The 144,179-nt window shown below is 37.7% G+C and overlaps 2 protein-coding genes across 6 annotated transcripts; both read left to right on the top strand.

Moving 5' to 3' along the window:
- Nucleotides 1-53,249: 53,249 nt before the first annotated feature.
- Nucleotides 53,250-116,470, top strand: LOC133313910 (elongation factor G-2, mitochondrial). 4 transcript variants are annotated; one of them, XM_061515322.1, is made up of 20 exons: nucleotides 53,250-53,747; nucleotides 54,352-54,573; nucleotides 59,012-59,133; nucleotides 59,224-59,374; nucleotides 88,462-88,533; nucleotides 89,534-89,629; nucleotides 90,380-90,468; nucleotides 90,614-90,680; nucleotides 91,023-91,061; nucleotides 101,793-101,853; nucleotides 102,994-103,103; nucleotides 103,199-103,273; nucleotides 103,354-103,422; nucleotides 103,525-103,646; nucleotides 113,702-113,827; nucleotides 114,046-114,166; nucleotides 114,301-114,401; nucleotides 114,490-114,550; nucleotides 115,980-116,033; nucleotides 116,124-116,470. In XM_061515322.1, the coding sequence occupies exons 1-20, from the start codon at nucleotides 53,340-53,342 to the stop codon at nucleotides 116,226-116,228; spliced, it is 2,271 nt and encodes a 756-aa protein (XP_061371306.1). In that variant the 5' UTR covers nucleotides 53,250-53,339; the 3' UTR covers nucleotides 116,229-116,470. The 4 variants fall into 4 exon arrangements, with proteins under 4 accessions (XP_061371306.1, XP_061371307.1, XP_061371308.1 ...); XM_061515325.1 differs by lacking the exons at nucleotides 53,250-53,747; nucleotides 54,352-54,573 and adding exons at nucleotides 54,628-55,580; nucleotides 55,665-55,791; XM_061515323.1 differs by lacking the exon at nucleotides 88,462-88,533.
- A 9,434-nt stretch (nucleotides 116,471-125,904) lies between these two features.
- Nucleotides 125,905-134,007, top strand: LOC133313911 (probable plastid-lipid-associated protein 11, chloroplastic). 2 transcript variants are annotated; one of them, XM_061515327.1, is made up of 4 exons: nucleotides 125,905-126,469; nucleotides 126,635-126,687; nucleotides 126,801-126,866; nucleotides 133,829-133,901. In XM_061515327.1, the coding sequence occupies exons 1-4, from the start codon at nucleotides 125,973-125,975 to the stop codon at nucleotides 133,867-133,869; spliced, it is 657 nt and encodes a 218-aa protein (XP_061371311.1). In that variant the 5' UTR covers nucleotides 125,905-125,972; the 3' UTR covers nucleotides 133,870-133,901. The 2 variants fall into 2 exon arrangements, with proteins under 2 accessions (XP_061371311.1, XP_061371310.1); XM_061515326.1 differs by lacking the exon at nucleotides 126,635-126,687 and having other exon boundaries at nucleotides 133,829-134,007.
- Nucleotides 134,008-144,179: the final 10,172 nt, after the last annotated feature.

Genomic DNA, 144,179 nt, shown 5'->3' on the forward strand with positions numbered 1-144,179 from the left:
AAGTAGTGTAAATCTGGAAAATTATGACGAAAATCAATTAAACCCAACTAAAATCTAGAATTGTGAATTGACCCAAAAGACCTTTATTTAATTCAAATAAATCATAAAAATACCTACCAAGAGTAATAAATAAGTGTAACAAAATATGAGTTATCAGGCACATGCAAGCAACAATTCACAATTCTATACGCTAGCTAATAGTCACATTAGGTAATACCACCAAACACTTACCTCGGTGCGTACAATCTTTTAATCCAAGATCACCAAACAGTTCCACATTTTAAGTTCTTGAACACCTAACAAATATATGTACCAAATTAGAATTTATGACATAATTTTTCGTATACATTGCATAATATTCCCCTTGTCCAAAATCCTAGTTCTACAAGCGGTTTCCAAGTTCTTATACCAAACACATTTTCTGCCATATTCTTAAGTTACCAATTGTCCTCAAGTGACAAGTCCAAAATGTCTTACATATGTTCGGTCTTAAACCACCTATTAGGTGCTCGGCATTTTTATTTTATATCTCCTAGATATTACATAGAATTTCCCTTCCTCTTGGTACTTAATTGTAACCGAATTTCAAGGCCTTTGACTAAGAAATTTTCTGACTTATAATCGGTTTTATTACTTATTCTCAAGTGACAAAACTCAAAGTTCCTCATTCATACAGATTCGATTTTTTTAGGGTTATTAATTAGGGACTTTCAATTTATTTTGTTTAACATAGTATTACCCATCTAAATAAAGCATGCACTAATTATATTCTGCCCATTACTAGGTTCCTAGCATGATTCATTTATATAACAATTTTCACATGACATAGAGGGCGCTAAAAACAAGCTTCTACATGCTGCCCACAACATACTTAGCACATACTAATTTTTTTACTCATTTTTCTTAGTCCAAAAGAATCAATTCCACAATAGAACAAAAGAGCTATTTTCATGCTCACAAAAATTCGGTTTTGGTCTAATTTGTATTAAATCCTAAACTTGATTTAAAGGGGCAGAATTTAAAGAAGGAACCATATCCCCCATAAACTATCTTCCTAGCATACAAGAGGAAATCGAATAGAGCTGTGCAGGAATAGAAATAATAGTAGAACAATTATTCTCCTAACTTCCTCTACCAACCGAAACAGTGAGTGAAAAGAGAAGCTTAAGGTTCAGCCTATACCTCTTTGCAGCACACACTCAATACACTACCATCGTCCAAGGATGTAGTCACCCTGATTAAGCTAAGATTTCCACCCTTCTATCCTCTAAGAATTTCGCTGGACCACTGCATGTAAGAGAATTTCTTTACTCCTCAAGAACCCAGATTCGAATCTGCATGCAGAGGAATTTTCCCATGAAAACCGCATAGAACAAGGGAGCAACCAAGAGATTAGAAAGGGCATGCTACCTCTTAAGGTAGGTTGTTCGGCGGTCTAAACAGTGAGAGGAGAGGAAGATGATGCTCTGTGTTCTTTGCTAATTACTTATGGTCTTGAGATGAAAAGGATGAAGGCTCACGGTGAAAAGGAAAGGAAAGATTGCAAGTCACACTCTTGTGGTGCCTCTATGATGATTAACGATTTAGGAGGGAGGTTGCGAGGCTGTATTTTCTGTTCTGAATCTAGAGAGTAATATTCATCTTTGTTATACCCTTCATCACGCAAGAAAGAAGAAGATTAGGGCTGGTTGTGTTTGGTAATTAGATGTCAATTTCAGATGTGTTCTATCCCCTAACCAGCGCATAGGTTGAACAAGTGAGAAAGGGTTAAGGCTTACTAATAATTAGCATTAGAGGCTAATCAAGAAAAGCAATCAGCTTTGTCTTGCCCCTTCTAGGCGCACAAGGGGGGAACAGGATTAGAGGATAGGGATGTCTCTTGCCCAATAGAAACACATGCATGTAGATGGCTAGCTCCTTATTGGTCGCATGTGGCGGCAATGGGGCTGGTTTGCTTTGTCCAAAATGCAAGCCAAATCAGAATTTTCTCTTTACACTAGGCCCATGTGTTGAGGAAAGATAGATAATGTTTGCCATGTGGTTGTGCTTGGCCAATGACCAAGTACCATGCAGATTTCTTATGATGGGTGAGGGTTAGCTAAGATTAGGAAAATTGAGATGACTACAAGCCCCCTTCAAAGACCCTTGGGCCGAGGCCCTTAGTGGAAAAAAAATGGGTTCAAAATAGATAAGTCCAATTGTTCTCTTATCTTAGGAATTAACCCAAGCCTTGTTAATTATTTATGGATCTTCTATTTATTTATTTAATTATATTCTAAGGGTTTACCCATGGAAATAATCCCCTAAATATTTACCGTAATTGCAGCAAATAATATTTCCTACTTTAAGTTAGTTCCATCCTAACCTTATATAAAACTCGCCCTCAAGACAAGATCCCTCATTCCAAGTAACAATTTATATACTTTCCTAATAGTTATCACTTCATGTATCCCCTAGGTTGTAACTACGATTTCTTCGTATAATGTAACCAATATTATTTAAAATTCATCCCATCATAGTCATATGTAGTAATTTAAATTAAATACATGCATTCACATTACTAGTGGTAATTTACATAAGTTCCTAATTTTCACGGGATGTTACACTCTCCCCAACTTGTTTTGAAGTTTGTCCCCAAACTTCGTCTTACCATCCCAAAATCTGCCTAAGTCTACGTTTAACACCATTACACCATGCCATACAGTTTACTGCATTCCTACAGCCAGCTATAAAAGTCATCAACATCTCAGAGCATTATCAATAAATTTTTACTTTACATGATCATTAAATAATATAGATATAACACAATTTTGTTCGTAAGGGAGGAAATAAAAGAAAAATCTTCCTAAGATTAATCATGATACGAGCAATTTCCTGAGTTCTTTTCAAACATCAACAATTACCATAACACACAAGTGGAATAAAACGGACACGAAAACCTTACTAAACCAAGAAACTCCAACAATATAAAACTGTAATAGGGCTCAGGGTTTTAGTGCATAGTTAATAGACAACTAAACAAATCCATTTGCAAACCACTTCTTTACTTTATAAATTTTAATAATTATTACTAGTATAGGCATAAGTGATTAACCTTCTATTCACCCGATTCAGAATTTCAACACATGAAGTAAAACATGGAAATAGACAGAGGCTTCTCAAAATCTCTTTATTATCACTCCCCCTTGATGACACACCCCACTTCTACTTATTGATCATAAATTTAAAGGTTTCCATATAAAATGCGACTAACAAGTCAATGGCCTATATCAAAAGAGTTCCTAAGAATGTAAAGTTCCATCTAATCATGAAGTAACATTACCTCCTATTACTTACGCAAAATTAGACTGATTAACTAGGGCCTCAATGTTTCGTCTTTGTACTGTACATGTTACTACTTAGAAGTGTCATTACTTCCTACCTAATCATTTTTGATGAGAAGATTAGTTCGCTAACAAACACATCACACCTTTGCATTATATTCAGACTTCCACATTAATTACCTTACTAAATAAAATCATACGTGGGATTCTATACTTATTAGCATTTAGGAATTTAAGCAATAACACAGGACACATCCCATTCCAACTTTCAAATAAGAGAAATCTTTATAAAATCAAAAAACTTATATCCTGTTCTTCATACCTATCATGTCATGTGGTACCTCTCATACAGTTCGTCAAAACACCCATGAGGAAACTTCCTCGAGCTTTCCGCTGTCCTAGGTACCTCAGGTGTAATTGACTCCACTGATCAGAGGATCCATTAACCGTGTTAGGAACTTTCCAGTCATTGACACACCTTACAGTCTTGAAACAACTATCAAACGTAACCCATCAAAACAGACCAAGCTTTCATGAATCAAGTTCACAATAATCACATTCAAAGTTCCTAGCTGCAATTAAATTTGCATTCAAGGAACAAGTAAGATTTTACGGTACGAGACCTCATCCAATAACAGTACCTAATTCAAAGTTCCTCAAACAAATAACCACTCACATCCATACAAGCAGCAATACACCTATTCGATGAGAACATTTCAAAAATAATAATAATAATATCTCATGATATATTTAAACATTTCAAAACAAATATCAGCTTTTAAACATGGGGTTTACGGCAGTGTGTATAAGTCACGAGTTGGGTATTGTTTCGATTAGACAGCAATTAACCAAAATCATAGTGCTCACGTCAAATTTAACTCTTATATCATATACTCAGTTTTCATATTAGATGTCCAACGAATTGTGCAAGTATAACAGAAAAGTTCTACTTAGTACTAGCTCTGGTGGCATATCAAAATAATTAATAATTACAGTTCCCAACAAACATGAACGGAAAGTAAGAAAGATTCATATTAATCCCTATCTAGCACTTGGACACACATGCAAATAAATCAAGATAATGGTTTATTCCAACATTTAACCTAGACAAGAAAATTATAGACCCATTGTTTTTCCGTTTATAGTTCAATCAAATCATATAGTGGATAGGTGCAATTTAAGGGTTGACATTCATGGCAAAATATAGTGTTCTTTGGGAATCTGATATGGTACAACATTGTGAGAACATAATAAACAATGCTACATCAATTTGAGTTATGGTACAACAAAAGGTATTAATCACGAAGGTTGAACAACTCATACATCAAGTGCAAAGTACTTAATTAAAACAAACTTTTCTTTCAACTCACATTAACCCACCAAAGAAAATCAAGTGTACTTCAGACGTTACTTTAACAGTATATACATAGAATAGATTAGGTCAAGGACCAAGCATAATGCACTGCTGAACAATTTCAATTGTAATTCACCCAACAAGAAAACTGAATCATGTGGCTAAAAATTTACATGTGATCGTGCTTGACGATTTAAGTGTAAATATTCATCAGGAGTAGCGAACTGATTTAACCAAATTAGTACTATTGTATTCATAAAATAAACCAAGCTTAACATCCTATGTACCAGCAGACATCAAATTTCATATTTCTGAACCCACAATTTAATGAAACTAACCGGTGTGAGCTCATAACAGTTAAAGCTTATACCAGTCAATTTCGATATCTCTATTTAATCCCATTGTATCTTCAGTGCAGCTTATCCATACCCATACACGATTCGACAAACATTATAGTAACCAGTTAGAACCTTCTGATGTATACTCGAGTATGAATTTTAGCAAGTGTCAATTAACTAACATAATACAACAGCCAAACAAGGTGTAGTTCCATGTAGTCTCAATTTACCTGTTCAGTCCACTATATTCTAAATTCAGTTCAGATAATCTTTCTTTCTTTATGCATTCAGTTCCAATATAAGGTTAAAAATCTAAAATGATAAATTCAAGCAATCACCACATGAAATCTGTCACTCTAATCAGAGACAATAAATTATATGCAAGTCCAAAGTGGTCATAATCATACGAAGCAATCCAATACGCATGAATTAAAGCAACAAGTATCGCTCACCTAAAGGACAGGGAGGTAGGAGTCAAGTATCCTCCTCCACGCATCACCACTTTGTTTTACAGCTTCTTTCTCAAAAATGATGTCTAGTGCCAATTCACCATTAGAAGATTTGTAAAGGACAGCAAACCCACATGTTAAATCCTTAATTAATACTAATTCTACGTTCTAAGAGCATTGGCCGGATTTACTTACATAAATGACTTATCCCTACATCAGTTTTCATAATTGATTCACTGCTACTCTTCTCAAACATATTAACTCCTTACGCAATTAAGCAACAAAACAGAATTAGTGAAGAATAACAGTTTCTACTATCCAGCTATATACACAACCACACAGCATGAACCTCAAGGGCTAGTACACACCAGCAGTCATTATTTACAGTTTACATTTTATCATTCACGGCTTAGGATATCACCAAAATATTCACATCTAGCACATACATATAGAACCTTGCTTATAATCCATAGGAACAGAGTTGATAATTAACCCTTAATGTAAGTAGTAATTTAACATTTCACATATAGCATTTCAAGCACCAGTGTACCCGGGGTCACCATGATTGTGCACACACATCCTACGTGGCAGTGAGTTGATCAGGCTCACCCATAGCATTGAAGTGTGCATAACCATGTTGAACACCGGACACCACAAGTACCCTTACGCACAGAGCATAATGCAAAACAGCCAGCAACATTTCAATAATCATATTCCAACATCAGCAGTTGAACAGTGTAATTCTAACATACAGCAAAATGACAATTTCATAGTTATATCCAAACAGCAATAATTCAGTGAAACTATACCAACAACCAATATATTCAAAAACTGACCATTCATCAACTAGGTACAAACAGAAAACATTTCATCAATACAAACACCTTGAATCAAAACTGCTCTGATACCATTTAATGTGACACCCTCCCCTGTATGCATCCAAGGGAGTTGTCTGCTAAGCGGATTAGAGTCGAAATGTTAACGAGTAAGATCTGAAAATTTGTTTTTAAGTCTTATAAAAATTTTCGCGTTCAAATCTGTTCTAAAAATAAACTGTGTGACAATTTAGACAAAAATACATTGTTTGCTGAAACGTGGATTTCCATGACAGACCTTGCGGCCTTGCAAGAATTCTCTAAAATCGAGTTCAACAGGTTAAAAAAATATTCTTTGACGCAAGCAAACTAGGCATCTGGGGCTTCGCGTACATATAAATTATAAGCAAATCGGGGGTGAATAGCCCGCGAAACAGAACTCGCAAGGTACTAAAAGATTCATTGTATTTTCCAAAAACCTACCAACTCGTAAAAATCATAATAAATCAGGATTTCAGAATTTTATTGTAAAGTTTATATAATTTAAAAGTACTCAACTGGGGATTTACATACATATAAATTTTACCTCATTCAGAGGTCTGTAGCCCCAGAACGACAACTCGCAAAGTGCTCGCCAAATCTGTTTATAAGTCAGCACTTAAAACGTTCAAAAATCATTTCTTGCCAAACAGAACTAGAATTTCCGAATTTACCAGTTGGCCATAAAATCTTAAAAGTAACAATTTAAAACATGTTTCAAACAGTAGTCCAATCTTCCCAAAGTATTACATCAAATTATCATAATCAGCCAACATCTACAAGACCAAGCAGGCAGCAACAAAAATCCCAAAACAGCAACAATAAACAGCAAATATCCAAATAACAATATCATTGTTAGAAATAATATTAATTTATTTATTATTATTAGAATAGTCTAGATTGTGGGCTTGGCCCATTAGGTCATTCCGTTAGGTCTTTTAGTCTCTATAAATAGAGAGCCTCCTTGTACACACTTACACACTTGAATATACAATATATTTCAGATTCAATTTGGTATCAGAGATCTCGATCTGAGGGCTCTGCCTCCGCATATATATCTTTTCCTTTCTTTTTACTGCCGTGCATCATACCGGCAACCATCCTAACCCTTATTTAGTCACAAATTTTTTGTCCTCAACCTCGTATCATCAGGAAAAAGATCGTCAGCCTCCGTTCATCGCCGGAAACCGCCAGAAAATCACCGTCTGCCACTGTTCACCGCCGTCAGACTACTTTTCCGGCGACTTTTCAGACCAACCACCACGCGATCAGGAGCGGCTCAGGGAGGCGACCCTGTCTGTCCAAGCCGCGTGTTGATCGGAGCATCCACGCGCCGCCACGCGCCGGTGGAAGTCTCCGGCGGCCGAACCACTGCTCCGGCGCGTGAGCCACCGTTCTAGGCCGAACCACCACCATCTTGCTCGCCTCCTCACCCTCTTTCCAGATCTGGTCTCCGTTTGTTGTGGGTCCCATCCGTTTAAAAGATATCAGTGAAAAATCCGCTGTTTGGACACTTTTGTGCAACGTTTTTGCGCGATTTCTTGCTTTCTTGTAGTTCTTTTTCTATTTTCTGGTCATCTCCTTTTATTTTGTGATGGAGGGCTCAAATAATGCGTCCAAAAACACGGCTGGCATCATCTCTGGTACTACCCCATCTCCATTCTTTTCTCGGGCCCGTGATTCCAATTGGAACAGTGGACGCGGTCGTAGACGTGGCCGCAGACAAAGGCCTCGTTGCAATTATTGCCAGAATCTTGGGCATTTTGAAGAACGCTGCTATAGGAAGTACCCTCATTTGAAGCCACCAACTGCCAACTTTGCTCAAACTGATGTTACGCCACCTTCAACTGGATTAGTAACTCTTTCAAGTGCCGACTATGAGGCACTTCTCAAGAAGGTTTCTTCTCAGCATCCTACTCAAGACACTGGTAATCATGTTGCTTGTTTTTATCAATCATCTCTTGGACCCTGAATAATAGACTCAGGTGCTACTCATCATATTTGTGGTAATAAAGATCTCTTCACTTCACTTTCTTATTCTAATAACCTACCCCCTGTCACTCTTGCTAATGGCACTAAGGCTCCTGCTCGTGGAATTGGGGAAGGCAAACCAACTCCTCTTTTAACTTTGAGTTCAGTTTATTATATACCTGGCATTCTTTTTAATTTAATCTCTGTTAGCCAGTTGATTCATTCTCTTTCATGTACTATTACCTTCTCTAAACAATCCTTTTCTATGCAGGATTCGGGTACGGGGAAGACGATTGGAGCAGGCGTTGAGTCACGAGGTCTCTACTATCTGATTGCACCACCTTCTCCAGTAGCTTGTTCTCTCACAGAGTCTCCTGAGCTAATTCACAGCCGTCTGGGTCATCCAAACCTCTCCAAGCTTCAGCATATGGTTCCCTTTTTATCCAATCTTAAGTCTTTAAACTGTCATTCTTGTCAGCAAGGAAAACACACTCGCTCCTCCTTTGCTAATAGAGTCAGTAAAAGAGCTGATGCTCCTTTTTCTATTGTTCATTCTGATATTTGGGGTCCGAGTCGAACAACGTCTGTTTTGGGTTTTCAGTATTTTGTCACCTTTATTGATGATTTCTCCCGTTGCACTTGGGTTTATTTAATGAAAAATCGTTCTGAGTTATTTTCAATTTATCAAAAGTTTTGTGCAGAAATAAAAACTCAATTTGGTGCTTCTATTCAAATCTTGCGCAGTGATAATGCAAAAGAGTATGTGTCTCTTGAATTTTCTAAATTTCTGGATACACAAGGGACGATACACCAGACTACCTGTCCTCACACTCCACAACAAAATGGAGTCGCTGAACGTAAAAATAGACATCTAGTTGAAATTGCACGTACCCTTCTCATTCATATGAACGTCCCACTCCGTTTTTGGGCAGATGCTATTATCACCTCATGTTTCCTTATCAACCGCATGCCCTCTTCTGTGCTAAACAATGATGTTCCCCACAGTATTTTGTTTTCCGGAGCACCTTCTTATCCTCTGCCTTTACGTATTTTTGGTTGTACTTGTTTTGTTCATGATCTTACTCCAGGTAAAGACAAGTGGACATCCAAGGCCTTCAAGTGTATTTTCCTTGGGTATACACGTTTTCAAAAAGGGTATCGTTGCTATTCTCCTGATCTCAAGCGTTATATTGTTTCTGCTGATGTCACTTTCCTTGATCAGCAGCCTTTTCACTCTACTCCGTCTCCAGTGTCCCAAGTTGATCAGGTCCTCCCTGTTCCTTTTCTTGACTTGTCTTTACCAGCTGCAGATGACCCTATTCCAGAGGAGCAACCAATTACCTCCATACCTGCAGATCGTCCTCTCCTCACATACCAGCGTCGTCAGCCTGCACCTCCTTCGACTTTGCCTCTTGATGACTCATCGCCCTTTCCCGTCGGCTCTTCTCCTCCGGATCCTCCATCAGAGACTCCTCCCATTGCCCTTCGGAAAGGTATTCGATCCACTCGAAATCCTCATCCCCTTTATTCTTTCTTGAGTTATGACAGACTTTCTTCACAATATTTTACTTTCGTTTCTAGTCTCTCTTCTGTTTCCATCCCTAAAACCACAGGTGAAGCACTATCTCATCCAGGGTGGCGCCAGGCGATGCTTGATGAAATGCAGGCACTTCACTCCAATGGCACTTGGGATCTTGTTCGTGCTCCTCCCGGAAAGTCTGTTGTTGGTTGTCGATGGGTGTTCACAGTTAAAGTTGGTCCTGATGGCACTGTTGATCGTCTTAAAGCTCGCTTAGTGGCCAAGGGATACACACAGATCTTTGGTCTTGATTATGGGGATACCTTTTCTCCTGTTGCTAAGATGGCTTTTGTTCTCCTGTTTCTTGCCCTTGCCGCCGTTCATCACTGGCCCCTTCTCCAACTTGATATTAAGAATGCTTTTCTACATGGTGACTTGCAGGAGGAAGTTTATATGGAGCAACCACCAGGTTTTGTTGCTCAGGGGGAGAGTTCTGGAATGATATGTAAACTTCGGAAATCTTTATATGGCCTGAAGCAATCTCCTCGGGCCTGGTTTAGCCGCTTTAGTTCAGTTGTTGAATCCTTTGGCTTAATCAGAAGCAAAGCCGATCATTCTGTCTTTTACCGGCATAGCTCTTCTGGCCAGTGTGTTTATCTCCTGGTCTATGTTGATGACATTATCATTACAGGCAGTGATCAAACCGGGATTGATCAGTTGAAAGAGCATTTATTCAATCAATTTCAGACCAAAGATCTTGGCAGACTTCGATATTTCTTGGGGATCGAAGTTGCACAGTCTAGGCGGGGCATTTCCATCTGTCAGAGGAAGTATGCACTGGATATCCTAGATGAGACTGGCATGTTAGGCTGTAAACCCATTGATACACCTATGGACCCCAATGTTAAGTTATTACCAGGACAGGGGGAGCCACTGCCAGATCCTAGTCGCTACCGCCGATTAGTTGGAAAATTGAATTATCTTACTGTGACAAGGCCAGATATCTCCTTCGCAGTGAGTGTTGCAAGTCAATTTCTTGATTCTCCCTGTGACTCCCATTGGGATGCAGTTATTAGAATTCTCCGATATATTAAAAAGGCGCCAGGAAGAGGTTTATTATATACAAATAAAGGGAGTTCAGAGATCTCTAGTTATTCAGATGCTGACTGGGCAGGTTCTCCTTCAGATAGACGATCCACCTCAGGGTATTGTGTTCTATTCGGAGGAAATTTGATCTCTTGGAAGAGTAAGAAGCAAACTGTGGTCGCCAGATCCAGTGCGGAGGCAGAATATCGGGCAATGGCAAATGCAACCTGTGAGCTCATCTGGCTGAGTCAATTGCTGAAGGAACTCCATCTCTGTGAACAAAGGCCTATGAAGCTCATTTGTGACAACCAAGTCGCTTTGCATATATCCTCTAACCCAGTCTTTCATGAGAGGACCAAGCATATAGAAATTGACTGTCATTTTGTTAGAGAAAAGATCCAGTCAAGGGAGATCGAGACAGCATTTGTCAATTCCAATGATCAACTTGCGGATGTATTCACTAAGGCTCTTAGAGGTCCTCGAATAGATCATATTTGTAACAAGCTGGGAGCTTTTGATATATACGCACCAGCTTGAGGGGGAGTGTTAGAAATAATATTAATTTATTTATTATTATTAGAATAGTCTAGATTGTGGGCTTGGCCCATTAGGTCATTTCGTTAGGTCTTTTAGTCTCTATAAATAGAGAGCCTCCTTGTACAGACTTACACACTTGAATATACAATATATTTCAGATTCAATTATCATCATATGCTTGTTCGTCCTCCTGCAATTTTATAAAAATTGAGCCCCAAGAGGGGTGAGAAAAATCTCAGTAGTGTGATAGAAAAACCAATAATGCAACAGTATTAAACTAGGCACAGAATTCCAAAACAGTCGCATCAACATTTAAAATTTTGTACCGCTGTTAATCATCATCTTATTGCGCATATAACGCCATAGTCATGTATATTCATAATAGTCATAATAGTGCGCATATAACGCCATTTCCTTGTTAGTGCTTATATAACGCCATTTCCTTGTACGTTCATAGCACCGTCGTGCACGTACTAACATACACAGTGGATATTCCATGATGGCTCCTCAAAGGTGAATTCCAACTGTGGCCTATGCGGACGGAAGCCAAGTGTCCCATACCCTGGTACCGAAGGGATGCCTATATGATGTGTGCTCAAACGTATGCATATTTATATAATTATCCTAGTCCATGAGCAACATGAAATTCGTGCATGTATGCCATGATATGTTTTTCACACAAACAAGAAACAAATGAATTATGAGGTGTATATGCATGACTAGATCATCATCATAATATCATATATTTCATGTACTTTCAGTACCAACTGCCACATAACAATTACTTCTCATAACAGAATTTTCCATCTTCTCACATTCATAGGCAGCATACATATAGCATATAACAGCACATTAATCCAAGGCACGTGCGAGCAACAATTCACAATTCTATACGCTAGCTAATAGTCACATTAGGTAATACCACCAAACACTTACCTCAGTGCGTACAATCTTTTAATCCAAGATCACCAAACAGTTCCACATTTTAAGTTCTTGAACACCTAACAAATATATGTACCAAATTAGAATTTATGACATAATTTTCCTATACATTACATAATATTCCCCTTGTCCTAAATCCTAGTTCTACAAGCGGTTTCCAAGTTCTTATACCAAACACATTTTCTGCCATATTCTTAAGTTACCAATTGTCCTCAAGTGACAAGTCCAAAATGTCTTACATATGTTCGGTCTTCAACCACCTATTAGGTGCTCGACATTTTTATTTTATATCTCCTAGATATTACATAGAATTTCCCTTCCTCTTGGTACTTAATTGTAACTGAATTTCAAGGTCTTTCACTAAGAAATTTTGTGACTTAAAATCGGTTTTATTACTTATTCTCAAGTGACAAAACTCAAAGTTCCTCATTCATACAGATTCGATTTTTTTTAGGGTCATTAATTAGGGACTTTCAATTTATTTTGTTTAACATAGTATTACCCATCTAAATAAAGCATGCACTAATTATATTCTGCCCATTACTAGGTTCCTAGCATGATTCATTTATATAACAATTTTCACATGACATAGAGGGCGCTAAAAACAAACTTCTACATGCTGCCCACAACATACTTAGCACATACTAATTTTTTTACTTATTTTTCTTAGTCCAAAAGAATCAATTCCACAATAGAACAAAAGAGCTATTTTCATGCTCACAAAAATTCGATTTTGGTCTAATTTGTATTAAATCCTAAACTTGTTTTAAAGGGGCAGAATTTAAAGAAGGAACCATATCCCCCATAAACTATCTTCCTAGCATACAAGAGGAAATCGAATAGAGCTGTGATGGAATAGAAATAACACCAGAACAATTATTCTCCTAACTTCCTCTACCAACCGAAACAGTGAGTGAAAAGAGAAGCTTAAGGTTCAGCCTATACCTCTTTGCAGCACACACTCAATACACTACCATCGTCCAAGGATGTAGTCACCCTGATTAAGCTAAGATTTCCAGCCTTTTATCCTCTAAGAATTTCGCTAGACCACTGCATGCAAGAGAATTTCTTCACTCCTCGAGAACCCAGATTCGAATCTGCATGCAGAGGAATTTTCCCATGAAAACCGCATAGAACAAGGGAGCAACCAAGAGATTAGAAAGGGCATGCTACCTCTTGAGGTAGGTTGTTCGGCGGTCTAAACAGTGAGAGGAGAGGAAGATGATGCTCTGTGTTCTTTGCTAATTACTTATGGTCTTGAGATGAAAAGGATGAAGGCTCACGGTCAAAAGGAAAGGAAAGATTGCAAGTCACACTCTTGTGGTGCCTCTATGATGATTAACGATTTAGGAGGGAGGTTGCGAGGCTGTATTTTCTGTTCTGAATCTAGAGAGTAATATTCATCTTTGTTATACCCTTCATCACGCAAGAAAGAAGAAGATTAGGGCTGGTTGTGTTTGGTAATTAGATGTCAATTTCAGAAGTGTTCTATCCCCTAACCAGCGCATAGGTTGATCAAGTGAGAAAGGGTTAAGGCTTACTAATAATTAGCATTAGAGGCTAATCAAGAAAAGCAATCAGCTTTGTCTTGCCCCTTCTAGGCGCACAAGGGGGGAACAGGATTAGAGGATACGACTGTCTCTTGCCCAATAGAAACACATGCATGTAGATGACTAGCTCCTTATTGGTTGCATGTGGCGGCAATGGGGCTGGTTTGCTTTGTCCAAAATGCAAGCCAAATCAGAATTTTCTCTTTACACTAGGCTTATGTGTTGAGGAAAGATAGATAATGTTTGCCATGTGGTTGTGCTTGGCCAATGACCAAGTACCATGCAGATTTCTTATGATGGGTGAGGGTTAACTAAGATTAGGAAAATTGAGATGACTACAAGCCCCCTTCAAAGACCCTTGGGCCGAGGCCCTTAGTGGAAAAAAATGGGTTCAAAATAGATAAGTCCAATTGTTCTCCTATCTTAGGAATTAACCCAAGCCTTGTTAATTATTTATGGATCTTCTATTTATTTATTTATATATTTTCTAAGGGTTTACCCATGGAAATATTCCCCTAAATATTTACCGTAATTGCAGCAAATAATATTTCCTACTTTAAGTTAGTTCCATCCTAACCTTATATAAAACTCGCCCTCAAGATAAGATCCCTCATTCCAAGTAACAATTTATATACTTTCCTAATAGTTATCACTTCATGTATCCCCTCGGTTGTAACTACGATTTCTTCGTATAATGTAACCAATATTATTTAAAATTCATCCCATCATAGTCATATGTAGTAATTCAAATTCAATACATGCATTCACATTACTAGTGGTAATTTACATAAGTTCCTAATTTTCACGGGATGTTACATAAGGGAACAACTCTATTTTCTGGTTCTAATTTAGAACAGAGGAACGTCCCCCATCAGAATATATATTTTTCCACCATCAGCAAACCACCCAACAAGTTTTTGGCGTTGTTGCCGGGGATAGAAACACTAAATTTTGTTCTTATTACTATTTTTAGTACATACTCTGTATAGTTCATATTTTCTTTTCACTTATTTCTTGTCACTAACTCTATTGTTCATATAACTTGTGTTTTATGGTTTATGAGTGAAGAGTCTGAACAAGATTCTGACCACTCCACTGAAATACCTGAGTTTTTCTTTGATCCTAAGCCAGAACGTACTTTTCACAGAAGAAGAAGAAACCTCAGGGAAGATATTTTTGAAAATATGGCTGATCACAATGAAGATATTCCTCCTGAACAAAACTTTAGAACTTTGGCTACTCCTTTCAGGAACAGACCAGATAAGGGAGTAATCCTCCCTCCTGTAGCACCCAATTTTGAACTCAAACCTATCATGTTTCACATGATTAGGGAAGTTGGAGTCTTCAATGGACTCCCTGCAGAAGATCCTTACACACACCTCACAACATTTTAAGATATTTGTGATAATTTTAAAGCTGAGGATGTGACAGAGGAGATTATGAGAATGAGGTTATTCCCTCACTCTTTGGGCTTGAAAGCAAAAACATGGATGAAAACTCTCACCCCTGGATCAATCCACACATGGGAGGAACTCTCTAATAAGTTCATAGAGAGGTTTCTCCCTATGTCTCGACAAGCTGATGTGAGAGCAGAGCACTCTAAATTCAGGATGTTTTATGGAGAAAATCTCTATGAAGCTTGGGAGAGATACAAGGACATCGTCAGAAAATGTCCAAACCATGGGGAAGAAAGTCGGGGAGTGTTACAATCTTTTTAATAAGGGAATTGACCATACTTCTCAGTCACATTTAGATTTTGCTGCAGGAGGATATTTTTTTACAGGAACACTCGAATGCAGGTATGAAATTATAGAAGGCACTGCAGAAAGATGTCTTCAATGGCCAATAGACAGGGTGAACCTAGTAAGGAAGCCTGGCATGCTAGAACTAGACAAACAAACTGCCATGGAAGCCCAGCTGGCATCACTCATAAATGAGGTGAAGAACCTGAAAGCTGATCAAGAAGCACCGAGGATGGAAGTCTTACAACTCACAGCAGTTGAAACTAAACCATGTTCAGCCTGTGGTGACCTTCATGACTCAAGAGACTGTCCATCCACTGCATTAGTGTGTTATGCAGAAAACTTTGGCAACAGAAACTTCACCAGAGACAATCAGCAAGTAGGACGCAATACCAATTCAAATCCTGGAGGAACTATCACCAAAGATCAGAACCGTAATCCCCAATGGGGGCCACCCATGAACCAAATACCATTCAACAATCAGCAGCCGCATTACCAGCAAGGAAGCAGCAGTGGAACGTTTGAACAAAGAAGAAACAATTTCATTCCGTTCCACAGAGATGACCAACACATCAACACCCTGGAAAACTATGTCAAGGAATATGTCACCAGGAATGATGCAGTGGTCAGGAACATTGAGTCCCATCTGGGACAGATTGCTGCCAATCTCCAAACAAGAACACCAGGATCATTACCAGGGGACACTGAAGTTCCCTCAACAACTTCCCCAGAAACCTGAAAGGTAAGTACCATGTCTAGCTAAAGACATTAAACTAAGCGCTGACTGGGAGGCAACCCAGTGGATACATTTGCTCTCTGACAAAGAGCAAAGTTTTGGGGTGGTTACTCTTAACCACAGAGCTCCCAAAAGGAGGGAACGACTGATGTTCCACTCCAAAGTCCAAACAAGGCACGTTCCGTTCTAGGAACGTAGTTTTGGGGTGGTTTACTAACCACACAATCCCAATTTTCCTTTCCAAAACAAAAAAAAATATTTTAAATATATACTTTTGAAAAATTATTATAAACTGTAGTAAATAGTAATTAGCTATGTGATATGCTTTATGTTCCCTTTTTCCCTTATTAGATTAGATTTATATCTAATTAGTCAGCACCTTTATTACATTTTTATTTATTTATTTATTTATTTAGGAAAAGATAAAAGGAACGTTCCCTGGGTTAGGAGATAAGAGTGACTGGGACACCTGTCCCTGCTGAGTCACTCAAAAAGTACGCAGCCGTATCAAATTTGCATTTATTGCAAACCTTGAAAATGTGCCCTAAAAAAGCAATCGTCTCCTCACCCATTAACACAACTGACCCCTCTTCATCTTTCCCTCTCCCCCACGTTTCTAACCGTTCCATATCCTTACAATCATCATCACCAGTTACAGACCACTAACCCTAACCCTTCGTTCTGTAACATCCTCATTCCACTACCTCTTCCACTCCCTCTCCTTAACCTCCACGTCCCAGAAACCTTTCCATTTCCCTCCTCCTGTTATCTATTTAAACTCAACCCCTTCTTCCTTCAAGTTTTACTACTTCCCACTAACTTAGAGACTTTTGCCCACCTTCTACATTGTTACCCTAACCTCTTCTTTGCCAAATAAAAAAAGAAAAAGAAAATTACCAAAATCTCAGTAAAAGTTATTCCTGTAGCTAACCGTGACCAAGAGCCTAAACTCACTGAACCCATTATCCATCTGTACCCAGAAAGAAATATATCCATGCTACTAACAAACTGGTTTTACCACCATTCGTAAAGAAAGCCTTTAACCAGCCTTAAATGGCTTCGTTTTGCCACTGACGAATGTGAGATGAATGTCTCCATAGTGGGTGAGTTTCTCTACCAGGCAAGGAGGCTACCTCACGAGGACGCCACTGATGTGGTCACAGTGAGGGGTAAACAGGTATCATTCTCCCCCACTGCTATCAAGGAAGTACTCTACCTTCCCACCATTTCCAAATGTCCATACCAGGAGTACATAGACAACAAGGATGTGTCCAAAATTTTTGGGGGACGGGAAGGAGACAATAGCCACTAGGAACCCCACATACTCCAAAGGGTCCATCTGCAAAGGCAGCATGAAGGATGAGGCCTGATTCTGGGCACTATTTTCCAACTCCAACCTCACCCCTCCACTCATGAAGCCACTGTCAAGTAGGCACTCCAAGTCCAAATCTACTGCATCATGAGGAAAATTCCTTTTGATGCAGTACCTCTTATTTATGACAGTTTGAAAAGAGAGATGAGGAAGACCACTCTCTGCCTCCCCTGCCTAATCACAAAGATCTGCCTAAGAGCTGGTGTGGAAGCTCACGAGGGTGGCATCTGTCATCGATGGCAAGACCTGGAACGGTCTAAAGAGTACCTACATTGATACAGATCAGCCAATTCCTGAAACACTCAGACGTACCGTCACCAGTGATGTATTAGTATATGGATGTCCTAGAGACAATCTTTTGATTAGATTAGGACATATGTGGACCTTTTTATATTGTCGCAAATAAATAATAAGCACTCTTTATCCTATTTCATATTTTGTCTCAATATTATTGTTAATATATTATATGAGTAACTGGATAAACCCCTTGGAATAAAATAGGTGTGTCTCTTGAGTATCTGTGATGAGATCACGATCATGAGAATTTAAGGATACCGGATGTTTATTCCTAATTTTATGTTCCTAGTCTAGAGACACTAAGAATGGGGATCAGTAATCTCGGGTAAGACTAGCACGACTTATCTACTTGTATTCGGATACAAGGTAAAGAGCTCATGAGCTACATATATGGAGATGTCTTTGCTAAAGTCGTGGATGGACCTATAAGGGTATAGCTCGCACTGAACAGACCAACAAAGAGACTCTATGAGAAAATCTTACAAAAGTATCATTAGAGAAGTCTCTTAATATTTGGGTATGTCTTTCCTTAGACCATAAGTTGTCACCTAGACTGTGTTCTAGAAGGCATGGTTTGATTGTATACCTCGTCTGCCTGAAACATGGAGACTCGTAGGTATACTTTTGGGCATGTCCTGAAAGAGCACAGGCCTAGGGTGATAAGCTGAAGGAATTCGTCAAATCTCTGTAAGGGATTAGGTTATCTGTAAATCGGAGAAATCGGGATGACATTTACAGGACTCGGGAATCTATGCATAGTAAAAGAGATCATGAGATGATCTGCCTTTAGAGTCAGTAAATTGAAGATTCCCTATTTCGAATTAAATCTTACCCTAAACCGCAAGGGTTGATACATTTCCTCATCCTAGGTTTAAAGGGAAGGTAACTGAGACGAAAGGAAATTGTGACACCCTCCCCTGTATGCATCCAAGGGAGTCGTCTGCTAAGCGGATTAGAGTCCTAATGTCATTGCTTTAAATACTGAAAACATATTTTTAAATAACCAATTAAATCCTTAATTTGAAATCTGGTTGCTTACGAAAATCGGAGTGTAACTTTACAAAATACATGGTTTGCTGAAATAATAATTTTCCTGAAAACATGTCTGCCTTGCAAAAATCATAATAAATCGAACCTTTAGAATTTCATTGTAAAGTTTATATAATCTGAAACAAGTCTTGTAGCTTCCGAAACCGAACCGCAATGTACTCGATAAATCAGTGCACATTTTCCTAAACCACCTGACTTAAAAAAAATCATTTAAATTCGTGCTTACATACTGTGGACATAAACTTTATATGATATGAAACTAGACATTTTGGGCTTTAAATACATATAATTTATACTCCAATCGGAGGTCTGTAGCCCCAGGACGACAACTCGTAAGGTGCTCGCTAAATCAGTTTACAAAGGCAGAATTCAAAACGTACATGAAATTTGTTTGTAAAATATAACCAACGTTTCAAAATTACAAACTGACCATAAAATCCAAATACAGCAAGTTAAAGCATGTTCCAACATTTTTCCGGCATCCATAAATATTACAACAAACCAAATCTTTATTACAGTTTTGAGAATAATTACGGATCTATTGCACAATGTGACGCCTCTATTGGGCGTCACATGTGACGCCCCATTGCGGCGTCCCACCCTAAGGGGAGACGCCACAATGCGGCGTCACTCATCAGTCATCAGGTGTTGACACGTGTCATTTTTTTTTCCTAAAAAGAAATTAATTTAATCATAAAACTTCTGAAGGCCATAACTTTTGACTCGGGTATCCAAATTAGGTCATTCTTTTTTTGATTCGACATAACTTTTCGAGATATACGCATTGGCATCTTATTTGATATATTTTATTTCTAAAAAACATAATTTAAATTTAAATCAGGTAATCCTTCTTCCTTAGAGATTTAGAATATTTATTTAATTATTTCCTTTATTAATACAGATTTTTCAAATTGATTTTTGTGTTTAAATCAAATATCAAATCTTTATTTTGTTTTCCTTATTAATAATAATTGTTACTTTTAATTTAAATCACAAACCAAATATTTATTACAGTTTTGAGAATAATCACGGATCTATTGCACAATGTGACGCCACTTTTGGGCGTCACATATGACGCCCCATTGCGGCGTCTCACCCTAAGGGGAGACGCCCCAATGAGGCGTCACTCATCAGTCATCAGGTGTTGACACGTGTCATATTTTTTTTCCAAAAAAGAAATTAATTTAATCATAAAACTTCGGAAGGCCATAACTTTTGGCTCGGGTATCCAAATCAAGTAATTCTTTTTTTGATTCCACATAATTTTTCGAGATCTACGCAATGGCATCTCATTTGATATATTTTATTTCTCAAAAACAAAATTTAAATTTAAATCAGGTAATCCTTCTTCCTTAAAGATTTAGAATATTTATTTAGTTATTTCCTTTATTAATACAGATTTTTCAAATTGATTTTTGAGTTTAAATCACAAATCAAATCTTTATTTTATTTTTGTTATTAATAATAATTGTTACTTTTAATTTAAATCACAAAACAAATCTTTATTACAGTTTTGAAAATAATTACGGATTTATTGCACAATGTGACGCCTCTTTTGGGCGTCACATGTGACGCCTCATTGCGACGTCTCACCCTAAAAGGAGACGCCCCAATGAGGCGTCACTCATCAGTCATCAGGTGTTGACATGTGTCATATTTTTTTTCCAAAAAAGAAATTAATTTAATTATAAACTTCTGAAGGCCATAACTTTTGACTCGGGTATCCAAATCAGGTAATTTTTTTTTGATTCCACATAACTTTTCGAGATCTACGCAATGTCATCTCATTTGATATATTTTATTTCTCAAAAACATAATTTAAATTTAAATCAGGTAATCCTTCTTCATAAGAGATTTAGAATATTTATTTAATTATTTCCATTTTTAATACAGATTTTTCAAATTGAATTTTGAGTTTAAATCAAACATCAAATCTTTATTTTGTTTTCCTTATTAATAATAATTGTTACTTTTAATTTAACTCACAAACCAAATATTTATTACAGTTTTGAGAATAATTACAGATCTATTGCACAATGTGACGCCCCATTGAGGCGTCCCACCCTAAGGGGAGATGCCCCAATGAGGCGTCACTCATCAGTCATCAGGTGTTGACATGTGTCATATTTTTTTTTCCAAAAAAGAAATTAATTTAATCATAAAACTTCGGAAGGCCATAACTTTTGGCTCGGGTATCCAAATCAAGTAATTCTTTTTTTGATTCCACATAATTTTTCGAAATCTACGCAATGGCATCTCATTTGATATATTTTATTTCTCAAAAACAAAATTTAAATTTAAATCAGGTAATCCTTCTTCCTTAAAGATTTAGAATATTTATTTAGTTATTTCCTTTATTAATACAGATTTTTCAAATTGATTTTTGAGTTTAAATCACAAATCAAATCTTTATTTTATTTTTGTTATTAATAATAATTGTTACTTTTAATTTAAATCACAAAACAAATCTTTATTACAGTTTTGAGAATAATTACGGATTTATTGCACAATGTGACGCCTCTTTTGGGCGTCACATGTGACGCCTCATTGCGACGTCTCACCCTAAAAGGAGACGCCCCAATGAGGCGTCACTCATCAGTCATCAGGTGTTGACACGTGTCATATTTTTTTTCCAAAAAAGAAATTAATTTAATTATAAACTTCTGAAGGCCATAACTTTTGACTCGGGTATCCAAATCAGGTAATTTTTTTTTGATTCCACATAACTTTTCGAGATCTACGCAATGGCATCTCATTTGATATATTTTATTTCTCAAAAACATAATTTAAATTTAAATCAGGTAATCCTTCTTCCATAGAGATTTAGAATATTTATTTAATTATTTCCTTTATTAATACAGATATTTCAAATTGATTTTTGAGTTTAAATCACAAATCAAATCTTTATTTTGTTTTCCTTATTAATAATAATTGTTACTTTTAATTTAAATCACAAACCACATTAGAATAATTACGGATCTATTGCTCAATGTGACGTCTCTTTTGGGCGTCACTTATCTGTCATCAGGTGTTGACACGTGTCATATTTTTTTTCAAAAAAGAAATTAATTTAATCATAAAACTTCTGAAGGCCATAACTTTTGACTCGGGTATCCAAATCAGGTAATTCTTTTTTTGATTCCACATAACTTTTCGAGATCTACGCAATGACATCTCATTTGAAATATTTTATTTCTCAAAAACATAATTTAAATTTAAATTAGGTAATCCTTCTTCCTTAGAGATTTAGAATATTTATTTAATTACTTCCATTTTTAATACAGATTTTTCAAATTGATTTTTGAGTTTAAATCACAAATCAAATCTTTATTTTGTTTTCCTTAATAATAATAATTGTTGCTTTTAATTTAACTCACAAACCAAATATTTAGTACAGTTTTGAGAATAATTACAGATCTATTGCACAATGTGACGCCCCATTGAGGCGTCCCACCCTAAGGGGAGACGCCCCAATGAGGCGTCACTCATCAGTCATCAGGTGTTGACACGTGTCATATTTTTTTCCAAAAAAGAAATTAATTTAATCATAAAACTTCTGAAGGCCAAAACTTTTGACTCGGGTATCCAAATCAGGTAATTCTTTTTTTGATTCCACATAACTTTTCGAGATATATGCGATGGCATCTGATTTGATATATTTTATTTCTCAAAAACATAATTTAAATTTAAATCAGGTAATCCTTCTTCCTTAGAGATTTTGAATATTTATTTAGTTATTTCCTTAATTAATACATATTTTTCCAATTGATTTTTGAGTTTAAATTACAAATCAAATCTTTATTTTGTTTTTCTTATTAATAATAATTGTTACTTTTAATTTAAATCACAAACCAAATCTTAATTACAGATTTGAGAATAATTACGGATTTATTGCTCAATGTGACGTCTCTTTTGGGCGTCACATCTGTCATCAGGTGTTGACACGTGTCATATTTTTTTTCAAAAAAGAAATTAATTTAATCATAAAACTTCTGAATGCCATAACTTTTGACTCGGGTATCCAAATCAGGTAATTCTTTTTTTGATTCCACATAACTTTTCGAGATCTACGCAATGCCATCTCATTTGATATATTTTATTTCTCAAAAACATAATTTAAATTTAAATCAGGTAATCCTTCTTCCTTAGAGATTTAGAATATTTATTTAATTATTTCCATTTTTAATACAGATTTTTCAAATTGAATTTTGAGTTTAAATCACAAATCAAATCTTTATTTTGTTTTCCTTATTAATAATAATTGTTACTTTTAATTTAACTCACAAACCAAATATTTATTACAGTTTTGAGAATAATTACAGATCTATTGCACAATGTGACGCCCCATTGAGGCGTCCCACCCTAAGGGGAGACGCCCCAATGAGGCGTCACTCATCAGTCATCAGGTGTTGACACGTGTCATATTTTTTTCCAAAAAAGAAATTAATTTAATCATAAAACTTCTGCAGGCCAAAACTTTTGACTCGGGTATCCAAATCAGGTAATTCTTTTTTTGATTCCACATAACTTTTCGAGATATATGCGATGGCATCTGATTTGATATATTTTATTTCTCAAAAACATAATTTAAATTTAAATCAGGCAATCCTTCTTCCTTAGAGATTTTGAATATTTATTTAATTATTTCATTAATTAATACATATTTTTCAAATTGATTTTTGAGTTTAAATCACAAATCAAATCTTTATTTTGTTTTTCTTATTAATAATAATTGTTACTTTTAATTTAAATCACAAACCAAATCTTAATTACAGATTTGGGAATAATTACGGATCTATTGATCAATGTGACGTCTCTTTTGGGCGTCACATGTGACGCCCCATTGAGGTGTCTCACCCTAAGGGGAGACGCCCCAATGCGGCGTCACTCATCTGTCATCAGGTGTTGACACGTGTCATATTTTTTTTCAAAAAAGAAATTAATTTAATCATAAAACTTCTGAAGGCCATAACTTTTGACTCGGGTATCCAAATCAGGTAATTCTTTTTTTGATTCCACATATCTTTTCGAGATATATGCGATGGCATCTGATTTGATATATTTTATTTCTCAAAAACATAATTTAAATTTAAATCAGGTAATCCTTCTTCCTTAGAGATTTTGAATATTTATTTAATTATTTCCTTAATTAATACATATTTTTCAAATTGATTTTTGAGTTTAAATCACAAATCAAATCTTTATTTTGTTTTCCTTATTAATAATAATTGTTACTTTTAATTTAACTCACAAACCAAATATTTATTACAGTTTTGAGAATAATTACAGATCTATTGCACAATGTGACGCCCCATTGAGGCGTCCCACCCTAAGGGGAGACGCCCCAATGAGGCGTCACTCATCAGTCATCAGGTGTTGACACGTGTCATATTTTTTTTCCAAAAAAGAAATTAATTTAATCATAAAACTTCTGAAGGCCAAAACTTTTGACTCGGGTATCCAAATCAGGTAATTCTTTTTTTGATTCCACATAACTTTTCGAGATATATGCGATGGCATCTGATTTGATATATTTTATTTCTCAAAAACATAATTTAAATTTAAATCAGGTAATCCTTCTTCCTTAGAGATTTAGAATATTTATTTAATTATTTCCTTAATTAATACATATTTTTCCAATTGATTTTTGAGTTTAAATTACAAATCAAATCTTTATTTTGTTTTTCTTATTAATAATAATTGTTACTTTTAATTTAAATCACAAACCAAATCTTAATTACAGATTTGAGAATAATTACGGATCTATTGCTCAATGTGACGTCTCTTTTGGGCGTCACATGTGACGCCCCATTGAGGCGTCTCACCCTAAGGGGAGACGCCCCAATAGGGCGTCACTCATCTGTCATCAGGTGTTGACACGTGTCATATTTTTTTTCTAAAAAAGAAATTAATTTAATTATAAAACTTCTGAAGGCAATAACTTTTGACTCCGGTATCCAAATCAGATAATTCTTTTTTTGATTCCACATAATTTTTCGTGATCTACGCAATGGCATCTCATTTGATATATTTTATTTCTCAAAAACATAATTTAAATTTAAATCAGGTAATCCTTCTTCCTTAGAGATTGAGAATATATATTTAATTTTTTCCTTTATTAATAAAGATTTTTCAAAATGATTTTTGAGTTTAAATCACAAATCAAATCTTTATTTTGTTTTCGTTATTAATAATAATTGTTACTTTTAATTTAAATCACAAAACAAATCTTTATTACAGTTTTGAGAATAATTACGGATCTATTGTATAATAACCCTAATTATATGACTTTTAAATTAGAGGGTTATAATGAGGACCTTATAGTCATAAATGGAATGAACATAAAATTATAAGAATTTTGATACCCATATTGAGGTATTATGCACAGATGAATTTTTATGTGTTAAATTTGACTGCTGACGTAATAACAGTTAGTAGAATAGCTCCAAGTTAGCAAATTATAGTTAGAGAGCTAATCTAATGATATAAACATCATGAATGAGGTTAGGATATGATTTGGTGAAGATTGATACCCATATTGGGGTATTTTTGAAAAGTCACTTTTGCCGGGTATTTTGTACTGCTGTAGCAGCATCCGGTAGAATCTCGGAACAGGAAAAAGATAAGAAAATAGAAATAAAGACCAATATATGCCTAACAAGTCATAATTAGACCAAAAATGTTAAAGTTAAGAAGATTATGAAATCCGGGTACAGTTAAGAACACCGGTAAAGACTACAGTGCAATTAAACAATTGTTAGTGGATCTGTGATATACTAATCAAATTTTTAAGTTATGAACATGATAATTAGATAAAATTAATTTTAAGTACTTAAAGTTAGTCTTGAGAGTTTTCGGGTAAAAATTTGACGACGGATCAGTTAAAAATTACACCGGGTCTCACTAAAGGACGAATATCACTTAAGTGACATGGCACCCCTCATTAGGGCACCCTCCTCTCCTTCCCTTCCATTTCTGATCAGCAGCCCCTTCACCTCCTTCTCTCTCTAAGTTTCAAATTTTGAAAACTCTCTCACTTCTCTCTAAGATTTCTTCACCTAAATCTCTCTAAACCACCAAACTTCCTTCACAAAGATTGTTCCCCTCACTCTCCTCTTCACGACCATACCATTTTCATGGTGTGAATCAAAAATTTCGTGTCCCTTATCATCCCAAACAGCCATGGTTTTGTGGAGAGCAAAGGCTATGGAGTTGTGTTCTTGAGCTCTCTTGAAGAATCACACTTGCTTGCTTGTTTCCTTTGATTTTTGGGTAAGTGTTCTTAAAAAAATTTCATGAAAAATATCATCTATTCTTCTTATGTTCTTGAGCCTAACTCATGAGCATGTTCATGAAGGTGTGTGCTTGCCTAAAGGTGTGTTCTTGGTGGAAAAAGGTGGAGACTTGAGCTAAAGGAGAAACCTTGAAGATGTAAGCTCCCACTTAGGAAATATGAACCAAAAAGCCTCCCTTTTTCTTGTTGAGTGCCTTGGTTTTGATATGTTCATGAGGAGAATGTTGTTTAAAATTTCGTAATGTCATGGTTTGATGATGATTCTTAAGTGTGTGTGTGTGTGTTTGGAACCATGGAATGATGGATTGGATGACTAAAGGTGCCACCTTTGGACCTTTGAGTGATGTTCATGTAAAAAGATGACTATGAACTCAAAAATGGACCATGAACATTTCAGCCATATCATGTAAGGATAGGGTTTGATGACAAAAAAATGTGATTAAGTTGTTAAGTGTGGAAAAATGATTAGAAAGATTAACTAGGTGGGTTAACTCTAAGTAAAACTCACTAATCATGATTAATAATGGCTAAAAATCCTAATTAATATAGCTAATCAAATCTGCCCCATAAAGTACATAAGGGTTTAGTTGTGTTAAAATTAAGGAGATGATGAATTAGGTGATTAATTAAGGGTAGAGATTAATTAACAAAAGTAATCAAGGATTTAACTCTAAAATTGGACTAAAGTAAGGTTTAGGTACACTAATTAAATAATTAGTAAAATTTAAGTATCAGGACATAATGAGACTAAGGATATTTCATAATGTGACTTAATAATAGAAAAATCCAAGAATTAATGTGAATTAGGATTTATAATCAAAAGTAATTAAGGTTTGTTAAGTAAACACATTTAAGGCTAAGTAACCAGTTTTTAGGAAAAATTGGAGAGAGCATATCTTCCTCCAAAGAGGTCATATAGGGATGTTCCTTATATCAAATTGAAGATTGAGATGTTATCTACATGGTGTCAAAATTTGGTATCAATTGAAAATATATTCCATTCTGTATGCTCGTTTGAGTGAGGACTGCACAGGGAGGCATGTGCAGGGGCGTTGTACATGGCTGACACTTCCATGAATTTTTTCTCCCTCAATTATTACTCAAATTAAGCTAATCATATGTCTAATTAAAGATAAAGGTGTCTATTTGTCTACGTAAAAATTTTAGAGCAATTGATTTAGTAGAATTTCCATAATCGCAGAAATGGTAAAGGATGTTTAGGGCCCTGTTCGGAGTTGGCAAACAGCTTTGTTTGTCCAACTTCAAATGGTGATAACCGAAGCTAGGAAACTTCAAATGAGGCATATGATACCTTTTTGGAAAGGTAATTGAGTCTAGATTAACATACTAAAAGATGAGAATTTTATAACAAGTGAGTCACGCCCAGTAACTAGAAAACAGAAGCATGTACAGTTATGGAAAAACCGTAAAAGTGATATTTAAGCTAAGTGGGCTTAGGGGAACCCTTAGTAACTTATAATAATCATAAATATGACTTTGATGATTTGAAAATAATCTAAGTGAGCCTTGCATGTGATTCTAAGCTATGTAAGTAATTGAAGATTAAAGTGGCTTGTAATAATGCACTAAAATATGTAATAAGTAATAATTGGTCTAGGCTTGTAATGGGCATATTATTGGCATATGAGTATGAAAAGTGGAATCATTAAATGATTAAGTCGTGGATATGACTTGATTAATTAATATGTAATTAATGATGTAAATGGTTCCTACTCTAGGTGTGCCTAGAGAACCGTGCACTTGAGGATTTTGTTGGAGCATACGTATTATATTGGAGTGTGGACTTGTGCTAAGCTCCCTAAGGTAAGCTCCTAGTTCTAGTTGACTCCTCTCTCTTGTGGCCCCACCATGATGGTGGGCATTATGGTTATATTGTATGGAAGTATATGGTATGATGTATATGTGCATTCATTCACATTCATATAGATGTTATATGATCTTGATGTTATGATGATGCGCTGATGATATATGTTATGAGGATCCTGGCCAGTGATCATGGTATGTAGGCTGCCTACGACTTGACTCTGGGAGCTATTTCATACTGAGGTTGTGTTGACTGTCTATGGCTTGACCCTGGAAGTCACACATGTGTAACCGTCTATGGCTTTGACCCTGGGGTTACACAAGGATGATATGATGATGCTATGTTTATGCTGTATGTCTGTATTATATGCTTTATATCTGACTTGTTATGCAGGAAGTGGGCTCAGGGGTTAGAGGATCCTCTATGAACCTTGAGCTTACTGAGATGTTGTTATCTTACCCCGTTTGGGGACATCATTTCAGGTACCCAGAGTAGTGGTGATGCTTCTAGGGGCAAGGCCCCCGCATTGGAGTAGTTGATGATGCAGCTGATAATTTTATATTATGTTTAGATTTGATGTGGGCATGTAGACTTGTTAACATGCTTAATTATTTTATGGAGATTATTGTATGTGTTTATTTAGGCTCATGATAGTATTCTTAGAGCCATGGATTATTTACTGATACTTTTATACTTCGAATTAATATAGACTTGATGCATGTATTCAGTTAATTTGGGCATGGAGCCTTATTAGTTGTATTGACCCATTAAGGGGATTGCAGTCCGTGTGGGACTTGCAAGCTATCTGTTTAAATTGTTGTATTAATTAGGTTCTCTGTATGTGTGGAATCATGTTTCTAGTTATCCGAAATACAGCCGTTATGCTGTCCATGAGACTCCGTCAGGAATGACACTTGATGTCATATCTTGATGGTCAATGGCCACTAATACTGGCTCATGGGATTAATTAGTAGATGTATATTCAGATTTACGCTTTCGCAGTATCTGACGTGAACGTTTTTATGAAATGTTTTGGAAAAAGTTTACTCGTATTACGGACCATAAAATCCAAATACAGCAAGTTAAAGCATGTTCCAACATTTTTCCGGCATCCATAAATATTACAACAGCCTAAAGTGGTCAGCCAACAATCAACAGAAACAGCATGCAACAACAGGATTTTCCAAAACAGCAATAGTTAACAGATTATGTCCAAATCAAATGCTTCATCAATGCATCTACGTCTCCCTGCAATTTATAAAAATTGAGCCCCAAAAGGGGTGAGAAAAATACTAGTAGTGTGATAGTAAAACCAATATTGCCACAATATTAGACTAGGTACAAAATTCCAAACCAGTCGCATCAACATATAATTCTGAACAGATGCTAACATATAATCAAAGTGCGTATATAACGCCAAAATACTAATCAAGATGCGTATATAACGCCAAAGTAATGTACATTCATAGCACTGCAGTGCACGTACTAACAAGCACAGTGGAGATTCCATAGTGGCTCCTCAAGAGGATTCCAACTGCGACCTATGCGGACTGAAGCCAAGTGTCCCATACCCTGGTACCGGAGGGATGCCTATATGATGCGTGCTCAAACGTATGGTTACTTTTATTATATACATCGGTTTCCAGAATGAATGCATATTGTTGTTTGCTATGACATGATTGGCTTTACACACACATGAGAAATGCAGTTTTATGATGTGCATATGCATGACTAGATCATAATCATAATAGCATATATTTCATGTATTTTCAATACCGAGCTGCCGAATAACAAATACTTCCAAAATAGAATTTCCATCATGTCAAGTCCAAGGCAGATTGCAAATCATATTTAACAAAATACGAATCCAGGGCACATGTGAGCAACAGTTCAAAATTCCATACGCTAGCTAATAGTCACAATAGGTAATACCACCTAACACTTACCTTGATGCCACCGTAATTTACCAATCGCTTTACCAACACAGCCCACGCTCTAAGGAATTATGCGTACCTACGCAAGAGTTCTATAATTCACAAACAAATTTTCCCTGTCTCCTGATTCTTGTACTTAGTCGGTTTTCCATGCTTCTTATGCTAACCAATTTCTGACTTCCCATTAATTAATAACATATTACAGTCATAAAATCCTAAGTCTCCCTGTAATGAAACTTTTTCCAGAAACCTGCCTGACTTACAAAAATTATATAAAATCAAGTTCAACAGTTTTCAAAAATTTTCTTTGACACAGAGAAGGTACACCTCTGGGGCTTCGCATACATATAAAATATAGCTCATTCGGAGTTCTGTAGCCCCGGAAACAGAACTCGCAAGATGGCGATAAGATAGCAGAAAAATTCCAAATTTAAGCAGTAATAATTGTTTTAACAATGAAGATGTGTTGCGAAATCGGCAAGTATACCGATCGTTCCAAGTAATAAAGTGATAAGAAAAGTATCATCTCCACAGGGATTGGGTCGAATATCAATTACTTGTTCCTTTTAAGAATGGAAGAACAAGAGTTGATTTGAAAGTAATGTTGTTTGTAACAATTGTGAATTATTCAATAATTTATGAACAATTCAAGAGAAGTTGAAAACTTAAAGCAAAAGGGGTTGAGATTTGAGAAAATATTGTAAGAAAACTATTGCAGTAAAAGACGCCAACACCTTTCTGATCCCCACCTTGTAATAATGATTAATATTTATGTTTAATTACCCAATTGATCAAACAATTCACCATCTATAATTAATTAGTTAAGCCATATCCCTTAGTGATCTTAACCTTATTAACCCTATTGGAATCTTAATCCCTTAGAAATCCCTTTTCAAGTTAACCTTTAAGCCCAGTGAATTTTCACATTTGCAGTTCATATAGCCTATCCCTAGTGCATACATGAACAATTATCTTACTCTTTGTCAGGAATTAGAATCCCAATATCCCTATTGCGAACCATAACCCTCGCAATCCTAATAGAGTCGCGAATTCTAAAAGAATTATGGGATAAAGAACAGAGTAAAATAAATTCAATTGAATAATTAACCATAAACTTAACCAAAATACAAGGGGTTCACATCAAGGGTTGTGACCCTTACCACAATATAAAAGACTAGCCAGATATATTCACGTCTGACAAAACAAAATATTCAAAAGAATTCATAAAAACTAGAAATAACCAGAAAGAATGGAAGAAGAAATCTTGATCTTCAGTCACACGGTGCTTGCTCCGATTCCTGTCGCTCGCAATTTCACCCGTGCAAAAGTGTGTTTTTCTCTTGAGGTCTAAGTCTCTATTTATAGAGTCTTTGACCTAATGGAGAATCTTGATCTGATCTTTTTCGCATCTCACTGTAATCTTGTCTCTGATTTAAACGAAGATTTAAGTTGATTTGTCTGCACCTCCCACGCCACTAGCGTGGTTCCCACGCTGTGAGCGTGGGAGTTTTTATTCTATATTCTGGAGCACCACGCAACTGGCATGGCTGCTACACTGTAAGCGTGGATTGTGAAAAGGGCTGGCGCTACTAGCGTCAATCGCACACTAGTAGCGTGATAGCTTCTGCCTGTTTTTGGACCTCTAGCGCTACTAGCGTGCGTCTCACGCTAGTAGCATGGTTGTCTCTGTGTGAAAGGGCTCTCTTCACGCTATGAGCGTCATACCCACGCTGTGAGCAAGGGCCTTCAGTTTAGCTTTTCCTCTTTAGCTCCAATTTGTCCATTTTCCTACGAAATCAACATAAAATAAGTATGCAATCTCTGATTAAGAATTTGACAGATCAACAATGATTATTGCCCTTTTTGCTTAAGATTTAATCACATTATTTCTCTTTTTGGCTTAGATTTCCTTATATGCTGAGCGCATATCAAGATGCCAGAATCATAGGAGCTTAAGGCAGCGCATAAAATCCGAGATATAACAAGGTAAAACACCTCCTAATAATTTTTCGGTTTCAACACTAAAAGTAAACTCATGATTTTTTATTCGCATTTTTAACATCACTACCTATGGTGCGCTAACAAGGGTCTAAAGCATGCTGTCAAGATTAATTCAATTCGAGTGAAGCTAGACATAGCAACCCATTCCAACACTAGACACCCCATTCTAGTTTAACAAACAGCAAGCTCACAATGGAGACTTATTCCAGGCTCCAAAACAAATCTTTGCGCTTGTAAGCTGTTGCGTAAAATCGGCAAGTGCACCGATCGTACCAAGTTATAAAAGGGTAAGTAGAGTATCGTCTCCACAAGGATTGAGGCACCAAAATTATTTTAACTATTCCTTTCTTGTTGGAATAATAAAATTGGTTTTGAGAATATTTGTGATTGTAAAAATTGAGAATTATTCAAGACTTGTGAACAATTCAAAGATGATTTTGAGAACTTGAGAATAAAAGATTAAAGTTGAGAAAAATATTTAAAAAAGCTATTGTAGTAAAGGACGCCAGCACCTTTCCGATCCCCACCATGTAATATTAATTAATATTTACATTTAATTATTCATTGATCAAACAATTCACCATCTATTAATTGGTTAGTTAAGCCCTAATCCCTTAGAGATCTTAACTTTATTAACCCTATTAGCATCTGATAAACCCTTGGTTCATCAAATTTTTAAGCATGAATTAATATCAATTTGTGTCATTAAATGGATGGAAAAGAGGTTAATGTCCTGGAAATCTCTCAAATACAAGTTCTGAAGCTTATGTTAAAAATTTACATTGTTTTTGTAGGAAAATAAAGCTCAAGGAGGAGCAGAGAGAAAGAAGAAGATTCTGGAGATAAGGAGAATGCCTAAGTGTTGAGCGTTAAAACGTCCACACTGAACGTTTTAGCGCCCTGCTGCAAAATGAAGCCAAAAAGTGCTGGTGTTGAGCGCTAAAACGGCCAAGTCAAGAGTTTTAGCGCTCTGACGTGCAAAAAGGTTCTAGTCGTGAGCGCTAAAATGCCCAAATCGAATGTTTTAGCGCCCAAGATAGTTGAAAGCAGTTGGGCATCCGTCAAAGTTGGACGCTAAAACACCCAGAAGTGAACGTTTTAGCGCCCATGTCAGTTTTCAGTTGTAATTTGTAAACTATAAAAGGACAAGGGGCCTTCATACTCTGATATACTATTCTCTTAGATCATACCTATTCTCTCTGACACTAGGAGAGGGGAGATCAGATCAGATCTTTCATAGATTTGATCTGACTCCTCATTCTCTCTGAATTTTCAAATTCCTTAGGATTAGTTTATGTAATAGTTAGTACTTCTTTATGTAATTGTACTTGAAGATTGAAGACTCAACTATCATGACAATGGAGTTTGATCTTTCTTCTTCTCTTGTTTATATGTTCATTATGTCTAAGTAGAGTCCTTTGTAGTCTGATTCAATGGAACTCAAGTTTGAATTTATGAATGGTTAATTAGATGTATTGTTTATTTATTATGTGATTTGTATGAAGTTGTCTTGATTAATTCTTCATGTTGATAAATAGTGTAGAACAGACATGTTTACATTATTTCTCTATTTTTGACATGTTGTCAGATTTAACAAGTGCACTAGTCAAACAAGTAATAAAATGATGAGTAAAGATCGTTCCCACAAGGATTTGTGTTCAAGCACTGACTAACCATATATACTTAAGTTGAATCAACCAAAGATCATTGATTGCATTAATTTCTTGTCACCAGAAACTACACTGAATTGAATTAAAACTTGATAAATAAATAAAATGTAAATTATAATGTAAACAAGTAGTCAGATGTCAATAATTTCCCTCAAGCATGAATTTATGGATGAACCAATTTCCATAATGAATATCTACTATGTGATGTTGATCAACCTTTTTCTTATCATCTCAAGATGTAATGTCTTACTACCCTGATAGATACATTAATCAGAAACCCCAATGTCTTGGTGATTCCTTTCTTAATACATGCATTAATCACTAAGGTCTTAAGACCACATCAGAATCCTAGCATCAATGTCTTGACTACTAGAACACTAATGATGAAGTTGTCAAAAATAGAGAAATAATGTAAACATGTCTGTTCTACACTATTTATCAACATGAAGAATTAATCAAGACAACTTCATACAAATCACATAATAAATAAAAACAATACATCTAATTAACCATTCATAAATTCAAACTTGAGTTCCATTGAATCAGACTACAAAGAACTCTACTTAGACATAATGAACATATAAACAAGAGAAGAAGAAAGATCAAACTCCATTGTCATGATAGTTGAGTCTTCAATCTTCAAGTACAATTACATAAAGAAGTACTAACTATTACATAAACTAATCCTAAGGAATTTGAAAATTCAGTGAATAGCATTTTTACCGGGTAAAAATATCGCGGTACAGTTGCACTGTAAAACGTGCTGATTGAGTTTTGAGCTCTAGGTTGGATATAAGTTATAAATGGTATATATGACTAGCAAATATGGTTTCTGATGAAAATTGATGGAAATTAGCAAGTTTGGGGAAGCGTGCCTACGGCGCGCGTAACAGCTTAAAACTGCATTTTCTCCGAACGACCGGAAAACTCCGGATTCATCTGATCAAGGGTAATTAAATGACAATGGTTAATGTTAAAAATTAGAGTTTCTAAATAGGTTATGAAATTATGGACGTTTAGTGGAATCGGAGGAAAATTTGAATTAGTTTGAAATCGCGTGAGGTGGCGGTTGGGCCCACCTCACTTAAGTCACTTAAACACACATGTTCATTACTATTCATCATCACTCTCATCACTCTTTCTCTCTCCTAGGGCCGAGTTTCTTCATCAAAAAGGGGGGGAATGGTTTGTTTTGATTCAAGGTGATTTAGCCACCAAATTGAGAAAAGTTTGTCACCAATCATCAAGTAAACGACGATCCGGACTCAACCGTACCATCCATTAACCTTGAAACCCTCTCATTTGTGAGATAATGGGCAAAGTCAGCCACAAAAATTGAGAGGATTTTTGTGATTTTGGAGTTCTTTGCTCAAGCCATTGCTTGGAGATCAAATGGAAGAGTCTTGTGACTTAATTATGGGTAAGTTTCAACACCTTTCATGGATTGATTTGATGATTTAATTTCATGAAAACCTAGAGCTCGTATGCTTGATTTATGGAATTAGAGAGCTCAAATGGAAAATGTGTATTAGATAAATATGTCTTAGAATGATGTGTTGGAGCTATAAATGCAATAAAAATTATTGAGAAAATGTGCTCATAACTCAGGAAAATTTGGACAAAATGTCATGACTTTGTGTTGGAGATTGTTGTTAGGATTGTGTAATTGGATTATTGTATGGTTGTATGAGTTAATAATAGGATTGTATGAGGTGTGGAGTAGTTGAATTGGATTGAAAATCCTTTAGTATATGCTTAGCTGCATTTCGGCCTTGTGAGGGAAAATGAGGATTGGATGTTGTAAAAATTAATTGGTTGATAGGTTGAGTTGTTAAATGGTAATTAGAAGGATTGTGTGATGGTTGGAAGGTTTGAAAATCAATGAAAAAATATTGGATAGTGTGGAATTGTGTAATTGAACCTAGAGCAAATTAATTGGTTGTTTGAATGATGTAAGATGCAAATTGGCACCTAAAATGACATTGGGTAACCTTGGGAGGCTTAAGAAAAATGAAATGAAAATAAAGAAAAATAATTTTAATTTTAACACTAGTTTGGTCGAACCTCACTAGGTGGGGGACGAGATTTTGACGTTTTGTGAATTTGATGATTTATCGTGTTCTGACGATTCATATATGGTCGTTGTAGGTTGCCATTCTTGGATTTGAACCCCGAACCGTGAGCTCGGAGGGTTGCCCTTGGTCCCGGACCAAAGGAGATTGTGGTGAGTATTTGAAACCATGCTTGAAGAGTTAATAACTTGCATGTGTTTGTATGAATGGTAATTAATTGGGAATATCCTCTGTGTAGGCATTTCTTGTTAGTATATGGATGTCCTAGAGACAATCTTTTAATTAGAGTAGGACATATGTGGACCTTTTATATTGTCGCAAATAAATAAAAGCACTCTTTATGTTGTTTCATATTTTGTCTCAATATTATTGTTAATATTTTATATGAGTAACTGAATAAGCCCATTGGAATAGAACAAATATCTCTTGAGTATCTGTGATGAGATCACGATCATGAGGATTCAAGGATACCGCACATTTGTTCCTAATTTTATGTTCCTAGTCTAGAGACACTGAGAATGGGGATCGGTGATCTCGGGTAAGACTAGTACGACTTATCTACTTGTATTTGGATACAAGGTAAAGACCTCATCTGCTACAGATATGAAGATGTCTTAGCTAAAGTCGTGGGTGGACCTATAAGGGTATAGCTCGCACTGAACAGACCCACAAAGAGACTCTATGAGGAAATCTCACAGAGAGTATCATTAGAGTAGTCTCTTTATATTTGGGTATGTCTTTCCTTAGACCAGAAGTTATTACCTAGACTATGTTCTAGAAGGCACGCTTTGACTGTATACCTCGTCTGCCTGAAACATGGAGACTCATAGGTATACTGTTGGGCTTGTCCTGAAAGAGCACAGGGCTAGGGTGATAAGCTGAAGAAATTCGTCAAATATCTGTGAGAGATTAAGTTATCTGTAAACCGGAGAAATCAGGATGATATTTACAGGGACTCGGGAATCTATGCATAGTAAAAGAGATCATGAGATGATCTGCCTTTAGAGTCAGTAAATTGAAGATTCCTTATTTCGAATAAAGCTTACCCTAAACCGCAAGGGTTGATACGCTTTCTTACCCTAGGTTTTATGGGAAGGTAACCGAGACGGAAAGAAATACATACGGCAACCAATATGTGTAATAGGATGATCAAGTCATTAATCTAACTAGCTCTGGGGCAACAAAGCATTGCTAGTGCTCTGTGTTGTCATTAAATGGGTTGTGGGCTTGTTGGCCCCGAGCCTATTTATGTCAGTGGCTATGTTGGACCTAATGGGTCACACATTAGCACCTTAATGATGTTATAGCATTAAAGGTATTGGGCCTAATAATGGTTGTTAGCCCAAGATGAAGTTTGGAAGCCCACCTAAGAGGGAGAGGGCGCATGGTATTGTTAATGGGATTGGATGGTCCAAGACATTACTAATTAATATAATTAGTTAAATTAATTATCAAATATTTAAATTTTCAATTTTGAATTTGAAATTTGAAATTTGAATTCTGAATTTGAATTTGAATTTTGAAATTCGAATTTTGAATTTGAAATTTGAATTTTAAAATTTGAATTTTGAAATTTGAATTTTGAATTTGAATTTTGAATTTTGAATTTTGAATTTTGAATTTTGAATTTGAAATTTGAAATTTGAATTTGAATTTAAATTTAGAATTTAAATGTTTGAACGTTAGAATTTAAATGTTTGAATTCGAATTTGATTTGGCTATGAAAAGGTATTTCATAACAAAAGGATAAGATGAGATCTTGTTGGAACAAATCCCTTGTATCAAGAGAAGATCTATGGACATCTCCAAGGGCTGATTTGGGGCGCCATTTTGGTGGGAGATGATTGTCATCTTGTCAAACCAACAAGCTCCAATCAGATTTGGTTGTTGAGAGAATCAATGAGCTAGTTGGTTCAAACTTGAATGCAACAACTCAAATGTATCTAGACCCTTTTTGGGCTGAATAGGGGCACATGAATTGGTGGTCATATGATGACCATTGGTTCAGAATTTTGACTAGATAAAGACTTAGTCTTATGAGGATTCAAAGGGGAGGTTGTTGGTATTTTTGAATTGCAACAACTCCACCTTTGTCTCACTCACTTGTGTGCCACTTTCATTATAAGTAAAGTAAAAATTCTGATTTGATACACTAATTCTCTCCCTCTCTTATGCGCCTAGTTGGTGAGTTCCTCCTTAAGGTTTTTCAAAAGAACCTAGCCAATTCTTCTATATACCATTCCCACTCTTGTGAAGTTTTCATGCTGGAGACTTCACTCTTCTAAACACATATACCTAGCCTCCTTCTTCACCTATTGAGCGCATAGCAAGCCTCTCTGTGGTGGTCAATTGGTGGCTTTCAAGAAAGCGTTCTTGCATCTTGACGTGGGTGGTGTGGATCAATGTTAGAGGGTTTGAACCCTTCAAACCTAACACTGATCGTCTTGGAGTTTTGAACTCACAAACAAAGGTAACATCACATGCCATAAAGCATGATTCTTGATTGCATGTGTAATTCTGCATATGAAAAATTTTGTTTTTCCCTCTCACATGCTACGGCCTTCAAGGCCATTTTACTTTCAAGTGGTATCAAAGCCCGATCGCTTTACCATCAGCGAGTGAAGGTACTTTGTTTGTGAAATTAATTTTCTCACGGTCAAAAGGTCTTTTTGTTAAAGATTAATTCTTTGCATGTGGACTTTTTTTTATGAACATGTTTAATATGATTATGGTGTTCATATATCTACATGACCTCATGGTTTTGTTTGTTTTGATTCTTTGTGAAAGTTTTCAAAAGAAACATTTTTTTTTAAAGGGGAATATGATTCTGCCATGATGTGAATATTCAAATGCATTATTTTCTCCATGATTTTATTTAATAAAATTTTTGTATATGATGATGTATGGTTCGGCAATATGAGTTATGGTTGAATAAATGGTTTAATTTTTGTGATCTTTGAGAAAGATTTGACAAAGATTTGAATTATGCATAAAGATGCAAAATTCGACCATTGGGAGAAAATTGGAAAAAATTTGAATTTTGATTCTTGTTTTGATATTTTAATTGTTAAATTATCAAAATATATGTGAGGAAATATTTGTATAATATTTGATATTATGTGCTTGCAAGCTGTTTAAATTTTCAGGTGCAATTTGGAAGGGATGGTCATGGTGCCCGAAATTCGAATTTTAAATTTTAAATTAATGTGTAATTTTGCTCTAGTTTAATTAGAGTTGTAATTTGAATTTTGAATTTTGAATTTTTATTATTTGTCCCTCCAAAGATGTTTTGGAGTTTCTTTAATTTTATGTAATTAGAGAATTAGGCTAGTGGCGTATAGACGACGAGGAGCCGATGCTTGAGAAGCAAATGCACGAGCACCATGACCATCTCAAATAAAACTGTTTTATATGCATGTATGCTTTTATGGTTTGAACGACTAGTATGCATGAATTGGACAAATCGCGTTTGTATGTATTATTATGCATGTCCAATTACGACTAGTGTAATCCGATAGATGTTTGACATAAGATAACGACTAGCATGATAATAATATAAATGCGTTTGATGAGACCTAATAAACCCCAAATAAAAGGAACCCTTAAAGGAATAAATTATTAAGCATATGATTACCTCCCACCACCAATATTACTCAAACCTCCTCTACATAGTGGTGCTCCACAACTCAGTTGGGACCCGCTGTTTCGTTGAGTAAGAGTAGTATTAGAAGTGTTAGACACTTAGGGTGCTGGTTAATACTTAACTGAGACATAAGTTGCAGGCTCAGCCGGGCTTATGTGCTTAGGGTAATAATGCTAGGTTGGTTGCATGAGATGCACCACTAAGTGACAAGGAGTTGTCAACCTAATGTTAAGAGAGGGTATGAGATACTGTTGATGAGGATCAACCCATTATTTAAATTAATCTTGCGGTCACAGACGGGGGTTAAAATAGATAATCGCACTCTTAATCTCACTAAGGTAAAATCTAAAAGTAGATTAACCCTAAGTCAAATGGGAAGGGTCATTGACTTAGATAAAATAGTGGGAGGGGCAAATTATTTAAAGTCTTTAATAATTTTTTTATACAACATGTCTAAATATATTAATTAAATCATCTTTACTTCTTTTTCATTTTTTAGTATGACTAATCCACTGTCACTGCGCTCAATACTCGATACGAACAAACTGACCGGTTCAAACTTTATGGACTGGTATCGGAACTTAAGAATTATTTTTAGGGCCGAAAAAATAGCTTATGTCCTAGATGCTGCATTACCCGTAGCTCCTAGGGAAGGGGAAGATGGGTTCACGGAATTTGATTTCTAGGCCCACAAACAGCACATGGATGACAATGTGTTGACTGTCTGCATCATATTGGCATCCATGTCGCCTGAACTGCAAAAGCAGCATAAGCATATGGATGCTCCCTCTATTGTCTTACATCTCAAGGAGTTGTATGACATTAAAGGCAGGCATGAGAGGTATGAGGCCTCTAGAGAATTGTTCTCATTCAGGATGTCTGAGAACATGTCTGTGAGCAGTCATGTTCTTAAGATGATCGGGCTCATTGAGAAGCTAGGAAATCTAGGCTTCGTGATGGATGCCGAGCTAAGTAATGACTTAGTCCCGACCTCGCTTCCACCTTCCTTCAGTCAATTCATTATGAATTACAACATGCATGGGATGCTTGTGAGCTTGCCTAAATTGTTAAGCATGTTAACAACTGCTGAAGTGTCTATCAAGAAGGATAGGACACATACTCGAAAAGATGATGTCAAAGAAGATGATTACAAAGAAGATGGTACGTCAAAAGTGGAATTGAAAGAGCTTCCTCAAACTCGAAAAGATGATGTCAAAGAGGTGAGGACGCCTCCAAGGAGGCGTAATCCTTCAAAGAAGAAGGCAATGAAAAAGGAAGTGGTGAAACTCTTTGATACGAGTTGGAAGAGACACCAGGAGCTGAAGTTTGACAAGAGACACCGAGACTCTATCTCTCGGAAAAATCAATGCTTCAAAGAGTTCCTCACATGGATTCATGGTCTGAATCAAACCTGGGAATGGTGGTCTCATACACCAAGGCATCCAGTACCACCGGATCCTCCATTTGCTGAGTCATCCCGCGCTGTTGAGGGGGATGACATGGATGATTGTTGGGTGATATACCCAAGAACAGGACGCGAACCTGTAAGGAGAATATGAAAGGTAACTAGAATTTTCTTATTCAATGAATACCACACTCTTCATGGTTCTGAGTTATATAGCTCTGCTACCAATTACACAGATGTGTCAAAAAACCCTTCCTAACTATTGTTATTACAGCTTTTCTACATATTCTAATTCCTATTGGATATTCTAATTCCTATTGGATATAATCCTTGGCCCAAGCTGGCCTCTTCTTCTCTCTTATGGGCCGTTTCTCACCTTGGCCCATAACATATGCCTCCCCTGCAAGAGTGACCTTGTCCTCAAGGGTCAAGTGAGGATAAGCTTTATGGAATGCTGTAGCCATTTCCCAGGAAGCATCTTCAGGTACCTGATTAGACCATTGAACGAGATACTGCAGTTGAGAAGAACCGCGAACCTTGCAATATCTGGTTGCCACAATAGCTACGGGTGTCTGAACCGGTTTGTTGCCACTGCTAATGCTTGGTAAAGGAGAAAAACTAAACTCCTCAGCAACCCCATGGAAGGGTTTCAAGCTGGAAATATGGAAAACAGGGTGGATTTGACTCCCTGCAGGCAACTGAAGCTGGTAAGCTACTGGATTAATCACCTTGGTGATGGAGAATGGCCCAAAATAACGCTTGGCCAATTTATGACAAGCTCTCTTAGCTACTGAAATCTGTCTATAAGGTTGGAGTCTTACTAACACCAAATCTCCCACCTTAAAAGAAAAATCTCTTCTATGCTTGTCCGCTTGTGATTTCATCCTTTGTTGAGCTCTTTCCAATTGCAACCTCAACTGAGATAAGACCTCTGTGCGTTGCTGTAATACTGAATCTAATGCATCAATTTTCAGAAACTCATGTGGAGCAGTAGGAATCATGGTAGGAACTTTACCATAAAGTGCTTGAAAAGGAGAAATACCAATGGCAGAGTGTATAGAAGTGTTGTAATGCAATTCAGCCCAACACAAGTAATGGAACCATCTAGTCTGCTGCTCTGAACAAAAGGCTCTTAGATATTGCTCCAAGTACTTATTTGTAATTTCGGATTGGCCATCCGTTTGCGGATGGTATGCCGAACTAGCCTTCAATTTGGTCCCACTTAAAGTAAACAACTGCTTCCAAAATTGGCTCATAAAGATAGGATCTCTATCAGACAATAAGGATTTCGGAAAGCCATGGAGTTTAACCACCATATTGCAAAATAAATGTGCCACTGTTGCGGCAGTATAAGATTGAGGCAATCCTCCAAAGTGGCTATATTTTGTTAAACGATCTACCACAACTAGTATGGTAGAAAACCCAACCGAACAAGGTAATGATGTGATAAAATCCAGTGTGAGGTCTTCAAACACTCCCTCTGGAATGGGTAGAGGATTCAATAATCCCATTGGAGCTTGAGTGGATGATTTTATACGTTGGCAGATTTGACAGTGAGTAATGAAATCCTTCACATCTCTTCTCATATTTTTCCAAGTAAAGGAAGATGATAACCTTAAAAAGGTTCTTTGGATACCAGCATGACCCCCTAGTGGAGAACTATGTGCTTCTTGTATCAACAGGGGCCGTAAATCAGAAGTAGAACTAAGCAATATTCGACCCTTGTGAAACAGAATGCCTTCTTTACAATGCAAATCTGGATCAGCATTTGTGTTATCCAACAAAGCTCTATGCTTGGTTTGCAACTCATCACTTGCAGCATTCTCTGCCCTCACCTGCTGGAGAATATCAAAAGAAGGTACTGATATATTGCTAAATAAAGTGCTAGAAGGCATGTCGTCCAATTGTCTAGACAAAGAGTCTGCTACTATGTTTGCTGCTCCAGCCTTGTACTCAATGCTAAAGTCATACCCCATCAATTTACAAACATACTTGTACTGATCAGGTGTTTGTATGGTATGCCTCATTAATTCACGAAGACTTTGGTGATCTGTGCGTATAATGAAATGGGACCCTAAGAGATAATGTCTCCATCTTTTTACAGCTTCGGTAACAGCAAATAATTCCCTCACATAGGCTGATGCTACTGCCATTCTAGGACCCAACTTTTTACTAAAATAAGCAATGGGCTTTCCTTTTTGCAACAAGACTGCACCTATTCCAAAACTAGATGCATCAGACTCCACCACATAAGAGGACCCAAAATAGATAATCTTGCGGTCACGAACGAGGGTTAAAATAGATAATCGCACTCTTAATCTCACTAAGGTAAAATCTAAAGGTAGATTAACCCTAAGTCAAATGGGAAGGGTCATTGACTTAGATAAAATAGTGGGAGGGGAAAATTATTTAAAGTCTTTAATAATTTGTTTATACAACATATCTAAATATATTAATTAAATCATCTTTACATCTTTTTCAATTTTTAGTATGACTAATCCACTGTCACTGCGCTCAATACTCGATACGAACAAACTGACCGGTTCAAACTTTATGGACTGGTATCGGAACTTAAGAATTGTTCTTAGGGCCGAAAAAATAGCTTATGTCCTAGATGCTGCATTACCCGTAGCTCCTAGGGAAGGGGAAGATGGGTTCGCGAAATTTGATTTCGAGGCTCACAAACAGAACATGGATAACAATGTGTTGACTGTCTGCATCATGTTGGCATCCATGTCGCCTGAACTGCAAAAGCAGCATGAGCATATGGATGCTCCCTATATTGTCTTACATCTCAAAGAGTTGTATGAGATTAAAGGCAGGCATGAGAGGTATGAGGCCTCTAGAGAATTGTTCTCATGCAGGATGTCTGTGAATATGTCTGTGAGCAGTCATGTTCTTAAGATGATCGGGCTCATTGAGAAGCTAGGAAATCTAGGCTTCGTGATGGATGCCGAGCTAAGTAATGACTTAGTCCCGACCTTGCTTCCACCTTCCTTCAGTCAATTCATTATGAATTACAACATGCATGGGATGCTTGTGAGCTTGCCTGAATTGTTAAGCATGTTAACAACTGTTGAAGTGTCTATCAAGAAGGATAGGACACATGCTCTTCTGATTGGTGGGCCTAGCAAGGCAAAGGGTAAGGGTAAGGAGCCTGCGAAAAGGAGACTCCCTTAAACCCAATGGAAAACCCAAGAAGAAGAAAGGCAAAAAGAAGGGTAAGAGTGCATCCAAGGACAAAAGCGATGCTGAGTGCTTCCATTGTGGCAAGAAAGGCCATTGGAAGAGGAATTGTCCAGGCTACCTGAAGAGTGTGAAGGACAAGAAGCATGGTGATTCTTCTACCTCAGGTACTTTCATGATTGAGATAAATTATTCTTGTGCTAATCCTACCTCATAGGTATTGGATACCGGTTATGGTTCTCATATCTGCAATATGTTGCAGGTGCTTAGGAGCCCAAGGAGATTGGAGAGAAACGAGGTGGACCTCCGCGTTGGCAATGGAGCAAGGGTTGCTCTCATTCTGTTGGAGATGCCAACCTTATTTTGCCTACGAGCCTTTTATTGCATTTGAATAATTGTGTTTATGTTCCAAACATTTCTAGAAACATTATTTCTATTTCTTGTTTAGAACAAGATGGTTTTACTTTTAGTATTAAGAATGATACATTTTCTATCATTTCGAATGATATTGTTTATGGTACTGCTTCTTTAATAAATGGATTGTATGTTCTGGAAATGGGAACTGAAGTGCTCAATATAGCCATGAAACGACCTAGGATAGATAATCAATCTTATCTTTGGCATTGTAGACTAGGGCACATAAACGAAACAAGATTGTCTAGGATGCATGCAAATGGATACCTAGATTCCATGGATTTGGAATCCTATGGACAATGTGAATCTTGTCTAGCTGGGAAAATGACTTGTCACAAGCCTAAAGGGCTTGAGAGTCATAGGGCTAGTGAGTTATTAGAACTCATTCACACTGATGTTTGTGGGCCAATATCTATAGAGGCTAGAGGAGGATACTCATATTTCATCACCTTTACTAATGACAAATCAAGATTTGGGTATGTGTACCTAATGAGATATAAATCTGAAGCCTCTGAAAAGTTCAAGGAGTTTAGGAATGAAGAGGAGAAACAACGTGGCAAGATATTAAGACATTACGATCAGATCATGGTGGTGAATATCTGAGCCATGAGTTCCAGGATTATTTGAGAGAAAATGGAATTCTCTCGCAGTTTACTGCACCTTACACACCACGCCAAAATGGTGTCTCCGAAAGGAGAAATAGGACCTTGTTAGACATGGTCAGGTCTATGATGAGTGAGACTCAACTTCCAAAATCGTTTTGGGGATATGCCTTAGACACAGCGGCATACCTTCTAAATAGGGTACCGTCTAAATCTGTTCAGACCACACCATATGAGATATGGGATGGTAAGAGACCCAACCTGAGTTACCTCAGGGTATGGGGATCGCCAGCTTATGTCAAAGCGTTGGCATCAGACAAGCTTAGTGCTAAGAATACTAAATGTCTATTTGTGGGGTATCCCAAAGGTACTAAGGGATACTACTTTTACTCCATGGATGAACACAAGGTGTTTGTGTCAAAGAATGTTGAGTTTCTTGAGAAGGATTTGATCTCTCAAGGAGCCAGTGGGAGTAAGATTGATCTTGAAGAAGTTCAAGAACCACATGAACAGATTGAGGAACCTGAGTCTGCTCCGCAGGCGACGTTCTCCAATGGAGAAGTAAACACATAACTCCGTAGGTCAACGAGGGTCATCCATCCACTTGAGAGGTATGGGTTTGTGATTGAGAATCAGCAAACCGTCGAGGATGATGAACCAAGTAACTACAAAAAGGCAGTCAAGGATGTTGACTCTTCTAGATGGCTTGAAGCCATGGAATCTGAAATGGATTTGATGTATCAAAACAAGGTATGGACCTTGGTTCCTAAACCGCAAGGAATAGTTCCTATCGGTAACAAATGGGTCTTTAAAAGAAAGACTGATGCAGATGGCAACGTTCAGACCTACAAAGCTAGGTTGGTTGCGAAAGGGTATCATCAAAGACAAGGAGTTGACTATGATGAGACTTTCTCGCCTGTTGCCATGATCAAATCTATTAGGATCATGCTTGCAATAGCGGCATATCACGACTATGAAATTTGGAAAATGGATGTCAAGACCGCCTTCTTGAATGGGTTCTTGAAGGAGGAAGTGTACATGACATAACCTGAGGGATTTGAAATCAAAGATCAAGAGCATATGGTATGCAAACTTCAAAGGTCGATATATGGGCTAAAGGAAGCATCAAGGAGTTGGAATATTCGTTTTGATGAAGTCATTAAGAGTAACAGTTTTATCAAGAACGAGGATGAAACTTGTGTTTACAAGAAGGTTAGTGGGAGTAATGTCGTCTTCCTGGTACTTTATGTAGATGACATATTGTTAATGGGAAATGACATCCCCACATTACAAATAACGAAAGAGTGTCTTTCAAAAAGCTTCACCATGAAGGATTTGGGAGAAACGACCTTTATACTTGGTATAAAGATCTATAGAGATAGATCCAAGAGGCTGCTGGGTTTATCTCAATCCACGTATGTTGACAAGATGCTAAAGAGGTTTAGCATGGAAAGGTCAAAAAGGGGTTTTCTTCCCGTCAGTCATGGGGTACATCTCTCAAAGGCTATGTGTCCTAACACTGAAGCGTTCTTGCATCCTGACGTGGGTGGTGTGGATCAACGTTAAATGGTTTGAACCCTTCAAACCTAACACTGATCGTCTTGGAGTTTTGAACTCACAAACAAAGGTAACATCACATGCCATAAAGCATGATTCTTGATTGCATGTGTAATTCCGCATATGAAAATTTTTGTTCTTCCCTCTCACATGCTACGGCCTTCAAGGCCATTTTACTATCATAATTCGTGTTTGTAATAGCCTGTTATGTACTGGTAATGTATCATTGCATATGGTATTAAGCGCAGTTACAATCACAGTAATTGAGTTAATTAAATTACGGGTAAAATTTTTCTTTTCTTTAAACATTAACCATTTTCGTAATCAATTAAACCACACCATAATTATAAATGCAAAACTCGCGGAAGCATAAAACTTATTAATCACAACCCCTCCAAGCAATACCATTAACTCTAGGTGATAAAATGACATATTTTCAATTTTTGCACTGTGGGAATCGATTCCCAACCTCAAGGAATCGATTCCCAGCAGCTACAGTAACACACAAAAGCTTAATTTTTACTCCCCTGTTTTATGGAATCGATTTCCAACAGCAAGGAATCAATTCCTAGCCTTCACAGTGGCTGAAATTCACGTGCTCTATTTCAGGGAATCGATTCCCAACAGCAGGGAATCGATTCCCTACTGTGAAAAACCAGTTTTGACAGCTTTTTCACTTCTAAAGGGATCCATGATTTCATTCCTATTACTTTAATACTTACTACAACCCATGTACCATTACTAATGTAGACTCTAGGCCCTTCCATCATGAATATTCATTATGTAATGCATCAATTACAATATTTCCCATTCGTTTTGCCATTTACACATCATATGGCTCATTTTACATCACAAGTCACTAAATGCCTTTAAACATAATGTGTGGCCATGGACAAGTCTCATGCTCACCAAAATACCAATATAAACCAAAGGCATAACTATACATCAATTTTAAAGGACTTAACATATAGTCATGAACATACAAAAGCATGGCAATATCAACATGCAACAAGTTCATAACCTAAGTCCAAAATATTAAACACTATGCTATGTGTATCAAATGGAATGCTCCAACATGCTATGCCCTCCATATGCACCTCATGCTCAACTCCTCCCTGCTCAACATAACCTGAAATGGTGTCCCCAAACGCGAGATGAGATATACAAATATATCTCAGTAAACCAAGGGTACTAGAGGATCACTTCACCCTATGGCTCACTCAATGTGCAACAAATAACATCATGTAAAATGCATAACATACAAAATCACAAAATAACTTGGCACAAATTCAAGAACATCCATACAAGGATTTCGTTCAAGGATCCCATCATATAACTCCCGGGAAGCTTCCTTGTGCCTCTCCCATGGATGAGACGACCTTATGGCAAAACCTAACTGGAACTCCTCATGAGTCCTATCCGGCGGAAGTCCCACGTTTGGATCATCCTGGTGCCGCTCCCAGAGTCGGCCCCACGGCAAAACTCGACTGGAATCCCCAAAGGATATCTCCAGCGGAAGTCCAAACCACACACATCTATTGGCCAGAGATCACAAAATTTAACACACAACATGCTCCAAGCATGTCACACAATCAAGCAATAATGCATGAACATACATATTCACACAATATCCAAAGGCACAAAATCCAACCACAACCTTCCACTAGGTGTGGTGGAGCACACAAGGGATTAAAACTCAAGTTCCAAAGATTTACCTCAACTCCACAAATTTGCTCTTCAACGTAAGCTCCAAGCTTAATCCACTTTTATAGATCCCGTGTGAGGTAACCTATATTCAACAATTAATCAATATCATCAATACTTGCATATAACCAATGCAAGTCAAAACAATAGTTTTCAACACAACAACTTAGGCCTAATGGCCCAACAACATTTAATTCAATCACTTCCACCCTTTTAGTTATCAAACTATATAACCATTTATGCACTAAGGCATCACTAATTGGTTGTACCATATTTTCACATCATTTTCCTTATTTCCTTCCATATGGTTGAAATCCCACACACACAACACATCCAACATTCCTCCTTACAATTTTACTACATCACACAGACCTACCATCCATTTAAACACCATCCACAATCATATAGCACCAATTATACCATTTTTACATCATCAAACCAACCATAACCTCAATAGGTCGAATTGCTCATGACCATAAATCTAGGGGTATTCAATCTAATTCAACACTTTCACATATCATACAATCCTATTATTAGTTCATACCAATGATCCACAACTCAATTATTCACTCCTATCATCATGCCATTTCACAAAGTATAGAAATTCAACTCAAATTTCACTAAGTTAAAATTTTCCAAATCACAATAATTTTTATTGCATCAATCATCATCATTTATCATTCTAAGCATTTAATTCCAAAGGAGATATACCATTTAATGCTTCTAACTATCACCACTCAAAACACATAATCAAAACCCTCACCAATTTTATGATCTCATGAAAAACTCAATGAGAATGGGAAAACTTACCACCAATAGCTTCTAATGGTCCAAGGGAATGATCTCCAACCAATGGTTCAACACAAAAAGTCCCAAAAATTCTCCAAAAACTCACAAATTCTGTGGCTGACTTTGGGCAATATCTCCTCACACAATGATCCCCACAAGGTGCACTCTATATGAAAGTCACTCACAATCTCAAGGGGAACAACTTTGTAGTTGGAAGTTTTTCCTAAAAATGGCTAGAAAGAGGAGTTGTGGTTCAAAGAGTTCTCTTGCCCTTAAAATGATGAAACCCACGGGCGAGGAAGGAGAAGAGGAGAGAGAAAATCTGATTTTTGTGATGCTTTTGACCCTTTAATCACTTAAATCACTTAAGTGGGTCCCACACGTCAATTAACTTTATTAAATCATCCATTTTTACTCACATATTCATAACCTACGTATTTTTCTCGTTCACGTCATATTTTTACTTCTCAAAAATACTGATCATATTTTCACGCTTATCAGTACTATTATACCGCAATATTTTATACCGGAAAAATCATTATTCACCAAAATTTTCGCAACTTGCCTATCCACTCGATTTTCGTTCTGAATCCATTTCCAACATTATTTTTATCATTTGAGACCTTCTACTCAAATTTTCTTATCTCGGGTTACGTGTTTGGTAAATTATCATTTTACCCTTCTTATGCAATTTAATCCTAATCTCATGATTTTCACTAATCCTACCCTTAAATCCATATTTTCATACATAAATATACGTTTACGAAATACGAGGTGTTATAGTGTTGACACGACACAACATACGACGCGAATTTTTTTCGAGTCAACCCAAACACAAATTACATGTTGTTTTGCGGGTCAACCCGCGTGTCATAACCTGTTTGGACACTCGTATTTACAAGCGGGGAAAAGCCATTCTTAAGGTGCAATTTTACTTCATAATTATGGATGGTTTGGTATTTCTTATTAAGGATAAAAAGTTCATCAAACAAATTTTATTAAAAAATTAATTCTTAAGGTTTTTCGCCTCCAATTTTTTTGTACATACTAAATTAACTCTTAGTATTATTTTTTTCAACACACTTCATAATTTTTTAATCAAATCATAAATTTGTGATAGATATGCCATATATAACTAGTGTTCATGGAGAAAATTTCAAGTACTTAATGAGTAAGAGATTTATCCTATTTTATACTTTTATGTACCATGTCAATTAAAGCAATAAAATATAGTTAAGCTGAAAGTATCAAAAATTCGCATAATAGATATAGGGTTGGCAAAACAGGTCAACCCGGCGTAACTCGCGTGCAACCTGAAAAAAATGAGCCAGGTTAGGGTTGGCTCGAAAAAAACGAGCCAGAAAACTCAACCCGAGTCGGTTAGGGTTGGCTCGAAAATATGGCTTGTGGGTTGGCTTGAAAAAATGACTCGTGGGTTGGCTCGTTTTCAGCCTATTTAAATGAACCTATAATATTAATGCAGCAATTATGTGGCTTCCATAAGCTTAAACAATGCAATTGTCTTACATAATAGTTTATAAAAAAAGAAAAATAGAAAAGGGCTACAGAATGAGAAGCAAAAAATTGAGAATACAAGAAGCTTTCTGTAATACCCCATATTTTCTTTTAATAAAATAATAATAATAATAATATAATAATAATAAATATTTTTGGATAATAATGATATTTAGTATTTTTGTAATTAATAATATTGGTATTTAATATTTTTAATTAATGAGTTAATAATAGTTAAAATAATAAGAGGTAAGATAATAATAGTAATATTGTTTTATTTATGTGATAATATATAATTATATATATATATATTAGATGATAAATTATGATTAATTGATTTATTAATTGATTGATGATTTATGTATTTATGTTTGATTAGTAATTTGTTTAGATATGATGAGTCAAAAAACATAAATTGTTTAGATATGATGAGTCAACAAACATAAATTGTTTAGATATGATGAGTCAGCATTGAGTCAGTAATGTGTACGCCCTAAACTTCAACTATGAATAGAGGTCTAGCCTAACCAAACCAATTCACTCTTCAACATTTCTCCTCTACTATTCTCTCTTCTTAGTTCAAAACTTAGTTTAATTTATTTTATACTCTTCTGGTTACCAACCGGTTCTCTGCCCCAAATTACTCTTTTCTTCTAGAAGTTAGCGAAAACGGAGACCAGGTAATCCTAATCTCTAGGTGGTTGTAGATTTGTTGTGTATGAAATTTTATTGGGTGTGTCATAATCTTTCAGATAGTTATATGTTTGATGTATATGTAATCTTAATCCTTAGGAAATTTTAGAATGTTTTCATTTATTATATGTACCCTTAGGGTATTTAAATTAAATTATTTTAACCTCTATAAATTAATTGGATTAATTATTGGATTTTGGCTTTATCCTAATAGATGTGAATATTTGAATTTTGATTTGAAAAATTATGATATGATGATTGGACTTGAATTTTACCCTGGTAGATGTTGAATATGAAAATTATGATATTCTTGGATAATGGATTTGGAAATTATGATATTATTGAAAGATTCATTTTGGAAATTACAATCTTCATTAAATTGATGTGGAAATCATGAAAACTATTTGACAATTATGAGAATCGTGACAAGATTGAATTGATTGTATGTGATTGAATAAATTAATAGTGGGAGGATAGCTTTGGGATGGTACCTCCCAAGGTGATGAACACAACTTTTGGGCTTTATGCCTCCGATGTGAAACTGATGTGAAAAAGATTATATCCGTTCTTCCCAAAGTGGTATCTGGTAACAGTGGTTTTTTCCCGGGGTACTAGTAGCAACTTTGGGAAGAGGTGTGCACACTAGGAAGATGTGAATTGATTATGGCCAATTTTGATTATACGTGGCTGGTAACAGTGGTTTTTTCCCGGGTCACGGGGTAGACTGGCAGGGTTTCCCGGGTCTACCATGGTTCTCTTCCCACTAAGTACAATGAACTTAAACATGATTAATAATGAAATGTTATTTGATTTGATTATGATGAATGTCATTGAGTTGTGAATATTACCATTTATGTAATATTATGATTAATGTTGTGCTGAATATGTTAGTTGATAAATTACCCTTACTAAATACAATAAATGGACTAAATAAAGATTAATATAATTAATAACGAGTTGATACTTGATTTGAATTTTTGAGTTATATTACTTGATTTAATTATTATGAGTTCTATTTATTTATTTATTTATTTTTGTATTTTGATTGGGATTACCAGCTTTGCTGACTGTTTGTGATTGTTTGACTGCAATGATCCTGCGGCTGCGGGGGAGCAGATTTTCAATAAATCAGGTGGCAAGGAATCGGGCTAGCAGTGGGCAGTGAGGATACGACTCAGGATTTCTAGCTGTCATAAATATTATGTATAAAAAAAAAATTGTAGTCTTAGATTTTGATTTGAATGTATAGAGTTAGCCTTGCACTTGTCCCTGTACAGGTGCGGCGGTAACACTTCCCAAATTCGATTATTTTGAACTTCCGCTGTTATTTACAATAATTATTGAATTTATTTATGCTATTATCAATTGTTAGAATTTGGGGTGTTACACTTTCAATGCAGGAACTAAGGCCAAGACTGAGCAGCTAAGGCGATGAAGCTAGGGGCTGATGGAGCGCGGGCGGTGGTGGCTGGCGGCTGCTTCTCAATTTTTGAGTGAGAGACCGAACAAAAATGGTAGCGATGTAAGAAGATTAGGGACTTAGGTTTAGAGAAGGAAAAAAACGATGACAACGTGCATAGGTTTTATCCTTTTTTATATTATATTTCCACAAGTTGATTTATTTTTTTTGAACTGGCTCGAATAGGGTTAACAACACATTTTTATCCAACGAATTCATTTTTGACAAATTACGAGCCAACTCGAAAAAACTTTTTACTCTTTATACCAATAAAAACTTGTAATTTGAAATTATTCGTACGCATAGGTATATATGACCGTGTGAATTGTAATTCAAAAGAATCTTTTATTGAAAATACGCACTGGAACCCGACCCATTCCATTTCCATTAGGGTTTTAGCACCATTCCTTCCGTCTATTCCGCAGAAACAGCCACAGGGAAAAACCCTCCACCACCATGGCACGCTTATCCAGGTCCTCCGCCCCGCGCCTCCTCTATGCGCTCTGCTCCTCTTCCCCGGCGTCGCCGTCGACGTCGACGGCGGCATCCCTTCTCGCCGGTGCTTTCCATCTCAGACACTTCTCAGCCGGGAACCTGGCGCGCGCGAATGCGGCAGCGGATAAGGAGCCGTGGTGGAAGGAGTCGATGGAGCGGCTGCGCAACATCGGGATCTCGGCACACATCGACTCCGGGAAGACGACACTGACGGAGCGGGTTCTGTATTACACGGGTCGGATCCACGAGATCCACGAGGTGAGGGGCAGGGATGGTGTTGGCGCCAAGATGGACTCTATGGATTTGGAGAGGGAGAAGGGGATTACCATTCAGTCAGCTGCCACTTATTGCACTTGGAAAGACTATAAGGTATACTGTAACTTCTACAATTTGTTGGCTTCAAGTTGAATTTATTTGAATTTAATTGAAGGGAAGTGAAGCGAGTGAGTTTTGAAAGTATGATGATAATAATCAAGAAAAATAAAATTTGGAAAGTTGAATGAGTGTCGGATTTTAATTGAGTTCAGATTTAATTGAATTATAAACAGGTAGTGAGTTCTTAAGGTAATAGGAATCAAGAAAAATAAAGGTGGATCCCTCCCTGTTTGAGGAGTTTGAGGTTTGAGTGCTGTTGTTGCTATTATCATTATCAATTTTAATTATTATTAATAATAATTATCAAAGGGAAAGGATTAAACGTTGAAGAGTTCTTCTGTTTCTAATCATGCATAACTGAAATGGATGGGGAAAAACAAAGAATTGTGCTAAACCAAAGCGGATTTTCTCTTTAAGTCAATCTGAAGTGTTGAAAAATTAGATAAAGACTACTTATTTTTGCTGCTTGCAGTATTGACTGGAAGGTAAACTGTTATGTTATTCAAGCCTTTTCAGATGATGCTTTTATTTTTTCCCTTTCTTTTTCTTATCTTTATTCATAATCATATTTAAACTCTTGGAAAATGTGTTGTTGCAGATTAACATAATTGACACACCTGGTCATGTTGATTTCACCATTGAGGTTGAGAGGGCTTTGCGTGTCCTTGATGGTGCCATTCTTGTACTTTGTAGTGTTGGTGGGGTGCAAAGTCAGTCCATTACTGTTGATCGGCAAATGAGAAGATATGAGGTTCCAAGGCTTGCATTTATCAACAAGCTTGATCGGATGGGAGCTGATCCGTGGAAAGTTTTAAATCAGGTGCATTTGAGATTTATGGAAGTCATCATAGATAATAGGTTTGATAGTTTTATTGTCATTTACACAGTTTTGGTTATTAGTTTAAAAAGAGAATTTTGGAAATATGATACCCCTATTCCTGGCCCGGTGGCATTTAAGAAATTAATAAAGTGATTATTTGTAAAAGATTTTAATTTGAAACTCTTTCAAAACTGCTTCTTTGAAATAAACTGGTTTTGATTAAAAATCTTCCATGTGTCTCAATTTTTATATGCTTAGAGCCTAAATGAAATTAATATATTGCATTTACAATGTATAAACGACAATTTTTTAGCCTGTTGTATTTATTTACAATTTTATTAATGGAACCAAAAATCTGTTATACAAATATGGCAGATGGCATTGTGGCCTATGGTGGAAGCATATGGAAGAAACTGGCCTAAAATTAACAATTAAATTGCTGAATAACACTGAATATCATTGAATAATTATTCTGGACAGTAAGAAATCCTTAATTACTGAAGAGTTGGACATATTACAGAAGATAATACAAGATAACTGTTGAAACTCCAGAGAAATATCTTCTTTGGCCTCTTTCTCTTACTAATAACTTCCAAATCTTAACTTCCCCTAACCTGTCCATCCTCCCCTATTTATTTATTTTTCCTAATTATACTACCATTCAGTTACCATGATTATAACTGTCACAAAGCAGTTACAACAGTCACATATGATTATAACTGTCATAAAGCAGTTACAACTGTCACATATTTTTTTTATTTCTTCTAACATACACTTGGGTGGTTGGGGTTCTCCTAACAATACTCCCCCCAAGCTTTTCACCTTGTCCTCTAGGTGAAAGTTAGGAAATTGCTGCTGTATAGTGGCGAAAGGTTCCCACAAATCTTCAAACGATGGCAGGTCTTGCCAACGGATGAGGACTTCCAACTCGCCTGAAGTAGTTAGCCGCTGATCCATGACATGAGCAAGATGAAGTTGTAGCTCCTAATCTTCAGATAACACCAAAGGTAGAGGTTGTGACTGGATTTGACGTGATAGGGCTTTCATGAGAAGAGAAACATGAAAAACCGGATATACTTTGCTATGGACAGGGAGCTCAAGGCGATAGGCTACAGCGCCAATCCTTTCTGCAATTTGATAAGGAACATAAAATCGTGGACTCAGCTTCTCGTTCATCTTTTTAGCTAGGGAACGAAGTATGTAAGGCTGGATTTTGAGGTAAACCCAATCTCCTACTTGAAATTCAACATGCCTTCTATGCTTGTATGTGTAAAGACGCATTCTTTCTTGAGCTTGTAACAAATTAGACCTCAAATCATCTAAGATGGTTTCCCGATCAACAACCATGATGTTTACAGCTTCCACGGTTGAAGGGATTGCAGAATGCTTGAGCAATACAGGGGGATCATACCCATATAAAGCCTTGAAAGGAGTGAATTTAGTGGAACAATGGTAATTAGTATTGTACCAAAATTCTGCCCAACTCAGCCACTTCATCCATTGCTTAGGCTTAGTACCTGTGAGGCAACGAAGGTAGATTTCGAAACATTTATTCACAACCTTTGTTTGACCATCCAAGCAGAACTATATTTTAATTTGGTCCCTGCATTACGGAATAGCTCTGACCAAGAATGGCTGAGGAATATCTTGTCTCTATCTAAAACAATAGAAGTGGGAAACCCATGTAGGTGTACAATCTCCCGGATAAAAACATCTGCAACTTCCTTCGGTGTAAAAGGATGAGTGAGAGGTAAGAAATGTGCATATTTTGTTAATCTATCAACCACCACAAAGATTGTATCCTTCCCTTGGGATTTTGGCAGTCCTTCAATAAAATCCATTGATATTTCAGCCCAAATTTGTGTGGGTATAGGTAGGGGTTGGTGTAAACATGCTGGAGATAAATTCTGGGCTTTATTATGCTGACAAGTGTCACAAGATGCTACAAAATGTTGGACATCCCGTTTCATGCCTTCCCAAAATAGTAAAACATCAATTCTTTTATAAGTTTTAAAAAATCCAGAATGCCCTCCAATTGCTAAACTATAGAATTCTGTAAGAATCATTGGGATTTTAGTGGATGTTTTAGGTAAAACCAATCTACCTTTATAAAGTAGCCTTTCACCTTATAATTGATATCCCGGGTGAGATCTAGGATCCAACAAGAGGTCTTGCATCAAGGTGCGAATTTTAGGATCAGCACGAGCTTCAGCCAGCCACTCCTCGACATCTTGAAATTGGATTTTAGAAATAGCTGAGAAAAACATCCTTCTAGATAATGCATCAGCAGCTTATTCAAAATCAAAACCTAGTAGTTTGGTAGCCCATTTGAATTTTTCTTCACTCATGAATCTATGGTCATTTAGGAATTTAAGGCTGCGTTGATTAGTATGAATTATAAAGTGTCTTCCCATCAAGTAGTGCCTCCATTTTTGGACAGCCATCACTATTGCCATAAGTTCTCTCTTAAACATATTTGTATTGAGCTTTTTCAGACAACCCTTGACTTAGGAACGCAACAGGTCTACCCTCTTGTAATTAAACAGCCCCTAATCCCTTGCTAGAAGCATCTGTTTCTAGTACAAAATTCTTAGAAAAGTCAGGAACTGTAAGTGTGGGCAGATTAGTCATAGCTGTTCTCAATTCATCAAAGGCTGCTTGAAAATTGTCCTTCTTTAATAGTTGTGTTAATGGTTTAGCAACTTTGCCATAACTTTTGACAAATCTCCTATAATAGTCAGTCAAACCAAGAAAGCCCCGTAATCCTTTTAAATCTTTTGGAATAGGCCAGGTCCACATAGCATCAACTTTCTTTGGGTCAGCCTCTACCCCTTCGGCTGAAATGATGTGAACCAAGTATTCTAGCTTTTGTTGCCCAAAACAACACCTTTTCTTGTTGGCACATAGGTGATTCCTCCTTAACAGCTGTAATACCAAACACAAATGCTTCAAATGAGCCTCCTCCGTGGGGCTGTAAATAAGAATGTCATCAACGAAAACTAGGACAAATTTTCTTAAGTACGGCCGCAACATTTCATTCATTAGGGATTGAAAGATAGAAGGAGCATTAGTCAATCCAAATGACATGACTATAAATTCATAATGCCCTTCATGAGTTCGGAATATCTGCTGTGCTCTATAAATAGAGACATTGTGTATCATTTCTAGTGTGATTAATATACAAGAGTTCAATGGCTCTCACACTCTCTCTCTTCTTTCTCTTGTACTCTCTCAACTCCAATACTTGGAGCCACAAGACCACCTCGGTAAATATTCCCTTGCAAGGAATCCTCCTCCTATCTCCTATCTCTACTTGATAAGGATGTGTCTCTTTAATAGGCATTTTAAGATTCTGTACTAATGTTGATGATATGAAATTATGTGAAGCTCCACAATTGATAAGATTCTCCACCTGTCCTCCTTTCCTGCAGTTCTGGTATTCCCACCCTCCGAATGGCTATCCTTTGAAGAGTTGCATGTTGTTCTTCATCTCTGGATCTGTGTGACTAATTTTCCAACATTTCCTCCAGCCTTTGGAACCTTGAATCTTGGCTTTCTGCTCTTTGCTCTGCGCGCTGGAAACCCTCCTCTATGATTTTTAGAGCCCGTTTGTATCTCCTTTCTAGTGCATCTAATCGTGTTTTCATTCTTGTTAAAACCATGAAAGAACTCCCTGGAAGGAGCTCTGATACCAGTTGGAAGAAACTGGCCTAAAATTAACAATTAAATTGCTGAATAACACTGAATATCAGTGAATAATTATTCTGGACAGTAAGAAATCCTTAATTACAGAAGAGTGGGACATATTACAGAAGATAATACAAGATAATTGTTGAAACTCCAGAGAAATATCTTCTCTGGCCTCTTTCTCTTACTAATAACTTCCAAATCTTAACTTCCCCTAACCTGTCCATCTCGCCTATTTATTTATATTTGCTAATTATACTACCATTCAGTTACCATGATTATAACTGTCATAAAGCAGTTACAACAATCACATATGATTATAACTCTCATAAAGCAGTTACGACTGTCACATATTTTTTTTATTATTTCTTCTAACATATACACTTGGGTGGTTGGGGTTCTCCTAACAGCATGGTGGCTATAACACACTCTCAAATGAAAAATAAATAAGAAATCTAGTAACATGTATTCTGAACAATAAGCTAGAAACATATTGTAGGAAATAAAATCCACCAAAAGTATCACAAACATAAGGGACAATGCCATAGGCCACAATGCCAAACCCGCAGTGCCATTGAAATATAATGGCATTTTGCTATAAATCTGCTATGCCATAGTGCCATGGAGCTATGGTGGCTTCTATTTGACAAACTGTCTATTTATCATTAACCTTTTGCATTTTTTAAATTATTTTGCAGCATAATTTTAGAATTAAAATAGTTTTCATTTTTCGAGCATGTTTTATTTTCAGGCAAGATCTAAGCTTCGGCATCACAGTGCTGCAATGCAAGTTCCTATAGGCTTGGAAGATGATTTTAAGGGACTTGTTGATCTTGTGCAATTAAAGGCCTACTACTTTCATGGTTCAAATGGGTATGGTTCAAAAACTTCTGCATTGTTTATTTCTGAGTTTATTCTTCTTTGGCATTATTCTTTAACTTAGTCAATTGTTTCTTATTGCAGTGAAAAAGTTGTCGCTGAAGAAGTGCCTGCAGATATGGAAGCCTTGGTGGCAGAAAAAAGACGTGAACTCATAGAAAGTGTGTCAGAGGTTGACGATAAACTTGCTGAAGCTTTCCTTGGTGATGAGACCATATCAGCTGCTGATCTTAAGGTGTGTAGGTAACAATTATTTTTTGTCCTGAGTTTCATGTTTTATTTATTTGATTCATGGAGATGCATTCTATTTCTTACCATTAGTTTCTTGGCCTGTGGTTTGAAAGTGTTAATGACCTTGCAATTTGAGCATCCGGTTGTGTATCAAGCAAAAAATGGGCATAGATGTGTCAGCTTGTAATGGTCTCGTTATTTTAACACCAAATCTGTTCTATCAGTTCCCATTTCTCTTGATTCATGTATCAATGAAGGAAACTTCTTATATGTGCGATTTCATGTAAAAATTGTAAGAATGATACTTCAGTTGATGTTGTACTCCTATGTTTATCATGTGCTTTGCCCTTTGGTAATAGTAGCAAATAGATTCTCATGCAGTCTTTGGTAATACTTTCTCGCTTACCATTAGCAAATATAACAACGTAAGGCAGGGTATGAGTGAGTTTGGTCTTGTAGATCAAATTAGGACAACCATGTGCAAAAATTACACAATTTAAAGAAAGTGTAGGAAGGGGATTAACTTGGCCAATTCCTTGGACTTTGGTTTTATGAATAATTGGCTAAAGTGACACTAGGTAGTGTACGTTTATAAATAAGGTGGTTGAAAAGGTATATGTGAACATACATATGATCAGAAATGCTTCAGTCAGAAATCCAAGGTCCAAGAGAAATCTGGGAAACACTTGTAGGAAGATTATTGGTTTGAGCTATAGAATCGACAAGTTTACTGGACTGCATTGCATGGCTCTGCTTTTAGTCGGAGATACTTATTATACTCAACAGCAGATGGGGAACCTTGTTAAACGAGTCAGGTGGGGCTACTTGAGCAACATTCAGTGTTTTATACTGATGGTTGGCCTATGCACTGGTCATCAATAGTGGCCAAATCTCTTGATATAAATGCATAAGTTTTTAAAACGCAAAACGTTTTCTCATGGTGGTAATTGCAATAAAAACTTTTTTCTTATGTCCCCCCATCCATAGATGAAGGGATTGGGAAAAAAATCTTGAGTATTGTAGTTACACAATAGTTGCTCCGAGACAATATTATATGACATAACTAAAGGGTTGGAGGAGGAAGAGGACAATATTTCTCTTTCCTTTAATGATTAGATAAGAGAGGAAGGTATATCACACACGTGAGATATGATTGCAGTAACTCGAGGGGCTCCAGCAACTGCGGAAGGGGACTTATTACAATGTAGTATAAGAAACCAAAAGGAGCTATGGAGGAGGATTCAAATATGGATGATGAAATGATTGAAAAGCTACAAAATCTTGAGGAGGCTCCTTGCTTGGAACCTCGTTGTTAAGGGTGCAATGAAGTTAACATGTCTAATGTCCAAGCGAGAAGAGTGGTGTCCGATAAGGATATACTCCCCTGTTTGAATGGCGACAGGGGTGTATTGGACAGCAACGAAGGAGACTGGTTATAAAGGCAAAAACAAGAGGAGGAAGAAGAGGACTTTTCTTCAAGAGGTAAACTCTTAGACCTTATAGCCTTGTAATCATGAACTCTTTGATTGAGGTTCATTAGACTAAAGAAAAGAGGTTTAGCTCTTGGAAGTTCCATCTGGACGCTCATTTTGAGGAAAGGAGTATGCTTATCTCATTTGAAGACATTTGTATAGCATGATGATATTGATATGATTGTTTTGGGTTTCCATGCTTGTGTATTATTTTGGGGCATATGCATTTATAAAACCATTTTTGGGAGATAACTTGTCATCCTTGTTATTGCCATGCAAATGTTGGATATGGCCTTGATTTCAAGTTCATGACTATTATTTTGTAACTTAAGTATTCTAAATACTATGTGTATGATTTAGGTGATCCCATGAAGTATGAGGACTTATGTATTTGTGTAGGCTAGCTTGATGCCTAAACTTGTTGATCCATTGATGGATATAACATGGAATGTCAGTGGATAGATTATGTTTATGACTTGTGGATTGATCAATTATGTGGTAAGAGGAGCCTTAGGAGGTCTCCAAGAGGTCCCATGACAAAAAAAAGCTTTCATAGTTTTTGGTATATTGTTCTAACAACTCGCTGGAGGATGCTAATAGCGCCTTGGACCAGAACCAAAGCTTCTCCCTACTGGGAAGTGCATTCTCCAAGTTTCCTTACCTGCAAGACTTACTCGTCTCATTATGGATTGCGTGACCACTAGCACAATGAATGTGTTGTGGAATGGCTATACTACCAGGGAATTCAAATCGTCTAGGGAAATTAGACAAGGTAATCCCCGGTCATCTTACATTCTTGTCTTGCATTGAAAGTCTGGGGCATCTAATCAATGAGGCAGCTAACTGTAAAATGCGGAAACCAGTTTTTTCGAGGAAGGTGGTCCGCCCATCTCCCACTCCTTCTTTGCGAACAATGTGTTCTTGTTTGTTGAGGTGTCCCTTGATCAAGATATAATTATTTAAAAAATTGTTGCTTCTGTAGTGCCTTGGGTGAAAAGATAAGAAAGGATAAAACTAAAGTATTCTTCTCCAACATTGTCCATATTTCTAGTGCTATAGAAACAGTCCAGGATTTTTCTATAACCTCAAATCTTGGCATTCCTCTAATCCATGAAAGAGTGAGATTAGCCAACTTTTCTCATATTCTGCAGAGAGTAAATAATAAGCTTAGCCGGTGGAAGAGATCAACTTTATCCTTAGCTAGTCGTACTACCCTAGCTCAATCTGTTTTATTGAGCATTCCTTCCTAATCAATGAAAACTTGCATCCACCCAAAAAAAACTTGTTAAGATGTGGAGAGGAAAATTCGTAACTTTGTATGACGTTCAACTAATGACAAAAGAAAGCTTCATGCTATGGCTTAGGACAATGTCTACAAAAAGGAAATAGGATGGTGGTCCAAGGCTTCAGAATATGAGCAAACTTAATCAAGCTTGCATTATGAAACTTGGCCATGGAATTCTTAGCATAATTCCCTCTGGGTTTAAGTCATAAAAAATAAATATAACATAGAATGAGATGGGTTTTGTGGTCGAATTGGGCCAGGAATAGGGAGGTGAGTTCAGAAAAGGATAGAGATGGCTGGTCTGGTTACCAGAAAAATATGGTTACCAGGAAAGGTTGGGACAGTTGGTGGTTTCTGATGCCGGTCTGGGTTGACAGTGGTGGATGGTGTGGTTAGAAAAATTGCAGCTGGTGGAGGTGCGGCAGTTTGCACGAGATTAGTTTACTGAGACCACTAGTCAGTCACAATGGTGTGAAGGATCGTTAAACCACTTATACCATATAGAATTAGAAGAGGGTAAAACTGTGTTTGTAACCAGTCCTCATAGGTAAATATTTATACTATGTATATTATTAATTACAATAGGAATCATCTCCTAAATTAGAGCTAATCAGGACTTATCACCTGAGTTACTTAACAACTAATACTACTCATTATGCATGTGCTTAAATCTTACGGTTAAAACTAATAGATTCTAAAATAATGATATATGCCCACCCTCACACCCCTCCTGTAACACCTTGTTCCAGACTGGTTTGTTAGCATTGCATATGATATAAGTGCAGGTACAATTAGAATAATTGAAAAAGAATTACGGGTAAATTTTTTCTTTTATTTTCTGCTAACAATTAACTCCGTACTCAATAAAGTCAATTACAGTGGTTGTAACACATACATAATTCGGAAGCTTTATACATTACTCAATTATGGAATAGTTAATTCCCTTTTCTTATAACATTAAACATCATGCTTTTCTTCATTTTCCTGTGCTCGCTGGATTCCTCTCTTGAGCGAGCTATAGTCAGTGAGCAATTTATTTCTTGACAGTAAACAGGGGCTGTCAACCGTGCGTCCTCGCTAAACTACACACTATCGTGCACAAGTTAGCGAGTAGATCATATTTGCTCGCGAGTAGCAAGCAATTTAAATTCTGGGCAGTAGCTACTGCCGTAGCCTGATTCTCCTCGCTAGCCTGCTCGTTTTAGCAAGCTGGTTAACGAGCAACTCATTGGTTACTGCCTGTCTCTCGTATTTGCTCGCTGTAGCGAGCAGCGAGCAAGTCAACAAGAAACTCTGCACCTTACATGGTTCCCTTGGTATCATGTTACCAACTCAGGATTTTCTTGGCATAATTTGGTACCTAATAGACCAGATTAGTAACCTTATGTTCAACATACATAGGTCCACTTAATTTCCTTGAGATATTATATTCTTCTAACATTTCATACATCTCGAGCTAACTCTTTAACTTATTCTTTTCATTCATTTTTCCATTTCATGCAATATGCCTCGTGGCTTACATTCTTCAATTTCATGACTTGTACCTCAAGTTAAACATAAGCATTCTCATGCTTACATCTTTTCATACCGTAATATTCATCCTTGTGAACATCACATCTACATAATTTACATTTCAACATAAATGTCCAATTTATTGGACATAAATGTCATCTAAAACATAAGATTACATAATTCAAATACATTGTTCTCTAAACAAATATACACCATTGGAATTATGCAAAATACATAAAGTCATTATCTAGTCCTCAAAATATACATCATCATCTGAATACTCAAAATAATATGTTTATATGTCATATCTACACAACAAAACATAAACAGTAATCCACATGCTATATGTCAGGATCTAAGTTGGCCTCTTGCCAAGTGAAACTCCCTCTCCATCTGTGGAGGTACTTGAAATTTTTCTCCAAACACGGGGTGAGATAAAAATATCAGTAAACTAAGGGTCATTGGAAGATCATTCCACCCTGTAGTTCACTTACTGTGCATACATAAGATCTGAACATAATAGACATACATCATATCATATAATATCTTATGGAACTTCCAAGAGACTTTTGTTGCATTTCTTAGGTATCTGACCCCAAGGAGATCTCGAAGGCTGTGTGCAAGGGAAGTTCCTACTGTTTCGATTATAATACTCACATGAACTTTTGCTACGTCTCATTCTGTTTCTGGTTTGGTCCTTTCATGAGACTTTTGCTACGTCCCATAGGAATCAAACCCCATGGAAAGTCCATACATGCAATGCTTTCAAGAAACTTCTGCTACATTTCTTAGGCTGCTACCCCAAAGGAAAGCATCACATACATACATAAATCTACTGTCTAGAGATACATCTCAAACATACTTTTAACATATCATTTCTAATTTCTAAATCATAGTATTATTCATCTTAAAATGCATTCTACTATGCCATGATACTACCATGCACATCTATCAATGAACCATTATTCCAATGGTGCATGGTGGAACACGCAAAAGGACTAATCCCAAGGTCCAGAAGTTTACCTCTTGTAGACCTCCGTATAATGCTCTTTTCTACTTCTAGAGCCTCAGTCACAACAAACCACACAAGACAACCTATGGAAAATTGTGGAAATGTGATCAATACATCAAACAACACATGAAACATTAAGTAATTGGCCAAGCTATTGTAAATATTAGAATTATTTTATTATTATTTTGTAATAGTTAGAAAACTTTAGAAGCTTATTTGGGCTTAGCTTATTAGATCTTTTTAATCTCTTTAAATTGAGAATTCTTGTATAGATTTACTTACAATTCAATTATATACAAATCATTCTTTTCAATTTGATATCAGAATTCTTGATTCCGAGGGCTTTGCTTCCGTAAACCGCCGTCTTTAAAGACGGAAACCTATTTGTCTCTTGCCGCCACCCGAAAAATTTTCCGGAGACCTTTTGGAATAAGAGGACTGCTGTTTCATTCGGTTTTCTCAGATCTATCATTTTACGAAAGTTTTTCTTTCACCGGACGACCAAAACAATTCCAAAAGACGCCAAACAGCACTGTTCCGACGGCAAACAACACTATTCTGGCGACTTTTTGACTCCGACCAACCAAGACAGGCTTGCGCTCGTCGGATGACCTCGCCGTGAAAAGCCCAGCTTCGGCGGACCTCGCACGCGCTCTCTCGCGCCACCAATCCTTCGTGCCGACAGCTTCATCGGCGCGTGACGGTGACTTTCCGTCGCGGACCACTTAGGTTCTGATCGCCTCTTCATGCTCTTTCTGGATCTGTATTTTTTTGTTTGATTCAACATCATTTGATTTAAAAAAAGAAGAGAAATTTGTTTTACTATTCTGATCGACTATGTTTGGTAAGATCACACACCCTACATCTCTTCTTACTTCTTGTACTGATTTCAAAAATTTGTGGATTATAGATTCTGGTGCAACTGATCATATGACTTGTCTAGTTGATCCGTTTCTTTAATATCACCCTACTAGTGGTATCCGTACTATAACTGTAGCTGATGGATCCTACAAACCAGTTGTGGGTTCTGGTAACATCCAAATTCAACCTTCTTTATTTATAAAAAATGTTATTTATGTTCTTTAGCTCTCCATCAATCTTATCTCCACTTATAAGCTTACAACTGACATGAATTGTGCTATCACCTTTTTACCTATCCATTGTGTTATTCAGGATATCACCACGGGGAGGACGGTTGGAGTTGCTAAGGAGCAGGGTGGGTTGTAATATCTCATTTCACAGTATGCTACAGGGGATACCATGAATCAATTATTGATGAGTCATCACCCGTCTACTTCATTATCACAGATTTGGCTTCATCACAAACGTCTGGGCACCCGTCATTTGGCTTATTGAAGTAATGTGTCTTTCTTTGTTTACGGATTAGTCAATTGACTTCTTCCATTGTGATGTTTGTGAGCTTGCGAAACGCCATCGTGTGGGCTTTCGGTCAAGTTCAATAAAGAGTATTGAGCCCTTTACTCTTATCCATTCGGATGTTTCGGGCCCTTCTAAAGTACATAATATTTTAGGTGCTAGGTGGTTTGTTTCTTTTATTGATGATTGCAATTAAGATCTGATAATTGTACGGAGTATGTCAACCAGCATCGATTGCAATTCCTTTCATATAAGGGTATGATTCATGAGCTTATATGCGTGGATATCCTCAACAGAAAAAGGGTTGCTGAAAGAAAAAATCGACATTTGCTTGAAGTCACCAGAGCATTATTGTTTCAGACATTTGTACCCAACTCTTATTAAGGAGAAGCCTTATTAACTGCAACCTATTTGATCAACCGCCTGCCTTCCAGAGTCCTTGGCCATGTAAGTCCTGTTGATCTCATGACCTCTTTTTTCCCTTCTGTTCCAATTATGCAAAGTCTCTAGTCTCGTATCTTTGGATGTGTTGCCTTCGTCCGTATCCATAAACAACTTCGGAGTAAATTAGAGCCTAGATCCTTTAAGTGTGTCTTCCTTTGTTATGCTCCCAACAAGAAAGGATACAAATATTATCACCTTCCAACTCGTAAATTCTTTGTCTCTATGGATATTAGCTTCCATGAATCTGAGTCTTACTTTCTACACCCTCAGCTTCAGGGGGAGAATAGTATAGAAGCTTCATCCATTTTTTTCGAGTCTGAGTCTCTTTTTTCGTTACCTACATCTTCTACTCAAGTAGTTACACTACATGACAATGAGAAGGAAGACTAAGGCTAAAAATTCATCTGATTCCTGATGTGACATGCCTCCTATTGATAGACAGAAAGTACGCAAAGTTGGGACACTCGAACTATTGTACCAAAGGAAGAAACAACCCATACTGCTCCATCGACAACTACAATCGCCTGAATCGCTGGTAAGTACTGAACACACTACTACTTTTATTCCTGAGCCTGATATTAATTCTGATGACTTACTCAATGTTGTAAGGAAAGGGAAAAGGTCTTGTACTCAACACCCTTTTTCTCATTTTGTCTTCTCTAAGAATCTCTCTATGCAACATAGAAGTTTTATTACAGCACTTGACTCCATTTCAATCTCGAAATCAATACATGAAGCATCAAAAGGATAATAATTGGGTTCAAGCAATGCATGAGGAGATGAATGCATTGGAGAAGAATAATACATGGGAAGTTGTTGACAGGTCAAATGGAAAAAGGGCAGTAGGGTGCAGATGGGTGTATACTTCGAAGTATAATTATGATGGGACTCTTGAGAGGTATAAAGCTTGAATGGTAGCCAAGGGATACACACAGACCTATGACATTGATTACGAAGAAACATTTGCTCCAGTAGCCAAAATGAACACTGTAAGAGTTCTATTGTTCTATTGTCCCTCGCTGCTCATTTTACTTGGAATATGAATCAATTTGATGTGAAAAATACCTTCCTCAATGGCGAATTACAAGAGGAGGTTTACATGGAGATTCCTCCAGGATTTAACTCTACAAATGGAGATAATAAAGTTTGCAGGTTAGAGAAGGTGTTGTATGGCTTGAAGCAATCCCCGCATGCTTGGTTTGGAAGATTGACCAAAGTTATGCTTTCATTGAGATACAAGCAAAGTCAAGGGGATCATACACTTTTCTTTAAACATTCTCAGGAAGGTAAGACTGCTATCCTTATAGTTTATGTTGATGACATTATTATAACAGGGGATGATATAAGTGAGAAATGTGCTCTGAAAAAAAGACTGACTGCTGAATTTGAAGTTAAGGATCTTTGAAAACTGAGATATTTTCTTGGGATAGAAGTTGCTCATTCAAAGCAAGGGATATTTATTTGTCAAAGGAAGTATGTTCTTTACCTTCTTAAAGAAACAGGAAAACTTGGGTGTAAACCTTCCAGTACTTCGATTGAGCAGAATCACAAACTAGGAAGTGAAAATGAGAGCTCTCCAGTTGACAAAGGACAATATCAACGAATAGTGAGAAGATTGATATATCTAGCTCATACTAGACCTAATCTAGCTTATGCAATTAGTGTTGTTAGTCAATTTATGCATGATCCGAGGGAGAAACACTTGCGAGCTGTGGACAGGATTCTCCAATATCTGAAAGGCACACCAGGTAAAGGATTATTGTTCCGAAGAGGAGGAAACTGATACAGACCACCAAGATAATGGAAATAATAAACAGAAACACAGCTATTTGGGCCCAGAAGAATCTGGATTTTCTGATATATTGAATGAGGAAACAGAATTACAAGCAGCAAATGAACTACAGTGTTTAATGGCAGGAAAATCAAGACAATTGCAGAAATTAACTAAGACTTAATACAGTAACAATAAATCCCAGCACATTCGAGAGGTGCTGAAGCTCTCCCAAGGACCATTCTCTATTCTTCACATTCAAGATGCCCCATGCTCGTTCCGACTCCCACTACTTAACCTCTCCATTCCCATTGTGCTGTGCTCCTCCATTCAGTTGTAACAACCTTGCTGAGTCATCATTTGTTGAGCTTGGAGCAACATGGGTAGTGTAGGTTGGGTTTGGATCAGCATAAACAACATAATTTGGGCTTGGATCAGCATAAGTTGAAGCCCAAACTCTTCTGTTTTTGTCTCTCTTGTACACCCTATTGGGCTTGGGTGGGGGCTTATCAATACTCCCCCCAAAATTAAGTACCTTGTCCTCAAGGTGGAAGTGAGGGAACTGTTGGTTGATGACATCAAAGGACTCCCAAGTGTTTTCAAATTCTGGTAAATGACACCATTTGAGAAGAACTTCCATCTCACCCTTGCTGGATAGCCTCCAGTGAACCAGCTTTTCAGGTTCCACTAGAAGTTCCCACCCCTCGGTCAGCATGGAGGGTAAAGGCTGAGCATTTTCTATAGGTGTAACTGCTTGCTTAAGAAGAGAGACATGGAACACTGGATGGACTTGGCAGCTAGGAGGTAATTGGAGTCTATAGGCAGCCTCCCCAATCCTCTCCACAATAGGGTATGGACCATAGTATCGTAGGCTAAGTTTTTCATTAACACGCTGAACAAGAATTTTGAGTCTATAAGGCTGTAACCTCAGATAAACCAGGTCTCCTGGGCTGAAATGAACATCCCTCCTATGTTGATTAGCATGAACCGTCATTCTGTTTTAGGCCTGAACAAGATTCTATTTTAAATCCTGCAGTATAGTATCCCTTTCTGCCAGGGTACGAGAAATGGCATCTACTGCAGAAGAGTAGTTATTACACCGGAATAGATGAGGAGGGTCAGTACCATATAATGCCTTAAAGGGGGTCCTTCCCGTAGTATCTTTGTAGGTAGTATTATACCAGAATTCAGCCCATGCAAGCCACCTGGACTATTGCTTGGGCTTAGGATTGCAAAAACACCTTAAATAAACCTCTAAGCACTGGTTAACCACTTCCGTTTGACCATTCGTTTGCGGGTGATATGCGGTACTGTAGTGTAGCTTAGTACCGGCACTTTTGAACATTTCAGTCCAAAAAGCACTTAGAAAAATTCTGTCTCGGTCAGAAACGATAGTCAGTGGGAACCCATGAAGCCTTACCACTTCCTTGATGAATAATTCAGCAACCTCCTTTGTTGTGTATGGATGCTTGAGGGGCAAGAAATGGGCGTATTTAGTCAAGCGGTCCACAACCACAAAAATTGAATCAAAACCCATGGTCTTGGGCATCCCCCCAATAAAGTCCTTAGAGATATCAGACCACACTTTCACAGGGATGGGCAGTGGCTGTAATAACCCTGCAGGGGTCAGATTTTGGGCCTTGCTTTGTTGGCAAACTACACATGCAGCCACATAATCTTTGATGGTCCTCTTATAAGTTCTGAAAAAACTCGAGTGTCCCCCAAAGCTTGAATCATGGAATTCCTGAAGCAAAATAGGAATTAGTTTGGAATTTTTAGAGACAACCAGCCTATCATTGTAGAACAACCTGCCATCTTTCAGTTTAAATTCCGGATGAGCAGTACTACCAACCAGTAGGTCCTGTAAGATAGTCCTTAGCTTGCTGTCATCCTGTAACTCTTGCTCCAGCTCTTGTAATTCGGGCATTTGTAACCGGGTGATGCTGGCCATTTGCATTTGCCTAGAGAAGGCATCAGCAACGTGATTCTCTTTGCCAGGGTGATATTGGATTTCAAAATCAAACCCAAGTAACTTCACAGCCCACTTTTGTTAGTCTTCATTTAAAACTTTTTGATCAGTCAGAAATTTCAAACTCCTCTGGTCAGATTTAATTATAAAATGTCTCCCCATAAGATAATGTTTCCACTTCTGCAGAACTCTATAGCCATTAACTCCTTTTCATAAATTGACTTACTCTGAGCCCTTGGAGAAAAGCCTTGACTCAAAAAAGCAATTGGTCTATTGCTTTGCATTAAGACAGCCCCAATGCCCTTGCCAGAAGCATCAGTGGTCACAGTGAAGGGCTGAGAAAAATCTGGTAATGCTAGAACCGGAACAGTGATTATCTTCTCTTTTAATACTGCAAAAGAGTGCTCTGTTGCCTCACCCCACTTAAATGCATCCTTTTTTAACAAGTCAGTCAGAGGTTTTGCAATTTTGCCATAATCTTGCACAAACCTCCTGTAGTAACCTGTGAGCCCCAAAAAACCTCTCAAGCTTTTGATGTTTTTGGGTGCTAGCCACTTTGTCATGGCTTCAATTTTGCTGGGGTCAGAACTCACCCCTTCAGTTGATATGATATGCCCCAAATACTCCATGTGGTCCTTGCCAAAGCTACATTTTTTTTGTTGCACACTAAGGAATTAGCCCTCAACACTCTAAAAACCTTTAGCAAATGCTCCATGTGCTCTTCACGGTTCTGGCTGTATATGAGTATATCGTCGAAAAATACCAGTGCAAATCTTCTCAAAAATGGTCCTAATACATCATTCATCGAAGCCTGAAACGAGGATGGGGCATTTGTTAACCCAAAGGGCATCACCAAGTACTCCTAATGCCCTTGATGCATTCTAAACGCTGTCTTGGGAATATCCTCTTCGCGCATTCTGATCTGGTGAAACCCAGATTTCAGGTCGAGCTTAGAAAAAATGGAAGAGCCTCCAAGCTCGTCCAACAACTCATCAACCACAGGGATAAGGAACTTATCAGGGACAATCAATTTATTCAGGGCCCTATAGTCTACTCATCAACCCAAATTTTCGCATCAACTCCCATCTTTTTTTTTTACTAAAATCATTGGACTGGAATAAGGGCTAGTGCTATGTCCAAGGAAGCACGGACACTTGTAAAAACAGGAAGAGTCGGGTCCGACACGCTCCGACACGGCGACACGCTCCGACACGGTGTCGGACACGCGGTTGACTTTTTCCGACACGTTGACCATTCCGACACGCGAATTTGACCGTGTCCGAAACGGTCAAATGACATTTTCGTAATTTTTTTTATTTTTTTTTAAAATTTTTTTTTTAATTTTTTTTTTTTTTAAAAGTTAAAATATATTAATAAAGCTTCCACCTGATCATATCAATTTTATTTTTTTTCTTTTTTTCCCTTAAGTAGATAAGAGATCATCTCAGCATCATTGTTGTCAATTCCTATTACGCTCTTGTTGTATCTTCTTCTCTCTGATCTCTCTCTAATATGATTTGATCTCTCTATCTGATATTATATCTCTCTCATCTCAGTTCTTATTTTTTTTATTAAAGCTTCCATCTTTATAACGTGTTAATGGGTATTATTAATTTAGTTTCATTTTTTTGTTAAATTATTAAATATAAAATGAAATATACACTATATATATTAAAAATATTATTTAATATTAAAACGTGTCCCAACGTGTCGAAATCCATAATTTTTTAAGATTGACGTGTCGGAGTGTCGTGTCGTGTCACGTGTCGCGTGTCGCGTGTCGTATCGGTGCTACATAGGCTATGTCTAATCATGCCATCACTAAGTAACACAACAAGAAGAATTTCAATTTCGGATTTTTGATAATGGGGGTACCTGTATGGCCGTATATTAGGCACCTGACTCCCTAGCTTCAAATTGATGGCATGGTCGTGACTCCTTCTCGGTGGTAGTCCCCTTTGGCTTTTGGAAGATATCCTCAAATTCTGCAAGTAGCCCATCTAGCTCCACCCACTGAACGATGCCTGCTTCATCTTCTCTGTCCTCAGTTTTTAGGAAAAAACCTTGGCCATGGTCTTGGAGAGCCTTAACAATGGATTTCAAGGAGACCACAGAACGGGATAGTGCTGGGTCTCCCCTGATTGTAACTTCTCGACCTTCTTGAACAAACTTTGACGTAAGGTCTTTGAAATTAGCCTTAATTTCCCCAAGTTGGGTCAACCACTCCAAACCCAACACGACATCAGAGCTCCCCAACTTGAAAAGATACAGGTCTTGATTAACCAGTGTGCCCTGAAGCAAAATTTCCACCCCATTACATACCCCTTGACAGCTGACTTTGTGGCCATCTCCAACTACCACGTTGTAAGCAGTGGTCTCTGTTATGGGTAGCCCCAATTTCTTAGCAACCTCCCTTCGTATAAAATTGCTCGATGCTCCACAGTCGACCATCACTGTGACGTCTGTTCCCAGAATTTTTCCCCAAACCTTGTGCGTTTGGCTCGAAGTGATGCCCAACAAGCTATGCATGGAAAGCTGTAGGGCCACGTCATCGTCTCCCTCGCCCCTGTCTTCACCTTCGTTCAGCGAAGCTACAACTCGGTGATCTTCTTCTTTTCCGACATCTTCTTCATCGACTATCAACACATGAAGCTGTCGAAACTTGCACCGATGGTTTGGGTTCCACTTCTCGTTGCACTTGAAGCAAAGACCCTTCATATGACGGTCCCTCATCTCTGCCTGTGAAAGACGACGGTTGCTGCTTGCTTGACTCTCCGTCGGTGGACCACCACCGTCGATGGGGCTGGCGGTGCCAGGGATTTTCGTGGTCGTCTCTTTTTAACCTTCGTCATTCGGTGCCCTAGCAAATTGGGGATCAGTGTTTTGATTAAATGAATTGGGCGAACCGTTAACTCGACCCGGATTGGATGGGTTATATGAACCCGAACCACCCCAACCTCCATTTCGATTAGAGCTGGCCCAACCGCGTTGGGCTTAGCCTCCCTTTCCTGGCCCAGTCCAACCGAACCTTCTCCCTGCTCCAGCCTCGTCCTCTCTCCAAGCGTCATTTCTCCTTTCGATCTTCAGGGAGTATTTCATCATTTCTGTTAAGCTTATGTTTGGGTTCATCATCAGCTCCTCCCTAACGCTGCTCCGAACGCCGTTGAGCCACGCTCCCTTCAACAATTCTTCATCCTCAAAACGCAGTGCTCCAATTACTTTCTCGAATTCAATTCGAAACTCGGCCATCGTTCCCACTTGTTTGAGAGTATAAAGTGCTCTATAGGGGTTGTCAAGAGCATCTGGTGGAAACCGGCTCAACAACTCTCTACGAAAAAATTCCTAATTCGCATTTGGGTTATTTATCTCCCACCAAAGGTACCATTGCAAAGCTTCCCCTTCTAGCTTCACCATCACTATTGTCAACTTTTCTTCCTCTGTTATTCCATTGACGCTGAAATACCTCTCCACCTTATTTATCCACCCATACGCATCATCACCACTGAATAGAGGGATGTCCAACCGCCTGGTCATGGGAGCAATCGGGTTAAACCTCCTCCCCTGCATTCCTGGGGCTTCCCTTTTGGAACCATCGTTCTCTTCGTGAGAACCACTTCTCCTTCGTCCTGCCATTTCATCTAATCGTCAGATGGTTTCCACAACACCCGTCTCACTTGCTTCCATTCTCCTGAGTATTTCATCGTTTTGAACTTTGTTCCTGCGCAGCCTCTCTTCCATCAGTTCGATTCGGTTCTCCATGTTTCTTGTGACAACCATCCCACAGAGCTCCTAGATCGGAGCTCTGATACCGGTTTGATACAGACCACCAAGATAATGGAAATAATAAACAGAAACACAGCTATTTGGGCCCAGAAGAATCTGGATTTTCTGATATATTGAATGAGGAAAAAGAATTACAAGCAACAAATGAACTACAGTGTTTAATGGTAGGGAAATTAAGACAGTTACAGAAATTAACTAAGACATAATACAGTAACAATAAATCTCAGCACATTCGAGAGGTGCTGAAGCTCTCCCAAGGACCATTCTCTATTCTTCACATTCAAGATGCCCCATGCTCGTTCCCACTCCCACTACTTAACCTCTCTCCATTCCCATTGTGCTGTGCTCCTCCATTCAGTTGTAACAACCTTGCTGAGTCATCATTTGTTGAGCTTGGAGCAGCATGGGTAGTGTAGGTTGGGTTTGGATCAGCATAAACAACATAATTTGGGCTCGGATCAGCATAAGTTGAAGCCCAAACTCTTCTGTTTTTGTCTCTCTTGTACACCCTATTGGGCTTGGGTGGGGGCTTATCAAAAACCTATCCTTAGAAGTTTATGCAAACGTCAGTTATGCTGTATCTGTGACTGACCGACGGTCTACTTCGGGCTATTGTATGTTTCTTTGTGGAAATCTTATAACATGGAGAAGTAAAAAGCAAAATGTGGTTGCTAGATCATGTGTAGAAACAGAATTTCGAGCTGTGGCTCAAGGTATCTTTGAGTTATTATGGCTGAAAATCATTCTCGATGATCTTAAGCTGAGATATGAAGTATCTATGGAGTTACTTTGTGATAACAAGTCAGCTATCTGTATAGCCCACAATCCAGTTCAACACGATCAAACCAAAGATATTGAGATTGATCGCCACTTCATTAAAGAGAAATTAGACAGTGGACTGATCACTACTCCATATATTCCTTCTGGTCGTCAATTGGCTGATGTCTTAACTAAGGGTCTTCCTAATGATAGATTTCAAGAACTTACTGTTGAGATATATAAAACCATGAATGTAACCTCACCCAACAACTTAAGCTTTTGGGTTGAATTGGTTCTTTACATGGTATCAGAGCCTCGTGTCCCGGGTTCGATTCTCACCGCTCCCCACTCTCTTTCAAGTGGAATTTCTTTCTATGCACAGGTAGGTGGGCCTGTGCATTGTCCATCCTTCAAGCCCAATGGGCTCTCGTGTGAGGGAGCGTGTTGAGATATATAAAACCATGAATGTAACCTCACCTAACAGCTTAAGCTTTTGGGTTGAATTGGTTCTTTACACTTACTATCAAGCTAGGAATGATAAATATCCATTCCTCAACTTGAGGGGGAGCATTGTAAATATTAGAATTATTTTATTATTATTTTGTATTAGTTAGAATACTCTAGAAGCTTATTTGGGCTTAGCCTATTAGGTCTTTTTAATCTCTTTAAATAGAAAATTCTTGTACAGGTATACTTACAATTCAATTATATCCAAATCCTTCTTTTCAATTCAGACTTTTATCTAAAATCACATTTTCTAAACTTACCCTCTTTGGGATTTTTGAAGAAACCTAGTCTTGAATAAATGTTGATCCAATGGGTGATCCTCAACCACAATGCCACAACATCAACAACACAATATCACCATCAAAATCCATCCCAAAATCATCATTTTGTATACACTATTCATCAAGAACCTAGATTTGTCAAAATCCGTAAAAACATGAAATAAGTTGTGTTTTCTTACCATCAATATTAGAATGATTGGAGAAGAAATGATGTGAATTTGGGAACAGTGTTAGGGGTTGTCATCAATTGAATGTAAAATAATATGTTGTGTATTGATCTGTGTCAGAGAGTTACAATATATAGAGACCCTAATGGGCTTAAGTGAAAGGCCCAAACGTAATGCAATCCTAATACAGTTAGAATATTTACGGATAAGACTGAATCCAATCATATCTAATCATATCATATCTAATATTCTAACACTGCCCCTCAAGCTGGTGCGTATATATTATGAGCACCAAGCTTGTTACAAATGTATTCAACCCGAGGACCTCTAAGAGCTTTAGTGAAAACATCTGCTAGTTGATTAGACGAGTTGACAAAAGCTGTCTTGATTTCTTCTGACTGAATCTTTTCCCAAATGAAGTGACAATCAATCTCTATATGTTTGGTCCTCTCATGAAAAACAGGATTAGAAGATATATGTAGCGCAGCTTGATTATCACAGATGAGTGTCATGGGTTGTTTCTGTTCACAAAGATGAAGCTCCTGAATCAACTGCTTTAACTAGATCAACTCATAGGTAGTATTTGCCATTGCACGATACTCAGCTTCTGCACTAGATCGGGAAACAACAGGTTGTTTCTTGCTTTTCCATGAGATTAAGTTTCCTCCGAAGAAGACACAATAACCAGAAGTAGAGCGTCTGTCCGAGGGTGATCCTGCCCAATCGGCATTTGAGTAACCACAAATTTCTGTATTTCCTTGATCCGAATACAACAAACCTTTTCCTGGTGCTCCTTTGATGTATCGGAGGATCCTCACAGCAGCATCCCAATGTGAATCACAAGGGGAATCAAGGAACTGACTAGCCGTACTAACAGCGAAAGAAATATCTTTGCTAGTCACAATAAGATAATTGAGCTTCCCAATCAGCCTTCGATAACGTCCAGGATCAGATAACGGCTCCCCCTGTTTGGGCAATAACTTAACATTAGGATCCATGGGTGTATGAATTGGTTTACACCCCAACATACCAATCTCTTCTAGGATATCCAAGGCATACTTCCTTTGACAGATAGAAATGCCCTGTCTAGATTGCGCCACCTCAATTCCCAAGAAGTAACGCAGCTTCCTAAGGTCCTTTGTTTGAAATGCACTGAATAAATGTTGTTTTAACTGACGGATTCCGTCTTGATCACTTCCGGTGAGGATGATGTCATCAACATAGACTAACAAATAGATGCACTTGTTAGGAGATGTAATCCTATAGAATACAGAATGGTCAACTTTAGGCCAAACGCCTGTACAACAGAACTGAAGTGACTGAACCATGCTCGAGGAGACTGCTTGAGACCATATAAGGATTTTCGAAGACGACATACCTTCCCAGACTCTCCCTGAGCAACAAAACCAGGTGGTTGCTCCATGTAAACTTTTTCTTGTAAATCACCATGAAGAAAGGCATTTTTGATGTCAAGTTGAAGGAGTGGCCAGTGACGAACAGCAGCAAGGGCAAGAAATAGGTGGATGGACGCCATCTTAGCGACTGGAGAGAATGTATCGCTATAATCAAGGCCAAAGATTTGAGTAAAACCCTTGCAAAACTAGGCGTGCTTTGAGACGATCAACATGGCCATTAGGTCCAACTTTCACAGTAAACACCCAGCGACAACCAACTATAGACTTCTCTGGAGGAGCAGAAACAAGGTCCCAAGTGCCATTGGTATGAAGTGCGGTCATCTCATCAAGCATCGCTTGGCGCCATCCTGGATGGGAAAGTGCTTCACCTGTGGTCTTAGGAATAGAAACAGAAGAAAGACTAGAAACAAAGGTGAAATGAGGAGGAGAAAGACGATCATAGCTCAAGAAGGTATAAAGAGGATAAGGGTTACGAGTAGTACGTGTACCTTTTCTTTGAGTAATGGGAAGAGCCTCTGGTGAAGGATCCGGAGGGGAAGAATCAACTGTAGGGGGCAATGAGTCAGCAGGGGTCGAGTTGACTGGAGGTACTGTCTTACGACGCTGATAAGTGAGAAGTGGACGGTCCTCAGGTACTGGAGCAATAGGTGATTGCTTATCTGGAGTAGAAGCACCTGCATCTGGCAAAGACAAGTCAAGAAAAAGAACAGGAAGAACATGATCAACCTTTGACAACGGAGATGCGATAGAATTAAAGGGTTGTTGATCAAGAAAGGTGACATCAGCGGAAACTAAGTGACACTTGAGATCAGGAGAGTAACAGCGATAACCCTTTTGAAGACGAGAATAACCAAGAAAAATGCATTTAAAGGCTTTGGATGTTAACTTATCCTTACCAGGAGTGAGATCATGAACAAAACAGGTACAACCAAAAACATGTGGGGATAGAGGAAAGAGAGGAACATCTGGAAACAATAAGTTATGAGGAATATCATTATTAAGCACAGATGAAGGCATGCGGTTGATGAGAAAGCAAGAAGCAAGGACTGCATCAACCCAGAAGTGAAGAGGAACATTCATGTGAATAAGAAGAGTCCTGGCAATCTCAATGAGATGTCTATTCTTACGATCAGCTACTCCATTTTGTTGTGGAGTGTGAGGACAAGTGGTTTGGTGTAAAGTACCTTGTGAGGCTAAGAAATGAGAAAAGTCAACAGAAACATATTCCTTAGCATTATCACTACGTAAAATACGAATAGAAGCACCAAATTGAGTATGAATTTCAGCAGAAAACTTTTGATAAATAGAAAACAACTCAGAACGGTTTTTCATTAAATAAATCCAAGTACAACGGGAGAAATCATCAATAAAGGTAACAAAATACCGAAAACCTAAAATAGACACACTACGACTAGGACCCTAAACATCTGAATGAATAATTGAAAAAGGAGCATCAACTCGCTTATTGACTCGATTAGCAAAGGAGGAGCGTATGTGCTTTCCTTGCTGACATGACTGACAATCTAAAGTTTGAAGACCGCATAAAAGAGGAACCATCTTCTGCAATTTCACAAGACTAGGATGCCCGAGACGACTGTGGATGAGTTGTGGAGATTCTGTGAAAGAACAAACAACTGAAGGACTCGGCACATCAAGGTAGAACAGACCCCGTGACTCACGGCCCACTCCAATCATCTTCCCCGTACCCGGGTCCTGCACAGAAACAGAATGGTTTGAGAATGTGACAATACAATTAAGAGAATTAATCAATTTACTAACAGATATTAAATTATAAGGGATGTGAGGAATGTAATAGACAGATGTCAAGGTCAATGAGGAGGTTGGACAGATTTGTCCAATCCCATGAACGGGGGCTTAGTTCCATCAGCAAGAGTAAAATAGGGTAAATTATCAGAATATGTAAGGGAAGAAAAGAGTTCCTTATTACCACAGAGGTGATCAGTAGCACCTGAGTCAAATATCCAAGGACCAAGTGATGCAGAATGAGAAACACAAGCAACAGGATTACCAGTTTCTGAAGCAGAGGCCTGAGATTGAGGAGAGGACTTCCTGAGAAGGGCCTGGAATGCTACATATTCTTCAGAGGAGAGAGAGACAGTACCATTTGAAGAAGTATCCGATTGAGCTATATTAGCAGCAAAAGAAGGTCGCATGTGAGGATACTTTGTGTAGCAGCGTTCCTCATAATGACCAAGTTGCTGACAGTAATGACGAGGTCGCTGACCACGTCCGACTGGACCTCCTGGGCCACGTCGTCCTGGGCCACGGCTTTCAGGGCCTCTACCACGACCACGTCCACCTCCAATATTCCCGCGGAAATCAGTACGGGAAACTAGAGCAGTAGAGTCAACAACAGAAGACGATGCAGGAGCAGATTTCTTATTCAAATTCAGAAGACGCTGATACGTCATGGATAGATCAGGCTCCCCACTAGTCAAGATAGTATCACGGTTGGGAAGGCCAGAAAGTGTGGTAACCATAAAGAGACGTTCCACCTGTTTCCGATATGCAGTAGCATCAGTAGGGTAAGGCAGCATATCCAAATATGCCTGCATCAAAGAGCGACTCTTGCCAATATATGTCTCCATCTGAATGTCGGATGATTTGCTCAATTCCATAAACTGAGAGATGATGAAATAGAGTTGCTGAACATCATTAGTGTAGAGGTTTTTTGCTTCCTCCCACACTTCAGTGCAAGTTTGAAATGAATAAAAGATATCCAAGACGATCGGATCAATGGATTGCCAGAGGATACTCAGAAGCTGGTTGTCAATCTTTTCCCAATCAGACTTGTCCTCCTTAGGGACATCAGTAGACTTAGTCGTGAGATGGTTCCCATATCCTTGTCCAAAGAACCAAACTCGAACAGAGGTGGCCCAGTTCTTGTAATTAACAGATCCCTTCAATTTTGAAGAGGTAATGGACCCAATATTGGTAGAGATGATATTGGGAGAATTTCTCACAGGGGGAGATGGAGAATTGACCTTCGAATGAATTGGAGAGTTTGCTGCCATAGTATTAAATCACAAAGATATAAACCGAATAAAGAGAAACGAACCTGATCACCAATCAAGAAGAGGTGCGCACAAAAAAGTCAGACCCACAAAGAACCAACCACAGCCCCAGAAGGAGGAGAAGACGAGCTTCTCTGTCCAAGACCGGCCGGAAAAAGCTGCCGGAATAGTGCTCACGCGCTGGCAGAAGGTGGCGCGTGAAGCCCATGCGCAGAGAAGACAGGAGGCGCGTGAGAGCGCGTGACAACTCTGATGGTGGCCGGACTTCCACAGAGCAGGTCGCCGAGAGGAGAGGATGTTGTTCGCGTTCGTTCCGGGCTAAAATCTCGCCAGAAAAGTGCTCCGGCGGCCTGAACAGTGGCTGACGGTGGCTGATGGTGGCTCCGGTGACTGTTTGGGGATGTGGACACGTGCAGAAGATGCCTGGAGAGGACTTACAGTCCTTGATGGCTTGCCGGAAGGACGCACGACAAAGAAAAGATGACTCCTAAGCAGTGGGCTTAGGTTTTAAAGCGAAGAACAAGATTTCTAAGCGGAAGCGAGGGTTCCCAGAACGAAATAGCTTTGATACCAAATTGAATGTAAAATAATATGTTGTGTATTAATCTGTGTCAGAGAGTTACAATATATAGAGACCCTGATGGGCTTAAGTGAAAGGCCCAAACCTAATGCAATCCTAATACAGTCAGAATATTTACGAATAAGACTGAATCCAATCATATCGAATCATATCATATCTAATATTCTAACATCATCCAAACCCGATTTGGTGAAATTTTGGGATCTGAAGAAAAAATATTCAAGGAAGCACTCAATGGGCTGATTCATGAAATCTAGTTTAAATCATATTTATTTCACATTCAGTTTGACCCACGTTTTCAAGAGATTTGGCTTCAAAATATGACATTTCAGAAAATTAAATTTGGGATGTGTTTTGAATTTGATTCGTTGCCAAGTTCCCCATCACACTTTTTCTTTAATTATTATGTTTATTTAATTATAATTGTTTCCTATTAGCGTAGCTTCCTGCTATAGGTTTCATTGTATTAGACTCTAGGTTATATAAATGTGTTAGTGTATTTCTGAGTTAGTTAGAGTGACAGCTGTAAGCTAAGTGTGTGACAGCTGTAAGCTTCAATGCTGAGTCATCAGTTTGTAGTTTGTATATATATCATCTTGTATCTGAAATGTATCGTCACTTTTCATTCTTCAATAATACAAATGGGTTCTTTTCAGATTGCTCTCTTCTCTCTCTCTCTCTCTCTCTCAGATCTTCTTCTCTCTTCTCCACGCATCTCTCAGATTTCTAATATGGTATCAGAGCTCTCTTTCTGAGGGCCTGATCCAGTTAGAACTCCAATATGTCTTCCGCTTCCGACTCTGATTCAAACGCATCTGACTCGAATCAACCACATTCCAAATCTAAATCTCAGAATCAACGATCTTCCAGATCTACTTCCTCATCAATGAAGATCAAGACAACTTCTCTGTTTAACCTTCAGATCTCTGCCAAACTGACAGAAGATAACTATCTTTTTTGGAATCAAATTATCGAATCGGTAATCACATCACATCAGTTGCATCATTTTCTTGTTAATCCAAAAATTCCTCTTAAATTTGATTCAGACGAAGATCGAGAGAGTGATCAATTGAGCTCAGAATATATTACATGGCTTAATCAAGATCAGATGTTACTTACATGGCTTCTGTCAACAATTTCTGAATCTATTGTCAATGATATCTTACCTGTTAAGCATTCTTTTGAGGATTGGAATAATATTCATAAGCTGTTTCATGGAGTTATGAAATCTCGTGCTCGTCAACTCAGATCTGAGTTGAAAACGATGAAGAAAGGCTCAAAGTCCATCAAGGAATACTTAGCACGCATCAAAACTCTTTGTGATTCGCTGAAATCGATAGGAAAGCCTATATCAGTTGAGGAGCACACTGAAACTATTCTTGAAGGCTTACCATCAGAATATACTCCGTTTGTTATGATGATACACGGACGTGAGCGTGATTGCTCTGTTGCAGATCTGACAGTGGAGCTAATGGCTCATGAACAACTTCTAGTCAAGCAAAATGATAATCTCCTAACTGAAGGAGTAGCTGTGAACCTCACCCAACGTTCTCCAAGTTCGCTCCAGGAAGTTACTAACGAAGAAGACGACTCTGTTTCTGAAACCAGAAAACAGAGTCGAACAGAGCAATTTTCACAGCCTGTTTTTCCTTCCTCCAATGCTTATACTAATCAAAACAGAGGTCATGGACGCTCTTTTACACGCTACAATCGAGGAAGAGGACGTGGAAACAGAGCTAATGTTCACTGCCAGTTATGTTTCAAGTTTGGCCATGATGTCACTACCTGTTGGCACCGGTTTGATGAAAACTTTGTGCGTAGCTTGCCACCTCCACAACATGTGCCATATTCTCAGTTCTTTCAACAGCAGCAACCTCAAAACACACGATCATTTCAGTATGTCAGGCCTTCAAATCAGCAACATGTCTTTTCAAATCAGCAACATGCCTTTGTTACTGCACAACAAGGACTGTTACCTACTCCAAATACCATACCACTGATGGAGTGGTTGCCAGACTCTGGTGCATCTAGCCATGTAACTGGAGGAGCACAAAACATCTCTCACAGCCAACAGCTAAATGGTTCAGACCAAGTTTTGATAGGAAACGGTCAAGGTTTGCCTATTACAGCCATAGGATCCTCTTCTTTTCTTTCTCCTCTTGATGCTACCACTTGTTTACATCTAAACAATTTATTGTTGGTTCCTTCTATTACTAATAATTTGATCTATTACTAATAATTTGATCAGTGTGAGTAAATTTGCTAGAGACAACTCAGTCTTCTTTGAATTTCATCCTAATGTCTGTTATGTCAAATCTCAGGTTTCACATAAAGTCTTACTTCAAGGAACTGTAGGAGCTGATGGTCTCTATCGTTTCTCTGACATTCATTTTACTTCACAAACTGATCCAGTGACCAGTAATAGTTGTCCTCCAATTAAGTGCCTGTCTACAGTTACTGATTCTTGTAATTTTCAGTCTGATCGTGCTCCAGTTTACAGTAGTGTTGATTGTAAAAATAGTTGTGTCAACACTGAAAATAGGACATTGTGGCACTGTCGTTTAGGACATCCACACTTTGATTCTCTCAAAAATGTATTGAAAACTTGCAATATTCCTTTAAGTAATAAAGTAGCTGGAGAATTATGCTCTTCTTGTTGTGTTGCAAAGGCTCATAGACTACCTTCATCACCTTCTACCTCTCACTATAAATTTCCTTTTGAATTGGTGTTCAGTGACTTATGGGGACCATCACCCTTCAAATCTACTCTTGGGAATAACTACTATATATCATTTGTTGATGCCTGCACACGGTATACTTGGATTTATCCACTTAAACAAAAATCTGATGCTATTTCCATTTTTAAACAGTTCCATGCAATGATTAAAAACCAATTTCAAACTTCCCTTAAGTCATTTCAATCCGATTGGGGTGGGGAATTCAAAACTTTTACCCAATATCTAACACTTCACGGGATCCATCATAGAGTCACTTGTCCTCATACTCATCACCAAAATGGTGTTGTTGAAAGAAAGCATAGGCATATTGTTGAAACAGGTCTTGCATTACTTGCACACTCTTCCCTTCCCATGATCTATTAGGACTATGCATTTACCACAGCCACATATCTCATAAACATATTTCCCTCTTCTTCTATTGATTTTACTGTTCCATACACTAAACTGTTCAATAAAAATCCAGATTATACCTCCCTAAAAGTTTTTGGGTGTACATGTTTTCCTTTGCTTCGACCTTATAATAATTATAAACTGGAATATCGATCAAAGGAATGTGTGTTTCTTGGTTATTCTTCCAACCATAAAGGTTACTTGTGTCTTAGTCCTGATGGCAGAATTTACATATCCAAGGATGTACTCTTCAATGAACATAGATTTCCTTTTACCTCTTGGAAAAACAATACATCCTCTCCCACTTTACAACCCACCTCTACCTCTGTTCCCCTTACTATTCTTTCCCCACATTTATCCTCTCCACCAAATGCCCCATTTCTGCCTCAGCCCTCTTCCCCATTACCCATACAGTCACTGCACACCAATGATCCTCCTCCCTCAAGTCAGCATACACCCCTTTCTCCTATTATTGGAGATCAATCCCCTGTTAGACAGCCTGTTGATGTCAGTCCAATTCCTTCTCCATCCTCTCCAGTTCACACTTCATCTTTATCTTCCACATCCTCATCTTCTGAGTATGTACCATCAGGTTCCCTTCACACCTCTTCTCCTCCTCGTTCTATTATTACCAGGTCCAAAACTATGGCTAGAAATTTGGCTCTTCTCACTCATCTTGAACCAACTACAGTCAAACAGGCTCTCAATAGTCCTCATTGGTTAAAGGCTATGGAAATTGAATATGATGCTTTACAATCTAACAAAACTTGGTCTCTTGTTCCTTTACCTGTTGGCAGAGAAGCTGTTGGATGCAAATGGGTTTTTAAAGTAAAGGAAAATTTAGATGGCAGCCTTAACAAATATAAAGCAAGGTTGGTTGCTAAAGGGTTTCATCAAAGACCTGGTTTGGATTATACAGAAACTTTTCCCCCTGTCATCAAGCCTGTAACTGTTGGGACTATGCTTACAATTGCTCTTACCTATGGCTGGACACTAAGACAGCTAGACATCAACAATGCTTTCTTAAATGGAACTCTACAAGAAGAGGTGTACATGCAACAACCTCCTGGGTTTGAAAGTGATGACAAGTCCTTAGTCTGCAGACTACATAAATCCCTCTATGGTCTCAAACAAGCCCCAAGGGCTTGGTTTGACAAACTCCAGGATACTTTGCTCTCATTTGGTTTTCAAGGCAGTAGATGTGATTCTTCTCTCTTCATTTATTATTCCGGTCCTCAACGCATTTATATGCTTGTTTATGTTGATGATATAATCATCACTGGGAATGATGACAACTTCATACAGTCCCTAATTTCTCGGCTTCATTCCATTTTCTCTCAAGGATTTGGGTGCCCTGGACTACTTTTTGGGAATTGAAGTCAGAAGACAGTCCCCTGGATCTCTCTTCCTTACTCAAACAAAATACATTAGAGAGCTTCTTCACAAAACTAATATGTTTGAAGCTAAGGCTATCTCCAGCCCCATGCCCTCTAGCTGCAAATTATCCAAGTTTGGCTCCAATTACTTTGAGGATCCTGGCTTATATCGATCAGTGGTTGGAGCTCTCCAATATGCTACCATTACAAGACCTGAAATCAGTTTCTCAGTTAATAAAGTGTGCCAGTTCATGAGCCAACCTCTTGTGGATCATTGGAAAATAGTCAAAAGAATTCTCAGATATCTCCAAGGTACTATATGCTTTGGTCTCTCTTTGACTGCAGCTCAAACACCTCACTCGGATGCTCTATTTCACTTGGCAGCCTTTTGTGATGCTGATTGGGGTAGTGATCCTGATGATAGGAGGTCTACCTCTGGTGCTTGTGTATTCCTAGGTCCAAATCTCATCTCTTGGTGGTCTAAGAAGCAGCCTCTTGTAGCAAGATCCACGGCTGAAGCTGAATATCGCAGCATGGCTTTAGTTTTCTCTGAAATTCTGTGGCTGCAATCATTATTCCAAGAATTGAATCTGCCTATTTCTGTTCCTCAGGTTTACTGTGACAACTTGAGTGCTGTAGCACTTGCTCATAATCCCATTCTTCATGCTCGCACCAAGCATCTTGAGTTGGATCTTGATTTTGTACGTGAGAAGGTTTTACTCAAACAGATCTCTGTTGCTCATGTCCCTGCTTCAGACCAGATAGCTGACATTTTTACTAAGCCACTCTCTCCAGATCCCTTTGCTCTTTTTCGTGCCAAACTCACAGTCCTGGATTCTGCCTTGCAGCTCCAGCCCTGATGAGTTTGTGGGGGAGTATTAGCATAGCTTCCTGCTATAGGTTTCATTGTATTAGACTCTAGCTTATATAAATGTGTTAGTGTATTTCTGAGTTAGTTAGAGTGACAGCTGTAAGCTAAGTGTGTGACAGCTGTAAGCTTCAATGCTGAGTCATCAGTTTGTATTTTGTATATATATCATCTTGTATCTGAAATGTATCGTCACTTTTCATTCTTCAATAATACAAATGGGTTCTTTTCAGATTGCTCTCTTCTCTCTCTCTCTTTCTCTCAGATCTTCTTCTCTCTTCTCCATGCAACTCTCAGATTTCTAATATTTCCTTATTTTTAGGAATTTTAAAGCTGATTAGTTTGTAATTAGCAATCCTTATTTTTATCTTTAGAAACTTTACTTGTTTTTAGGAGACAAATATCGTTATCTTTATCTTTGCTTTTAATAGGATTTGAATCTTGTTAGGATATTTTCTTATTTTTTAGTAGATTTATTTCTGATTTAGTTTGTATTAGGATTTAATTTTTGAATTTGGATTGTGAAAAACCTATTTAAAGGCGAATTATCAATGAGATTGGGGACAAGCATTTTATTCATAATTTTGAGAGCTTTTCTCTTTGATTTCTTAAAGAATTATCGATCTTATCAAAATTTTTCTGTGGCGTTCACCCTTCGACTTATCAAACGAATTTCATCCACCGTTTGTGGCTTCTTCGACGAATTGCGGGCTTTCAACCTTAAACCTGAACATAGAAACGGTCTTCGGCGAAGATACTTATTCGTTAACAGATCTCGTCGTTCTCGCCTTCTCGGCGAGGTTCACATCATTTGGTATCAAGAGCCTTAGTTTTATTCTCAAGTTTTTCTATCCTTTACTTTCTATTACTCTTTGATACCAAATGATGCGAACGTCCCCGAGAACAACGAGATTAGTTAACGAATAAGGATTCGAGGACCGTTTCTATGTTCATGTTTAAGGTGGAAAGATCGCGGTTCGTCGAAGACGCCACAAACTATGGTGGAAATCCGTTTGATAAGTTGAAGGGTGAATGCGACGGAAGAATTCTAATAAGTTCGATAATTCTTTATGAAACCTATGAGAAAAACTCTCAAAATTATGAATAAAATGCTTGTTCTCATTCTCATTGAGTTCGCCTTTAAATAGGCTTTTTACAATCCAAATTCAAAAATAAAATCCTAATGCAAACTAAATCAGAAATAAATTTACTAAAATAAGTAAATATCCTAACAAGATTCAAATCCTATTACAGGCAAAGATAAAGCTAATGATATCTTTTTCCTAAAAATAAGGAAAGTTTCTAAAGATAAAAATAATGATCACTGGTTACATTTTAATCAGCATTAAAACTCCTAAAATTAAGGAAGCAATTATATTTAAATAAATGTAATAATTTAAGAAAGATTGTGATGGAGAACTTGGCAACCAATCAAATTCGAAAATCTTCCGAAATATGCCAATTATTATGAAGTCAAATCTCTTGAAAATGTGGGCCAAGCTGAATGTGATTTAAACCAGATTTCATGAATCTGCCCATTGAGTGTTTCATTGAATTCTTTTTTTTCAGATCCCAAATTTCACCAAATCAGACTTGGACGGCACCCGTTAACACTGTTCCTAAATTGACATCAAGAAAACCCCAAGCTTTACTCAGCTCAAACACCCTTCAAATCTCAAAATCCCAAGAATTCTTCAAACTTTGGAGAGATAATATCTTTCTCTCTAAAGCTTCTTACAAGGATATGTTTGGTGGGTTTTGCTTTAGGTGAGATTCTAAGCACTTTTCATGTTGGAACTTTTTGGTTTCATCCACTAGAACTCAAACTAGGTTTCAAGCTTTTCTTCACTCTTCCAACATTGGTGTTCTCGGTTGAGGGAGATGAAAGTGTCTTGGTGACTTGCTTTTCTTCACTATGTTTTTGTGCTTAATGACTTGCTTAATATCACTTAAACTTGGGTTGACTAAGTCAACACTTATGGTGTGGTCTATTACTCGTTTGACCTTTCTTTTAATCTAATTCTAGCCAATTCACTTACCATTTCTAGACATGTGTTTTAATCTCATATTCATCATAAAAATAGTTTCTCTATACACTATTTTCAAGTTTCGGGTAACTTTTGCCTATTTGCTTTTTTACCCAAAAATATTCTGTAAATGCACTTTTATCTGAAAAGTTTCTTAAATTGTAAAATTAGATTCTGTATCTAATTCATCTCATCTACTCATGGTAAAATTCCTAATTACTCATTATACTGGTTTGGGTTATTATACCTCCCTCCACATTTTATATTTTAAATAGTTTTATTACTGTTTTATCTATTTATTTATTTACTTACTTTTTGAGTAGGAAGCAGTTCGTAGGGCTACCATAGCACAGAAATTTATACCAGTATTCATGGGTAGTGCTTTCAAAAATAAGGTAAGCATTGAACATCCTTCAGTTCGTATATGTATTTTGTGCTGCATAGTCATTAGTACTACCTTCTTTATTCCTCCCCATTATCTGGTTAATGCATAGTATTCTTTTTGTTTTTAGTTTTAACTAAATGTTCCGATTATGATGTAATTTAGTTTGGGTCTTCCAAAGATTTTATTTTTGAAATTAAATTCATTTGTAGCATTGTTGTCTGCAACCTTCCTGAGATACACACAACTATCATAATGACTACGAATACGCATCAATGATCACTTATATGTCATGCCACAGTTCAGGCTTTCTGGGTCTGTTCACATGTTGGGCAAGCCCTAATTTAAATACAATTTACTTTAGAACCTCAAACAATAAATAATAAAAGAAAGAAATATATCATTCTGATAAAATCTACTTAGAATACCGCTGTTTTTGAAGTTAGCTATTATATAAGCTTCTACATTCCTTTACTGTGGTTATGTAGTGGAAATATTTAATATGTCTGTTTCTGCTTTTTCCCCCCTCTTCGATCTATCTAAAGCTGGCAACTTTTGCTGTATTAAGGCTGTTACAGAAAATTTCTAATGGATTGTTGTTTGTTTGAATTTATTAATTTTTCCTTTTTAGTATTTATCTCTTCTAGCTTGATATGTGATATTTGAACTGGGTCGGCCCTATCTCTTCTAGCTTGAGTGTGATATTGTTTGTATTGTCCTCTTGATATGAGACATAATATTCTTTATGCTTTCTTAAAATGCCTCTTGATACTAGTTGTGATTTTCATAATCAATTCATCTCTAGCATGCTTTCCTTGCTCTCCAGTCCCAAGTCTCAACCCCCCAAAATATTCTCTAGTATGTATTCTTATACACACAGGCATGCCTAAACACAATGTAATTTATCCAAATGATCCAAACTTGAACATTCTAGTTTTTCATGCATACTCATCACTTTTGTTTATGTCATTATCTTCTGTCTCATAAATTTTCATCTTCTGTAACTGGTACAGGGTGTGCAGCCACTTCTGGATGGTGTAATTAATTATTTACCATGTCCAATTGAAGTTTGTAATTACGCCCTTGACCAAACTAAGAATGAAGAGAAGGTACCTGATCCGTAGAAAGTTTATCCTTGTTTTGCTTTAATAGTATATCATGATTATCATAAATTGCAAATTTTGTTTTGGATTTGAAGGCCAAATTTTAAAATAAATGAATCATAAGATTCACTTTTAAAATGATAAAATTTGCTTTGAATGTGTGTTCTACATCATAAAACATAACTCTCATCGTTCTTAAAGTGAAAAATATCAATATCAGACTTAATAATGCATGTATAGTAACATTGTAAGTCACTAACCAGAAAAGAAAATGATACTCTAAAATTGAAATTAGCATAGTCAAGACTAAAATCATGGTAATAGTCAAATTTCTTTAAAATTTGAAAATATAAATCACTACTTATTAAAAGAAACATTAAATTACAAAAGTTTAGGTCCCTCTCTTCTTGCTAATAAACTTATTGTTTAATTAAAAAATGTAAATGTGTATGATTTCAAGATAGAGTTGAGAAATCAAAGATACGGTAAAAAGTAAATTTTGCATTCAGGTTGTGCAGAACCCCACCTTGGTTTGATGCGATTTGACTGAATTTTCCAGAAACAGGAATTGCTGTAATGAATTTAACTGATTACGGCAATTATCTGAGATTGATTCATGCAATCTCATGATCTGGAGAGATTATATTCATAATGAATTGTGATATGCATGTTTAAGATAGCCATGGTTGCTATACTATTCTTTAATCCAAACAAAAATATATTATTGGGTTACTCTAATAGTCTATGCTTGTCTAGGTTGAGTTGCGTGGAAGTCCTGATGGGCCACTTGTGGCATTGGCTTTCAAGTTGGAGGAAGGGCGATTTGGTCAGTTAACATATCTAAGGTACCTCTCACCTTAGAAGTCGGTTATTTCCATTTTAAACTGTCTAATTTGTCTTTTATATATATTGATCTTCTGTTTTGAATGTGTTAAGCTTTCAATACATGACACATAAGCTAATGGATACTTATATATTTTTTGGGTGAAGAATCTACGAGGGTGTCATTCGGAAGGGTGATTTTATTATTAATGTAAACACCGGAAAGAAGATCAAGGTAAGTTTAAGGCTCTTAACTGTGCTATTTTGATTACATTAGACTTCTTCATCTGGGTATTTATACAAGATACTAATAACTCCATTCATTCATTTGGATCTCTCCTCTTTCTCTTGAACTTTTTTGTTTTCTGAAGAGAGGAAACAATATATGCATCTCTATGAGGTGATCCATTAAAAATAAACAGTACAACAAAGAGTGGTATTGGTTTTAGTTTTTTATTGCTCAATATGAGGCAATAAAAGATTGAATGTAGTATTATTCACTAGTCAGAGTCAGATCTATGGCATGTTTGAGACAATAAATGAATTTGTGGCTGAAGCCTTTCTTTTGTGAATACAGGTTCCTCGCTTGGTTCGGATGCATTCGAATGAGATGGAGGTTAGTTTTTAGACTTTCATTATGATTAGTGGATCTTCCTATTGAATTGAGCTTCCTATTGAATTGAGTTAAATGTAAAAGAATACGTTGTGTATTGATCTGTGTCAGGGAGTTACAATATATAGAGACCCTAATGGGCTTAAGTGTAAGGCCCAAACCTAATCCAAACCTAATCCTAATACAGTCAGAATACAGTCAGACTATTTACGGATAAGACAGAATCCAATCATATCTAATCAAATCTAATCATATCATATCTAATATTCTAACACTCCCCCTCAAGCTGGTGCGTATATATTATGAGCACCAAGCTTGTTACAAATGTATTCAACCCGAGGACCTCTAAGAGCTTTAGTGAAAACATCTGCTAGTTGATTAGACGAGTTGACAAAAGCTGTCTTGATTTCTCCTGACTGAATCTTTTCCCGAATGAAGTGACATTCAATCTCTATATGTTTGGTCCTCTCATGAAAAACAGGATTAGAGGATATATGTAGCGCAGCTTGATTATCACAGATGAGTGTCATGGGTTGTTTCTGTTCACAAAGATGAAGCTCCTGAATCAACTGCTTTAACCAGATCAACTCACAGGTAGTATTTGCCATTGCACGATACTCAACTTCTGCACTAGATCGGGAAACAACAGGTTGTTTCTTACTTTTCCATGAGATTAAGTTTCCTCCGAAGAAGACACAATAACCAGAAGTAGAGCGTCTGTCCGAGGGTGATCCTGCCCAATCGGCATCTGAGTAACCACAAATTTCTGTATTTCCCTGATCCGAATACAACAAACCTTTTCCTGGTGCTCCTTTGATGTATCGGAGGATCCTCACAGCAGCATCCCAATGTGAATCACAAGGGGAATCAAGGAATTGACTGGCCGTACTGACAGTGAAAGAAATATCTGGCCTAGTCACAGTAAGATAATTGAGCTTCCCAATTAGCCTCCGATAACGTCCAGGATCAGATAACGGCTCCCCCTGTCCGGGTAATAACTTGACATTAGGATCCATAGGTGTATCAACTGGTTTACTCCCCATCATACCAGTTTCTTCTAGGATATCCAAGGCATATTTCCTTTGACAGATAGAAATGCCCTGTCTTGATTGCGCCAACTCAATTCCCAAGAAGTAACGCAGCTTCCCAAGGTCCTTTGTTTGAAATGTACTAAACAAATGCTGTTTTAACTGACGAATTCCGTCTTGATCACTTCCGGTGAGAATGATGTCGTCAACATAGACTAACAAATAGATACACTTATCAGGAGATGTAATCCTATAAAACACAGAATGGTCAACTTTACTGCGGATTAAGCCAAACGCCTGAACAGCAGAACTGAAGCGACTGAACCATGCTCGAGGAGACTGCTTGAGACCATATATGGATTTCCGAAGACGACACACCTTTCCAGACTCCCCCTGAGCAACAAAACCAGGTGGTTGCTCCATCTAAACTTCTTCTTGTAAATCACCATGAAGAAAGGCATTTTTGATGTCAAGTTGAAGGAGTGGCCAGTGACGAACAGCAGCAAGGGCAAGAAAGAGGCGGACTGACGCCATCTTAGCGACCGGAGAAAATGTATCGCTATAATCAAGGCCAAAGATTTGAGTAAAACCCTTGGCAACTAAACGTGCCTTGAGACGATCAATATGGCCATCAGGTCCAACTTTCACAGTAAAAACCCAGCGACAACCAACTATAGACTTCTCTGGAGGAGCAGAAACAAGGTCCCAAGTGCCATTGGAATGAAGTGCAGTCATCTCATCAAGCATTGCTTGGCGCCACCCTGGATGGGAAAGTGCTTCACCTGTGGTCTTAGGAATAGAAATAGAAGAAAGACTAGAAACAAAGGTGAAATGAGGTGAAGAAAGACGGTCATAACTCAAAAAGGTATAAAGAGGATAAGGGTTACGAGTAGTACGTGTACCTTTTCTTTGAGAAATGGGAAGAGTCTCTGATGAAGGATCCGGAGGGGAAGAAGCAATAGCAGTGGGCGATGAGTCAGCAAGAGTCGAGTCGACAGGAGGCACAGTTTTGCGACGCTGATAGGTGAGAAGTGGACGGTCCTCAGGTATAGAAGCAATAGGTTGCTCATCTGGAATAGAAGCACCTGCAGCTGGCAAAGACAAGTCAAGAAAAGGGACAGGAAGTACATGATCAACATGTGACATCTGAGATGTGATAGAATTAAAGGGTTGGTGATCAAGAAAAGTGACATCAGCGGAAACTAAGTAACGCTTAAGGTCGGGAGAATAACAACGATAACCCTTTTGAAGACGAGAATAACCAAGAAAGATACATTGAAAGGCTTTGGATGTTAACTTATCCTTACCAGGATTGAGATCATGAACAAAACAAGTACAACCAAAGACATGTGGAGTTAGAGGATAAAGAGGAACATCTGGAAGCAATAGATTATGAGGAATGTCATTGTGGAGCACAGATGAAGGCATGCGATTGATGAGAAAACAAGAGATGAGTACAGCATCTGCCCAGAAGTGAAGAGGAACCTGCATATGAATAAGAAGGGTACGAGCAGTTTCAATGAGATGTCTGTTTTTACGTTCAGCCACCCCATTTTGTTGTGGAGTGTGAGGACAAGTAGTTTGATGTAAAGTACCTTGTGTGGCCAAGAAATTAGAAAAATCAATAGAAACATATTCCTTAGCATTATCACTACGTAGAATACGAATAGAAACACCAAATTGAGTATGGATCTCAGTAGAAAACTTTTTATAAATGGAAAATAACTCAGAATGATTTTTCATTAAATAGGTCCAAGTGCAACGGGAAAAATCATCAATAAAGGTAACGAAATACCGAAAACCTAAGACAGACAAGGTACGACTTGGACCCCAGATATCTGAATGAACAAGAGAGAAAGGGGCATCAGCTCGTTTATTGACTCGACTGGCAAAAGAGGAGCGTGTATGCTTCCCTTGTTGACATGACACACAATCTAAAGACTGAAGACCGGACAAAAGAGGAACCATTTTCTGCAACTTTGAAAGACTTGGATGACCAAGGCGACTGTGGATAAGTTGTGGAGATTCTGTGAGAGAGCATGCTACTGAAGGACGAGGCACATCCAGATAATAAAGCCCCCGTGACTCACGACCCACTCCAATCATTTTCCCCGTACCCGGATCCTGCACAGAAACAGAATGGTTAGAGAAAGTAATGGTGCAAGTGAGGGATTGGATCAACTTACTAATAGAAATTAAGTTATAAGGGATGCCAGGAATGTAATAGACAGATGTCAGGGCCAAGGTAGAGGTCGGACGAGCTTGTCCAATCCCACGAACTGGGGCTTTGGTTCCATCCGCAAGGGTCAAAGACGGTAAATGATCAGAATAAGTAAGAGATGTAAAGAGTTCCTTATTACCACAGAGATGATCGGTAGCACCGGAGTCAAATATCCAAGTGCCAAGTGATGTAGAATGAGAAACACAAGCAACGGGATTACCAGTATAAGGCTGAGACTGAGGAGAAGCCTTCCTGAGAGGGGTTTGGAGTGCAGCACAGTTCGAACCTGAACCAAATGATGCTTTGTCTGACTGAGCTATATTTGCAACAATAGAAGGAGAGTTAACCTCCGAGAGATCAGGAGATGTTGCTGCCATTTAAAGATAAAATATAAAAGCCGTAAACGAAGGCAAACGATATCCAATCAAGAAGAACCACGCGTCTAAGGTCAGACCCACAGAGAAACAATCACAGATCCAGAAAGGGGAGGAGAAGGCGAGCTTCTCTGTCCAAGGCCGGCCGGAAAAAGCCGCCGGAATAGTGCTCACGAGCCGGCAGAAGGTGGCGCGTGAAGCCCACGCGCAGTGAAGACAGGTGGCGCGTGACGGCGCGTGGGATATGCGGTGCTGACCGGACCACCACAGACCTGGTCGCCGGGAAGAGAGGGTCCTGATCGCGTGAAGTTTGGTCGGAAAAGTCGCCGGAAAAAGTCTCCGGTTGCCTGAACAGTGATTCTGACGGCGGGCGGTGGTTCCGGTGGCCGTCGGAGGTGCTGACGCGTTTGGAAAAATCACTCAGAGGCTGTTTACAGCCCTAGAAGGCTTGCCGGAAGGACGCACGGCAAGAAAGAGGACTCCTAAGCAGTGGGCTTAGGTTTTTAAAGCAAAAAACAAGGTTTCTAAGCGGAAGCGAGGGTTCCTAGAACGAAAGAGCTCTGATACCAAGTTAAATGTAAAAGAATACGTTGTGTATTGATCTGTGTCAGGGAGTTACAATATATAGAGACCCTAATGGGCTTAAGTGTAAGGCCCAAACCTAATCCTAATACAGTCAGAATACAGTCAGACTATTTACGGATAAGACAGAATCCAATCATATCTAATCAAATCTAATCATATCATATCTAATATTCTAACAAATTGAATGCCTATGGAAACGTATTTTTTTTTTTTTTTGGCGGGAGTAAGTGTTATTGTTGGGTAGGTTATAACCTATGATTTATATTGATGAAGAGTGTTAGAGAAGTATAAAAGCTATTAATGTAGCATCACCTAACAGCTTAAACTGTTGGGTTGAATTGGTTTTTTACATAGTATCAGAGAGCCTTGGTGTCACGGGTTTGATCCTCACCTCCCCTCATTCAGTTAATAATTAATTAAGTCTTTTGGAGTTTCTTAGCATAGGTAGGTGAGCCAATGCATTGTCCACCCTTCAAGCCCAGCGAGTTCTTGTGTGAGGGGACGTGTTAGAGAAGTATGAAAATCATTAATGTAATCTGATACAGCCCAACCCACTAAAGTATACAAAAGAGATAAAAATAGAGGAGTTTGGGCCTCTACTGTGGCCTCTGCTGTTGCTGCCTCTGCTGACTCAGTAACAAATGTCCATTCTACCCCCCAACAGAATGTAGAGCTGGCAACAATCCGTTAAGAAGGGAAGCATGGTGCTGTAGTGGGTGTCGAGTAGCATTTTCGGGACTCGAATCTTGGGAGAGTGTGGAGTCTCTCGAATTACTCCTCATTATCATTTCTTTATGTTTCCTTTTTTATCTTTTCCATTGAATGTAATTTTGCTGTTAGAGATATTGAGAGTGGAATACTGTAAATTGTCTCAGAGAGTGTTTAATTTCCAAAGTGTAATACAGATACAGATCCATCAATATATCAATTTGTGTCTCTTTTCCAGAATTTCCTGTGCGAATTGATTTTATTAGTGAGTGGTCTGTATCAAGTGGTATCAGAGCTCCGATCTAGGAGCTCTATGGATGGTAGCGTTCTTGGAGGAAGGACAACGCAGGAATGAAGAAAGGCAAGAAACAGTAGCACGTCGAATGGAAGCTACTGAGCTGAGTTTGGCTGAAGTGTTGCGTCGTTTGGACACGATGACCCAGACGATGCGCGAGAGGGACGATCGTAGCCGATCAGTAAGTAGAAGGTCAAGGCATAGCAATCACGAATACGAAGGGAATGGGGACGGTGACAGGTTCGAACGGAGGAGGACCCCTTTGAATCATAACCATCGACGGCTCGAAATTCCCACATTTTCAGGTGAGGATGCTTACGGTTGGTTAAGCAAGGTCAAGAGGTATTTTGTCATGAACGGTGTAGAAGAGGCAGAGAAGATTATAGCCGTTATGGTGGTTCTTGAAGGGGAAGCATTACATTGGTACCAGTGGTGGGATCTAAATGTAACAAACACGAATTGGGCACAATTTCGTAGAGAGCTCCGTAGTCGTTTTCAGCCTGATATCCTTGACAACCCTTATCGTGCCCTGTATACCTTGAAGCAAACTGGAACCATGACTGAGTTCAGGATGGAGTTTGAGAAGGTAATAGGAGCGTTGAGATTTAAGGATGATGAGTTGCTCAATATTAGATATTAATGAGATATTAATTCTCTGGTTGTAGCTTATCTTGTTTGTACCAGACTTAGCTGATTTCTTTCTCCCGTACAAGCTGTGCCAGCTGTTAGTTTGTTATAGGACATATATTAGTTTGTTAGAATTGTTGACTCAGCAATTGGGTTAGCTCTAGTCTATATATAGTGCTCTCTATTCTTTCTCTTGTAACGATTCATTTTCTGAACTTTGTGCTAATAAGAAAGGTAATTTCTCAGATCTAGCTCACTCTAGTTTATCTCATTTTCTTTCCATGATCAAATTCTGATACTCAAAGGTGCTTTGCTGAACGGAGTTAAAACCAGCATTCGTGAAGAGCTGCTAATGTATCCAACGTTAGGTTTGACAGAGATGATGAAGCTATCAGTGAATATTGAGAAAAGGAACCAGGCTTGGTGTGAAGAAGGAATTGGGCCAGCGAGTGGAGCCCACTTGGCTAGAACCATCAAACAAAATTCAGCTCATCGAATGGGCCTGGGCCCAACTGACTCAAAATTAGGAACCCAACCACTATCGGGCATGGGTATACCTAATTCGAGATCTATTAGCAATGAAAATTCCAGAATGACGAACGTAACAAAGGGGTCTGCAATCCCTAACTCTTATGAAATTGCGGGTCGTATGCAGGAAGGTCAAGGGAGCACAAGAAAAATGGCATATGCTTCAAGTGCGACGAGAAGTGGAATCCTGAGCATAAGTACAAGGTGGGACAACTTCATTTGCTGATACTCGAAGACGAAGAGGGAGTTGAAACACAAGACGATCCACCAGACTCAACACAAGAGGTAACCGAGAAGGACGAGGAAGTAGTGTTGCAGCTGTCAATGCAAAGCCTTATGGGGCTTTCGTCGAATCAGTCGTTAATGGTATGGGGGGAGATTTCGTCGAATCAGTCGTTAATGGTATGGGGGGAGATTCAGGGAAAGAAGGTTGTCGTTTTAGTGGACAGTGGTGCTTCGAGTAATTTTATTCGAAGGGAGTTGGTGCATGCGCTTGGGTTGGAAGTGACGGAGACTCCCACATACCAAGTGGCAGTCGGCGATGGACACAAGGTCAGTTGTAGAGGGGTATGTTTTGGGGTCACGGTTAACATATAGGGGACTTTGATTACACAAGATTTGTACCTATTTGAGTTGGGAGGAGCTGACCTAGTACTTGGGTTGGAGTGGTTGACTGGATTAGGAGAAATCAAAGCTAATTTTAAGGAGTTGACTTTGAAATACAGAGAAGAAAGTAGGGAGATATTAATAAGAGGTGACCCCTCCTTATGCAGATCCATTTGCTCTTTGAAGTCTATTGTCAAAGCCTTTCGGAACGAGGGTCAAGGTTTTTTGTTGGGTTCTGGAGAATCTTGCCAGAAACAAGATAATGAGTCAATCTCGTGGAGGGAGCTTGAGGTACTGTTACTAGAATATGAGGATTTGTTCAGAGAACCCCAAGGTCTTCCTCCTAGCCGTACACAAGACCATGCCATCTTGCTCAAGCCTGGGAGTCAGGTACCCAACATTCGGCCCTACAGGTATCCTCACTACCAAAAATCTGAAATTGAAAGATTAGTTGTTGAATTGCTTGATAATAGAATGATTAGACACAATGTTAGTCCCTATTTGAGTCCAGTAATTCTAGTAAAAAAAAAAAGATGGTAGTTGGCGGGTATGTGTTGATTATAGGGCACTCAACAAGTTGATTTTCCCAGACAAATTTCCTATTCCAGTAGTAGATGAGTTGTTGGACGAATTAGGAGGGTCAATAGTGTACACCAAACTGGACCTTAAATCTGGGTTCAACTAGATCAGAATAAGGGAGGAGGACATCCCAAGATTGCTTTTAGGATGCACGAGGGTCATTATGAGTACTTGGTGATGCCGTTTGGCCTCACCAATGCACCCTCTACCTTCCAAGCCCTTATGAATGATGTATTAAGACCATTTCTCAGGAAGATTGCTTTAGTATTTTTTGATGATATTCTTATATATAGCAAGAGCCGTGAAGAGCACCTAGTTCATCAGAAACAAATTTTTCAAGTACTTCGTAAGCATGTACTGCTGGCTAATAAGAAGAAATGTAGTTTTGGTAAAAGTCATGTAGAGTATTTGGGGCACATTATATCAGCTGAAGGAGTTCGGGCAGATTCAAATAAAATTAGTACAATGGTTGATTGGCCAACCTCAAAGAATGTTAAGGCTTTGAGGGGTTTCTTGGGACTCATTGGATAATACAGAAAATTTGTCAAGGACTATGGAAAAATTGCCAAGCCTTTGACTGATTTGCTGAAGAAGAATGGGCTTAAATGGGATCATCTTGCTGAACGGTCTTTTACACAATTGAAAGAATTAATGAGTACAGTACCATTTCTTGCACTTCTGGACTTCTCTAAAGTTTTTACAGTAGTAACAGATGCTTCAAGGAGGGGTATAGGAGCAGTCTTGACACAAGATGATAGGCCTCTGGCTTTCATCAGCCAAAGTTTCTCTCCACGGGCTCAAAATAAATCAGTATATGAAAGGGAGTTGATGGCTATTGTGTTTGCAGTGCAGAAATGGAGATACTATTTGATGGGTAGGCACTTCATAGTAAAAACTGACCAAAAGAGTTTGAGGTTCCTTTCTGAGCAACGAATTCTGGGAGAAGACCAACAAAAGTGGACCTAAGTTATTGGGATATGATTTTGAAATCCAGTATAATCCTGGAAGACAAACTCAGGTTGCTGATGCTCTTTCTAGGCAGATGCATATGACTATGGTTTCTCAAGTGTAACTACCTGACTTAGCTCAATGGGAGGCTGAGGTTCAACTTGATCCACTACCTGACTTAGCTCAATGGGAGGCTGAGGTTCAACTCGATCCAAAGCTCAGAAAAATTATGCACGACCTCATTATTGACCCTGAACAACATGTAGGGTTTAAGTTGAAGGAAAGGAGACTGTTTTTTAAGGATCGGTTAGTTTTATCGCGGGAATCCAGATTTATACCTCTCTTGCTCAAAGAGTTTCATGACTCATCCGTAGGGGGTCATTCTGGTTATTTCCGAAACTATAAGAGGATTGCTGGTTTAATCTATTGGGAGGGTATGAAGCGCACAATTAAGAAATATGTAGCATCTTGTGAGGTCTGCCAACAAAATAAGATTCAAAATCTTTCACCTACAGGGTTGTTACAGCCCCTCCCAATACCCACTAGAGTTTGGGTTGATATCTCAATTGACTTTGTGGGGGGACTGCCACGAGCTTATGGTGTAGATACAATTTTTGTGGTGGTGGGTCGTCTCTCCAAATATGACCATTTTCTGTCCTTAAGTCACACTTATATATCTAAAGATGTTGCTGAGTTGTTTATTAAAGAGATCGTTCGACTTCATGGTTTCCCTCTCACCATTGTCTCGGATAGAGAGAGAGTATTTTTGAGCACGTTTTGGTCAGAATTATTCAAGAGTGCTGGCACTAAGTTACATTATAGCACTGCTTATCACCCACAAACTAATGGTCAAACAGTAGTGGTTAATCGCTGTTTGGAGACATACTTGAGGTGTTTTTGTAGTCCTAAACCCAAAAGCTGGCCTAAATGAGTACATTGGGAAGAATTCTGGTACAACACCACCCACGAGGACTCAACTGATATGACCCCATTCAAGGCTTTATATGGTAGTGATCCTCCAAACATTTTTAACGAGGTTCAGACTAGCTCAACTTTGATGCTGTTTGCCAGCTCCTTCATGAACACGATGTTGTTTTAAATGACTTACAGCAGCAGCTTTCAAAAGCTCAAAATCGCATGAAGGTGCAAGCTAACCAACATAGGAGGGATTTGCAATTATCTGTTGGGGATTTCGTTTACTTGAAATTACAGCCTTACAGGCTCAAGACTATTGCAAGAAAAGTTAATGAAAAGTTAAGCCCAAGGTATTATGGACCTTATCCAATCATGGATCGTATTGGTGAATCAGCTTAAAAACTTCAGCTGCCAGATGATTGCAAGGTCCACCCTGTGCTCCATGTGTCACTTCTTAAGCCAGCAGGGTGTCCTAGGCCTAATTCACAGCCCCTGCCATTTGTCTTAACGGAGGAATGGGAGTTAAAAGTGGAACCAGAAACCTTGATGCATTGGAGACGTTCCAACAAGGGATTTCTGGAGGTGTTGATCAAGTGGTTTCATCTTCCTGAGTTTGAAAATACATGGGAGGATTTTTCAATCATCAATCGTCAATTCCCCAATTTCAACCTTGAGGACAAGGTTCTTAAAATGGGAGGGAGTATTGATACAGCCCAGCCCACTAAAGTATACAAAAGAGATAAAAATAAAAGAGTTTGGGCCTCTGCTGTTGCTGTCTCTGCTGACTCAGCAACAAATGTCCATTCTACCCCACAACAGAATGTAGAGCTGGCACCAATCCGTTAAGAAGGGAAGCATGGTGCATTGGTGCTGTAGTGGGTGTTGAGTAGTATTTTCGGGACTGGAATCTTGGGAGAGTGTGGAGTCTCCCGAATTACTCATTATCATTTCTTTCTGTTTCCTTTTTTATCTTTTCCATTGAATGTAATTTTGCTGTTAGAGATATAGAGACTGGAATACTGTAAATTGTCTCAGAGTGTGTTTAATTTCCAAAGTGTAATACAGATACAGATCCATCAATATATCAATTTGTGTCTCTTTTCCAGAATTTCCTTTGTGAATTGATTTTATTACCGAGTGGTCTGTATCATAATCTCATCCAACGGCTTAAGCTTTTGGGTTGAATTGGTTTTTTACAAAAAGTAAACCTGTAGGGTTTTGTTTTTCTGCTAAATTCATTCTGACATTTTTAAATATATGAAGTTATTCTCTGCCATCCCTTTATAACTTCTAATTGTGTTTTTGTCCCAAAATCTGTAGGACATTCAAGAGGCTCATGCTGGTCAAATAGTTGCTGTATTTGGTGTTGATTGTGCATCTGGTTCTTCTTTTTTCTTTGCTTGAACTAATGCATTTCCTGAAATTTCAGATTGCTTATTTTTTGTAATCCTTTATGGCTGGTTAGGTGTTTGCCTAGAATCTGTTGGTGGTGGTTTAGATTTCTTTAGGGCATTATATTTTTTTAATGGAGAATAAATTTTACTTTAGGGGCTGAAATGAAACCCAAAAAAATGCAACAGATGTACTCATAAAGTAAAAGGGACGAAGTGGCTGAAAAATGAAAAAAAACCTGTGAAACCTTTCTGCATTTCAGAAATTAACGTTCACATTCCCTTTAACAACCATGAATATAGCTCCAGTAGGTGCCTGTAAACACAATCTAATCTCATATGACATGTAAAGACAAGGAGATGTCCTTTAAATATAGGCAATCCTCTCCAACGAATATGCAAGAGAACCCTGTAAACTGCACACTGCTACAAAATTTTGGTTCTTATTCTTGCTATATAGCCTTTGAAATGTATTAAGATGAACTGCTTTAGGTTGTTAGAATATTAGATATGGGAACCTTGGGATACACCACCCCAAAAGCTAGTTCAAAGGGTGGGAGTGCCCAAGACCTTATAAACTCCACATTAGTTGCACATACAACCAATGTGGGACTATATATCTCAACATAGGTGAAAGGACGATTTTTCCACCAAGGACACCAAACGAATAGGTGTCATTTTCGGCTACAGATGGCTGAAAAATTCCAAAATCTAGTACCAGATAACTTCGAAATGTTTACTCTCTTCAAATTTGATAGTGTTATTCAACTTGACCTTTGTGTTCAATCACGGAGGGAACTTCCCCCTGTCAGGAATGCAGAATGATAATCACATTCAATTACTTGTTTTAGAATTGCGAGTAATGGAAGTTCTGTCTCTACAAGCTATGGAAGTTCTGTCTCTACAGGCTGCTTCATTTTTCCCCCTTTTTCTTTCTTGGGAGGGCAGGGGGAGGGGGAGGATCTGTTATCTATGTTGGCTTCTGTTAACAGTGTTACATTCAACTAAATCTTGTAGTGCTTTTGAGGTTATGTGTGTTCGAGATGTGGTGTTGGGGCAGTCCTTTCTGTTCAACATTTTGTTTCGTTTAATTTGTATATTGCCTTAATAATTTTTGTCTTGATCATCAGGAGATACTTTTACTGATGGGTCAGTTAGATACACAATGACTTCGATGAATGTTCCTGAACCAGTGATGTCATTAGCTGTACAGCCGGTCTCAAAAGATTCTGGAGGGCAAGTGAGTAACTTCTTTTTTGTAGCATGCCAGCCCCCTGCCTCAGCTTGAAAAAAAGGTTGTATCTATAATTGACTTTCTCCATGTGTTGTTTATAGTTTTCAAAAGCTTTGAATCGCTTCCAAAGGGAGGATCCTACTTTCCGTGTTGGCTTGGACCCAGAGAGTGGGCAGGTTGTCTTCATTCTTATACCTTTCTCATTTAAGTGAGTATCATTTTTCTTATCATGACGTTAGTATGCTTTTGTGGATAGACGATCATTTCTGGAATGGGGGAACTGCATTTAGATATCTATGTTGAACGCATTAAGAGAGAGTATAAGGTACCCTTTTTTTCCTCCGCACATTTTTTCCCCCTTTCTTATTGATGCTGGCTAAATGTCTGTTTCTTCTGAAGTTTGATTCTTATGTCTTTTCCTGTTAAGGTTGATGCATCAGTTGGAAAGCCCCGTGTGAACTTCAGAGAAACTGTTACTCAACATGCTGATTTTGATTATTTACATAAGAAGCAAACAGGAGGGCAGGGACAATATGGACGGGTTATTGGGTAAGTATAGATTAGTCATTCTTATTTTATTTACTTTAAGTAATAACATAGCATCAAGAGAAAACTATAACCCACACACAAGACTACAAACAAATAAGAAAAGTCATTTAAATTAGCACTAAAATATTAAAGAAATACTTAATATGAAACTCGTGTTTAATGTCAAAAATACTTGTAAGAACAAAAGTGACGAGATTAAAACTTAAAAGCCTTGAGAGAGAGAGTTTCTGAAAATGAATTATTGATACAAAGCAACGTACACTGAGCTCTATTGATAGACCTAAAAGGAATCTGACTCAGCACTAAGGCTGAGCAATCATTAGAACAAACTCTGACAAAAGACTAACAACTAACTAACTTGAGATAAAAGATCAGATAAAGCCAGACTAGACTAAGTACATACAAAGGTATATGAACAAGACAGACTACAAAGCATTTATTTATTAATATGTCCTCTCAAACTCATGAATTAGGGAGTTGAAAAAATCCCTAACTGTGATGTACTATCTGGATTGGTGATTTCAATGTGTAAGATTGTGATCACAATATAAAGGATATTTGTACATATCTTGACAACCTTGGCATTGACTTTAGTTGTCTAATCTCAACAAATATTGAAAGAAGAAGGCCTTTATCGGCTCTTTTCAAATTATGAATCATGAATTGTATCATACTTGATAAATAACTTTTGAAGAAACACAATATAAAAGATGTTTGTGCATATAACATGAAGTAAATGCTTGTCACATTCATTTTAATGCAAGTTTTACAAGATTTTGACACTTGAAAGATTTTGATACCGTGAATCTTATATGAGCCATAAATAAGATCCTAAATCATAGATTTAGAAGTAATTAAGTCCTGAAATGATGTAGAACATATTAACATGATGGAGAACTCACAGAGTAAAGTTTCAGTCTGATGGGCTGCTAGCATTTGTGTACACACGAAAGAAGTGGAGGAAGAAAGGTAAAGAGGCTCAAGATGAACAGCCCAAGTCCAAAGGGGAATTGGCAGTCCAGTAAGGAATCTGCAATGGCTATAGTCCAATGGGGGAGTGGAAAATTCCATTTGAGAACTGAATTTGATGATGGTGGAATTCATGGATTGATTGGGTCATCGTATAGAAAGGAACGAATGTGCCCATCAAGAGGAAGCAGGGGGAGAAAATGGTGAAGGTGAATCACAGACGATGGGAAATAGCTGGGAAGAAAAAAGGATGCGAAGGGTGGAGGTTCCTTACTTTGCAGGTGAGGATCCTTATGCTTGGATTTACAAGGCGGAGTGTTATTTCAAAATCAATAGGATTTCAACAGAAGAGCATGTAGAGACCGCCTTGATTTGCCTTGAAGGAAGAGCCCTCAATTGGTTCCAGTGGGAACCTCGAAACCCATTAATCACTTGGGATGATTTCCGTTAGGCTGTTCTACAGCTGTTTCACTCTTCTTCTTCTTCTTCAGGAAATCACTATGAGGCCCTTATGTGCCTTCGCCCAAATGGAACGGTGGCAGATTACTGTTAGAGTTTGAAGTTGCTTTAAGCTCCGCTTCGCTATGCCGACAAAGAAATGATGCAAGCGGCATTACTTAATGGGTTGAGAGAGGAAATCAGAGGTGAAATACGTCTCCATGGTTTATGAGACTTGGAGTTCTTACTGTAATTAGTATTGGGTATTTTTTGTAGTGGTTCTTGTTCTTGAGTTGGTTCTTTAAGGGTTTGTCCCCATTTTCCTTTTACACCAATTTAATATAATTCCTCTTCAGGTACCATCACAGTCACAGGGGGAAAAGGGCTCATGTTTTTGATAGACATGGCACAATGATAGGACAAAAAATATCATTTTGTGCCTTAAAAGATTTAGTTGAAAAAAGAGTGTATTACATCTGTACAATTGCTCTCTATTTAAAGAAACTAAATAACCTAATGGGCTAAGCCCAAAGAAGATTCTAGAATGGAAGTAAATAAATAAAGAAATAAACAAATACAATTATTTACAACACTCCCTTCTAGGTGAGGAATAGATATTTATCATTTTCAACTTGCTAGTAAGCTCTTGAAACCTTTCTGAGGGAAGTCCTTTTATCAGAATATCAGCTAATTGACGTCCAGAAGGGATGTATGGAGTGGTGATCAACCCACTATTGAGCTTCTCTTTGATAAAATGGTGGTCGACCTCAATGTGCTTAGTTCAATCATGTTGAACTGGATTATGAGCTATACAAATGGCGGACTTATTATGACAAAACAGCTTCATAGGTCCTTCACATCTTATTTTAAGATCATTAAGTATAATTCTAATTGAATCTGAATATTATTGTATATTCAAGTGTGTATAACTGTACAAGAAGGCTCTCTATTTATAGAGACTAAAAGACCTAATGTTAAAAGACCTAATGGGCTAAGCCCACAATCTAGACTAATCTAATAATAATAGACTAATATTATTTCTAACACTCCCCCTCAAGCTGGTGCGTATATATCAAAAGCTCCCAGCTTGTTACAAATATGATCTATTCGGGGACCTCTAAGAGCTTTAGTGAATACATCCGCAAATTGATCATTGGAATTGACAAATGCTGTCTCGATCTCCCCTGACTGGATCTTTTCTTTAACAAAATGACAGTCAATTTCTATATGCTTGGTCCTCTCATGAAATACTGGGTTAGAGGATATATGCAAGGCGGCTTGATTGTCACAAATGAGCTTCATAGGCCGTTGTTCACAGAGATGGAGTTCCTTAAGCAATTGTCTCAGCCAGATGAGCTCACAGGTTGCATTTGCCATTGCCCGATATTCTGCCTCCGCACTGGATCTGGCGACCACAGTTTGCTTCTTACTCTTCCAAGAGATCAAATTTCCTCCGAAGAGAACACAATTTCCTGAGGTGGATCGTCTATCTGAAGGAGAACCTGCCCAGTCAGCATCTGAATAACTAGAGATCTCTGAACTCCCTTTATTTGTGTATAATAAACCTCTTCCTGGCGTCTTTTTAATATATCGGGGAATTCTAATAACTGCATCCCAATGGGAGTCACAGGGAGAATCAAGAAATTGACTTGCAACACTCACTGCGAAGGAGATATCTGGCCTTGTCACAGTAAGATAATTCAATTTTCCAACTAGTCGGCGGTAGTGACTAGGATCTGGCAGTGGCTCCCCCTGTCCTGGTAATAACTTAACATTGGGGTCCATAGGTGTATCAATGGGTTTACAGCCTAACATGCCAGTCTCATCTAGGATATCCAGTGCATACTTCCTCTGACAGATGGAAATGCCCCGCCTAGACTGTGCAACTTCGATCCCCAAGAAATATCGAAGTCTGCCAAGATCTTTGGTCTGAAATTGATTGAATAAATGCTCTTTCAACTGATCAATCCCGGTCTGATCGCTGCCTGTAATGATAATGTCATCAACATAGACCAGGAGATAAATGCACTGGCCAGAAGAGCTATGCCGGTAAAAGACAGAAAGATCGGCTTTGCTTCTGATTAAGCCAAAGGATTCAACAACTGAACTAAAGCGGCTAAACCAGGCCCGAGGAGATTGCTTCAGGTCATATAAAGATTTCCGAAGTTTACATACCATTCCAGAACTCTCCCCCTGAGCAACAAAACCTAGTGGTTGCTCCATATAAACTTCCTCCTGCAAGTCACCATGTAGAAAAGCATTCTTAATATCAAGTTGGAGAAGGGGCCAGTGATGAATGGCGGCAAGGGCAAGAAACAGGCGAACAGAAGCCATCTTAGCAACAGGTGAAAAGGTATCCCCATAATCAAGACCAAAGATCTGTGTGTATCCCTTGGCCACTAAGCGAGCTTTAAGGCGATCAACAGTGCCATCAGGACCAACTTTAACTGTGAACACCCATCGACAACCAACAACAGATTTCTCGAGAAGAGAACGAACAAGACCCCAAGTGCCATTGGAGTGAAGTGCCTGCATTTCATCAAGCATCGCCTGGCGCCACCCTGGATGAGATAGTGCTTCACCTGTGGTTTTAGGGATGGAAACAGAAGAGAGACTAGAAACAAAAGTAAAATGTTGTGAAGAAAGTCTGTCATAACTCAAGAAAGAATAAAGGGGATGAGGATTTCGAGTGGATCGAATACCTTTCCGAAGGGCAATGGGAGGAGTCTCTGATGGAGGATCCGGAGGAGAAGAGCCAATGGGAAAGGGCGATGAGTCATCAAGAGGCAAAGTCGGAGGAGGTGCAGGCTGACGACGCTGGTATGTGAGGAGAGGACGATCTGCAGGTATGGAGGTAATGGGTTGCTCCTCTGGAATAGGGTCACCTGCAGCTGGTAAAGACAAGTCAAGAAAAGGAACAGGAAGGACCTGATCAACCTGTGACACTGGAGACGGAGTAGAGTGAAAAGGCTGCTGATCAAGGAAAGTGACATCAGCAGAAACGATATAACGCTTGAGATCAGGAGAATAGCAACGATACCCTTTTTGAAAACGTGTATACCCAAGGAAGATACATTTGAAGGCCTTGGATGTCAACTTGTCTTTACCTGGAGTAAGATCATATGAACAAAACAAGTACAGCCAAAAATATGTAAAGGCCTATAAGAAGGTGCTCCGGAAAATAAAATACTGTGGGGAACATCATTATTTAGCACAGAAGAGGGCATGCGGTTGATAAGGAAACATGAGGTGATAATAGCATCTGCCCAAAAACGGAGTGGGACGTTCATATGAATGAGAAGGGTACGTGCCATTACGCCGGAACAACAGTCCTTTACCAGTAGTGGCTCTAAGATATTAATGAATTCTCTCCATTGCGGATTATGCATGAATTGACTTACAATACTGACAGCATAAGCAAGATCTGGTTTAGTAGAAGCCAAATATATTAGTCTCCCAACTAAACGCTGATATTGTCCTTTATCAACTGGAGGACTCTCCTCTTCATAACCCATCTTTTGGTTCTGCTCAATAGGAGTACTAAAGGGTTTACATTCAAGTTTTCCGGCTTCTTTAAGAAGATCAAGGACATATATCCTCTGGCTGATAAAAATTCCTTCCTTTGAACGAGCTACCTCTATCCCTAGGAAAATATTTCAATCTCTCAAGATCTTTAATTTCAAATTCAGAGGCTAGTCGTGCTTGTAGAAAATGTTTCTCCGCAATATCATCACCTGTTATAATAATATCTTCAACATATATAAGGAGCACATTTAGCTTCCTATCTTGGGAGTGCTTGAAGAATGATAGAACAGATAAATCGAAATGGATACAATACGGTAAATTAAAGAAATCCTCTTATATGTATTGATAAAATAACAGAGCACTGCTCCTTACAATGACGGAAATTAACAACAGCAAGAGACACTTTGTATTTGACACTGACAAGAGAATAAAAAAAGAACTCCCAAGAGGTCCACAATGGATCCCCTACATTCCCCCAGCTAATTTACTATTTTCCTACCTCCCTTTGAACGCTGCCTTCCCTTATAAATCCCTTACACCATTAGCACCTCTCACTCCCCACACTTTCTAACTAACTTATTTTGCTTCCTCCACACGCGCAATGTAATCACCTTTATCTTGATGCTCCTTTTCCACGTCATCCTTCTCCACCTCAACTTTTGGGTCCGCTCGTGAGCCTTCTTCATCTTGAATTAGATCTTCTAATTCTGGGCCAGTCTCTTGTTGCTCTGTTGGGCCTTTCCCCCTTCTTTTATACAATCACTTGAATACAAAATAATATGTTGTATATTGATCTGTGTCAGAGAGTTACAATATATAGAGACCCTAATGGGCTTAAGTGAAAGGCCCAAACCTAATCCTAATACAGTCAGAATACAGTCAGAATATTTACGGATAAGACGGAATCCAACCATATTTAATCATATCATATCTGATATTCTAACACTTCCCCTCAAGCTGGTGCGTATATATTATGAGCACCAAGCTTGTTACAAATGTATTCAACCCGAGGACCTCTAAGAGCTTTAGTGAAAACATCCGCTAGTTGATCAGAGGAGTTGACGAAAACAGTCTTGATTTCTCCTGACTGAATCTTTTCTCGAATGAAGTGACAATCAATCTCTATATGTTTGGTCCTCTCATGAAAGACAGGATTAGAGGATATATGTAGCGCAGCTTGATTATCACAGATGAGTGTCATAGGTTGTTTCTGTTCACAAAGATGAAGCTCCTGAATCAACTGCTTTAACCAGACTAACTCACAGGTAGCATTTGCCATTGCACGATACTCAGCTTCTGCACTAGATCGAGCAACAACAGGTTGTTTATTGCTCTTCCACGAAATTAAGTTTCCTCCAAAGAAGACACAATAGCCAGAAGTAGAGCGCCTGTCCGAGGGTGATCCTGCCCAATCAGCATCTGAATAACCACAAATTTCTGTATTTCCCTGATCTGAATACAACAAACCTTTTCCTGGTGCTCCTTTGATGTATCGGAGGATCCTCACAGCAGCATCCCAATGTGAATCACAAGGGGAATCAAGAAACTGACTAGCCGTACTAACAGCGAAAGAAATATCTGGCCTAGTCACAGTAAGATAGTTGAGCTTCCCAATTAGCCTCCGATAACGTCCAGGATCAGATAACGGCTCCCCCTGTCCGGGCAATAACTTGACATTAGGATCCATAGGTGTATCAACTGCTTTACTCCCCAACATACCAGTTTCTTCTAGGATATCCAAGGCATATTTTCTTTGACAGATAGAAATGCCCTGTCTGGATTGCGCCACCTCAATTCCCAAGAAGTAACGCAGCTTCCCAAGGTCCTTTGTTTGAAATGTACTAAACAAATGCTGTTTTAACTGACGAATTCCGTCTTGATCACTTCCGGTGAGAATGATGTCGTCAACATAGACTAACAAATAGATACACTTATCAGGAGATGTAATCCTATAAAACACAGAATGGTCAACTTTACTGCGGATTAAGCCAAACGCCTGAACAGCAGATTCTAACGGCGGACGGTGGTTTCGGTGGCTGTCGGAGGTGCTGACGCGTTTGGAAAAATCACTCAGAGGCTTTTTACAGCCCTAGAAGGCTTGCCGGAAGGACGCACGACAAGAAAGAGGACTCCTAAGCAGTGGGCTTAGGTTTTAAAGCAAAAAACAAGGTTTCTAAGCGGAAGCGAGAGTTCCCAGAACAAAAGAGCTCTGATACCAACTTGAATACAAAATAATATGTTGTATATTGATCTGTGTCAGAGAGTTACAATATATAGAGACCCTAATGGGCTTAAGTGAAAGGCCCAAACCTAATCCTAATACAGTCAGAATACAGTCAGAATATTTACGGATAAGACGGAATCCAATCATATCTAATCATATCTAATCATATCATATCTAATATTCTAACACTCCCCCTCAAGCTGGTGCGTATATATTATGAGCACCAAGCTTGTTACAAATGTATTCAACCCGAGGACCTCTAAGAGCTTTAGTGAAAACATCCGCTAGTTGATCAGAGGAGTTGACGAAAGCAGTCTTGATTTCTCCTGACTGAATCTTTTCTCGAATGAAGTGACAATCAATCTCTATATGTTTGGTCCTCTCATGAAAGACAGGATTAGAGGATATATGTAGCGCAGCTTGATTATCACAGATGAGTGTCATGGGTTGTTTCTGTTCACAAAGATGAAGCTCCTGGATCAACTGCTTTAACCAGACTAACTCACAGGTAGCATTTGCCATTGCACGATACTCAGCTTCTGCACTAGATCGAGCAACAACAGGTTGTTTCTTGCTCTTCCACGAAATTAAGTTTCCTCCAAAGAAGACACAATAGCCAGAAGTAGAGCGCCTGTCCGAGGGTGATCCTGCCCAATCAGCATCTGAATAACCACAAATTTCTGTATTTCCCTGATTTGAATACAACAAACCTTTTCCTGGTGCTCCTTTGATGTATCGGAGGATCCTCACAGCAGCATCCCAATGTGAATCACAAGGGGAATCAAGAAACTGACTAGCCGTACTAACAGCGAAAGAAATATCTGGCCTAGTCACAGTAAGATAGTTGAGCTTCCCAATTAGCCTCTGATAACGTCCAGGATCAGATAACGGCTCCCCCTGTCCGGGCAATAACTTGACATTAGGATCCATAGGTGTATCAACTGGTTTACTCCCCAACATACCAGTTTCTTCTAGGATATCCAAGGCATATTTTCTTTGACAGATAGAAATGCCCTGTCCTGATTGCGCCACCTCAATTCCCAAGAAGTAACGCAGCTTCCCAAGGTCTTTTGTTTGAAATGTACTAAACAAATGCTGTTTTAACTGACGAATTCCGTCTTGATCACTTCCGGTGAGAATGATGTCGTCAACATAGACTAACAAATAGATACACTTATCAGGAGATGTAATCCTATAAAACACAGAATGGTCAACTTTACTGCGGATTAAGCCAAACGCCTGAACAGCAGATTCTGTCGGCGGGCGGTGGTTCCGGTTGCCGTCGGAGGTGCTGACGCGTTTGGAAAAATCACTAAGAGGCTGTTTACAGCCCTAGAAGGCTTGCCGGAAGGACGCACGGCAAGAAAGAGGACTCCTAAGCAGTGGGCTTAGGTTTTAAAGCAAAAAACAAGGTTTCTAAGCGGAAGCGAGAGTTCCCAGAACAAAAGAGCTCTGATACCAACTTGAATACAAAATAATATGTTGTATATTGATCTGTGTCAGAGAGTTACAATATATAGAGACCCTAATGGGCTTAAGTGAAAGGCCCAAGCCTAATCCTAATACAGTCAGAATACAGTCAGAATACTTACGGATCAGACGGAATCCAATCATATCTAATCATATCATATCTAATATTCTAACACAATCTATAATCCTCTATCAGCTACCAAAGCAATAAGAAAAGCGATACAATTGAACACATTCGAGATGTATTGATTCTCTCCCAATTTCCATTGATTCTCTCGACAAAGCGATACAATAGAATTGTCGTATATGCATGCATTGATTGTATTTGTATATGTTATCATGTCATGTAAATGATTTTACCATTCATTTTTGTCGAGGCTATGTTACGACCTCTATTAGGAATAGGGGATCACTGGGCAAGTATATTCCCCAAGGAAACCTAGAGTAGTTAGGGGGATTAATTAGGGGTACAGATTAGTTGTAACTGCTCTATCTGGGAGTTAGGCTTGTAACTAGGTGGTTATATGGTTAGGCCTTTAGGGGAGAGGTTTAGCCTGATGTATAAAAGAGATATTCTAAGAGCCTTTTTTGTGACACCTCTTTTTTTTAAGCTATAAGCTACTTTTAAGATAAAGTTAAAAAAAGAGAGCTTTAAAAATAAAGCTAAAAGTTGTTTAATGATTATATAAATTTTTTAAGCTTAAAAGTTACTTAAAAGCTGTATATTTCAAAAAAAGCTGATACAACTCTTAAAGAAAGCTCCTCAAGGAGCTGTATATTAAATAAAGGCTCTTTTTATTATAAGAGCTTTTGTAAAAACTTGTTTCGCTAGCTTATGCTTTTAAGGAGAACATAAGCTAAAAAAAGACCTCCAGGCACTAAGCATAGAAGGTAGCTTTTGGTTAATTCATTGTTTGACTGAGACTGTGCAAGGGAGAATTCCCTTGTAAGAGAGAAACTCTTCTGTTCTTTCCTTAATAAATATCATTCTTTCCTAACCTATCCTCAATCTTGCTCTATCACCCCTACCCCATTATGTATGTTCACCTTTCAAGAATCCAGAGCTGTAACAGGCTGGTTGTGATGTTCCATTTCTTCCCTTATCCCCCTTGTATTTCTTGACATCAACATTACTTTTATCCTAAATTAGTTAAAGTTAGCGGTCAATGAATCAAATAAAAAGTAAGAAAAGATTGAGAAAAAAATAAAAAATAAAAAATACTTAAGAGGGAAAAAGTAAATTAGAGAATACAGATAAATAAATAAATATAGGAAAAGAAGACTGTCTCGAACATAGGAAAAAATGGATATACCCTTCTATAATGCCCTAATAGCTTTTCACCACTCCGTCCTAAAACACAATATATGTCAATTTATTTCTCACTCTGTTAAGTCTTGGTGATGTATAATGTATTCAATTTGTTCGCAGGTATATTGAACCACTTCCTGCAGGGTCACCGACTAAGTTTGAATTTGAAAACATTCTTGTTGGTCAAGCTATTCCATCAAGTTTTATCCCAGCAATTGAGAAGGGTTTCAAAGAAGCTGCCAACTCGTGAGTGAAATTTTCTTCGCTGCTTAATTATGCTTTCTACATTCTAACATGAAAGTTTGTTTTTGTGATTTATTATGTAGTGTGTTGTACCATATCAATGTAATAATCTAGATTTTTTTTTTTTCGTTTGTTTGTTTGTTTAAATAATTCGGGCATACCAATATGATTAAACTTTTATTTGGTATGGTATGGCAAATCCAATTTTGTTCTTCGTACAGGGGTGCCTTAATTGGACATCCAGTTGAAAATCTCCGAGTTGTTTTGACAGATGGTGCTGCCCATGCTGTTGATTCCAGTGAACTTGCATTTAAGCTGGCTTCTATCTATGCTTTTAGACAGGTCCTTTTAATTTCTGTCGCCCTTATTTTATAAATATAATTGTGCATATTCTCCTGATAATCATCTATTGATTCTTTCACATAATAATTATGGAACCATTTCTTAACAATTTATGGTGCTATCTTTTGTAACAGTGCTATGCAGCTTCCAGACCAGTTATATTAGAACCCGTTATGCTTGTTGAGCTGAAAGTACCAACAGAATTTCAGGGAGCTGTTGCTGGTGACATCAACAAGTGAGGGTTCTTTACTTCTCTTCTTTTCACTGGATATTGTAGTAATTTTTCAGAAATTTTCTCACATACTTCTCTAACTCGTGAAAAGGAGAAAAGGTGTGATTGTTGGCAATGATCAGGAAGGAGATGATTCCGTCATTACTGCTCATGTAAGTTCCTAACCTATCTATTGTGATTTAACGACTCTTGTAGTTAGTTCCATGGTTGATCTGTGGAACTGTATAAAATTATGATTTGATGATTGTTTAAAACGTAAATGTACATCTACATTTGTTTTTTTTTTCTTCATTTATATATTAGCCATTCGGCTCAGGCTAATTAATGTATTGCTTAAAAGTTGTCCAAGTATGTTGTTACTGTAAATGGGCGTGATAGCATGTCTGGATTTGCATTGGGGGAATCCAGAATCACATTAGGACTCTGAAGCAGCTACCTTAGGAAAATATGACTTTTGAGTTTTTAATGTGATGCTGGATGACCCTCGGTGCAGAAGCTAAACATGCCAACTAGTCAACAGACTTGTAGTAGTTTCTGGCATGAAGCCTCCGCACCCATTGCATTTTGGTTTTGGATGTGCTATTGCAAACTTCTACAAATCATTTGTTGCTAGCTTATTAAACTCTACAGTTGAGGGCATGCATCAAGGTTTAAGTGCAGTGACGGGTTAATGGAGTTTATAATATGTTTGTGAAACTTAATGTTGGTGGAATATTGTTATTTTGGAAGGTTCGTGTATACCAGTGTTTTAAAACTCGGACCGGTCATCGACTCGGTCAAGGTACTGGGTCATTGGTTCAACCGGATTTACTCTTCACATATTAAAAAATATAAACATATTACTTATATTCAAAATTCACATAAGAAAACTACCAATGAGCTTCAAAAAATAAATTGGTTCTCAATGATAGCAAATATTATATACATCTAGGTTTCTAGCTCTAGACCATATCCTAACATTGGATTAAATTGGAATGTAATCTAAATGCACCTTTTATGCCTTGACATAACACAGATAAACTAAATCATGATAACAAATATTAGGCATGAAATATATACTAAGGAGAAAGTTTCTACCGTTGAGATGAGACCATCAGTGTTTATTCTCACTTAACTTCTTTAGATCATTATAAGATACAACTAAATTACATAAACAAACTGCACTAATCTAAAATACCTTCTTATTTTCACCTTACTTTTTAATCATATTTACCACAAAATATGAACATGATTTAATTCAACAGTTCATAGCAACCAAAAAAAAAGTTCTACAAAAAAAAAAGGTCAACTGGTGTAACCCGAGTCGCCGGGTCAACCGGTCCAAACTGAGTTGACTGCAAAACCGATCCAAATGAATGCTCGGACCAGGGAACCTATCTGGTCACCGAGACCCGGTCCGAGCCAGTTTTTAAAACACTGGTGTATACTATTTGCTGGTTTCATTTCGGTTTATCTTGCATGTTTATTTGGAAATTATCTCTCATGTTTATTTGGAAGGTAAATGTAATTTGTGGACTTTTATCATTGAGTAGTTTGTCCATTTGTTCTTGCTAAATAGGTTGCTGTTATTAACTATTTCAGGTCCCACTTAACAACATGTTTGGGTACTCTACAGCTCTTCGTTCAATGACACAGGTGAATATCACGTTGCTCAAGAATAATTCATGTTTTGTTGTTAACTTTTATTTGGTTTTTAATTTCTGTTGATTCTTGGATGACACGCAGGGAAAAGGTGAATTCACAATGGAATACAAGGAACATTCACCAGTTTCTCATGATGTACAGATGCAATTGATAAACTCGTACAAGGGCAATAAGGCAGCTGAATAATCACGTTTTATCGAAGTACATGGTCCTAAAAATTTGTGACAATTATTTATCTAGAAAAAAGGAATTGTGAACATAATATAGGATATATAGGTTTGATTCAATTTATTGTGGTCAACCAATTTTGGAAGCAAATAAAAGTTGCTGTAATTGTGGTAAATATGGTGTACGTATAATTTACATTATGTAAGTTACGCTGCTCGTATTTATTACTTAATCCAGAGCTCTTATGCAACTTCTATGTTTGTAACGTTCCATTCATGTTGGTTTGATAGTTTTATGAGCTCATGGATCCACTGTTATCCAGTCCGCGTTAGGTATTAAAGCTTGAACACTACCTTTTATTATAATAGGTGGAGTTCCATTAGTCTAGAGAATAGTGTTGTTTTCTCTTTATTATAATGATTAGTGGACTAATAATATAATGACTTTATTCAGTTATATATTTGATCTCATCCTCCACGGATATTTTGTTAGTTTTATCTTATTCAATTTTTCCTAGTAAAAATAGGTAATTTGCGTGGTCTATATCTGCTCTTGTTGCCCATTTAATCCTTTCATGGAGGATAATTGGATGTCCTGTGTGTAGTTGCTACTCTCTTCATCTTCTGTTTTGAATCATCTTATTTTTAGTTTATCTTCTTATAAGAAAAAGCTAGGCCAAGGAGTTTTTTTTTAAACTTTTATCAGCTTTTCTTTAATTGTGTGTTTTTTTTTTGAAATGAAGAGTTATAGAAATTGAGAGAGAAGGAGAGACTTTTCTTGAAATATGTATTTTTAAGTAACTTTTAAGATAAATTTTTTATGTAATCATCAAATAATTCTTATGATTTTTTTTTTGTTTTTTGTTTTTAGTTTTAGTTTTAAAGTAATTTATAACTTAAAAAAAAAAAGAGGATCCAAACATAGAGAAGATGGTGTATGAAGAGTTCACCAACTAGGGTTCATGTGAGTTAAGCAAAATTTTCTTTTCTAGGAAGACTACACTTGTATTAGGCGCCTCTTTCAACACTTCACTACAAAGACACTTAATAAAGAATATCAAATGTTTCATTTCACTTTTTTCAAATATACATTTTCACCTAAATTGCCTCTTGGCGATTCTCTGGGTTATCCACGTCATGGAAGATATATGACAAACTTAAAAGGGCAATGTATTATCAACCGTGCGCCTTTAACTGATAAGTGAAACAATGGCTAACCATACAAGACTTATACCCAGGAAGGCCGGCAATGCATACCATTTTCAATTATATATATATATATAGGAAAATGATTTGTTTATAAATTTTTGTAAATTACACTATGTACTCCAGAAAGTACATAATATAATTTAGTATACTTCTGAGAGTAGATAGTGTAGCTTGTAAATAAAAAAATTATAAATATAATTCTATAATTGAAAATGGTATGCATTGCCGGCCTTCCTGGGTATAAGTCTTGTATGGTTCGCCATTGTTTCACTTATCATATATGAGGCTTTGATACCAGTGTCAAATTTGAAATTTGAAATTTGAAATTTGACACCTCGTCTGAGAGCCATTAGATCAAAAAAGATCAATGGTGTCACATGTTTACAAATCAAAGTCGTTGATCTTTTTTGATCTAATAGCTCTTAGATGAGGTGTCAAATTTTAAATTTGATACTGGTGTCAAAGGATCCTATCTCATATATATATATATATATATATATATATATATATATGAGAAATCTTTTGAGTTCAATATAAGATTAAGAAGTCTTGTTTCCTATTTTAGTCGTTGATTTTAATCTTTCTAATGGTTATGTTTTATTAAGTTATATTAATTACAGTAATTAGATGGATGAAATTCAACAACTGAGATACGGAGTAAAATTTCTTAATCTTACAATGGAATCAAAAAATCTCTCATCATCTAATGATGATAGCTCAGTTGATGTAAGGAAACAGAGTGGGTGAAGAAAAATCTCGGTTTGGTCCCCATCAATACCATATTGGAGAGGTGCATAAAACATTAATTTTTAACCCGTTCCACACTCGGATTAGTCACATACTCGACTCAAAGAGCCGAAACTTGTAGAAATACTTGGGGGAACCTACTCGCTTCCAAGAGGTAATTATGGTTGGTATTCAAAAATAAAAATAAAAAAATAAAAAAATCCCCTCCTCATATTAGTTATTGGCTAGGAAGCCAATATGATCCCTGTTTGTTCGACCAATACCAACTAGTAAACAAAGCCGAAGAATTCATTTGATTTATCAAATAAAGGGATGCTCTTACTATTCCCTCAAAATAAAATCAATATAATTATGAAAACAAAATATTTTTAGTTATGGGGCGATCCATAAGCCACTCCCAGATTATCTATATATAGATGCTTGACCAATGCCCTGCAAATGATTAATAGTATGTATCTTTGTCCAGTTCTGGAACTCTAACACGAAGGGGACTAATACAATGCATCTCAAATTTTTGTGGGCTGCCGTAGATTAGGAACAATTCACTCACAAGAGTACTGATCCACTATGTCTTGGGACAAATTCACTCACAAGAGTACTGATCCACCATGTCTTGGGACACCTTTTCCAAGGTTGGAGGATCCCACTATGTTGTGGACAAATTCACTCACAAGAGTACTGATCCACCATGTCTTGGGACACCTTTTCCAAGGTTGGAGGATCCCACTATGTTATGGACCCATATATGAGGCTCAATAATTGACAAGCCCAATAAGGGGCAATCCAAGATACAAATTATGTATAAATATGGAAATATGTCCATCAAAGATATCAATCCTAATACGACAGCTTAACGTATGGACATGGGCCATTATCGGAAGCGCTAAAGGTCCAGAGCCCACTACCCACAGGTAAACTTTATAAATAAGAGGTAAAACCTACAGATACGTTACGCTCTGTCTCTTACTGTTGTGTTGTCACTGTGCACACACACACACCCTTTGACAAAGTTGTTTACAATTCTTCAGGTGCATAATGATCTGCTTGACTCAAGAGTATCTCATTCATAGATACCTTAGAGAGAGCACCTAGATCCGATATTAACATACTAGTCCATTGGGTTAGACATCTCTGTCTCTAAGACAAAACATTGGTGCCTCCTGTGGGGAATCGATAAACTCGATATTCCCTCGATCACGACTGACGATGGCGGTTCGTACAAGAAGTAACAACCAACAACCACAGCCTCCCAATCTTCCATTGGATCTTGTGATGGAAGAAGTCAATCAGCCTCATAATCAACCAAAAAATGAGGTGGACTATGATGAAGTCCATGTGAGTGAGGACGTCTCGGATACAGCCTCAACGCCAGCCCCCCGTAACCGGGTTGTTGGCCCACCTCCTCTTCCTACTCTGAATCCTTCAGATGCAGTTGCCCGCATTGCGCTTGCAACAGATCTTGACTCCCACCTTGCCCAGAATGCATTCGCTGCAATCATAAGGCCGATGGAGGATAAGGAGAATCGCAGCAACCTCTAACGACGAGAAGATTTCAGGAGAATTCAAGAAGAAAACACAAGGAGAATGCAAGATTTGGAGTGACGCTTACTGGAGGTGAGGAGATTGGGCCTTAAAGGAGTCCAGATCCGAGATTATAATGATCAGAATGTGGATTATAACTCGGATACTCAAATCCGGGTTAGAGAAACTGAGATCGAGAGAAGATCAAACGCGGGAGCAGCTGTGGACCCAAACCAGAGGAATTTTGAAGATAATAATTAGAATGTGAATACGTGGCCTCCTGAACAGAATGCTACGATAGAAGGGAATTTGCAAAGAAATCGGGATGAAACACGTCTTAATCAGGATACTTAACCTATCAGAGGACTAGCCGAACCCGGTGTTTACAGAAGGAAATACAGTAGGGGGCAGTACAATAATAGCTCATTTAATGGCGATATACTAAACGCTCCATTCCCGGAGGAATTTGATTCGACACACTTGCCGAAATATGATGAAAGTCAGGACCCTCAGGTCTACATAGATGCATTCAACACAGATATGTATATCTGAGGGATTGATGAGCCTATCATATCCCGAATATTTGCTACTATCTTAACTGGAGTTGCACAGACATTGTTTTCAACCCTGCCTACTAATTTCATTGGATCTTTTGAATAATTTTGAGAAAAGTTCTCGTTGAACTTTGCAATAAGTAAGAAGCATCCAAAGTCCGAGTTCGCACTCGAAAAAATACGACAGCTACCCGGAGAGACTCTCCAAAGGTATTTGAACTGATTTAAAGATGTTGTGTTGAAGGTACCAGATTTGCAGGAAAATGTCCATGTGCATCTGATTGTAGCCGGGTTAGATGAACATCTCGGTTGGCAAAGTCAATCTACAAGGATCCTGTAAGGACTTTGGAAGAGCTCAGAACCAGGTCAAAGAAATGCTTGGAGCTCGAACAAATGGAGATTGCGAATGCACTGGGTGAAGAAAACAAGAGGATAAGCCCAAAGAGGAGAATCCCGGCTCCCAGAGAAAAAGAACGACCCGACAACAAAAAGTAGGATTTCAGCGAAAGAAAACCGGATGATAGATACCAGGTTGGAAGGTATGAAAGGTACACTCCATTAAATGTGTAACGCTCTTAGATATGGAGGGAAGTGGCAATGACTGAGATGAAGAACTCATAAAGACCCCAACTTATATTTGACAGAGGAGGCTTGGACAAGTCCAGATTTTGTGCTTTCCACAATGGACCTGGACATACTACTGATCAATGTTGGGACCTCATAGATGCTGTGGAAAAAATTGTTAGAGATGGAAAACTGCGTCAATATGTTATTAAGACACGAGGATGGAAAAATAATAAGAGGAAACCCAGAGGCCGGAGTAGAAGCAAGAGCCCAGCTCCTGAAAAGAAAAAGAAAGAAGATAAAAAAAAAAAGGATGACTCCAACAATGATGAATTCCCGGAAGCCGAGTTTGACTGCAATGTGATTAGCGGAGCTCTTGGCAGCGAGGGAGATACATTAAGTGCAAGAAGAAGATATATCAGAGAAGTGCTTTCAAACAGAGATAAACCAAAATTTAATGAGGATTCCAGTAAGCCAGATCATCCTCTACTCTATTTCACTAAAGAGGACATGCAAGGTGTGCTACCAGGGGATGTAGATGGTCTGGTCCTCACATCTGGTTAATTGTCGGGTTAAAAAGATTTTCATAGATACAGGCAGCTGTACGGATATCATCCTTTGGAATGCTTTCAAAAAGATGAATTGGATGCAGAAGATCTCAAGCCTTGTAAGACAACCCTGATAGCCTTTAATGGAGAAAATACACCACTTAAGGGCTACATAGATCTCAGATTGACCCTGAGAACGAAAGAAGCGTTCAAATCAGAACGCGTAAGGTTCATCGTTGCCGACTTCCCCTCTCCATATGATGTCATTTATAATGATCCTATATGGTAAATTTTAATTAGAGATTAATTTAAGGATTTAAATGTCATAATTAGATTCAGAACGTGATTTCAAGTATTTTGACTATAATCATGACTAGGTCATGAACAGTGCCTTCTGCCGGATGTTCTGCATTGTTGTGAATCAACCAGTAGAGCTTAGAAATGAGCAAAATGAGTCTAGAGACCTAATTTGGCAATTCTAATGCCAAATATGAGTTCAGAACGAAAAATTGTATAGTCTAGCACTTTTCGTGAAAATCTCATGAATAGTGTTTCTGTCGCGTATTTTATACCGCTGTTTATGTAATCGATAGAGTCCAGAACTAAATAATTGATGAAATAAGAATAAGAAAGTCTAATACATGCCAAGCAAGTCATGTTTAGACCAAAAGTGTTAAGTTTATAAGTTTTCCATTTTCGTGTGTAAACAGTGCACAGTTAGTAATTCATAGTGCATTTCGTCAAAAACGGTGCAGAAACCATACTATGAATTGAAAATACTATTCCTATGGGAATAAAAATTAATGTAAATGAGTTCAGAATAATAAAAATATGTATGTAGCTTTAAGATGGTGTCGGGTCGACTTAAGTGAAATTAAGTGAGAGGAAAACTACCGATAAAAGATTACATGTCATTATAAGCTTATGTTCTCGAAACTTGGCACTATTAACTTCAGATTTCTTCTTCCTCTCTCTTCTGGCCGCGCCATTTCCTCCATGAAAGCTAGGTCCAAGCTTTCTTTCTCCTCTCGTTCTCACTCATTTAGCCACCAAAACACTAAGTGCCATACATGAAAGTTTAAGTAGAGATCATTGTGAATCCATCTCACCACTTTGTTTAGGCTGAAAGGGCTTATGTGAATAGTTCTTTTCTCTCCCATTTTTCGGTCACTATTCACCCAAGAGAGAAATGGTGTTTTTTTGTGGAGCCAAGCTTGGGTTTTGTTCTTCAGGCCTTGTATAAGTCATTTGAGGTAAGAAATCCTCATTTCATTGGTTTGAATTTCATGATTTAAGTTTTAAATATTTTGAGCACTTTTTGGTGGGAAATTATTGAGTTTGAAATTTGAAATTGATGATGAATTAGTGTTGTTAATGAAGTTATAATGTGAAATAAGCATAAACATGAAAAAAAAACTCCTTGGACCACTATATAGGGTTCAACCATATTGGGCTTTTTGGGGTTTAGAATGCAAAAATTAAATTACACAATTGTGAATGATTATATGTGTTATGGACCAGAGAAAGGCCCACAGCAGCAAGAAGCCCAACCAACATCAGCCCAGAGGTAAGCTCTATAAATAGGACTAAAGACCACAGGTATGACTGATCTCTCTAACCCTATTTCATTTAAGACACGACAGTGCACACACATACCCCTTCTGACTAAAGCCATCATATAGTGTGTAGTGATCAGTTGTCCCCAAGATACCTAGTTCATAGGTATCTAGAGAGAAAGTCCTAGATCCAACATCAAAGACCCGACCTTCTATCGGACATACCTGCCTTAGGCAGAACATTACATACCTGCCTCAGGCAGAACATTACATACCTGCCTCAGGCAGAACAATATGTATGTGGAAGTGTGAATTGAGTGGTTAAATTGAGAGTATATAGAAAAATCCCATGGAAAACCCTCCTTATAGATTTTGGTCGAACCCTAACACACATATTCACACACATTCCATGCTTTTCATTCATCATTCTTTAGTCCATCTAACATTTATAATGCATCATAATATACACTTTAACTTAGACTTCAAAATCAACATCAAATATCCTTTTAAGTGTCCAGTTACTTTTATAACTTCAAACATTTACTTTAATCATTCCATTATTTATACTCCATTGTACATAAAATGCACTTAACATCATTGATACCCTATTAACTCAAGATGGCTGAAGCATATAGGTTAAGTTTTATATGAACTTCACACATTCAAACTTCAATCCAATGACCTCAAACACGTAGTTAATCATTGAATCAATGTTTTATGTACTCATTTAATCAAACAACATACAAACCTTAAATTAACATGTCATGGCCGAATTGGAATCTTAAAAAAACATCTTTACATGCATTTTCTTGACTTATTACCCATTGATTTAACTTAAAACCAATAACATAGCAACACACAACATCAATACAATATCAATAACACATAAACCCTAATTATTAGGTGATGACCGAATCTTATACATCATCAAAGGCTTATGAATTTTATTGTATTTTTATCACTTGAATCATTATTAAATCACTTAAATCCTAATTTCATCTTCATCATAACATGAACACATAATCTTCACACATGGAACATACAAGGCTGAATCATGTAATAGAGGTTAGGCGATTTATCTTTGCATTTTCAAATCCCTTTGATATTCTCTTTACTTTAAATAATTAATCAATCAATTTCCAACTACGAACCACTTCAAACAACATCATCAAACATCCATAGAAATTCATGGTAAACACAAGAACACATACTTCACAAATTATTTTTCAACCCACAAAATTAACATCAAACACCTTGTATAGCTTCCTTTAGATGATCAAAGTCTTTTCCAACATAAAAACCAAGAAAAAACACATTCAAACACCAAGAGGACAACAACTATATCAAATCTTTAGGAGAATATATCTCACTCAAAACAAAGCTTCCAAGTATATATATTGAGGAATTTTGCTCACAAGCTCATAAGGAATTTTTTTCATGTTGAAAGTTTCTTGAAATAATGACTAGAAATCAAGTTCTTTCAAGCTCTTTCCCTCACTAGAGCTCACGGTCATGTGCAACAAAATGAAGAAGAAGGATGCTTGAAAATGATACACTAATGAAAGAAAAAATTTATATGAAAAAGAATGACTTAATGGTTAAGTTTTCTTAATTTTTTGACTTTAAACACTTACGATATTTATCAATCTTTAAGTCAACTTCCAAGAGAAGACACACACACACTTGTGTTCAGCCAAACTTGCGTGGAATGCACAAGAAAGTAAGGGAGAACCGACTTGCACCAAGAAAATATCTAAAGCCCACCATTTTTGACTTTTTCCAAATGTAAAACTACTTAATTCTCATTGGTTTTAACTTTACACTACACACACTTGAATTTTTGACTAACCTACATGTAAATAGACGTATCATGCATATGACATGGCAAAGAAAACAAGACAATTTACTTTAACCAAGAATTAAGCTTAGTTGTAAAATTTAAGCTTACTTTTAACCTAATTTTGACTTTTAATTTCCTTATTCTTTAAATTATTCTACACATCATCTTATCAAATTAAAGAAATTTATATCTCTTAAAATTCACCAGAGAATTTAACTAAACTGTCATAAATCAGTTTAGACTTAGTTTGTAAAATTATCAAAATATCTCGTGACCACAAATTTAGTATTTATGTCTCTCAACATAACTTATATTCTCTCTTTTTTTTTTTTTGAAAATATTCCGATCGGTTTATTGTTTTGCAACTGATTCGATTCGGGACGGATCCAGGATTAAAGCTTTAAACCCCTCCCAAATGTGGTACTGGAGAGATTCGACAACATAACTTATATTCTTATTAGGTCCTAATTGACTTGTTAGGCATGATTTTTATCCCTCTATTCATTATCACGAGAATTTCATGATTTAACTGTTAGAATCCTTTTAACTGTCACAAAATTCACACACACTCTCTCATTTAAATCTCTATTTAACACATCTTAAGAATTATGGCTATTATTTTTAGGAAAAAACTAATCTTATGCAACATAAGAGTAGTTTATCTTCAATAGACCCTTCGAAAACGGTGACATCCTTTTTTTTTTCTTTTTTGTAAATTATGGGTCCTATCACACATGTATCTGTAACATGAGAGAAAATCTGATTAGATTAACCCTTATTTTTATTATGCATAATGATCCATTAGTTTCTAAAATATCTCCCTTATAAATATACGAGAGGGCATATAAATCATATAACAATCAAGCAATCCTTAGATTGGACATGTCAGTCCTCCTAGAATCGAACAGTACAAATCATAATTGTTGCAATTTCGCCGTAAACTCATACTCTAACTATATTATCTTACACAGACATAAAGGGATGAATTGAGAATTGATGCGCACCGGTGACTTTTATCTATGGATAAATAATTTGTTTATTCAAAATTCATAAATAAAAGAAAAAGAAATTAACAAATAATATATATACACGTGCATACCACGTGGTTCCCTAAATATCTATTTCTGTGTCAGATTTCCGTTCTCAGCCGCCAATTCTTTCGAGTTCCATACTCCACAAACTTTAACACCATGAGACGGAAAATCATTAGCACCACCCACGGTCATGGCCACCAGCACAACCCTCTTTCTTCCCAACCCCTTCAAGTCTCAAAAAAACCTTAGCACTAAATTCCCCAACCCACGCAACTGTAACCCGGTCCCGAGGTTCATCTGCTCCTCCGTCACAGCACAATCCCGATATGCCAGGGAGAATCTCCTCGCCCTCATCTCTGACCAGGACCGCGGCCTCAGGACCCAGAACGACCCGGCAAAACGAGCCTCGATCGTCGAAGCCATCGATGCGATGGCCGCCCTGGGAGCTGGCTCGGTCACCACCGGCGATTCCCTCTCCGGCACGTGGCGGCTGCTCTGGACAACGGAGAAGGAACAGCTCTTCATCGTTGGGAAGGCTCACTTGTTTGGCACTAGTGCCGGGGATGTATTGCAGGTCATAGATGTTCGGAAAAGTACCCTCAATAACGTGATCACGTTTCCTCCGGATGGGGTTTTCTTTGTTCGATCAAGTATTCAGATTGTGTCGCCGCAGAGAGTGAATTTCAGGTGAACCATTGAAAACTAAAAAATAAATGTTCTTTTTGTGTAATTTTAATTAAATTTCGGTGTAACACTATCTGTCATCATTGAAGTTATTAAACTGAAGTTTTTTACTTTGAAATACAAATTCTCGACTTTGATTGTGATATCATCCACTCCTGCACTGTCAAGTTGTTCAAAGAGTTTGTCTATTATAGGAGGTTTAGATCTTCAACGTTTTTCAGGTGAACAATTACAAATATAAATGTTCCTTTTGTGGCATTGTTATTAATTTATTTTTATTTTTTATTCGAGAAATATGTATACTACCTATGAAGACTGATATTCGTTGTTTTAGATTTACTAGTGCAGTATTACGTGGGAAGAACTGGGAAATACCGTTGCCACCGTTTGGACAGGGTTGGTAAGTACTTTATGTTCACAATGCAGTTTAAGTGAAATTTAGTATAGTGATTTAGCAATGTTTCTGTTTTGTATTCCCAATGGTATCATAGCTTGCTGGCCAGTGGCCAAGTCTTTGCTCGTTTGGGATGAAACTAAATTGAAGAGTTGAAAATGTAGATGTACCGTTGGGATTTATAAGCTCACTATGTTCCCTTCAGAGATGGAGTCACTGTATGGGTGACACATTTAGCAAAGGTAAAGACCAAGCTAGGAGGTACTATTCCAAGTATGATGCAAACAGATAACAATGGGTTCAAGTGTGTGTATATGTGACTCGATATAAATGGGCAGAATAACGATATCTAAAATACCTCTTCTTGTGTATGGAGAGGGGTATTTATAGGGGAAGGTAATGTTGATCTTGTATGGGTTGGTGAGGAGGGGGTCTGAAAGTTCGAAATGGCCTTGAAGGCCGATGCATGCAAGAGGGAAAAACAAAATTTTTCTTTGCGGAATATACATGCACATCAAGATCATGCTTTAGGAAAGCATGATGTTACCTTGTTCGTGAAATCACCAGATGATCAAAGCCGGTCTGAAGGGTTCAGACCCTCTAACGTTGATCCACACCACCCACTCGTCTAGGTGCAAGAACTCCTTCTTGTGAAGCCACCGGATGATCACCACAAAGAGGCTTGCTAGGCGCTCTATGTGTGAAGATGGGGGCTAGGTGAAAGTGTTTGAAAAAGTGAAGCTCTCAATGTGAAAGCTTCACAAGTGGCGCAGAAGAGAGGAGAGAATAGGCTAGGTTTTCAGAAAAACCCTTGGAGGAACAACTACCACCTAGGTGCATAAGAGGAGAGTATTTAAAATAAAATACCAATCAGATTTTTCTCCTAAAAATCTGATCATTAGGCGCCAGATTGGAGAGAGAGAAGTGGAGCTGTTTTATTTCAAAAATTGCTAACAGTCTCCTAGAATATTCTCTTGAGAATTGGTTCAAAAACCTATTCAAAATTCTGATCAGAAATCTTCATAAGATCAGCTATATGGTGCGCCCCATATAGCCCAAAAAGGTGACCAGATACATCTGAGTAGTTGCATTCAAATTTGAATCAACTCACTCAGATTTTCTCCCAACTGACTGAATCTTCTGGAGCTGATTTTGATGAGCAAATCTTGCTCACCAACAACCCAAATCAGCGCCATATATGGCCTTGGATCTTGTCCAAAAGATTCTCTCATGATACTAGTGATTTGTTCCAACAAGATCTCATCTTATCCTTTTGTTATGAAACAACCTTTCATAGGCAATTCAAATTCAAATTCAAATTCAAATATTTGAATTCAAACATTCAAATATTCAAATTCAAATGTTCAAAATTCAAATTTTCAATTTTCAAAATTCAAATTTTTAATTTCAAAATTCAAATTTCAAAATTCAAATTCAAAATCCAAATTTCAAAATTCAAATTTCAAATTTCAAATCCAAAATTCGAATTTCGAAATTCAAATTCAAAATTCAAAATTTCAAAATTCAAATTTCGAATTCCAAAATTCAAAATTTAAATGTTTGATAATTAATTTAACTAATTAAATTAATTAGTAATGTCTTGGACTATCCAAGCCCATTACAATGAACCATGCGCCCTCCACCCCTTTAGGTGGAGTTCCAAACAACTTCTTGGGCTAATAATTATTATTAGGCCCAATACCTTTAATGCTAGAGCATCTAGACAATTAGGTGTTTGTGTGTGACCCATTAGGTCCAACTTAGCCACTGACATAAATGGGCTTGGGCCCAATAAGCCAAAAACCCATCTAATGACAACACAGAGCACTAGCAATGCTTTGTTGCCCCAGAACTAGTTAGATTAATGATTTGATCGTCCTATTAAACATATTTGGTTGCCGTATATATTTCCTTTCGTCTCGGTTACCTTCCCATAAAACCTAGGGTAAGGAAGCGTATCAACCCCTGCGATTTAGGGTAAGTTTTATTCGAAATAGGGAATCTTCAATTTACAGACTCTAAAGGCAGATCATCTCATGATCTCTTTTACTATGCATAGATTCCCGAGTCCCTGTAAATGTCATCCCGATTTCTCCGGTTTACAGATAACCTAATCTCTCACAGAGATTTGACGAATTCCTTCAGCTTATCACCCTAGCCCTGTGTTCTTTCAGGACAAGCCCAGCAGTATACCTATGAGTCTCCATGTTTCAGGCAGACGAGGTGCACAATCAAAGCATGCCTTCTAGAACACAGTCTAGGTAATAACTTCTGGTCTTAGGAAAGACATACCCAAATATAAAGAGACTACTCTAATGATACTCTCTGTGAGAGTTCCTCATAGAGTCTCTTTGTGGGTCCGTTCAGTGCGAGCTATACCCTTATAGGTCCACCCACGACTTTAGCTAAGACATCTCCATATCTGTAGCACATGAGGTCTATACCTTGTATCCATATACAAATAGATAAGTCGTGCTAGTCTTACCCGAGATTACTGACCCCATTCTCAGTATCTCTAGACTAGGAACATAAAATTAGGAATAAACATCCGGTATTCTTGAATCCTCATGATTGTGATCTCATCACAAATACTCAAGAGATACCTATTTTATTCCACGGGGTTTATCAAGTTATTCATAATATATTAATATTAATATTGAGACATAATTATGAAACAAGATAAAGAGTGCTTTTATTTATTTGCGACAATATTAAAAAGGTCTACATCTCTGTCCTTATTTAATCATAAGATTGTCTCTAGGACACCCAAATACTAACAGGGTCAACCCTCCTTGTGATTCGCTATGGGTGGCAGGCGCTGCTATGGTAGCAGTGATGCGCCCCCTGTGCCTGGCAATGTCAGCATGTGACAAAGGGCAGTTACCTCTTATGGCACCTGGTAAAGATGAGACATTTTGGTGTCTCACCTAGGGAGCATCATCATTTCGGGGGCAGTGAGGCTGAGGGTTGGTAGGGCTGACGTGGATAAGGGGTTTGGGCTTAAACCTTTGGGGCATTATGTCGTTGGGCCATCCGAAACAGGAGCCCCCCCAGCTTGGTAGCAAGCGTAGGTTGGTGCCAAGATAAATGGTCTTGGGTGATATTCTCTAGCTGGCGATCTGAGTGGCTAGCGTTGGCGGGATGAGGGGTCTCCCAGTGATTTGGTGAACATTTGGAGTCTTGTACGTTTGGCTCCTTGGCGGGATGAGTGGTTTGCGGGGTACTTCTTCGGTCGTCCACCTGTCTTTGACAGGAAAGGTGACTTTTCAGTTTTCGAGGGACAGTAATGATGGGTGCCTCCATCATTGCAATTAACTGCAGGCATTCAAATGTCACGAAGCACGGTGCATTAATGCGATGTGAGGGGTGTCTTGTCCCCCTGTAATTACCATAGGGTCCTTCATCACAACCGCTTATTATCTGACGATTGAGTTATCCTATGGTCGAAGTTGTGGGGCGCTACACGTGTACGCCATGCTTATCCATTTGGCCCTATTTAAAGGGGGTTTTTCCCTCTATGAAACCTTCTTCACTAATCTCTGGCTCTTCCTGAGATTATTTTCAGTTTCCTCACACCAAACGTTGAAAACAAATTTGCCACACCCCACTTTCCTAGGATTTCTAAGAAAATCCCCATACCAAACAGCCCCTTAGGGGTTTCATATTGTTGTTTCTCTAAATGTTGAATGGTTCGGTGTGTTTATCCTTTTGACCGGGGTGAGTTAGAGTTCTAAGTTGCAAGTACAATTCTGTATCCTGGATGGTTTGGTTTGAGATTTGGTGCCTTTCTTCAAGGCTTGATGCCGGAGGGTTTGGAATTTTTTGTTTTCTCGGGTCTTCTCCTTGGGGTTTGTTGTCTCTGTCTAAAGTGTGACCGTGTGATCCTTCTTCAGGGGGTTTATAAGTTTCAGTTCTTGTTTCTAGGTTGAGCTACTGGAGAAAACCCTATAGCCAGGGTATACAAGAGGTTTGTCACCCGAGATACCCTGATCATTGTAAAGGCATCTGGGATATTTCGGGACTTGGGCATTGGTAGAGTCCAGGGGCTCTCTAATTCTCCTAGGTTTATCTTTTCTTCTCTACACTTTTTGTTTTCTCTATGTAAGCTATCATTGTTGCAAGCTTCGTTGTAATATCTCATTTTTCAATCCATATTATACCTGTTTTCATTTCTTGTTTCTTTTCCATTTTTGTTATTTGGATTCTATCACATTGTTTGAGATTATTGTTGTCTTTTCATATCTTATCTTGTTATGCTTTCTTTTTCAATGGGAATGGCCTCTTCACTCCTTGAAACTTGGTTTATTCATGTTCAGAGGATGTATTCGTCGAACTTCCCCTTGAACAACCTTCCTTACTCTCGACTTCACGAAAGAAGGGGGCATCCATGTCTTGGTTGAGTACTCCTTAGAATCTTTTTGTCTCTTTCAAAATCCTTTAGATTGATGAATATTTGGGACCTAGCACATAGTTCGTCCATGGTTAGGGCTTCCTGCTTGACCAAGGGCATGAACGTTGCCAGTTGAAAACTGTCCATATCTAAGTAAAGTTCCACCATTGGATCCATGTCTCTGACTAGTATTGATTCTTTTATGAACTGGGTTAGGTAATCTCAATGGGACTCATCCTATCTCTATTTGACCCTTGAAAAAGTGTTAGCGGACCTTGGCTAGGTTTGTTGGTAGTGAAGTGCAGGAAATTTTTTTTGGACAAATCATCACACCGGTTGACTGTGTTCACAAGGAAGGATGAGAACCACCAAAGTGCATTCAATTAAAGAGTTAAATAGAAAGCTTGAAACATGAGTGCACCTATTCCTCCCTTGAAAAACATGGTGGCTTGGAACTCTTCAAGGTGCTTCAATGGGTCTTCATCTCTGTCGAAGAAGTCCACGTTGTTGGGGTGGTTGAATCCCTTGGGAACGGGGGCCACCTTGACCCCCTATGTGAATGGATGGCCAAGTTTCGTCCATGGTTAGGGCTTCCTGCTTGACCAAGGGCATGAACGTTGCCAGTTGAAAACTGTCCATATCTAAGTAAAGTTCCACCATTGGATCCATGTCTCTGACTAGTATTGATTCTTTTATGAACTGGGTTAGGTAATCTCAATGGGACTCATCCTATCTCTATTTGACCCTTGAAAAAGTGTTAGCGGACCTTGGCTAGGTTTGTTGGTAGTGAAGTGCAGGAAATTTTTTTTGGACAAATCATCACACCGGTTGACTGTGTTCACAAGGAAGGATGAGAACCACCAAAGTGCATTCAATTAAAGAGTTAAATAGAAAGCTTGAAACATGAGTGCACCTATTCCTCCCTTGAAAAACATGGTGGCTTGGAACTCTTCAAGGTGCTTCAATGGGTCTTCATCTCTGTCGAAGAAGTCCACGTTGTTGGGGTGGTTGAATCCCTTGGGAACGGGGGCCACCTTGACCCCCTATGTGAATGGATGGCCAAGTTTCGTGGATGACTTCAATATAGTCACAGTCCCTACTCCTCTCCAGTGTTGTCGGTGAAGAAGCCAGACAATACCTGGAGAATGATGTTGACTACTGACCGTTGAATGCGCTGACAATAAAGGATCGATTCCCAATGCCTACAATTGACGAACTAATGGCTGAACTTGGTGGTTCTAGGCTGCTTTCCAAGCTAGACTTAAGATCTGGGTTTCACCAGATCAGAATGTTGCTTGAAGACATCCCTAAAACAACTTTTCGCACTCATGAAAGCCACTATGAATATATAGTGATACCATTCCACATTCCAAGCAACTATGAACCACTTGTTGAAGCCATTTTTACGTCGTTTTGTCAGTGTTTTTTTGATGACATATTGGTGTATAGTAAATCCTTAGAAGATCATGTTCAACACCTAAAAACTATGTTACAAAGGCTGCATCAGTACAAAATTTTTGTGAAACTAAAGAAATGTGCTTTTGCTATAGAATAGATTGAATATCTCGGTCAGGTGGTTGCTAAGGATGGAGTATATGCTAATCCTAAGAAGATAGAAGCAATGGTGAATTAGCCGAAACTAAAGATAGTAAAGCAATTAAGAGGCTTTTTGGGATTAACAAGGTATTACCGTTATTTTGTGCAACATTATGCTGCAATAGCCTTGCCACTAACGGATCTTCTGAAGCGTAATAAATTCATGTGGTCATTGGAAGCAACTAAGGCATTTGAGAAACTAAAAGCAACCATGGCTCAAGCTCCTGTGTTGTCATTGCCAAACTTCACGAAGCCTTTCATAATAGAGACAGACGCATTAAATTCAGGTATTGGTGCAGTTTTAATTCAAGCTGACAAACCCATTTCATTCTTTAGTAGGAGACTTGGACCGAGAATGGCGAAAGCGTCAACATATATGCATGAACTATTTGCAATCAGAAAGGCAGTGTAATGTTGGAGACAATACCTCCTCGGTACTCATTTTATAATCTGCACAGACCAGCGTAGTTTAAAAGATTTACTATTTCCAACAATTCAGATGGTGGAGCAGCAAAAATTCATGTACAAGCTGATGGAATACTCTTTTTCTATCGAGTACAAGCAAGGAAAGAACTACATGGTGACAGATGCACTATCAAAGGAGTTTGAGGAGGCTCATGTGTTGGCTATGCTATAATAACCCACACTATTAAGCTTTGTACATGGAATATGTGACAAGGAATGATGAGTTAATCATGGGATTAATGTGAAAATATGAATGAGAATACAATTCTTGCCAATCAAGTCAATTAGGGATAAAAAAGTAATTATGAAAAAGTTTAGGGACCTAAGTGTAATTGTGGGAAAGTTTATGGGCCAATTTGCAAATAAGTAAAAGTTGCTCTAAACTTAATTGTGATGTTATAATATGAAATTTCATGAAATTTGGTGGGTTCAAAGTGAGATTCTTATGATTTGGTGGGGTAAGGGACCTTTGGAAGTTTAATTTTTGTAATGCTGTGATTGCATCTTGTTTATGCAGGTTTGAGACTGTGTACCTCGATGATCACCTTCGAGTTGTAAAGGATATTAGAGGAGACTATTTAGTTGTTGACCGAGCTTCCTATAGCTGGAAAGAATGACTTGTATCTTCGTTGCCGTTTTTTGTGCATTTTTTGTTAATTAATACTTCTAACTCAACTGTCTGTATGGGTTTAATTCTGTCTTTGTGCTTTATTAATTTCTGGCGAGGTCTTATATCTCTTCTGGTTAAACTAATTTAATATGTTTATTTACTTTCGCAGTTGAAGTATGAATTAGTTAATCTACAATACTTTTGTTAAGATTTTATTATACAAATGTGACGTAAACTTGCATTGGGTTCTCTTTACTCAATGTGTGTATGCCAAAGAAGATTCTGAATTGCTTGCACTGATCACCATTATTGTTCATCTGATCACACAGATAGATGTTGACCATGCAAATCAATCTCTTGTTTATTCTCAAAACATGAGTCAAACCAGGGGCTCATTATCATATAACATTTTAAAATTTTAATTAATAGACAGGATTAGAATTATATATGCTGTTATCTCTGAGGAAAGAGGAAACAGATGATATATTCTTCAGCATTTTAGCAGAATATCAAATACAAATATTGTCAATTTGTCGTCATGTTGTGATCTTGGTTTGTCATGCTGTTCTTTGTGGGTATGCCAGTTTCAATTGAATGAATCATCCTCTTTTGCATTTACATTTCCTAATGTTCAGCATAGATATTCTTCCTTTGTCTAAGGATTAGCACTATAAATTTATGGATTTCTACTCTTGTAAGATTCTTTATAAATCATTCCTTTATGATACCGAGGGAAACATTAGCTTCTATGCATTTGCCCTTCTGTCTTTTATTTCTGCTTTCTACTTGTACATTTAGGTTTCTGAATACTGAATAGCTTCTTGACCTCCTTTGAAAACCATATTCTGTTTATTCTTAAATTCCAATTATAAAATGCTTCCCTTAGTCATTTGACCATCGCATATATAGATTAGAGTTATATTGCTTCTTTTGTGCCCTTGAAGTCTGGACCCTTTGAAACTGTCGAACTAAAAGCTCTAATGTACAGTAATGTGGAAACTTTTCGGATATTCCTGCATTACAAACTTACAGATATTTATTTTATCTTTGGAATTTTATTTTATTTTGTACTTTTTTGGTTTATTAATTGCAACAAAGAAAGATGTTCAAAGGTTCTCGGTATTGCTTTATAAATTATAATATGAGAAGATTCTGTAACTAAAACGATGGCTGGGTTTGTTTAGCATAGTGGCAGAGGTTCTAGTCAGTTTAAAACATTACATGACCAGGGTTCATTTTGCGGGAGAAAGATAACACTTTTTTTCGGTATCATATATTTTATTAAGAGAATGGAAAGGATTCATTGTTATGAGAAGGCTATAAGCCATTTTATATGGTGACAAAAATGTCTGAACAGTAATCCAAATGAAAACCCTACAGCTAAAAAGGAGAATTATCTTTTTCAACTAGAATGAATGAATGAAAATAACATGTGCTTTACAACTTGAAAGAAAGAATGAAAGAAAACACATGATGTAATAACTACATAGGAAAATAATCTTGGTGGATGATTATAACCCTTCGTCTGCAGTTGGTGTATTATCTTTTTCATTGTATTAAGCACAACAACAACAACTTATCATATGAGCAATAGCCCAAATAGTCAGCACAACAATTATTAAGATAATGCAACAAATAACATGAATATAACTCTGGCAGCTTATAGTCTAATATAAACTGCATATTGATCATAGCTCTTCCAGTCTTGATATTTTAATACAAAAAATTAGACATTTTGATCTTTAAAATGACATCTCATTTGCTGTATTTGGGTAAGAATTGAAAGAGTTATGGTCTTTCAAAACAGACTATTAAATTTTTAACAACCATCGAAATAGAGTTTTTGGCAGCTTCGGTTGCTGTAATAACTGCACAGGAAAATAATCTCGGTGAACTGTAACCCTTCATTTGCAGTCAGTGTATTATCTTTTTGTAACACCCTCCCTTGTATGCATCCAAGAGAGTTTGTTTGCTAAGCGGAATTAGAGTTTTTGACGTCTCTTTAACTAGGGGTGTTCATCAACCGATCCAAACCGATTCAAACCGCGGTGACCGAACCGAAAAACCGATAACCGAATAAACCGAAAACCGAAAAATCGAAAACTGAAAAAAATTCGCAAATTTTAATTGGATTGGATCGGATTTCGGATTGGTAGATGAAAACCGATCCAATATATTAATTTTCCTCTACCTACTTGGGTCTTTCTCCAATTATAGCCCAAAAATTTCTAAATCCAAGATCCATTAACCCATCAACTAAACTCAAAAAAAAAATCTAGTCATATCTCATCAACAAAATTTCTTTTATGTAGAGCTTCGTATTTCATTGTAAAAAATATATATATATTATCGTTTACCGATGATTTTGTATTTAAAAAAAAATTACAAAGCCAATATATACAAAAGATGTTATTTGCACAATAATAATGAAACAAATTTTAGGATTTTTAAAAACCGAAAACCGATCCAATCCAAACCGAAAAAAATTGGATTGGATCGGATCGGATTTGAAAAAAAATCCAAACCGAAAAAAATTGGATTGGATCGGATCGGATTTGAAAAAGATCAAACCGAAGGGATTGGATCTGATTATTTTTGCCTCCAAAACCGATCCAATCCAGACCGCGAACACCCCTATCTTTAACTACTGAAAAATCATTTTGATGTTACTAATTAAAACTTATAGTTGAAACCAGGTTACTTACAAAAATCAGAGTACGCTTTCAAAATTTCTTAAGTTGCTGAAAATATTATTTTCCTGGCTGACGTTGCTGTCTTTAAAAATTTGTATAAAATCAGTTCCAACGATTCAAAAAAATATTCCATATGATTTGGAAAGAGCACGTCTGGGCTTCGCGTGCATATAAAATAATAGTAAATCGGAGTTCGTTTGCCCTTTGTAACGTAACTCGCAAAGTGCTCGCAAGGCTGTTTGAAATTCAGCATATAATAAAACGTCAGAAATTATTTTCTCAAAACGTTTCTAGAAATTGTTCCCAAAATACCAACTAATCATAAAAGTCTTAAAAACAGTAATAAAATCATAATCCATCAGTAATCCAAACTTCTTAAATTAATACAGTCATCCATCAAATAAACAGCAACAACAAAAGTCCAAACAGCAGCACATAACATCAAATATCCATATAATCATGTCTTCATATGCTCTTCCGTCCTCCTGCCATTTTATAAAAATAGCAGCCCCAGAGGGGTGAGAAAAATCCCAGTAGTGTGATAACAAAACCAATAATGCAACGGTACTAACTAGATACAGAATTACAAAGCAGTCGCATCATCAAGTTAAATCCGACGGATACTAAACATTATCATATTGCGTATATAACGCCAAAGTGTACGTTTACAGCATCGTCGTGCCCGTACTAACAAGTACAGTGAAGGTCCTTTAATGGCTCCTCAAGAGGGTTCCAACTGCAACCTAAGCGGACTGAAGCCAAGTGTCCCATACCCTGGTACCGTAAGGATGCCTACATGATGCGTGCTCAAACGTATGCATAGTTTTCGAAAACATTTTCAGTTATAAACATGAAATTATGCATGTATGATATGTCATGGGTCACACGCAACACACAGATAAAATTATGAATGTACATGCATGACTAAATAATATTCAAGATTTCATATAGCTTATGGATTCAATATCAAGATGATGCAGAATAATCAAAACAGAATAAACAGCATTTCAAGTCCAAAACAGAACCCATATTCATAACCGAAAATCCGAACATGAGAGCAACGTTCACAATTCGTGCTCCAGCCAGCAGTCACAAGGGGTAATGTCACCATACACTTACCTCACAAGTCACAATTATTTTACCAGGCAGCAGCTAAAATGATCCAAAGTCTCACCAAAAATATGCGCACCTAAATATATATACAAATGAAATCCAATCAGAAACGTTTCCAGTTATTCCCATAATGCTATCGACAAGTTTTCCTTGCTTAAAATGCTTCTGCCCCCATTCGGCCATTAGAGTCCCTTCCCAAAAATATTCTGACTTCAATTACTCTTAATCAACGTTAAATAGCGGGGTTTGCTTAAGGTTCCCAGACATGGCAGAATCGGTTTAGGCACAAAAGTTACTCAAGGTTTTATTCACCAAAATTCCTACTTCTCTACTCATAAAGTGCGCAAAAGAGGGCCTAAGTAGCATGTTGTCTAGCTAATTAAAAAAAGGACATATAACACATCAAGGCTTACTAAAACAGAATCGGTTTAACATATAGGGGCTCATGACAATTCATTCCAATTTATAACTCAACAAAACTAAAGGGGCGTGAAGGAGGACCTAAACTCATACTGTATTTTAATTTAAATAAGACTTAGTTCACAATAAAATTTACCAAGTCAGAATCGGTTTTATCAAGACCAAACATCATGAATAACTTATTTCAAAACTCCACTAATCCCTGTATGGAGCGCTACAAGGGACCTAGGCATGTTGTCCAATTTATTTTGCTTCATAAAAATTTAGAGGAACACCAAGCTATCACCAAACAGCCCCACCATTAAATTTTAAGATCATTACCAAGATTATTTTTCATTACGCTTTCACTATGATCCAACGACATACATGGCATAATCTAAAATATAAAATAGCTAAGAGTACCACTTCCTAAGCATGCCTCACTTTTTGAATAGAGAAAGGAAGAAGGGGTTTTGTGCCTACCTCTTGCAAGCACAAGAAAGCCGAATGGAATAAGGAATAACACCACTGCCTTCCAAGCTCCACGAAACAGCAGCTCCACACGTCTAGATGGTGACTGCGCGCAAGAATAAGAAGAGGAAAATTAGCTTATGTTATTATTTACATACAATGAAACGTCTTCTTCAACCAAGAGAATGAGCAGCGAAACAGAGGCACACATTACCTCTTAGAATAAGGACGCACAACCAAGGAAATAGAGGAGAGAAATTGTGTTAGAGGCTTGGAAATTCCCCAAGAGGTTTCCACGGTTTTAAGATGAATGAGTAGATGGGAACAAAATGCAGTTTAGTGATTTCTCTTTGTATGTTTCTCACGGTTCTGCACGGTCAAGGAATGAAGAATGATGATACAAGACTTTTGTGTTTCTTTGTTGTATTTCCACTCACGGTTTAGGGAGGAAAAGGGATGGCATTGTTTAGTTTGTAACTGTTTCACTATTGCAAGTTTCAACCTATTATTCTACAACATCAGCGCTCAAGGGATGAAGGGTGAGGGGTTTAGGAGCTGATTTAAAAAGGTACAATGATCATAATTCTTTATTAGCTTCTCTCTTTTTCTTATGCGCTCAAGAGGTGGAAGGTGAGTGACAATTCTGCCCACTTAAATTACATGCAAACTGACTCAAGAGGGCTTATTGGGTGCATGTATGAATGGCTGGTTTAGTTTGAATTAATGCTGAAAAAGTTTATCCAAAATAGCAAGTAATCAGTTTTCTTTTGGGACTCCCTAAGCGCATGTGATGAGAGAAGCAATGAGAGGGGCTGACTTAAATGGGTATTTTATGCAAGCAAGATCAGAATTTTAACCAAGCCCTAGGCGCACAAATGGAGGGAAGGAATGGTGAGCTTAGGCATATGGAGATTGCAAGCCAATGGAAGGCTGCCTTGATGGAATTTCTTAAGATGAGATGAGACTAGGGCAAGGAGTGAAGAGTTTGGGCTAAATCAAACCCACCCCTAAGCCACATGGGTCGTCGACCTCCACAAGGGGTGTGAGTCCAAATTGTTTAAATCCAATACTTTTGTTGTTTTATGACCAGCCCATTAGTCTATAATTTTCCATACTTTTTAAATATTTTTAATCCTTATAAATGTTATTATTAATTTATTTATATATTTATCATAAGAGTTTCACATGCCTAAGATAAATTCTCCCTGTCATCATAATTCTAATAATTTCCCAACTCAATCTTAATTCCACTCTAGTAGCCATAAAATTCGAAATCAAAGCATGCATTGCTCATAACTCGGATCTAACACAAGTATCAATATTCCTCAAAGCAATTATATATTTTACTAATTACGTGGGATGTTACACTTTTTCATGGTATTAAGCACAACAACAATAACTTATCATATAAGCAATAGCCCAAATAGTCAGCACAACAAATATTAAGATTATGCAACAAATAACATGAATACAACTTTGACAGCTTATAGTCTAATATAAACTGCACATTGGTCATACATAGGATCATCAATTCAATTGTAAATCAAATTGAATTACAAAGCAATGAATTCCCTTCCCACACAAGCACCATTTCGGCCATAAGGCCTAAAATACCTAAACATGTTAATTTTATTTCAACGTTCCTATGGCTTCCTAAGCCCATGACAACACCAATTCAAGTCCAAAAATCATTCAATTAGAACTCAACACCATGTTTTCTAAACTTCCTCTTTATGGCTGAAAATTTCACTTAGGCATATCCAATGATTTTGCTTCCAATTAACATGCATCAAACAATCACACAACCTATTCAAACTTAATTCAAATCCTCACATCATCAATTACACAATTTTAGGATCATCTTTTTTCCATTATACTCCATTTGGCCGAAATGTACATAAGTGCTTACCAAAGGGTTTTTAATTCAACTACACACTTCAAACACAACGTACAACATATAATTAACCAATACAACTTCTCCACAACTCAATTTTCCAATCACTCCACAATCTCAATTCACAAAGTCTTGTTCATGAACCACAAAATTGCCTAAGTTAAAATATTTCTCTTCAATAAATTTTATGAGCTCAATCATCATAAAACATCATTCTAAGACATATTTATCTAATACACAAATTCAATTTGTGGCCCCCAACCACCTCAATTCATACACATATGCTTTAGGTTTCTCAAAATCAATCAACCAAATTAAGCATCAATAGGTAAAACAACTCACCAAAGATCAAGGCCTAGGACTCCTCCACACAATACTAAGCAATGACTTAAGTAAACAACTCAGAGAACATCACTTTTCCTCCAAAAATCTGTGGAATGGGTCTGCTTTTCTCTCAAAATAGGGAGTTTCAAGGCTTGAGAGTGGTATTGTTGTGTTTGGATGGATGTTTACTTAAAGTTTCATGTGGTAGAAGTTTGATTTTGATGGCTATATCATCAAGAACCAAGCTTGCAAATTTTTCTCCCTTTCCATGCCATGGCCGCGGGTTTGGAGAAGGAAGGAGGAGAGAAGGAGGTGATGCAATAGTATTTTCACATGTGGCACAAGTCCACTTAAGTGGGTGGGTCCCACACGCCACCTCGCCCACAGTGCACATAACCACTAATCTCCAATTAATTCCTAGACTATTTAGGAACTCCGAATTTTAACATTCACCAAAGTCCTTTAATTTCCCTTGAGTAGATGAATCCGGAGTTTTTCGGCCATTCGATGAGATCACAGTTTTAAGCTGTTATGTGCACTGTGGGCACGTTTCCCCAAAAACCCTAATTTCACACAATTTTCATCAATAATCATAAATCTTAGTCCTATGTACCTTTTTCAACTTATTTCCAAGACTAGAGCTCAAATTTCTTTCGGCACGCTTTTCGGTGCAACTGTATCGCTATATTTTTACCAGGTAAAAACACTATTCATCAAATTTTCAAAAACTTTCTCAATCACTCAATTTTTCGTTCTGAATCCATTTCCAGGGTTAGTTTTTCCATTTGAGACCTTCTACTCACATTTCATCTTATGGGGTTACGTTTTTAACGATTTACAATTTTACCCTTTTACGTATTTTGGTTCTGAATTCTGAATTTTCACTAATCCTACCCTTCAATCCTTATTTTAACTATAATTATGTGTTTTAGAATTATAAGGTGTTATAATTACAACATATCACTCGCAGATGGATGGTCAGACGGAGAGAACCATTCAGACATTGGAGGACATGTTGAGAGTATGTGCACTAGAGCAGGGAAATGCTTAGGACAAGTACCTACCATTGGTTGAGTTCTCCTACAACAACAGTTATCATGCAAGTTTGGGTATGGCTCCTTAAGAGGCCTTGTATGGCCGTAGGTGTAGGACACCTACACATTGGACTGAGATTAGGGTAAAGCAGTTATTTGGACCGAAATTGGTTCAAGAGACTACAAAACAGATAGAGATGATCAGAGATCGGCTGAAGAAAGCACAAAGTCGTCAGAAAAGCTATTATGATGGGAAGCATCATCCCTTGGAGTTCTCCGAAGGGGATCATGTGTTTATTAGATTGTCACCAACCACAATTTCACATTTCATTCTTGACAATTCTTGCCCATACAACAAGTCAGACCTAAGCCCTAAAATTGACATTCTTTTACATTATGTTAAACTTATATCCAAACACCATCAATTAGAAACTTAAACACTCAAACCCATTTGAAACTTACTTCAATTAAGTTTCTATGTTTAATTATTAATTAACTTAGTTTCTAATCATATTAAACCATATATAGCCGAATTGCATATGTTTAGGGTTCATGGGCTTCTTCACTTTCACACTTTAATCCTATTGTTTTAATCAAGTTTCCATAACCAAAAATAATTAAACATAACATGTTTACCATGCATTCTTGATCTTTACATCTTCCAATGTCTTAATCATCTTGAATATATATAAGGTACCATAACCCTATTTCATGACATGAGACCATATTCATAATGACCTAAAACCCTATATAACCGATAAGGACATTTCAAGGGAACAAGGTCTTAACTTGTTTTCTAATCAAATCCATTTTATTCAATATTCCTTAAAGTTAACAAATATCCATAATCTAGGTGAATACTTAATTAAACATGCTATTTTTACCAAAGTTCTTCACATGGCCGAAATGCTAACAAAGGTTTTCAGCCTTGACAATCTTCACCAATTAATTCACGAAAATTTCATTTGTAATCCAATTTCCATGAGTTTTTAATATGTTATATTATACATGTGCATATTTAATTTTCTACAAACCACACTCAATTTTGAGTTCTATAACTCCAGAAATGATTTTTTCAAAATAGTGGGTCGATTTGCCTCTTGAGGGTTTCATTGATTTTTCAACAACTTTTATTGATTCAAACTTAATTCAATCAACTCCATGAACATCAAAGACCATAAACACATATCAAAATACAATATATCCACCTGAGTTAACATCATCCATGTTCAGCCATGTTTCAAGAGAGAATTCTAAAATCATAACTTGAAAACTAATCGTTCAAACTTGAGTTTCTTGACACCAATGAACTGCAAATCACCTAGAGATCATTTTCCAAGCTTCAAACCATAAAAACACTCAACTTTTCCTCCATGAATAGTGCTTAAGAAGTGGCTTTCATGAAGTGAAATCAAGAGATTGGAGGTTTTCTAAGAGAAACAAAGCTTAGGGTTTTGTTCCTTAAGCTTTAATGATCATTTTTCATGTTGAAAGTTTCTTGAAATAATGGCTAAATCACAAAGTTCTCTCAAGATCTTTCTCCTTTCATGTCTCTCGCCAAGGAAGAAGAAAAGAAGAGAACATTTTCATGGAAATGGAGAAGAGAAGAGAAATGAAAAATTTAAACACTTTCAAAGACTTAATACTTAAATTTCCTTTACTTTTTGACTTTTACCACCTAAAATAATTATCATTGGTCATCAATTATTTGTGTTAACTTTAAATTTGTTGAACATACAATACACACAAGTGCAAGTTGCGTGGAAATAGGAAAGAAATGAAGGAGAACCGACTTACAGATGAAAATATCACAAAAGCCACCATTTTTGACTTTTTCAAAGACTTTTGTTAATTAATTCCTATTGGTTTCTACTTTACACATCATACACTTAAGTTTTTGACCAACTTACATACAAAACAAAGAATCATGCGTTGGATGAAGGAAAGCAAGACAATTCACTTTGACCAAGAATTTAGCTTAGCTATAAAATTTAAGCTTACTTTGACCTAATTTGACTTTTAATTTCCTTAATCTCTGACCTAATTCTTTTAATTATTCTATATATCATCTAATTAAATTAAACATACTTTAAGTACTTAAAAATTCACAATACAATTTAACTAGACTGATAGAATTCAATTTAGACCTAGTTTGTAAAATTACCAAAATACCCTTGTCATTACCAAATTGACATCTTTGTTTTTCAACATAACTCTTACTCTTATTTAGGTCCTAATTGACTTGTTAGACATGAATTATACCCTCATATTAATTATCCTATCATTTGCATGATTTACTGCTCTCAATTCCACTCAGGAATCTATTTAAA

This window comes from Gastrolobium bilobum, unplaced genomic scaffold, assembly GCF_033153095.1.
Source record: "Gastrolobium bilobum isolate Gb01-03AN ecotype WA unplaced genomic scaffold, APGP_CSIRO_Gbil_v1 utg3533, whole genome shotgun sequence".
Lineage (NCBI taxonomy): Eukaryota > Viridiplantae > Streptophyta > Magnoliopsida > Fabales > Fabaceae > Gastrolobium > Gastrolobium bilobum.

Excerpts from the sequence above, each read along its gene's own strand:
- LOC133313910 (XM_061515322.1), top strand. The coding sequence starts at position 53,340 with ATGGCACGCTTATCCAGGTCCTCCGCCCCGCGCCTCCTCTATGCGCTC. Across the intron at positions 103,647-113,701 it reads CAATATGGACGGGTTATTGG|GTATATTGAACCACTTCCTG; the intron begins GTAAGTATAGAT and ends ATTTGTTCGCAG. Across the intron at positions 114,167-114,300 it reads CTATCTATGCTTTTAGACAG|TGCTATGCAGCTTCCAGACC; the intron begins GTCCTTTTAATT and ends CTTTTGTAACAG.
- LOC133313911 (XM_061515326.1), top strand. The coding sequence starts at position 125,973 with ATGGCCACCAGCACAACCCTCTTTCTTCCCAACCCCTTCAAGTCTCAA. Across the intron at positions 126,470-126,800 it reads CCGCAGAGAGTGAATTTCAG|ATTTACTAGTGCAGTATTAC; the intron begins GTGAACCATTGA and ends TCGTTGTTTTAG. Across the intron at positions 126,867-133,828 it reads CCACCGTTTGGACAGGGTTG|GTTTGAGACTGTGTACCTCG; the intron begins GTAAGTACTTTA and ends TTGTTTATGCAG.